Here is a 123,759-nt window from a genome sequence, read left to right as displayed (position 1 = left end):
TTGAAATGACAGATATTTTTCAATATTTTTCATCAAATTAAGGTTACTTGGACAATTTTAAGAATAAAAGTACTCGTGTGGAAAGTCGATCGGAGCAACGAGTCTTGATAAAAATGTAGTTTCACTCGACGACATCAATGAATAATTATCAAAGCAGAAATAATAATGATAACGTTAATTCAACAACATTTATCCTGAGATGTCTACCATTATTCAAAAATGTTAGTTTTTAAGGAAAATGGAAATAATAGGTGAAATGTTCATAACGAATTTTTATAATGCAAACACGTTTAACTAACGAAACTCAAGAGCCTCAAGAGCAAACAGAAATGAAAAATCCGCTACAGAAACTGCTCGATATGACCATCTTCTCTCTCTATACATTTTCTTAGTCTGCGAAGACACCCTCTCTGTACTTGAAATAGCATTCCAGGGTCGTTTCGTATGGCTTCACAATGTAATGTTATTCTATTCAACAATGCATCTCTTGTGTGAATAGGTGTAGCGTAAACAAGGCTTTTTAGATGCCCCCACAGAAAGAAATCTAATGGATTTAAATCCGGAGACCGCGATGGCCCACCTCTACCAATCCATCTATTGTGGAACATATGGTTCAGATGGTCACGCACAATCAAACTATAATGAGGAGGAGCGCCATCATGCATAAACCACATATCTCTTCGGGTTTGCAATGGAACATGTTCCAAAAGTCCATTCAAATCGTTCTGAATGAACTCCAAATAACGTTCTCCATTCAATCGGTCCTGTAGAACGAATGGTCCTATAAGATGGTTTCCTATGATACCAGCCCAAACATTCACGTTGAATTTCCGTTGGTGTTTGGTTTGCAATATCCCATGGGGATTTTCTTCGGCCCATATATGGAGATTATGAGAGTTGATAACTCCATCTCTACTGAAACCTGCTTCATCAGTGAATAAAACTCGATTAATAAAAGTCATATCCTCTCTTTGCCTATCCATGAACCAATTGGCATATTCCAGTCGTGCTGGAAAATCTTGAGGTGTCATGGCATGTACCTTCTGGATGTGAAATGGGTGGAGCAGTTGTTCCCTAATTATTCTATGAATAGTGGACTTGGATGTATGGAACTGTTCTGATAGATTTCTGATGCTCATTGAAGGATCATCAGCGACGGCTTCCAAAATATTTTCCTCCAATACAACGGTACGTACAGTCCTAGGAGCGCCCTCACCACCTCGTTTTGGCAAAACTGTACCTACAATAATATCGAAATAAAACAACGTGCTCAAATTAATTATCAATTATTACATACCTGTCTCCCTCAAGCTGCGATCGACACGCTCGAATGTTTCTCTTGACGGTACCGTTCGATTGGGAAAATGCTCGGAATACAGACGACAAGCTTCTGCAGCATTACAAAATGCTCGTCCATAAAATACAAGCATATCTGCATATTCATTGAATGTAAACTGTTCGGCCATATCAAAAAAATTCAAAATATCCTATAGAATATTGACAATACAATGATAGTCATATGACAACGCACCACTCAACAAAACAAAATCGCATTCCAGTTTCTCATTTTTTATCAAAACTTTCTAAAAGGTTTTTCTGTCAACATCTGTGAAAGAAATATTATTCCCTGGATATTTTTCACCTGATCATGTGCAGCCGTTTTTGTAGTTCATTCGTTTGCTTTTTATTAGTGTAGTAAATATTTTTTCCGATGTGCGTTTTTTCAGCTAAATTTAGATTCGTGTTAAAGAATTTCTCCCATAAAATTATAATTATCAGTGAAACTCCTCAACAGTTTAGCTGTGAAGAAGAATTTGAAACATTCGAATGTTGAGTTTCATGAGATTCAGATAACTGATCAACATGAAACGTGATTATTCCACACGTATTATGTACATACAAAATATGGAATGAATTCGATATTTCATAGTAGAGTAGCTTGTTAGTTTAAAAACACCACGAATCTACAGAACTTGATATTTCTTTTGAAAAAATATCTGCTATCACAATTGTGACTTAAACTTCCATATAGGTACTGTACTTTTTGTTTACGACTTCATTTTAGCATACTTTGTATTATTCCTGTTATAAATGTTGTTGAATTAACGTTATCATTATTATTTCTGCTTTGATAATTATTCATTTCAAATAATGGTGGACGAGCGGGTTTGATGTCGTCGAGTAGAACTACATTTTTATCAAAACTCGTTGCTCCGATCGACTTTCCACACGAGTACTTTTATTCATAAAATTGTCCAAGTAACCTCATTTTGTTGAAAAATATTGAAAAATATCTGTCATTTCAAAGTTTTGGGGTGTGGACCATCGGGGGTAGTCCGTTCCTGACTTTGTAGCAAAACAACTGACTCCTGCATGAAAGCTCATCGACGGAATTCATTTGTTTAGTCAATTACCAAAATTTGGATGATTTTGAATATTCACTTGAAAAGTTATCAAAGAAAAACATTTTTCATTTTGTAACTTCGAGGGCCCGTAACTTGGTTACGAAGACTTTTAGGAAAAAAAGTTATATGAAGTACTGGTGATATTTTGACCCCATCTATACATTCCCGAGAGGAAAAGAGGAAGTCCAGGGACACCCTGTGTAACTGTTACACCTCTCGAAGCGAAGCAGTAACTCGTCTTGATAATGCCATCTGAGATGATGGCAAAACGTCGACTATCGAATAGTACACAACGGATGAACACCCGGAAAAACAACACATCATATTCTACCATCCGTGAAAACCTACATTGTAATATATATATATATATATATATATATATATATATATATATATATATATATATATATATATATATATATATATATATATATATATATATATACAGAGTGACCCATTTGAAAGCGGGCCACCTCTCTAAAACTGTTATTTATTATCCGATTCAGAAGTTTTTTTTTCAATAGATAGAGCGTCAATAGTTCTATTAGAGTGCTGTGAAGTCGAAATATAAATAAAATTTTCAAGGCCTACTTCGAATTTTTTTCAAGGTCAAAAATCCAAAAAACATACTAGCGATTTTTTTATATGAAATTTGACGACGCCACTGGATTTGTGATGCTTTCAAATGGTTGTGACTGAAATTTCAAGATGAAATATGTTTTTTTAACAGAAATATAGCATAAGTAAAATTTTTATCACTTTATCTAAATATTTCGAATTGTCGTCATATTAAATCACAATATTATTAATAATATCGTTTAAAATGCTCTTTCACGTCGTTAGCAGTCGAGCTTGTAAACAGCAGTTATTCAAAATGGTGTCAAATTATGTTTCTTTCAAACAGAACTCCATAAAGTATAGAAGATAGTTATGTCCATCAAAACACTGCAGTTTTTTTGTCATCAGAGAAATGAAATATACATCTTTACATCAAATAGTAATCAATATTCAATAATCAATAATAACCAATACTGATGAAATAAATGAACTACAACAAAAAAATGGATTGAGATGAGAGTGCCCAGACATTAATTTCCGTACTTTGTAACTAATTTCCGATTTAATTCGATACGTTTATTCTACCATTTTCTAATGCTAACTAATCATAAGATTCGATCAAAATTCGATCATTGGTTTGGGGTAACATTTATGCAAGCCTGGTCTTATTCTTTCACGCAGTTCCTCTTTGGTGGTTGTCAGTTATTCCGAATATCTACATATCTTGGTTTCATTCAAACATGTTTGGGATGCCACATTTCGAAAATATTATTTTTATTAGAAGGCTTTGAAAGTTAAGTTGCCGTGGAGATGACAAGTCATTAAAATAAAAGACGAAAAGACACAAATTTGTCAGTATTAATAGTGAAGTTTATAACTCTTCAAGTACCTACACTAATAAAGAAGTATGGCAGATAATTTGACTTTGCAGGAGAAAATTGAAATAGTAAAACTTCGTGGTAACAACGACAGATCCGAAAGGGAAGTATGTAGAATTTTCAATAACATGCATCCGGAGCGTCGAAATATTAGCAGAGCTACAGTTGGAAGAGTAAACAAAATTTTCAATCAGTATGGAGCTGTTAGTAAACATATCCTGAAGAATATTAATACTGTACAAAGGCAGAGACGAAATAATTCTGAACGAATTCGAAATTATTTTAATAATAATCCGAAAACAAGTGTGAGAATTGCAAGTTTGGACATCAACTTACCGCGTGAAACAATAAGGAGAAATCTTAGGAAATATAATAATATGAAGCCCTTTAAACCAAAGTTTCTTCACACCTTAGAAGAAGGCGATAATGAAAAGAGGATGGAGTATAGTTTATGGGCTCAAGGAGAATATCTAAATAACAGGAATTTTCTGAAAAAAATTTTGTTCAGTGACGAGGCAACATTCACAACCAATGGAACAGTTAATTCTCAAAATTCAAGGTACTGGACGGAAGAAAATCCACATTGGATAATAAATTGCAGAAGACAGTACTCCCAAAAAATAAATGTTTGGTGCGGAATATTACATACCAGAATAATTGGCCCTTTTTTTTTGAAAACAATTTGAATGGTCAAATTTTTTTGAATTTTTTGAAAAACGAGTTTTCCAACGCTATGGATGAACTTCCACTAGCAGAAGAGGCCCATATTCTATTTCAATTAGATGGCTGTTCCATCCACAATAGCAGGATTGTTAGAGATTGGCTGGAAGAAAATTTTCCTAATCGGTGGATAGGGCGAAATAGTTCACTGATTGAGTTTCCCCCCAGATCCCGGACTTGACTCCACTTGATTTTTTTTTATGGGGCACCGTTAAGGAAAAAGTATACAAAACTCGCCCAACGAGCAAAGAGGAACTGCGTGAAAGAATAAGACAGGCTTGCAGAGATATCACCCCAAATCAATTATTGAATGTTTTGGTTAACATTAGAAAACGATATGATAAATGTATCGAATTGAATGGAGATTTGGTGGAACAGTCCAAAATTTAATGTGTGGGCATTGTCATGTTAATACATTCTTTTGTAGTGGTTCATTTATGGTTTTAATATTGATAATTATATTATGATATAAAGATGTGTATTTCTATTCTTTGACAACAAACTGCAGTGTGCTAATAAAGATAACTATATCGCACATAAAGTTGTTATGTTCTGAAGAAGTATTTCAAACCATATTATTTACAAAATTGTTATTTAATATACAACTATTTGAATTATTTTGACAGTGATTGGTATATTTTACTTATGCCATATTTCTGTTAAAAAACATTATTTTATCTTGAAATTTCAGTCACAACCATTTGAAAGCATCACAAATCCAGTGGCGTCGTCAAATTTCATATAAAAAAATCGCTAGTATGTTTTTTGGATTTTTGACCTTGAAAAAAATTCGAAGTAGGCCTTGAAAATTTTATTTATATTTCGACTTCACAGCACTCTAATAGAACTATTGACGCTCTATCTATTGAAAAAAAAAACTTCTGAATCGGATAATAAATAACAGTTTTAGAGAGGTGGCCCGCTTTCAAATGGGTCACTCTGTATATATATATATATATATATATATATATATATACATATATTTCCGAAATCGTTTTTCAGTCAATATGTATACATTCTTTTATGTACTGGCATTTTTGAGGACACTTGAAATGTTTTATTTTCCGCACATATATTTGGATTGATCATTTGAATTCGAAAGAAATACCGTCTCTTCGATTCAGGTGTTTTTGCCTATTATAAAAATGAGCTTTCTTCACTTCATTCACTTTTTTTAATTTTGACGTACTAATCACTTTCACGAATGCACTCGTGAGATCTCCTATTTCATACGTACATATTCACGAGAAAATTATTTTTGGGGATGTATTATCTCTTATTTTAGCTGTGGAGACTACCCTTCGTTATTAACGAATGTCGAAGATTATATATAGTTTTAATTTTATATTTTCAACTTGTTTAAAATTTCTTGAGTCCAAACCAGTTTTGTTATTATTGAGAAGGAGCTCAGACCAGATAGTAGTTTCAACTGAATTTGTCATTAAGTGTTTTTTATGATGAAAATCCATGACTATGTTGAGAAAACATTGGACTATTTTCTAGTATTTTGCAACAAATTCTTGAACTATTTATTGAATGAGAAAATGCATTAACCTACAGAAAAGGTCCTTATATTCGAACATATTTGAAAAAAACTCAATGTTTTCGAAATTTATCCTTCAGTACCAGTTTTAGTTTCATTTGTAGTACTTGTCATGAATTCTTGTTAAGTTATTTTTGATATCTAAGCTGGCAGTTGATGGAAAAATGGATTGGATATACGCCAGAGAATAATAAATATTAGTAGAAATTATAAAGTTAAACGTCGATGTATCAGGTATATATTTGATGTTTCGTCATTTTGGAGTAGGTGAAGATATTGACTTAATATTCTAGGGTTGTGAGATATTCGTCAGGAGCTTCAAAAGAATGTGTGACCCCCTTTCCATTTAATTTTTTCCATATGACGTCCTGTCACCATCTTGAAATTTTCATCTGTCAATTTTGCTCCAAAATATAATATTCATGCATCAATTTGATTATCCCAAGTTTCGATTTTTTGAGTTGACCCGTTCAAAAAATGAAAGGTGGAGGAACATTAAAGAAAAGTACTGTATATTGCTTTTCCGAAAATTGTTTCTCAAATTGGTATTGTATCATTGTGAAATTTGTAAATAGTTGAACTCGTTCAATGAAAACAAATAAATGTATATTGCTTTTGATATTTTCAATATTTTATGAATATATCTAATATAGAAAAATGGTTGTTTGTTGGTTGGTTGTTGGTTGGTTGGTAAGTAATAAACTGCTACATCGCTCAACCGATCATGATGAAACTTGACACGTATGATTAATTTTTCATAGAGAAGGTTTCAAGGCTATCAATTTTTCCGTAACTCGCCACTAGATGGCGCTGTAGAACAATTTTTTGAAAGCACTGTTCTATAACGCTGCGCACGCTTGAGTTTGTTGATTCTGATTCTGTCAAAACATTGGAACAGCAGCGATACAGCAACATAGTACTAGTATCACATATAATGAACATTAATTCCCATAATATTATATTGACTAAGAAAATAGTAGATGTTTACAGCTGATTCTCGGCCTCCCCCCACCACTATGACGTATTAATTGCTTATTTTTGTTGGTTTAGTGAAATCAAGGTGATGTGATCTTGAAGTGTCTGGTGCATGGACCATTCAGAATTTTTTCAAGAGTTTGTGTGTGTGTGACGTAATGACGTAATTGCATTTGGTTGTTGGGGCATATTTCAAAGATCATCCAAGTAATGAATGTTCCATCGGTGTGAGTCCACTAAGCGGTGTGACGTCACAGCAGGCAAGGTACAGGGTTTATCATGTGCATGTCTGTATACTATGTTTGTATAATTCTGCATACTTGAAAGATCCTTCAAGTAATGAATGTTCCATCGGTGTGAGCCCACCAAGTTAGTGGTGTGACAGCTGCAACCGTTCAGCAGTAGGAGAGTGAGATGTGCACTCCACGGCGTATGGCTGAGTAATGCGTATTCATCGGTATGTCCTCACCTCTGTCTCGACATCTGTCCTGTACGCAACGCGCAACGCTGTCTGTTCGTATCGGCATCCGGTAATGTGTCCAATTTAGAGATTGAGTTGGTGCATGTAACTGAAATGTGGGGATGGCTATGTCGTCTTAACGGATACGATCAGAGTGTATTTAAGAAGCGGACCAGTGTAGGTTATGTTAGTTTACATCAAGTGAGTTAGTGAGAACGTATCATAGAAAATGTATTCCTGTGATTGTGGTAAATCTTTCACTCGTAGTGATAATCTTCGTCGGCATCAGCTCCAGAGTTGCCAAGGAGGGCCTGCAGGGAAAGGGGTGAGAGTGGATAATGCAACACCTATGTATACGTGCAATTGTTGTAATGTGACGAATCCTATGACCCAAGTGAATTCTTACCGAAGAACCATGAGTCATAAAAATAATGGATGTGTTCAATTGTCTGACGGTGTTTAAATTATAACTAATGCATTCAATTGCCGCATTGCTACATACAGGGTGGAGAGTTCGATTGTAACCAGTGACTACATGTCATTTTTCAATGAGATTAGGCAGAAGGTCATTGAATTACTGGAATCGGCCATCAGGATCCATAAAAGCATTAAAGTGAATATGGAAGTTTTTGGGAATTATATTCTTCAGACTCAAGATTCGAGGGACACGAAGTCATTTAATTCCCAAAATAAAATAGTGGACCAATCTTTAGATTTGAATGCTGTTTTTGATAGATTCCGTGATGTAATTGTGGCTCAAACGACTGAAATCCAGGAACGTGACTCAGGTATTTATTTTTTAAAAATTTCAATAAGATTGAATAGTAATATTTTTTTTTTATTCAGGTTGGACTTGTGAAAAAATATTGTTTCTCGAGGTCAACATTAATAAATACAGTCCACTGGAAGGACGTTCATATGTGAAGCTGCCTCAATGTATTCAATGGAAGAAAGCTGTTGTGAATGTTCGTAATGAAGATCAATATTGTTTTGCTTGGGCTATAATATCAGCATTATATCCTGCAGATAGTCGAGTGTCCGAACTTACGTCATATCCACATTTTTCCACTGTTTCAGATGTCACAGGTATGGATTTTCCGGTTAAAGTTAATAATAAGAGTATTGAAAGATTAGAAGATAGGAATGATATTTCAATTAATGTTTACGGTTTAGAGAGTACATTTGAGAAGGATAAAATGAAGTATGAAGTGATTGGTCCATTGCGATACTCACAGAGAAGATTCCGGAGACATGTCAATTTGTTGCTTATAACTGATGACTCCGGTAATGGTCACTATTGTTGGATCAAAGATCTTTCAAGATTAGTTTCTAATCAACTATCAGCTCATAGACAGAAAAAAAATTTTTGTGACGGATGTTTGATATATTTTTCTGATGAGAGATTGCTTTTACGTCATAATATGTATGATTGTAATCACATTAGTACCACAATACCAACTACTAATTTAAAGATCAATAAATATAGTAGAATGGTTGCGGAAAATAAACTAATGTTTGAAAACTTTGAGAGACACATGAGGGTGCCATTTGTAGTGTATGCTGATTTTGAATCAGTGCTTAAACCGATTCATGTGAATGAGCCAAATCCTGAAAGTTCATACACGATTAAAACATTCAAACATGCCCCATATTCGTTTGCTTATTTGATAAAGTGTTCATATAATGATGAATTGTCAAAATTTGTTACATATAGGGGTGTAGATGCTGCTCAGAAATTTGTGAGTAGCATTGAAGATGATTTGAAAGAGATACATGAAAATCATCTCAGATACCCTGAACCAATGGATACACAAACTGTCGAAGAAGAAGAACAGTTTGCTGCAGCCAGAACTTGTGATATATGTAATAAAGCATTTATTGATGGTGAAGTCAAAGTTAGAGATCATTGTCATGTCACAGGAAAGAAAAGATCACATGCCGCTCACTCGAAATATAATTTAAATTTCAAAATACCAAACTTCATACCTATCATTTTTCATAATTTAAGTGGTTATGATTGTCATTTATTCATAAAAGAATTGTATAGGAATAAAGAGAAAGTTGATGTTATCCCGCAAACTGAAGAGAAATATATATCTTTCACGAGGCATCTCTTTACACACAGCTATACCGATAAAGATGGTGTGGTTAGGAAGAATTATCTCAAAAAGAGATTTATCGATAGTTATAAATTTATGACTAATTCGTTGGAGAAGTTGGGTGCAAACTTGACCTCCGATCAATGTTTGGAGATGCACAAACATTTCTCACAAATTGAGAAATTCAATTTGATGAGACAGAAAGGTGTATTTCCATATAGTTTTGTTGATGACATCGTCAAATTGAATTATCCATTACTTCCGACAAAAAATCAGTTTTATGACACACTCAATTGTGAACATATATCGGAAACTGATTATGATAGGGCTAGAAATGTTTGGAATTTATTCGAGTGTCAGAATTTGGGGGAATACTCTGATTTGTATTTGAAGTCGGATGTATTGCTACTATGTGATATTTTTGAAAACTTCCGCACCACAAGTTTAGAGATATATAACTTAGATCCGGCACAATATTACACTGCACCTGGATTATCATGGGATGCCATGTTGAAGTTCACTAATGTTGAATTGGAATTACTAACTGACATTGATATGATTCACTTTTTTCAAAAAGGTATACAAGGTGGAATTAGTCAATGTAGCGAGAGGAAACATATAGTAAATAATAGATTTTTACCGAATTATAATCCCAATGAACCTTCCACATTCATTACATATTTAGATGCAACAAATCTATACGGTCACAGTATGTCACAACCTCTACCAACAAGTGAATTTACATAGTTGACACCAAATGAAATTCTTAATTTTGATGTGATGGATGTGAGTACTGATAGTCCGTATGGGTATGTGTTTGAAGTGGACATTCATTATCCACAAGAGTTGCATGATAAACATTCTTATCTTCCATTTTTAGTCGAAAAAATAATACCACCTCGTACAAAATCGAAAAGTCCCAAATTAATTCCAAATTTGAATGATAAAAAAAATATATTGTTCACTATAGGAATCTACAGCAAGCTGTCAAAAATGGATTGATTGTCATGAATACACATAGAGTATTGAAATTCAAACAATCATGCTGGATGAAACCCTATATAGATCTTAATACTGAAATGCGTAATAGGTCTAACAACAAATCTGTTAAAGATTTCTATAAACTAATGAATAATGCGGTATATTGAAAGACAATGGAGAATGTAGATAATCGAATTGATGTTAGACTCGTTACACATTGGGAAAATATAAAGAAAAATATGGGTGCCAGCACTCTCATAGCCAAACCAAATTTCGAAAATTGTTCAATTTTCACTGATAATTTCGTTGCCATTCAATTGGGTAGAGTTAAGGTTCATTACGATAAGCCATTATATTTGGGATTTTCCATATTAGAATTATCTAAAACAGTCATGTATGACTTTTTCTATGGATGCATCAAACAACACTTTGATGAAAATGTCTCTTTACTTTACACAGATACCGACTCGCTCATTCTTAAAGTAAACACAGAAAATTTTTATGAATTCATAAAAACTAACATAAGTAGATTTGATATATCCAATTACAGTATAGTTAACCAATTCAATATTCCAGTAACAAGTTCAGTCTTGGGTAACTTCAAAGATGAATTTTCAAATGATCCAATCATGAGTTTTTATGGTACGGGTGCTAAAGCATATTATGTGAAATCTGTTGATGGTGAATTTAAGAAAGCCAAAGGGGTTAAACGATCGGTAATAAAGAATGAATTGACATGCGAAGATTATCAAAAAATCGTCGAACAAGGTGGTATGATATTCAGAAAGATGAATTCATTTAGAATCGTGTTGCATGATATGTATACTAAATTGAAAAATAAAGTTGCATTATCATACCACGACGATAAACGATTTATCATTCCGAATACTACCCACACTCTTCCTTGGGATCATAATGATATTGAATTTTATGAAAACGATCCAAATGAGAACATTCGTTGGATAAGTAATATTATTCAACAATCACAATCTCAGGAGACTCCATTGGATCAATTGATTAATTTATTATCTGCCGAGATCATTGCTTGAGATATCATTCAATATCTTCAAAACCGGAAAATTCAATATTGATATTTATGTAGCCATTTATAATTAATAATATATGACAGAAGTAATGTGATATTAATGTATTATGTATGTATGTATATGTATTACTGTAATGAATAAAAAATGATTAAAATTTTATTTGTATTATTTCTATTTCCCTAATCAATTACTGCAATATATAGTATAATGTAAATGAAAGGAATATCAGTTTGAAAAGAATCATCGTGGGTGCACAATGTCTAAAACAATCGATAAATTTGGCAGAAAAAGAAAATGGGGTGGTAATGTCATCCGAGGTCCACCCGGCAATGGATTTAAATTAACAAAAGATGGTCATTATGACACGCAAAAAAAAAATATTGAAAAATACAAGCGAACCAATTGACAAGAGTGATTGTGTAACTGTATCATATCTTGAGGGGGAAATTAACGGAACAAAGGATGTTATACTTCTAGCCCTACAAGCTGCAATACAATCCACAATAGGCAATATTGCTCGCGATGCCCGTCAAGCATTTGACGATAAAATTGCAGAGGCTCGGATAACTTTCACTCGTAAATTTGACAAACTTACAAATGATGTAGACATAAAAATGTCTGACATAACAGCGTCTACAAATAAAAAATTTGATGCTATGTCAAACATAACATTGACTACAATGAAAAAGTATGATGTACTGGAAGAGAGAGTTGAAGTTTTGGAGAGAAGCCATAAAGTCTGGCCATCAGGTGGACTGGGATATCCAGGACTGGACATTGATCCAAATGTTAGAATAAAAGAACCAACAGATGACGTATTAATTGAACCAACATGGTGAATAGTGAAGTAGAATAGCCTGCCTGGGCAGGGCCTGATTAAGTTAGGTTAGGTAAAAAAATGTGTATTTGAAAAATTAATAATGAAACTTATCAACAACTATTATTATATATATATATATATATATATATATATATATATATATAATATATATATATATATATATATATACCGGGTGTCAACGAATCTATTAGACAAGTCATAATTTCTAGACTATTAGGAGAATTGAAATGAGATTTGGTATAGTTGAATGGTATGTGGAGAGGAATGTTTTCACATATTTTTCACTTTCCGGTCACTTCCGGTTTCAGCGGAAATGGCTCCGGTTCTGAATTTTTAAATGGAACACCCTGTATATTGTAACATTTTTGGATTTCTGAGACAATTCTGGATCAGAAACTGACATTTCCGGAAGTTTTTCAGCCTACTTGATTTTTTCAGAGTCACTTTTAAAATTGCATCTAGGTGGCCATGATCGGACGTAAACTAATCTATGGACCTCAGGTGATATCAGAAAATTGCAATAGCGGAGTTTTAGTAACTAGTGTGTTGAATATGAATGAGACAAGTTTACAAAATAACATTTTCGTGTCTAACTATTATTTTTCAAATGGCGACCATTTTTTGACAAGCAATTTCCGAAAAAAGGATTTTTTGACGAATCTAACGTTACTAATTTATTTGCGATTGGATCAACAAATTTAACAAATTTAACTAATAAGTTCAGCGATGCACTTAGATTTTTTGCAATATCCTAAGTTCTTGAAAATTCCACTATAGTAAATTTTCAAAGTGCATCCCTCCTTGTCATTTTGAGGCGATATACTTCTAAATGCCTGTTGAATCCTTTCTTCTAAGATTTCGAGAGTGGCTGGGGCTGTTGCATAGTAGACCCTTTCTTTTACATATCCCCAAATGAAGAAATCTAACACAGTCAGATCCGGTGAGCGGGCAGGCCACCGTACTGGACCGTTGGTTGCAATAACTCTATTATTAAAATGCTCTATTAAAAAATCAAGTACGTCTCTGCTATTATGGGGTGGTGCTCCATCTTGCTGGAAGTAAATTTGCCGTAAAACTTCTAAAGGCATATCATTAAGATGATCCTCGATTTCATTTTGAAGAAAACCCAAGTATCTAACCCCTGTTAACTGACCTTGAAACAATATTGGACCAATTATTCTGTTTCCAACGATACCAGCCCAGACATTGACGCCAAACCTTTCTTGAAAATTGCCCTCTCTCATTGCATGTTGATTTTGTTGGGCCCAGTACCGACAATTCTGCTTATTAAATATGCCATTATTTGTAAACCGTGATTCGTCGGAAAATAGAATGAAGTTGATAAAATTTGGGTTAACTCTATGATTTTGAAGCAACCAATCACAAAATACTACTCTTCTATTGCCGTCGTCAGCATACAAATGTTGATGTAACTGATATTTAACTGCTCGATATCCGTGCTTTTTCAGTATTTTTCTTGCTGATTCGTGACTTATCTGCATTTCTCTACTAATTTCTCTTAAAGAAACCGTTTTGTCAACTTCTACCATAGCAAGAACGTTAATCTCAGTCTCCTCATTTATGACAAACCTCTGTTCTGCGTCTCGATTTCCCTCTGCCTAAAACGACTCTCAACATAGGGAAAATACTGATGAGATGGGTGTTGCCGATTGGGATATCTCTGAACATACAACTCAGCAGCTTTCCTTGAATTTCTGTGGCATTCTCCAAACAATAACAACATATCCACTTTTTCACTTTGAGTATACATTATTTCGACGAAAAATTAAACTAAAATTAACGAAAATCAAGAGAAACTTCTACTTTCTGCTCATAAAGCTTATGTCACTGTCATAACCTAGGTGAGCGTTTTGTTCTCCAAAGTGGACTTGATGGAAATAACCGCAAAATATTATGCATCATTCCTATCCATGGCACCCTTGACAAAAGTAAATGAATTTGTATCGAGTATTTTCCTCAGTAATATTTAATTTATGTTCTTATTTGTAATCCAATCGCAAATAAATTAGTATCGTTAGATTTGTCAAAAAATCCTTTTTTCGGAAAGTGCTTGTCAAAAAATGGTCGCCATTTGAAAAATAATAGTTAGACACGAAAATGTTATTTTGTAAAATTGTCTCATTCATATTCAACACACTAGTCACTAAAACTCCGCTATTGCAATTTTCTGATATCACCTGAGGTCCATAGATTAGTTTACGTCCGATCATGGCCACCTAGATGCAATTTTAAAAGTGACTCTGAAAAAATCAAGTAGGCTGAAAAACTTCCGGAAATGTCAGTTTCTGATCCAGAATTGTCTCACAAATCCAAAAATGTTACAATATACAGGGTGTTCCATTTAAAAATTCAGAACCGGAGCCATTTCCGCTGAAACCGGAAGTGACCGGAAAGTGAAAAATATGTGAAAACTCTCCTCTCCACATACCATTTATCTGTACCAAATCTCGTTTTGATACACCTAATAGTCTAGAAGTTATGACTTGTCTAATAGATTCGTTGACACCCGGTATGTATATATATATATATATATATATATATATATATATATATATATATATATATATATATATATATTTCAATGTCCCAGAAGTGGCATTAGTGATCTACTCGAATTCTGACTTGAAATTTTCCCAAATGCTAAAATTTGAAAAAAAAAATTTAATTTGACACAAAAAATTGCAAATTTGAAAAAAAAAATTTGAAATTTGAAAATAAATTTTAAAATTGAAGAAATATTTTATTTTCAAAAAACTATACCCCCTGCCCCCCCCCACCGCCTCATTCTTATTATTTTTTCTAGTTTTTTTCTAGTTTTACCATTGCCAAGTTTCGAACTTGGATAGTCTGTGTGGTAGGATGATACCTTAACATCCACGCTGCCACAGGCCCACTTATACTAACCTTATACTAACAGTTTAAATTCTATTTAAATCACAAGGAATAATGGTGAAAAATAAAGAAAAAAATTTTTGGTCACACGGGGATTTGAACTCATGTCATACGTCTGCATAGGCTAGGGTCTTAACCATTACGCCACAGGCTTACATATTGGTGTTAATAACATTTATTATTCTATATAAGATATGAAATCTTCATTTATATAAAAATTATTGATTTTTTTTATGGATAATCCGGGATTTGAACCACTAATATCAATATTTTACTTTTTTTATGAATTATTAAAGGTTTATAATTAAAAAAAAAATTTGATCGTCAAGATTCGGAATCTTTCTCAAGATTACAACCCGTTCTTTTCTCGAAAAATATCGATCCTGCGAAAAAATTAATAAGGATCAAATTTGTTGGAAATTAAATTCTCTACAACTTTTGTCAATACTATTTTTCGTGTAAAAATGAAAATAAGTGTAATAAATTCAATATTACATAATGAGATTACAACCCGTTCTTTTCTCGAAAAATATTAATCCTGCGAAAAAATTAATGGAAACCAAATTTGTTGGAAATTGAATTCTCTACATCTTTTGTCATTACTATTTTTCGTGTAAAATTGAAAATAAGTGTAATAAATTTAATATTACATAATGAGATTACAAACCGTTCTTTTCTCGAAAAATATCAATTCTGCGAAAAAATTAATGGAGACCAAATTTGTTGGAAATTAGATTCCCTACAACTTTTATCATTACTATTTTTCGTGTAAAATTGAAAATAAGTGTAATAAATTCAATATTACATAATGAGATTATAACCCGTTCTTTTCTCGAAAAATATCAGTCCTGCGAAAAAATTTATTGAAATCAAATCTGTTGGAAATTGAATTCTCTACAACTTTTGTCATTACTATTTTTTGTGTAAAATTGAAAGTGTAATAAATTCAATATTATAATAATGAGATTCCACCACTCTTTTCTCAAAAAATATCGATTCTACATACACACTGATTATATTATTAAATACCCCCATTATTGATTTTAATAATATAGATTCACAAAAAATAAAGATTTTTTTCTCCAGTCACAATTCAAGTAGACGACCAATGCCGGTTCTATGACTGGGGATGACCAATGCCGGTTCTATGACTGAAAATTTTTAATTTTATGTTTCATTAAAAAAAATTTTCAACAACACACTGTAGTCCCCGCCCACTCTCTTCCACTTTTAGCCCCGCCCCCTTCCCACCATTGCTCGCCTCACCCCACAATTGCGCATGCGCGCCCCCACCTCACTCCCACCACTCCCACTTCTGCCTACACCCTGAGGAGCACACTTCTCGGCATTCAGTACGACAAGTCTTCTCATCGAGTGCAGTCCAGCTACAGCAGTCTACTACAACAGCAGTCTACTACAGCAGTCTTCTACAGTCTACAACAAGCGAATTTTGAGTAAGTTATCAATGTTACTTTTTCATAACAACTAACTTTGTATTATTTTACATTTTCAGAATGGAAAACTACACGCAGGAAATCGACAACGCTGTGGTATCGATCATACCTGTGGATGTTGAGGTGGAGCGACCAGGCAGCCCTGACATGTTCGAGGGAGACGAGGTGGTGATGGTCCAAGAGGTGAAGGCTTCAACTTCGGGTGGTGTGCAGCGGCCACGCAGCTCTGTCTCATTCCAGGAAGACAAGGTTGTTAACAAAGCCAAGCGGCAATCTGCAGCTAAGGTTGGTCCTATTCAAAGGTATAGGAGTAAATGCAATAGGACTAACCCTTATGCAGGTAGTTGGTCGACCGCCAAAAGGAATCCTCCGAGACGTCCCACACCGCTCGCATTGACAGTGGAAAGACGGAGAACATATATAAGCCGGTGCCGACGGTGCCATCTCCAGGTGAAATCCTCACCCAATTCGCACCATTAGCGATGTTGACACCCATGGAACTTACACCGATGCCAGAGCCTGCCATGGAGGTCGTGCCACCAGTGTCGAAGCCTGCCGGGGAGATCGCGCCACAAGTGCCACCAGTGCCGGAGCCTATCGGAGAGGTTAACCCCCAGGAGATGGAAACTTTCCTACAGAGGTGTAGGGATGTTGCACTCGCTTCACGAAATAGTGAGGCCGCGTTGGCTAGCACTTCCCGGGAGGAGAATGAAATTGCTAGCCGACGGCGCGAGTTGTTAATGGAGATGGCCGAGCTAGATCGAAGGACTGCATCTCTGAAGGAAAGGGGGAAGGCAGAGACCTCTTCGATAGAGCTCAATAATGAACTAAACATATTCATTAAGAAATTTTTAAATAAAGGGAAATAGTTTTTAGGTCAACTAGGATAGTTTTAGGATAATTAGGTAGCATGGTAGTTTTAGGTTTGTAATTATAATTTTAGGAATAAAAAACAAAAAAAAACGAATGAAAAAAGAAGTGAAAACAAAGGGTGTACATTGTTTTAGTTTGGTATACATTGAACAATGCGATGGTTGGAGCATTTTTCTTCACTTCGTCTTTTCATTATTTTTTTTTTCAATTTCAATTCCAAGTTCTTTCATCCCCACTCCTCCCCACTCCCTTTCAAAAGTATAAAAGTAGGAATTATCTGTTGGAATATTCAGTTGATCAACCACCTCCAACATGGAACCTGATTCAACTACTGAGCCCTATAGTGTCCCGGAGCCTCAGATGCCTTTCTATGCATATATACAGGAAGGATTCGTGCACTCCACAACGGCACCTTATGAAATTCCATACGAATTCAGGAATCATGACTACAGGGTGCAGGTTCAGCATGTCACTGGGAGTGATGAAGCTGACCTATCGGACGGGGATTATCCGGATCCCAACCAATGGGATGACAAATGGGGTGACCCACCGCCTGGAGACACCACAGACGATGACGATGACGACGACGACGATGACGCTGGCGACATCAGACTTCTACCATCTCCAATCCTTATCGAGGACAGTCCTCCACCATCTCCCATCCTAATTGATGACGATGATGTCCTAAATTCCGACGACGATATGTAATCGTTTCCCTGTTTCTCCCACCCTTTCCTTTCCTTTCCTTTCCTTTCCTTACCTTTCCTTCCACGGAGTACACACTTTTTTGGATGGTGTCACTGCGAGGCTGGGGCAGTGTCTTCCTCCCTCTCTCTTATTAGTTTTTCATAATAATCACTTAGAATTTCTCATAATAATCGCTCAGAGTTTCATGAAGATCGTCATTTTTAATGTTATCGAATCTCAAACACTGTTCTACATTTACACTTCACCCCCTCCGTTTTATTTCTTCCAATATAAATTTAGTATCAATCCCAGTTCTACATCATTCTTCCACAATGTCGATTGCTGATTCCACCACCGAACCGATGAGTGTACCAGAGTCTTCTATGATGAGTACAGGACCCATCCAGGTACATGAAATAGATTCTACGTTTGATCATTTCAGTACAACCTTCGCAGAAATGCTGCAACGCATCTACGATCTTCCTGATGATTTCCCGGAACGTATGCAAGAGGAAGTAGATGAGTTAGACGATCTACAGGATAACGAGCTAGATGATCATGCGGACGACATAATTAGTATATCATCTCATTCAGATGAATCTGATGAATATGAGGACGACATCATCAGTATATCATCAGATACAGATGATTCAGATGATGACACCATCATGATTGTTTCTGATGATGAGGAGCGTTAGTCCATACCATTGTAAGGATTAATAGGAAAAACAGCCCTTTTAAGGGCTACAATTAAAGACAATAAACAACTATTTTCAGAGCTATCGTTATACTTTCAATCAGAAATAGGTTAACACTATAGTCAAAACTTATGTGAAAGTATCATCATCCAACTCTGTAGTACTCATCATTATATTCAATGATTGAGAAATTACTTACTTCGACTTTTCAGTCAAAGTAGTACTCATCATATGCACAGATATTCGATGATAAACAAAATCCTAACTTCGACTTATTAGTCAAAGTAGTGATTTATCACATAATCTGTGAATTCTACTACTACCGTTTGTGTGAATAATGTAGCCCTGAAAAGGGCTGTTGTTTTTTTTTGACCAGTAGGTCCACGGTTATTGTGCCACAGGTTGGACATTATTACATATAATACATGTAGATACTCGGGTGAAGTTTGTTAGTGGCCTCTCGCAAGCTTCACACCAATTCGGTCCCATTTCCATAATTGAGACAGTGTTGTGGGTGTTGCCATGGGCATACCACCCTCCACCATTGTTTCTATGCGAATAAAACCGAAAGCAGCACCAACATAGTTTTTTGTTCTCTCCATCTATTGTGCTGATCAATACGTATGCATCCATTGCACAATACAAATCCAAGGGATCTTCCAGTGTCTCACTGACATTGAGCGTTCGCATACCGATCCTCAAAGCACCATCGCCTTCAGTTGTGTCAGCTTCTATCCCTTCATCATCTTCTTCTTCATCCATGACCCTCTCAAACTCCATCACGTCATCATCTTCGTCGCTTTGGTTGGCCTCGTTTTCAACTTCGTCTATCTCATCTTCATCGACTCCAACATCTTCTGCTTCAACTATCACTTCCTCTAGCGGAACATTGACATCCTCATCATCTGATTCGTCTATCCAATTGTTTTCATCAACACCAGATATTCTATTTAATGCAGCATTTATTTTTGCAGAATTCATCTTGTTGTTGTTTGCTCACAGTTGTAGAGAGTGAATGAATGAACTTCAGGATCGCAAGTCGACTTATAAGTTTGAATAGGAAACGGAAGTGGTACGACTCCCACCTATCACTTGACTCGTTTTAAGTGGGAGAGAAGGATATGGCATCTCTAGTCGATGAAAGAGTGGGCTAGTTGACGAAAGAGCGCATGCGCTAGTTTATTTTCTTCTATAAAAGGTGAAGTATCAGTAACATCATCACCTTTCCAATTCACATTCTATTGCTATCACATATCATTCCTCCAAACCTAAATAATCATTATCATGAGCTCCATGCCACTATTGATTGCTGAAGATGGTTCACTACTTGTTGATATCGATCACACTAATTTTGAAAATATTCCAGTATTACATTTACAGTCTCAAGACTCGATAAGTGATTTTGATATTAGCGACTTCGTTAACTTCGCAGATGTGGCGGAACCAATTCAACAAATTATCGTTGAAACTCCAATCATTTCACAATCATCATCATCCAAACACCCTTCATCTACCCCCCCTCTTGGTGTTGATAAGAAATCCAGAACTATCAAAAGGAAGGTTAATAATGCATCTTCATCGATTGTCACTGAGTTGAAAGAAAAAAAACAATCGAAAAGTGGTTTGCGGGAAAAAAAGCCCACAACGAAAAGTGACAGATCGAAGAGGAAGACAAAATGTGAACCCAAAGAAATGAAGGGTGATTTGATGATTGAATCGCTATCTTCTTTCACTCCATTACTTCGGTTTGGAGATATGAAAAAGAAAGCGAAATGCCGTCTTGTAAAGGCGCAAATGGCTATTGCTGAACATGAAAAGAGTGAGCAAGCTTTTAGTGTCAATAAGGACACTCTTCAAGCATTAGATGCTAAGATTGCATTAGCGAAAATTGAATTGGCTAACATGAGCGAAGAAGAAGATGAACTACGTTCAAAAATCATGAAAGATGACAAATTCAATCAACGTTCGAGAATGCAAGCACAGGCAGAGCTTGAGGAGTCGACTCGACTTTATGAGACGGCATTATCAGTGAGAGATAATTGGCGAAAAGAGTTGGAGAAAGCATTTCAAAGTGACAGCGATTAGTTTTGGGAATGGTATTGTGTTCTCAATATTGTGAGTCGAAAAAAATTTCAAGCGGGAATGGAGTATACAATTAATTTGGTTTGGTATACACAGAACATTGCGAATGGTTGGGGCAATGTTTACCGCTGCAATATTTTTTCAATTCACTTACATATAATTGAAGTCCTAACCACTTTACATATACTTTATTTTTCTTTTTCTTCAGCACTTTCTGATCAGATATACGTCAGGATTTTCGGTTCGCAATAACTCTTCTTCGTAAAAACATCCTCTAATAGGTTGTTCATTCATATCTTCAAGATTATAGGTTGTGGGGAAGGTTTTATTGATTTTAACAATCTTGAAGAGTTCCGTGGTAAAGTTCGCAGTGTAAGACTTTTCAAAAATATTTTTGTATTTGCTTATTCGTACAATATCATTCAATCGGAATTTGGGTTTACTTTGTTTTTCTCCAACTCCATTGATACCTTTGAATATCAAACTTGTTGATGGATCAACATTAATGGGTGCCACACCTATTGTACGATGAACTTTATTGTTATATCTACTACTAGTTATAGTTGAAAGAATATCAAGCCATTTGTGGTGACCTCTCATCGAAAATTCCTTGTAGAGCCACCCCTTTATTGTACGAATCACTCTTTCTGCTATAGCTGCCTTCTTTGTGCTAAATGTTGAATAATGATTGATATTATATTCTCGCATGAGAGATGAGAAGCTTTTATTGAAAAATTCTTTCCCTTGATCGCTTTGTATGTGTTTGAGGGAGTATTTGGCTTCTTTCAGTACATGTTTCATTGCATTAGTTACTGTACTACCTGTTTTATCTTTAACTGCTACAGTCCACAGATATTTGGAGTAACAATCTATCACTACAAGTATATATCGGTATCCTTCATTACTTTTTGCATAAGGTTGCAGTTCAGCTAAATCTATTTGCCATAGATCTGCAAAACCTTTGATGGTGGTTATTCTTCTACGAAAATTACATCTTGCAGGTTTATGTAATTCATTAACAACTTGTCGTTTGACATCACTTATTTCATTAGTCATTCTATTTCAATATGATTAAAGAGAAAAGGTGATAATGTTACTGCATTGAATGATGATGTGACAGAGATCATTACATATGAATATGATGATATATTATACCTTCTTCACGTAATTCTTCAATTATTGAAATTATTTCATTATCATGTCCGGTATGTCCAGCTGACTTTGAAGCTACCAATAGTCGTAGACGAGCAACTAACTCTTTCGGTGAATTCCAGTACACATAATTCACAGGTTTAGAATTATATATTTTCTCCATTTTCACTCGTTTGAGTGCTCCACCAATTTTACTTCTACTTCTTATTGGATATTGTCGTGAGTCTTATAGAGGTTTGATAACTTCACGAAATTTTTTAAAATTTGTATTTTTAAAACCATTCTTCGGATGATATTGTTTATATGGAGCATTCGTTATTTTCAATATTTTGGAATATACTTGACGAGTTTCTTTATTATCAACATCTTGTGGATTCTTCAAAAAGATCATATCATACAATTCTGGACTACCTGCGCATTCATATTTTTTCACTTTATTAGCATCCCAAAATGAAATGTTTCCATCTTTGAAATGCACCACTTGACTTCCCATTTTCAGCTTTTGTGTAATAGGATCCATACGTTTGCCAAATGTTCCATCAAAACATCTTCACCACTTTCATTCATATCAGGTGAGGTGTCAGGATCCGAGGAATCGATGTGGGACGATGATAGTGTTTCGAATAGAGTTGTTCTCATATCGTCTTGAAGTGTGCTCGTGTCACTATTCACAGATGATACACTAGCAAAAGATTGTTTTCTTCCTATTGGAGTACTCATGGGAAAATTTGAAGTAGATTGAACAGTTCCATGATTTGGTGATAACACTGGTGATTTAGAATTAGCGTTTGGTGATAAAACATTCAATGGTTTCATTATGGGCTCATACAATCTTTCAAGTGTCGTACGATTTTCAATATTATCATTTTTAATAGAGTTGAATTTCTGCCTGACAGCTTCTGTTGTCTCTACTAGTTGACGTTTCAAAGTCATTTCATTGTTTTCATTTTCAGAATCGTTTTTTGTATTCATAATGCCCTTTTTTAAATTATAGCTTAATTCGGTGATGAAGTGACCTCTACAATATTCAGTGATCGAATAAGTTTTAAAAACAAGATCATGGGTATATGAAACTATCGAATCCTTTGCGATATCTACCTTTATCTATTCTTCTATCCTTATCAATGTCATCATCGCATTCCAAAGTACTACCACATCTGAAGATAGAACACAGGATATTACAAAATTCACAACTGCTGATATCAATAGTATTCGAGTATACTTGAATTCTGAAGTTTATCCATATGAGCGTTGGAATTTGAATTTCGATAAAAAACTTGATGCTCCTGCTTATTATGCTTTTGAGAGTTTCCAGCGAAGTTATTATGATAAAGATATGAGTGAACCTCTGATGGACATTGAACAATTTAGAGAGAATCCACTATTCGTCATCGATTGTTCCCATCAACCGAATGCAACAAAATCATCAACTATTGATATAAAGATTGAGTTTGAGACGAGGAAGACCAAGTTTCCAGACAACACTAAAGTATATGCATTGATTTTGCATGATACAGTTTTAACATACAATGCATTGGATGGTTCAGTTCATAGCAGATATTGACACTTTTTTTCTCTCTATCATGTACTGTTTCATGATCTTTTCTTTTATTTGTAACTGACTTATATCATGTATTGTATTTTATATCATATTTATTGTTTTGTAATCATTTTCTATTGTATTTCATGAGATTTAAATAAATAAAACATGAAAATAATACAAAGTTTTTTATTTGACATTATTTATGGTTTACAGGAACATACAGACTATTTAAAATAACGTCTCCCTCATAATCATCATTTTCGCGACCATCTTCAATTTCCTCTCGATTTTCATCATTCAATTCAAAGTGATGAATAATCCATTCTGGCAAGTATGGTTGGAGGCTATACAGGAATCTTCTTAGGTTCAGTTCAATCATAACCTCACAAAGTTGCCACAATTCCAATTCATTATCCAAAAATTTAATACAAACTTCTGCACCACTCCAATAGTTCTCAGCATCACGAAGGCATACTTCGATTTGTTTTTCATCATAGCAAATACTCATATAATAGCTTGCATGTTCGGCTCCATCACCCAACACCTTCAATTTAGACGACAAATGTTGAACCGATGATTTGAGATCTACAACATCGACCCAATCTCGACTTGCGTACTGCATCCATATCTTTAAATGGTGGAACTGAAATCGAATAAAAACAAAAACAATAAGCAACCTCCAATTTTTCAGTGATACAATACTCACATTCCCATTTTATTTGTAGTTACAAAGTGAGTGTATTCAACTGAGTTAGTAATGTTTATATTTCCATATAATTATCATCTAATATATGAATATTAATAAAACAATAAGAAATTCATTATAATTACTATTATTATTCAATCATATTGAATTTGACTAGAGTTAGCGTTTTCACACCAAAAAACTTTGTAAGCTATGACCTAAAGAAATTCACTATAAATTATTACTATTATTATTCGATCATATTGAATTTGACTAGAGATCGCGTTTTCATGCCAGCAAAACTTTGTTGGCTCTGTCCTAAATACATCATCGTATATTTACCACCTGATGAATTGATACACGATATATCGTCATCACTGAATTGCAACGGAATACATTTTGATAGCCATGTTTTAAATAATTTATCATTGCTCACATCTTGCAAAGTTAATAAAATTGATTTACCAAATCGTGTAGAATAAGTTGACATATTTTTAATTATGTACACTTCATCAATTGGCAATGATGATAAGGCCTTTTGCTCTAGTATTTCAACCTCCTGTACAATCAAATTATTAATTTTATTCAAGTCTACTTTTGAAACGGACATGATGAAAATATATATGAAAATATAAACAATTTCCAACAGACAAATACACTCACCGTCTTCCTTCTATTACGAACTGAATAACACTCTACCAATTGCTAACTGCTGCAGATATATTCGTCTACTGATTTCATAGTGTGCCAGGTATTTCTTTTATATTGAACAGTGCGAGTCACCCTCACCATGAAACCGTGAAAGGTTCACATTGCTAGTTGCTATCCACTAGAGATGCCTGACGACACAGCAAAGCCCATCTCCCAACTTGATGCGATAATAGTTGCCGGTAAGAGCAAGCAGTGGTCGTTGCGCTCTCGGAGAGGGCAGACGTTTGCACAGTCCTCGCCCGCCTGCGTGTCACCATCAATAGCGAGGGTAGGACGATGCGTTGCGTCACATCATTCACTGCTTCGAGAGCGATACGAATAAGCAATTGTCGTTGCACTCTCGGGGAGGACAGACGTTAGCTGTGACGTCACACCACTACTAACTTGGTGGGCTCACACCGATGGAACATTCATTACTTGAAGGACCTTCGAAGTATGCAGACGTATGTTTGTACATAGTCAAGCACATGATGAAACCCTGTACCGTGCATTCTCTCTCACACACACACACACACACACACACACCAATCAAATATAATTACGTCACTATGTAACACATACACACACCCAAAAATCTCATATGAAAAAAAAAATTCTGAACGATCCCTGCATCAGACCCTTCAAGGTCACATCGCCTTGATGTTACTAAACAACAACAAAAAAAAAGCAATTGATACGTCATAGTGGTGGGGGGAGGCCGTGAATCAGCTGTAAACATCTACTGAAAATTATAACAGTTTTGTAAGAACCATGAGGTTTTTAATTTATAATACAATTTTTTAGTATCGCCAATAGTTTCGGAGTTATTTCATGTTGAAATTTTCTCAAAAATGTATTCTTGGCTCATTTCTGTGAGATCAGTATTAGGTATAAAGGGTATAGCTTGTATATTGTTGAAAAATGCCCCCAACGATACCTCTGTTCTTTCATTCATGATGTGGTACCTTTAGCGAGTCAAAGACTTGGCGAAGGGGAGCTGTCATAAAAGTGATCTTGGCACCTCTCTCGCTCTTTGGGCTTGACCGTGAGTGCAACTGGGCGGATTGTAAGACTATTGAAATAAATACCAATATTTATTGTTGATACTTGTTTATTAATACCTAAACCACATCAATAACAAAACAACCGCAACCAAAAGTAATTGATAATAATTGTTAACACAAAAGAGACCATCGTACCTCAGTTAGTATTATTCACCTCATTTGAAAAAAAAAACATCTCATAAGTTTGTTTATTAGTTGATTAAATTGATCCTAACAGGATATTGATAGTGAAATATACTTCAAGAAAAGAATATACTTGAACTTCTAACGCAATGATTACGTTGCTGATGATCTTTGACCTTCTTACGCCATTTCTTTGATATTCAATTCTTAAAACTGATAAAATTAAAAGCTTGAAGTGAATTATTGTATGCAGGTCATCTACTTGTTTTTGAAAGATTTCGCTGTTCAGCACAATATTTGAAACAGAAGGAGTGTTAGGAATCACACGTTGAAAGGTAAGACCTCGTTAATCCTTAGCTCGCACAAGTTTCTCAATTTCTGAGAATTGTCGTTCGTATGGGGGCGACAGCTGATTAACGGAAAAACAGATTTCAAAAAGACAGACAGACAAAGTTCAAATATCGCATGCCTTCTACAAATGGTAACAGAAAACAGATATAAATACATAAGAGTCAAATCCTGTGTTTCTAAGTGACATTGATTATCCAGGTATTAATAGCTCAACACCACATGATAGGTCGAATATACAAGGACGTTGAAGCGGAAAGGAGCCAAAGAAAAAGCAATTAGAAAAATTGTTCTGGGAAATTCTAAGATTTTCCAAAAAACAAAATACAACTTAAGAATGATATCAAATTATATCAATGCTACATTCACTACAGACCTATGGCAAAAAAAAGTGTTGTGGCAAATAAGCAAATATGAAATTTATTTTGAAATTATCCTAGAAGTAAGAATGTTATTTGAATATTTCATTGTGAATCAGGATAGGGTTCTCAAAATAAATCGTGAAAAAAGTTTTGAGTATCAAGAAAACTAGAAATTCTAAGTAAAACATTTCAGAACAGAATTGGGTATATGCAATATTTTTTCACAATTACATAAAGAGGCAAGGAAAGCTGAAAGCATATTTTTTCAAGTCAATCCCAACTACATGAATTTTTTTTGTATTTTTCTCAATTCTCAATGTTTTTACGACACTAAAATCGGTTAAACAACGTTAGGTTGAAAATAACATAAATAATAATCAAGGGTTGCTTCAGAAAATGATTGCAGCATTTAATAAACAACTTGACAGTTGTTGTCAACTTTATGAGCTTTCAATTTATAATTGTTATAAAAAGTGTGTTTAGTGGTTATTTTTCGAACCATTTTTGTAAAACATGGTTCAATTTACTAACAGTGAAATGGCAGATATGCATTTCTGTTAAGGAATGGCTCACGGAAACTCGAATGCTGCAAGACGCATTTACCATGAAAGATTTCTTCAGCGTGTACTGCCTAATAGAAGAACTTTTGTACGTCTCCATGCAAGACTTCCTGAAACAGGCAGCTTTAAAAGATCGACGGTTGTCATTGGGAGGCCTGCAACGGTACGAACAGTTCTGTTTGAAGAAGCTGTTTTAAATGAGATTGAAGTAAATCCTCATACCAGTTCTCGGAAAATAGCTGAAGAATTGCCATGTTACAGTGTGGCAGATTTTAAGAGACCAGCAGTTATATCCCTATCATATGTGATGTGTGCAAGCTCTATTGCCCAAAAGATTTGCCTGTAAGACTAGCTTTTTCTAATTGGTTACGCGGTAAAATAAGAAGAAATCCAGGTTTCCCAAGTCGAATGTTGTTTACAGATGAAACTTGTTTTTCTCGCAATTCAATTATTAACTTCCACAACAATCACATTTGGACCGAAAACAGTCCACACGCCTTGATAGAAAATAATTTTGAAGAACAGTTTTCTTTTAATATTTGGGTTGGAATTATCGGCCTCACTTCCTTCCACCTAGACTCAATGGAGAAGAATACCGAAGGTTTTTAGAATTTGTTTTACCTGGACTTTTAGAAGAAATTCCAGTCATGGAAAGATTCCGTATGTGGTACATGCACGATGGTGCTCCACCAAACTTTAGTGTAGTGTCACGGCAATTTTTAGATGAAAACTACCATAATTGCTGGATTGAGAGAACAGGCTCACACCCATAAAATCATTAATTCATGTGACATAATGAAAAATACGCTAGGTATTTTCAGAAGAGTGCGAAATTCAATGATGCGGCGGCTAGACGGTTGTATTGAAGCCAAAGGAGGCCATTTCCAACACTTAATTTAGTGTAATTTGTTAGTCTAGATGTTAATGTTATTTAATATTTGTTCTCATTGTTATATGATGAGTGATGAAAATTTGAAAAAATAATAGTAAATAGTAAATCAGTAATTAGTAAATCAAAGTTTAACTGTTTGAAAAGTGCAATTAAGAATAAATTATTGACTTTTCATTGATATTGTTTTTTGATTATGCTTATGTATCAAGCTATTTCGCAAAAAGTAGAAATAAAGTGAAATATTCATCTGTTTTTGAACACTGTATCAACTTTGCATCATTTTTGGCATATTTTTTTCTGGTGTTTTAAATTTTTGCGAAATAAGTTGTATTTAGAATTGTAATTGATGAAAATGAATTGGAAAGATAAGTTAAGCATAAAGCACCAACTTTGTTGAGGTTTGGCTAAACTTGAGAAATCGGCAAATGTCAAATTTTCTAAAAACTGTAAAAAACTAAATTTGTACTAGAGAGCTAAAAATTGGTGAATAGGTAAAAAATTAAAAAACAATCATCTTTTCTCTTTACCGATTTTCGAAATTTCGAGCAATAACTGCTTTTCTGAACATTTTTTGGAAAAAATGTCAAATAGGACAGGGAATAAAAATCACTTGATCGGTCATATACATGTCATTTGGCATCATTTTCAAAGCACAACCTAATGGAGATATCAAAAGTTGCTTGAAGAGATGAACAAAAAAAAATCCCATTTGATGCTGACTTTATGTGTGACACTATATATATATATATATATATATATATATATATATATATATATATATATATATATATATATTTAGCTGCCCAAGCTTTCGCTAATGTTTATTAGCTTTATCGAGGGCTGTAATATAAAAAGGACATAATATATATATATATATATATAAATACATATATATATATATATATATATATATATATATATATATATATATATATATATATATATATATATATACAGGGTGTCCCTGGACTTCCTCTTTTCCTCTCGGAAATGTATAGATGGGGTCAAAATATTACCAGTACTTCATATAACTTTTTTTCCTAAAAGTCTTCGTAACCAAGTTACGGGCCCTCGAAGTTACAAAATGAAAAATGTTTTTCTTTGATAACTTTTCAAGTGAATATTCAAAATTATCCAAATTTTGGTAATTGACTAAACAAATGAATTCCGTCGATGAGCTTTCATGCAGGAGTCAGTTGTTTTGCTACAAAGTCAGGAACGGACTACCCCCGATGGTCCACACCCCAAAACTTTGAAATGACAGATATTTTTCAATATTTTTCAACAAAATAAGGTTACTTGGACAATTTTATGAATAAAAGTACTCGTGTGGAAAGTCGATCGGAGCAACGAGTCTTGATAAAAATGTAGTTCTACTTGACGACATCAAACCCGCTCGTCCACCATTATTTGAAATGAATAATTATCAAAGCAGAAATAATAATGATAACGTTAATTCAACAACATTTATAACAGGAATAATACAAAGTATGCTAAAATGAAGTCGTAAACAAAAAGTACAGTACCTATATGGAAGTTTAAGTCACAATTGTGATAGCAGATATTTTTTCAAAAGAAATATCAAGTTCTGTAGATTCGTGGTGTTTTTAAACTAACAAGCTACTCTACTATGAAATATCGAATTCATTCCATATTTTGTATGTACATAATACGTGTGGAATAATCACGTTTCGTGTTGATCAGTTATCTGAATCTCATGAAACTCAACATTCGAATGTTTCAAATTCTTCCTCACAGCTAAACTGTTGAGGAGTTTCACTGATAATTATAATTTTATGGGAGAAATTCTTCAACACGAATCTAAATTTAGCTGAAAAAAACGCACATCGGAAAAAATAATTACTATACTAATAAAAAGCAAACGAATGAACTACAAAAACGGCTGCACATGATCAGGTGAAAAATATCCAGGGAATAATTATGTTCCATTTCCTTCACAGATGTTGACAAAAAAACCTTTTAGAAAGTTTTGATAAAAAATGAGAAACTGGAATGCGATTTTGTTTTGTTGAGTGGTGCGTTGTCATATGACTATCATTGTATTGTCAATATTCTATAGGATATTTTGAATTTTTTTGATATGTCCGAACAGTTTACATTCAATGAATATGCAGATATGCATGTATTTTATGGACGAGCATTTTGTAATGCTGCAGAAGCTCGTCGTCTGTATTCCGAACATTTTCCCAATCGAACGGTACCGTCAAGAGAAACATTCGAGCGTGTCGATCGCAGCTTGAGGGAGACAGGTATGTAATAATTGATAATTAATTTGAGCACGTTGTTTTATTTCGATATTATTGTAGGTACAGTTTTGCCAAAACGAGGTGGTGAGGGCGCTCCTAGGACTGTACGTACCGTTGTATTGGAGGAAAATATTTTGGAAGCCGTCGCTGATGATCCTTCAATGAGCATCAGAAATCTATCAGAACAGTTCCATATATCCAAGTCCACTATTCATAGAATAATTAGGGAACAACTGCTCCACCCATTTCACATCCAGAAGGTACATGCCATGACACCTCAAGATTTCCCAGCACGACTGGAATATGCCAATTGGTTCATGGATAGGCAAAGAGAGGATATGACTTTTATTAATCGAGTTTCAGTAGAGATAGAGTTATCAACTCTCATAATCTCCATATATGGGCCGAAGAAAATCCCCATGGGATATTGCAACCAAACACCAACGGAAATTCAACGTGAATGTTCGGGCTGGTATCATAGGAAACCATCTTATAGGACCATTCGTTCTACAGGACCGATTGAATGAAGAACGTTATTTGGAGTTCATTCAGAACGATTTGAATGGACTTTTGGAACATGTTCCATTGCAAACCTGAGGAGATATGTGGTTTATGCATGATGGCGCTCCTCCTTATTTTAGTTTGATTGTGCGTGACCATCTGAACCATATTTTCCACAATAGATGGATTGGTAGAGGTGGGCCATATTCATGGCCATCGCGGTCTCCGGATTTAAATCCATTGGATTTCTTTCTGTGGGGGCATCTAAAAAGCCTTGTTTACGCTACACCTATTCACACAACAGATGCATTGTTGAATAGAATAACATTACATTGTAAAGCCATACGAAACGACCCTGGAATGCTATTTCAAGTACAGAGAGGGTGTCTTCGCAGACTAAGAAAATGTATAGAGAGAGAAGGTGGTCATATCGAGCAGTTTCTGTAGCGGATTTTTCATTTCTGTTTGCTCTTGAGGCTCTTGAGTTTCGTTAGTTAAACGTGTTTGCATTATAAAAATTCGTTATGAACATTTTACCTATCATTTCCATTTTCCTCAGAAACTAATATTTTCGAATAATGGTAGACATCTCAGGATAAATGTTGTTGAATTAACGTTATCATAATTATTTCTGCTTTGATAATTATTCATTTCAAATAATGGTGGACGAGCGGGTTTGATGTCGTCGAGTGAAACTACATTTTTATCAAGACTCGTTGCTCCGATCGACTTTCCACACGAGTACTCTTATTCATAAAATTGTCCAAGTAACCTTAATTTGTTGAAAAATATTGAAAAATATCTGTCATTTCAAAGTTTTGGGGTGTGGACCATCGGGGGTAGTCCGTTCCTGACTTTGTAGCAAAACAACTGACTCCTGCATGAAAGCTCATCGAAGGAATTCATTTGTTTAGTCAATTACCAAAATTTGGATAATTTTGAATATTCACTTGAAAAGTTATCAAAGAAAAACATTTTTCATTTTGTAACTTCGAGGGCCCGTTACTTGGTAACGAAGGATTTTAGGAAAAAAAGTTTTATGAAGTACTGGTGATATTTTGACCCCATCTATACATTCCCGAGAGGAAAAGAGGAGGTCCAGGGACACCCTGTATATATATATATATATATATATATATATATATATATACATATAAAACATAATAACGAATAAAATAATATTAATAAAATACAATAATATTAACACAGGATAAATCCCCATCTGTATCTGTATCTGTAGAGTAGGGAGGGTGAGTGTAAGCCCACGCACTTAGGCCACATGTGACCCATTGTACATCCTCCCAAGGAGTTGTCCTCCTAGATCGTCGTCCATCCTGTCCTTTCCAGGAAGGTGGACAGGTCGCTGGGAGACATCTCCTTTATATCGGCAGGTGTAGGCCAAGACTCGCCGAACACACACTCTCTTATTGACGATAACTCCGGGCACTCGCACAGGACATGCCTGACAGTCTCATCTTCCTGTTCACACATCCTGCATAGAGGTGTGTCCACTAGCCCCATATTATGTAGGTGTTTCCTTAGCTGACAGTGGCCAGTCAGAAATCCTACTGTAAGGCGTAGATTTTTCCTGGTCATCGCCAGATATTTCTTCGGCGCCAGCTTCCCAGGGTCGCCCAAGGTGATCCTGGCAAGATTACATCCTTTGATTTCATCCCATCTCTTTAAAGATTGAGCATGGGTGTAACATTTGACTAGTTCCGCAATTGTCGAAGTCATCAGGCCGTGGGTGCCACTTGGTCCTAAAATTCTTAGTCCAGCCACTTCCTTGGCTGAAAAGTCGGCAATGCGATTACCCTTACTCCTGTCGTGCGCTTTAACCCACCTCAGGAAAATGTTATTATCTACCGAGGCTTTGGCTAAATCTTGGTGACACTAGTACTAGTCCTGAGGTTATACCTTGTCTGTTCAAGGCTAAGAGGGCTTGTCTGCTGTCACTGCAGATTTGCAAGAAATTCCTTTCCTGGTTAATCTTTTGTGGCGATTGAGAGGCCAGCCAGTTCTGTTTGGACCACGCTGTTATTTCTTCCCATTCCCCACTCAATTCTTAGGCTTAGTGATCTGGAATACACTCCACATCCTGAGCCTTCTTTGGTTTTTGAGTCGTCTGTGTAAATCTGTATTGCATTTATATCATCTGACTCTATGTTCTGCTTTATTTGTATTTTGTAGGGTTCAATTGCATCGCTTGTTGCCTGCAGCAGAGGTTGCGCAGTAAGCGCTTCACGCCACAGGCCCAGCCTCAATTGACCCATTTCTACTTCGAGGTTCACACTAGCCGTGCGCAATCGTACCATGGCCATCAAGGCAAACTCCTTAGCATACAGATCAAGAGGGGTCAGGCCCGTGAATAATTCCATTGCTGTGGTTGGTGTTGTTCTCCTGGCTCCTGTGATGTTTAAATAAGCCATTCGCTGTATTTGGTATGATTTTTGGACGGCCGTTGCTTGTGAAACTTTCTGTCCTCATGCAATGGCTCCATACGATACCATAGGTAGAGTTCCATGTTAGCTTTCTGTCGAGGATATTACCAAGGTGTCACCTCACAAACCACAAGAGGAGACTAAATCATCTGTCGGTAACAAATAAGACAGATGGGTATCCGCGGCTAAGCTAAACAGTGGAGACGTGAGCGAAATAAGTTGTATTTAGAATTGTAATTGATGAAAATGAGTTGGAAAGATAAATTAAGCATAAAGCACCAACTTTGTTGGGGTTTGGCTAAATTTGAGAAATCGGCAAATGTCAAATTTTCGAAAAACTGTAAAAAACTAAATTTGTACTAGAGAGCTAAAAATTGGTGAATGGGTAAAAAATTAAAAAACAATCATCTTTTCTCTTTACCGATTTTCGAAATTTCGAGCAATAACTGCTTTTCTGAACATTTTTTGGAAAAAATGTCAAATAGGACAGGGAAGAAAAATCACTTGATCGGTCATATACATGTCATTTGGCATCATTTTCAAAGCACAACCTAATGGAGATATCAAAAGTTGCTTGAAGAGATGAACAAAAAAAATCCCATTTGATGCTGACTTTATGTGTATATATATATATATATATATATATATATATATATATATATATATATATATATATATATATGTATATATATATTATGTCCTTTTTATATAACAGCCCTCGATAAAGCTAATAAACATTAGCGAAAGCTCGGGCAGCTAAAAAGAGTAAATATTTATTCTAATCAGACCGAATCCCCGAAAAACTACTATTCTATACATACATACGGTCGTTACACTATCAATTATATATATATATATATATATATATATATATATATATATATATATATATATATATATATATATATATATATATATATATATATATATATATATATTATGGGAAGTGATGCGACTACTTAGAGGTCTAAGAGCGACTGTAGACGAAATGTTAATTCTTGTGCACTAACAGAACATGTTAATTCGGAGGATCATCACGAAATTAATTTTGAAAACCCAAATATTTTAGATAGAGAAACCAATACAACTACAAGAATATTTTTGGAAATGATACATATTAATAACGAAGAACATTCAATGAATAAACGAACTGATATTGATAGTCTTAGTAAGATTTACACGTACCTACTGAAATATGATAAAGAAAATAAAAGATCTAGTAATTCGAGTATCATTCCCACTTGACATTGTCAGCCAAAATTGTTATCAACTGTCATTATTTAATGTTTTTCTATCTGTTTTTCAGTATATATATATATATATATATATATATATATATATATATATAATTTGTATATATATATATATATATATATATATATACAAATTATACAACAAATTATACACTTGGCTGCACCATACTGATGATGGGCCAAAAGCCCGAAACACGTGTCTATGGTTTGCCACTTTCATGAGTGCTATGTCCGATATTAACTTTTGTTTCTATATATATATATATATATATATATATATATATATATATATATATATATATATATATATATATATATATATATATATATATATATATATATATTACAATGTAGGTTTTCACGGATGGTAGAATATGATGTGTTGTTTTTCCGGGTGTTCATCCGTTGTGTACTATTCGATAGTCGACGTTTCGCCATCATCTCAGATGGCATTATCAAGACGAGTTACTGCTGCGCTTCGAGAGGTGTAACTGATGTCAGGTTCTTCTTGTGGTGTTTTTATATGGTTTCGCTTGCGTAAGTTGTATGGATTTGTTACCTGTTTTTCTACCTGAGGGTTGTTGATGGCTTTTGGTAGTTCTCCTACCTGTTTTTCTACCTGAGGGTTGTTAATGGCTTCTGGCGGTTCTCCTACCTGCGATGGTTCATTATCAATTTGTGGTTGTCTTTGGTGGTTGTTTTTAATTATTGTTTTCCAAATCCTTGGGATGTTTAGTGAGTCATCCCTTTTGTTTATGAGGCCTTGGTTTTCGATTTCGATAGCTTCCCTGATTTGTCGTATTCTTGGGTTTTGCACCTGTGCTATCTGTTTTGTGGACTCAAAATTAATCTTGTGACCTGTTTGTAGATGGTGTTGAAAGAGGGCAGAGGAGGTTTGTTTTGTTCTTATCGAGTTTTTGTGCTCCTGGGTTCTGGCAGATATACGTCTGTTGGTCTGACCGATATATTGTTGTCCACAGTCCTCGCATGTGATGCTATATACTCCTTGGTTTTCTAGGGAAATTCTCTCTTTCGGTCTGGGCAGCCAACTGGATATCGTTTTGTGTGGTTTGTAGGTTGTCCGAATGTTTTTACGTCTTAGTATTCTCCCGATTTTGTCGGTCACACCTTTGATATAAGGTAGTGTCACAGATTGTCTGTCGTGTGGAGAGTCTTCTGTCGATCTAGTGGATGTTTTGTTGGTTCTTCTGTGTCTGTCTTTTGACAGACCTTTTGAATGATCTTTGGTCCGTAGCCATTTTGTCGCAGAGCCTTTGTTGTCTCCCCCAATTCTGTTGTCCTGTTTGTTGGTTCTGTTAGGCGGAAACTGCGGGATATTAACGTGTTGGCTACGGATTGTAGCTGGGTAGGGTGGTGGTGTGATGTTGCTTGTAGGTAGCGGTTGGTGTGTGTGGGTTTTCGGTAAACTGTATAACCCAAGTTGCCAGTTGGTTTCCGTGTTATAAGTAGGTCTAGGAAAGGTAGCTGCCTGTTCTCCTCTCTTTCGGTGGTGAACTGGATGTGGGAATGGATGTTGTTCCGGTAGGTCACAAACCGGTCTAGTTCTTGTTTTCCGTGGGGCCAGATGATGAATATGTCGTCTACATATCTTTTCCACAGGGTTGGTTTGAGGCGGGCGTTGTTAAGTGCTTCTTTCTCGAAGTGCTTCATGAACAGGTTTGCGATCACGGGCGATAGGGAGGAACCCATCCTACCTGTTTATAGATCTGGTTGTCAAATATGAAATAGGTGTTTTTAAGGCAGTGCTCTGCTAGATCCGTGATATGTTGCGGAAAACTATGATCAGTTCTAATGGTGGCTAGGGCTTCGTTTATGGGTATACTCGGATAGAGGGATTTTATGTCTAGGCTGGCAAGGATGTCGGTGTCGTTGAGTTTGATGTTTTTAATGATATCCACCAAGTGCTCCGAGTTTCTCACATAAGATTCTGCCAGCTCCGTCTTTGGTTGCATGATTTTGGATAAGTATTTCTCTAGCTTTTGTGTCGGTGAGTTGATGGCACTCACTATTGGTCTTAGTGGAACGTCCGTCTTGTGAATTTTTGGAAGACCATACAACTTCGGGCATTTGCTGGACTTTTCCCGAGGTATGGTTTCCTGCTCGATTTCCCGACCTAGCTTGAAAGACTGGATTTTGGCCTTTGTGGTTTTCTCTAAATATGTCGTCGGGTCTCTGGCTGATGGTTCATAAGAACCGTCTTGGAGGATGTTCATCATCTTTTTCTGATAGTCCGTGGTATTCATGACTACTGTCGCATTGCCTTTGTCTGCCGAAACACACGTACTCAGTAGAGGTTTCAATTTTGCCATCACAATATAGAATGTGAAAGAGGTGAAATTTCATTTACATAGAATAGTGTCATCCTCAATTACGCACATTGATTTTTCGAAACGAGACACTTGTCTCATTACTTCTTCAGCACCAAACTGAATAATATGATATGATTCACTCAATTCATTCATAACATTTTCACTTCATTTCACTTCTGTGTTAAATCTACTCATTCATTCGCTCATTTGATTTAATCCCAGCTATAGGAATCCTGTTTGAATTGAAAGGGGTTTATTTTCAGAAGGGAATAGATTTGTATTCAGATGGAGAAGTAGAAAGCCAAAACCTTTCTTTCCCTAATAGTTATCCCTCCTGAAACTTTCAATTCAACCATGTAAACATATTATGACAAATTACTACACTGTCTGTTAATCAGTTTCTTCGTGTAATTAATTAAAATCACTCTGAACGAAACAACTCACTTCCTCATATTTGGTTGATTATAATTAGACAAATTTACTTGATTGAATTACCGAGATTCAGACTCCAGTAGTGACATGATTTAGATCGAATGTGGTAGTAGTTGTTCCCATTTTCCAATGGATTTTGACGAAATTTTGCGAAACGTAGGAGAGTTTGGAAAGTACCAGAAACTGGTAGTATGGTTTATTTTACTACCCGCAGTTTTTCCATGCGGATTTCATGCATACAATCAGCTTTTCATGGCCTCAATACCAGATCATCGGTGTAGAACAGCCCAGATTGTAGACATGAAAAACTTAAGGTGGGTTTTCATTAAAATGTTAAAACAGTGAAAATACACAGAAAATTGTATATATGTATGTATTTGCATAAGTGCGGATGGGACCCATATCATAAAAAAAATATTGGATTAACAAGTGAAGAAAACAGAATACAGCATACGAGTATGAAGTACTGTTCATTAAATGAATTCGAGAAATTACATAACTAGTAGCCATTATATTTTTTTATTGTCGAGGATTCTGAAATGGAGATAACAAATTTCTTTCATTTGTCAATGAATACGATTTTTCTGAATTCTGTAGTATTGAAATATTATTCTAGAAAAAATCAAAAACTTTAATGAAAAATTTAATACCAGGTTTGGAACGTCAAACTTGTTCCTTCCGCTAGTTACTACATGAAATGAAATAATTCTCATCAAGAAAAAAGGAACTGAATATTTCATTAGGTTCATCCTTTGGGAGAAAAATGAGTTTGAAAATGGATATTTCAATGTTGTTAATTGACATCTATGAAAGTTTTTTGTAGAGGCCAGTGCCCACTGAACACTTTTTGGTTCACAACAAAATTTTTGTTTTTACATCTAAGAATTTAGGTTGATGCGCCACCTCAGCACTGAAGACCTAACATCTCAGGAACCGAATAATTCGGAAGGTATGAGTTTATTAATCCACAATATCTGCCCTTTGGAAAATTCTCAAAATGATGTTCAAAATTTGAAAAACAATTATCCAAGTTACTAACAGACTGTACAAAAAACAATAATTTTATTTGAACATAAGTACATACAGTATGTCATTCATTACAAAGAAGATACCGTGATAGCGAAACATGTCGTAATATAAATTCGCATATAAAGATTTAACTTTGTGGAGATCAAATCACTGTTGAAGAAGCTACTGTGTTAGCGAAACATGTCGTGATATATTTCTCAAATAAAGTTTGTGGAGATCAAATCATAAGGTGCCGTTTATGAAATTACTATGAATCTTCATCAACTAACAGCCGAATCAATCAGTAAAAAAATACGTACATACGTAATTACTAATTACTACTACGAACATATATTTATTAGGTTGTTTCGAAAGTTTTGTCTGTTTTTTTGAATTTTTGTGTATTTTTGCCAACGTAACACACGTCTATCAAGTTCGTCAGCATAAAAATGGTGTCCTCGGGGTTCGATGAAGTCAAAGAAGGCCGTTTTTGCCTGATCCTAATTGGTGAAGGTTCTACAGGTGAGAAAGTTATCGAAGTGTTTGGAAAAATGATAGTCGGTTGGGGAGAAGTTTGAGAAGTATGATGGGTGGGGCAGAACTTTGACGCTGAATTGGTTTGATTCTATTGGACGGTGATTTATGGAACTTCGGACGGGCGTTATCGTGGAGCAGAACCGGGTCACTTCTGATTACCAGTGCCGGCTGCTGATGACCAGTGCCGGCTACTGCTGACACAATTTTCGGTACATTTCGTCTGTTTTCTCACAATAGAACTCTGCTGTAATAGTTTAGCCTGTTGCAGAAAGTTATAGTGAAGTACACCAGCCGCTGACCACCATACAGCTACCATGGTCTTTTTTGGTGGGTTTTCGCCTTTGGGAAGTCCCTGTGTGGCTCGTCGGTTCCCGATCACTGTCTCGAACGATTCCTTTCCGTCGATCAAATCGTAGGGCACCCACTTTTCTAGCTGTTTGACCCTTTCAAGACGTTTTAAAACCATCAAATACCACATGGGAGCTAACGCTCAGTTTTCCACCATCCCATGCACCGTTCATGATGGGTCAGTATCCACCAGGGTCCTCGAATCCTCATCCTGGATTACTGTACGTCGACCACTTCAAGGCACATCTTCGAGGCTTAGTTCTCCGAAACGAAATTTCGCCACCGTCGATCGTCGAACCAACGTCGAATGGTGCGTATATTGACACTATCATTCCAAATTCCTGGTTTGGTTTTTCGGTCTGTTTCGGCAGCGCATTGGTTCAATTTAAATTCGTAGATAAAAATTGTCCGAAAATTGCTCAACGACATCATATAGTAATGAGCTGAAAAAGACAACAAAATCTGACTGTGGAAAAACTAATATATTTATCTAATATATAAAAATGGATGTTTGTTGGTTGCTTGGTTGGTTGGTGGGTTGGTTGGTTGGTAAGTGATAAATTTCTACATCGCTCAACCGATCGTGATGAAACTCGACATGTATGAGTAATTTTTCATAGAGAAGGTTTTTAGGCTATCAATTCATCTGTAACTTGCCACTAGATGGCGCTGTAAAACAATTTTTGAAAGCACTGTTCTATAACGCTGCGCACGCCTAAGTTCGTTGATTCTGAATCTGTCAAAACATTGGAACAGCAGCGATACAGCAACATAGTTCTAGCAGAGTACAAAATTCTCTATCGATCAGTATATACTACGACACAGTAGAATGAATATTTATTGAGATATGGTGCTACAAAAACACATGAAATTGTAACAGACAAAACTTCTGAAACAACCTAATATCATAGGTAGGTATCACTATACTGAATGTCGTTTGTTGATGATTTTCATTTGAAAGATGTACTGCCTACTTCTTTGTTGATGATTTCACTTGCACATTCGCAAATATCCTCCAGTTATTTTTCTTAAATCAGTTAACTGATTTCCTGGCGATTCAACTGATTTAACTGTCAAAACCGCTGGATGGGAATCCATAATATCTACCACTGGAAAATTGTAAGTGTAAGTTAACGACGCTTTCAAAAAAATCTATTGAAATATGTTTTCCGTTCGCCAGCTGTCGCTCCTCTACGAAGGAAAACCCTCAAAAGTCGAAACTATAGCGAGCTACAGCTTAACGCGGTCTTACCTTTCAACATGCGATGCCTGCATACTTGAAAAATGTCTGTCAAATCATATGATACAAAATCTTTATCTCTCCATATTGTTTTATTTTATATTGATCAATGAAATTGTTTTTTTTTCCCAATAGATAATTATGAATGTTACTTATGTTCAATATATGCTTTTTGATTCATATAATTCAAGTTACTATTGATTTCTACTATTTCAAGCCTTTCGAATATGTCTCTTTCTGAATGTAAAACTTTTTTGTTTTCAATTGAAGAGGGTATATTTTCAAGATAGAATAATTTTTGGAAACGCAAGGTTTTGTTTTTTTACTTCTCCATCCTTATACAAAAAATGTGGGAATTTTCCAAAGAAAAGAAAAACGCAATCAGTTTCAAAAAATTATCTCTTTACAAATTAAGTGTAGATCATGCAAAGAAGTAACTTTCAGACACAAATTGAAAGAAAGGGCCCTTTCGAAACAGCTACTTTTATATGAACATTGAATCATACGAAAGAAAAATACTTTCGAAACAACTATAGATACTTTTATATGAACACTAAATTATACAGAAAACAACAATATTCAGTTTGTACCAAACATTCGTTATGGAATCGAAACAGATATCATTCAAAGGATTGCTACACAATATAATTAATGAAAAAGGTAAAATTTTATTTTTATGGAACACTTTCATTAAAATTGAAATTTTGTTCTCTTTCGAAAGAATGTTACCTTAGAGCACAAAAATTTTCATGTTATTACTTTTGTGGAAGGCAATTTTACTTTATGAAATTCTGGAAGTTGTTGCAGTATAATGCAAATTGCACGGTTTATCGTTGACAACGTTTGATTTTGTTGAATTAGGAGCCGTATATTTATTTTGTGTATATATGTTGTGTTGATAAATTTCCAATTACTTTTCTTCTTGATATGCTTTTCTTTTTCAAAATTTTAAATTATGTTGGACGATAATTATTATAATTTGACAATGAATGATACTGAATATTTTCAAGTATCTGAATATAAGCATTATTGGATATATTTTTTTTTCTACAGGAAGAGAAGATTGAAATTTCGCGAAGAATGTCAAAGTATTTAGAAATTTGTAAGTACAAATGAAAGAGTGTACAAACACCCTTTCGATTGGTTATATGATTTTATCTCACTCAATATTCAATATCGAAATTGATATTTCTCCAAGAGGAAACTATAAATGTTCCTTGAATGTTCAATATTATTTTTTATGTCCATATAATTCAGGTTACAGTTGATTTCCTTATTTCGAAGAAAATTCTTTTGGACTTTTTTTTTCGTAATGTAAAACTTTCGTTTCATTTAATTTGATTTTGTGTCCTGTTTCAAGATTATGTTGCGTTAGTGAAAAGGCATTTTTATCTATTCTTATATCACTTTTGTGGTAGATGAGTGAAATCGTTTCAATATAATCCAAACTGCAATTATTGTACGGTATATGCTAGACACATCATCAGTCGATGAGACACCACGCACGCTACGTTGTTTAACTTGCCAGTGAAGATTCGCTTCTGTTTGAAAAAAATCTGGTTTTTTTTCGTTAATCAGCTGTCGCCCCCATACGAACGACAACTCTCAGAAATTGAGAAACTTGTGCGAGCTTAGGACTAACGAAGTCTCACCTTTAAACGTGTGATTCCTAAGACGTGTGATTCCTACTTCAACCAGATAAATTCTCTCGAGAAAAATATCTGGTCGAGGCGGGAATCGAACCCACGGCCTTCCGATCGTGAGTCGGGCGCACTACCACGGCGGCCAATTCCAATTGCGGCCAGTTGCTCGTTCAGTTCGTTAGATTTACCGTGAACAAAACGTGATTGATAAAATTTCACCCTGCTGGAAGTTCAGTAACTTATCTGGGTGAAGTGTAAGTTTTCCTTTTTATATATTTGTATGATGGTTTTCATTACAATATATCATTTTTTCAAGTGAAAGGTGACATTAAAAATTTTCATTCTTTATTTTTTATGAAATTGTGAATTATTGAATTTCAGTATACCTTTGGAATTATATGCGGATGGACAAACAGGATTGAGCCAGTGCTCCATATATAACAACGATTCCAAAATAGTTCCTTGTCAGAATGGATGGGTTTATGACGGCGATATTTCAAATTCAGTTGTTTCCCAAGTATGTATTTGAATTTTCTGTAGAAAATTTGCTATTTATTACATTCAGTGTAGTTTCAAAGTAGATACAAATATTGAGGAATATTTCCCAAACACCCAAATCAAACATAAATTGTAATCAACAATTATAGCATATGAAGTATCATATTCAATATCATTTGTCTATTATATTGAACTAACAGTTTCACTGGAACAAGAGTAATAGGGATCGGTATAAATACATTCATTCAAAAAATATAATTTGAATATCTCAAATAACTTTCGAAATGAAAATAATTTTTCAAACATCTTTCTAAGAAAAGAATGCCGAAATCTCGGTTCTCTCATGTCGAAACAGCTTTTGTGGGGAGCCAGAGTGGCAATTTGGTAATTACTGCTAATTCAAAATGTTGATCGCAACACCAGTGTTTTCCCTTTAGAAAAATAAAGTTGGAAGTCGATTATAGTTTATGTCGCCCTATCATTCATGTAGAAAACTCATAGAAGGTGGCTGTAAGATAGTGAGTTGTATGAATGATAAAGAGGTGTCAACCAAAACCTTTCCCAATAATTATTATCTCCGCCATTGAGAATGATAGTGTTCAGCATATAAGTGAAATTGTACCTCTTTCATATACTATATAGTGTAACAATTCTGTGAATGATATATAATTCAATTCCGTGACATATATTCGGAGTACAAACTGAATAAGGAAAAGTGTTTTTCTATAATTCAATGTTCATATGTTGTTTTGAGAGTGTTTTATCTTTCAAATTGTGTCTGAGAGTCACTTTTTACACGATCTACATATCTTTTTGAAGAGTTTAATTTGAAATTTTTCCTTCCTTTAGACGATTCCCAGTTTTTTTAAAGAGATATATTTTATAGAAGTAGAAAGCCAAAACCACTTTTTCCCAAAAATTGTTCTCTTTCGAATTGAGCATTCTTATTTTGACTCCAAAAAAAATACTAGGTGATGAGTTCATCAAATCATTCAAGATTCTGAACTTCCCGAAAAATATTACCCTTTCATTAATAGGTGTTAAGGAGTGCAGATATGATCATTTTCATGTTTCTCATTCATCATCATCAACAATAATACTTTCCGTAAGTAATGAAAAAAATATATTTTAATTTCTATGCATTCATTAAGCAGTTTCCAACTAGTTAATTACTGATAAAATAATTCCGAGTTTTCCATTAACATAGATTTAATAATTTGATGGAATGAGCAGAGATTTTTTTCAGTGGGATCTGGTCTGCGATAAAGATTTTTTAGTGACTTTAGCTCTGGTACTTTTTGGAGCCAGTGGATTGATTGGAAATTACATTTTCGGATATATTCAAGATGGAATGGGTCGAAAACCAGCCTACTTCATTTTCCTATTTATTCAATGTGTTTTCGGTATTGCTACGTCATTCGCAGGAAATTATATCACATGGACAGTTTTCAGAATTGGCGTTGGTTTCACCATACCAGCTATACTTGGAACACCATATGTGTTAGGTAAGAAACATATAGTTCACTAAATCACGTTCACTATAATTTCAAATGATAGTGCTAGTCTATATAGTTAATGTTTGTTAGTCTATAGTAATGTCTCACTGGATGGGCAGAGCACCCGAAAACGTTTTTCCATATCTGATCTGACTGACTGTCCAACAGTTATTAGTATTATATTGAAGGAATGTATTGCTGTGGTTCAATTAATGTTATAAGAGTAGCCAACGTAACACTGCTATAAACATAAATAATCTCTTATGGGTGTTTTAACATGTAAAATCGATTTGTTTGGAAAAGTTCGCTAATCTCCGCCTACTTGTGACGTCAGGACTTAGGAAGTCTATTGATTTAACTTCCTGTGAGTCGACAATCTCAATATAGGATGTGGAAATTTTCTTAAATTTGCCAATGATGACATTGAATGACATCACACGACCTTGAGCTATATATAATAAGTCATATTAGCTTCAAGAGATTTTAACGACATTGTGTTATGAACACGTCATATCACCTTTGAAAAATAGCCATTGATTTGACTTCATCTGAGTCGACAATCTCAATATAGAATATGGGAATTTTTTAAACTTTGCCATTGATGCCAATTAATAACACACATTGATCAATACTTCATATATTTTTTCAGAGATTGATAAAAAACGACTAATTGTTCATTTTTTAAATATACAGAGACATCTTTAGATATGACTAGGAAATCACATGCATTACATAACTTTATTTTGCTTTTTTGATAACTGACTGATTGTTATTTTTATTATATATTTTTCAAATATAAATGAATATTTATATTTGAATATGAGTGAATACTTCTAGATATGACTGGAAAGTGACAGTCTATATAACTAATTTTTGTTTTTTTGAAAATAAATGACTAATTGATACTTTCATTATTTATTTTTCAAATATAAATATACACTTTTAGATATGAATAGAAAATGTCATACATTACATAACTTCATTTTGTTTTTTGATAATGAATGACTAATTGTTACTTTCATTATTCATTTTTCAAATATAAATATACAAACATACACTTCTAGATATGACTAGAAAATGACAAGCTTACGTAACTTCATTAGTAGCATATAAAAATTCTGATCCATTCTTGGACAAAATATAGCTTTTTTAAATATGTCCAATCTCGGAAGCATGATTACTTTTTGCAAGTCTCCAGAGAAATATGCTGCAATTTTTATCCGGAACTTCTGCATCATGTATGTAAGCTTTACGACCTTCATCTGCTTTATTTATAAGAGTCCTTCATGAAACACGTAGGATACTCAACACATGGATTATCTTTGGTATTTGGTATTGGTTCTGGATTGTGGATTAAAAAACATTCACAGATTTCGCATTGCTCGTGTCCGAGTTTGGTAAATGAAATATACATTTCTTTCGTATACACACTACGGTAAACTTCATATAACTCTGGTTTCTCTTCAGTGCGAATAAATCTTTCGCCTTTTACTAAAGATATGAAAGTTATTGTGTGTTTCTGTTCAAAATCAGAATACATCATGTTTATAGTTATGCCACTTGGGATATATCTTTTGTTTGGGTCATGTTCTCTGCGGTAATGAGAGACTGCAGGTTGAAATGACTCCGCATATGACCTAATTACATTTCTATCAATCTCTGGTGTTTTGGGAAGTTTGCTATTTTTATGGCAAATAGTATTGTTAACTTCGGCGGAAAAACAGTCATGAATTATACGGTCGTTGGTGGCGCTACCGTGTCAATGGTAAAACTGACTACATTTTCTTATTATGCCTAATACAGTACTCCAAAAAACTAAAAGTTCAGGAAATAATTATTATGTTCCTTTTATATACAAAGAGAACTAAAAAGCAAAGAAATAATTACCTATGTTATGCTCACGAAGTTTCAGAATCCATTGACTCGTCCGAAGAGGAATCCCCAGTCACACTTAAATCTATTATTATTTGGTTGAAAACAGTGTCTACCATCCCGTCCAATCTTCACATTTTCTCTTTTTCCTTGATCACATGGGCTACAGCATTAGCCCAATCTTCTTTCCGTATCCGTTATATTGCGAGTTCTAATGAACGTTGGACATCAGAAATTTTATGTCACGTTTTCACGAGCTACGTAACCCTTAATTTGAGCCCAAATTAATTATATTATTATTATTATTATATTTTTGATACAATTCATTGAAAACTTTTTCAATTGATTTTTGAATTTGAGAGCAGTTTTGATGTTTTTTAATTCTTCAGGAATTGTATTATACAGTGCATTCCATTTGAAACGAGCTACCCTGAATAACTTTTGGTACAGTGATTTGCATGAAAAATAAAAAAATACATCAACCATAGTATACAGGGTGAAACATTTTTAAATGTTCACATTTGATGTTACTACCTTTATCGCACCCACAGAGCATGTCACCATTTTTTCGTTTTCGTTGTTTCGCATTATCAGATGCTTCAAGATGATTTAACAAAGTATAAAAAGTATGGTCTGAAGCTTATGGTTCGGGAGCTACAAATTATTTGAGTTGAAAACGAGCCACCCTGAATAAATTTTGGAACAATGTTTGAAGGTGGTTGACAATTTTTCATGGTGCATTTCATTAGTTCGGACTTTCATTGTCTAATATGATATAAATTGATTCGAAATCACTGAAAGAATCGGTCTTTGGGTTATCACCCGAAGACGATTGTGGATACTAACAATCGAAACGTCATGAAGTAACTTGATTTGGAATCTTTTAATTTTTAATTTTCATTTTTGTTAATAATTTTTAATTATCATCCCATGTTAATAGTTCATTTTTTTTGGTTGTTGTTTGTATTTTATTTCATTGTTATTTTAGTTCTTTTCCATTAATATAATTGTTGATTTTCAGCTAAGCTTTTTAATTTTTTACAGATTCGTTTAGGGATTTCAAATCAATTTTCCTTTATCATATCAGACAATGCAAGTCCGAACTAATTAAAGGCACTTTGGAAACAATGATTTTCAGGAAAAATAAAAAAACACCCCAACAATAGTATACAGGGGGACATATTTTGATATATTCACATTTGATCTAACTTTCCCTATCGTACCCCCGGAACATATCACCATTTTTTTAAATGTATCAATTGTTTTGCATTATAAGATGATCCATGATGAACAGATTTCATCAAAGTAGAATATATTATGGTCTGAAGCTCATAGTTTGAAAGCTTAAAATTATTTGAGTTGAAAACGGCCACCCTGAATGAACTTCTGTACAATCTATTACCTTGGTTTCATAGGCTTCGAAAAAGTCTTATTTTGCCTGGTTAAGTTTGAATTCGATATTCTCTACATTTTGTATTTGTTTCATTTCACAATAACACCTACTGGGTGAAGTTACAATTGGTGTTTGTTTTTGTGAATTCTTGAGAAGCAATGGTTTATACGCTTCGAGAACCGATTGAAATAGTGAGTTTGTACTACCAGAATGGAAATAGTGCTAGAGCTGCTGCCTGTATATTCAATGATAATCATCCAGGAAAAAATGGAAACTGGATCTGTTAACAATAAAAAGCATAACCCTTCAGGAGTTGTCAACGATGAAGCTATTTGTATTGCAGTTTTAGGTCACGTTGGACTAATGGAAAATTCGCAATATGTCACTCAGTTATCTCGAGAAGCAGGAATCAGTCGTACAAATATTTTCAGGATCCTTCATAAGTACAAATTTCATCTAAGTAAAATTAGACTAGTTCATGAATTGAACGAAGATGATTTCGATAGATGAATCAAGTTTTGTAAGAACGGATCACTGAACGGATCAACTTTCATCAGAATTTCCTGTATAAATTTATTTTTCGGATGAATGTACGTTTAGTTTGAATGGAGAGGTGAATCGGCAAAATTGTCGATATTGGAGTGAAACAAATCCTCATTTATACCGTCAAGTTCATATCCAACGACCTCAAAAACTGAATGTTTGGGCAGAATTTCAGGTGACCACATCATAGGACCTCTTTTGGTCACATCATTTGGATATGTTGGAGAATCTAATAATACCGTGAATCCATACAGCAATTGAGGAGGATATAAATTTATTCGAAAACGAAATAGTATTTCAGCACCTCCTCGTTATGCACCTCCAGTGCGACAATTTTTATATGATAACTTTCCTGGTCGCTGGACTGGCAGAAGAGGTTCTACAGAATGGCCATCCAGGTATCCGGACCTCACTCCTGTAGATTTCTTTCCATGGGTTCATTCGCAGTCCAAAGTGTATGAGATAGAATCAACAATATCAAAAGATTTGAGAGATTATCATAAGGCATTGCAAATAAATAACTCTCGAGATTCTCAACTATGTGAGGAAGGCTCATTTGTACCATTGTATGGAAGTTGGTGAAAATGTTTTTGAACATTTACTATGGAAATTTTTTTCTTCTCATTGTCTAGTCATCAATTTTGATTCAATAATTAATAAAGAATCTCTTTTTTTGATTTATTGCTTCCATATTCGTCTCTACAACGAATATTTCAAAAAATGGCCTCCTGTTAATTGTTGACATGTTTTTTTTTATTTTTCCTGCAAATCATTGTTTCGAAAGTTATTCAAAGTGGCTCGATTTCAACTCAAGGAATTTGTAGCTCCTGAACCATAAGCTTCAGACCATATGTTTTATACTTTGTTGAAATCTGCTCAACATGGAGCATCTGATGATGCGAAACAATATAGGGTGATAGATTGAAAAAAATGGTGACATGCTATGGTGGTGCGATAGGGGAAGTAACATCAAATGTGAATATATCAGAATGTGTCCCCCTGTATACTATTGTTGACGTTTTTTTTTCATTTTTTCTGAAAATCAATTTACCAAAAGTTATTCAGGGTAGCTCGTTTCAAACGGAATGCACTGCATGTATAGTAATATATTATATATATTTAATATAATTAAATCATGATAAATTGATTTCTCTCCAGAATTAGATTTGAAATCACTAACTAATAATAATTATGTTTGTCAAGTGTCATAATTTCTTGTTCCTTTGTGATGTAATTGGCACATACTTCATGAAAATCCATAACTCGTTCAAGTATCAATTCATGATGATATTTTCATTAACAAGTCAACAAAAGCGCACAGTGACTAAGTTGTACTGAATCTGTGATTTACAGAATAACAATTTGAATCATATGACCTTCTACACAGGTGATGACTAATAATTTTAGGTAAAAACTAAATGCAAACTTTTGCACATAAAAAACTGTTTTCAGCAAATGTCTTTTATGTAATGATAATTCGAATCTCATGATTACTGCTCAATAACTAATTACCTGAGTTTAGGTAAAAAGTATTCTTTTATTATTTGGGAAAGGTTATTCCCGTTTGACCAACAAGGTTTGGGAAGAACCAAAATTGAATGTATTTACTTCTAATATATGCGACACTGAAGTTCTGTCATTATTATTCTCAATGTATTTTCTTGAATTATTATTCGTCCGGTAAGCCATGACAAAAACCGAGCGATGTTATTAGTGTGGTCACCAAAGTAGGTCCTAGGACACTTATCATTGTTTATTGAAGCCGTGTAAACGACTTACTTTCGCAGTTTTTCGGAAAGTATGAAGTCGATATTAGCTACCTTATTACCTTTGTTGAGAGCGATTTTTTTTTATGAAGTTCAGTGCTTTCTGAAAATTACTTTCTGATAGCGGAATACTGTGAAGCATACTATTGAATGCTACTACTTTATGCTGATAAGGATGTATCGAGGAATTATGTATGACAATATCCATATAGGACGATTCGTGTGAAGTTAGGAAATCATGTTCGTCATCAATTTCAGTGCTAGTTTTGTCTAGAGAATTAATTGAATCATCATCCATTCTATCATTCCTTCGTTTCAGTGGTAAATGAAATCAACAAATTCGAAAAAGTTGTCCAAAGGCTTACCTGTACCAGTAAAACAGACCAAGGTTTTATTATCGAAATTGTCCATTGAAATTTCAGCTAGCAAAGCACTCAACGGGTTCTTCATCATTAGTCCTTCGCTAAAGCACTCAACGGGTTCTCCATCATTAGTCCTTCGCTCAATGAATTTCAAATAATTTTGGGACAGAAAAATAGTGAGTGTGTTTAGAATTTCCTGTTTCACTACAGGCGTAACATATTTTTCGTTCAAGAGACTTTCAACCAATTGTTTCAATTGGCGGAATAATTGGGAATAAGTTTTGTACGTCAAACAATATGAATTTCGCGTTATAAGGAAGAATCATGTTTTTAATGTCCTGCACTAGTTGATACGTTTTAATAAATTGTATGCTTTATGTATGGAATATTTCATTATCATTTAGTTTTATTATATACAATTCTGAATTCTGGACACAGATGTTCATAAAAAGTTAGTAGCATTATTTGTAGAAGAATTCTGATGCAGAGAAGGACAAGTTTGTTACTCTAATCGACACTGAGTTGACAGGAGGTGAAACCAGATTATTGGAAAACCAAATTATAACATTGAACCGAATAATAATTCTACAAGTATAAAATGTTAAGTAGAAAAACAGAGTCGGATCTGAGATTTATTCATTCATATTCAGTACGTCTCAACTGAAATGCTTCAGGACAGGCTGTTTTTTTAATTCCTCATTACTGTTAATTTTTGGAAAATGTATGTTTGGGTTTGTTAACTCAAAGGTAAATGGTTACGATATTGAAAATGGTGACTTATCATCTAAACAGAAAGAAGATGATCAAAGAATGTAAACTTTCACGACCAGAGATATTTTCCGGGTTTTTTAACATGCTCAGAAGGTTTCAATGTATAACGTTTCGTCTACCACTGCGGTAGATAATATCAAAGTGAAGTGGTGATGTTCGCGGTGCCCAAGTTTTTGTTCCCGTTGTTCCGAACGCAGTAACCACGATGCTGGTATTTGAAATTGGATTACCTGACCTTGTTTATGTACCTTTAAGGACACGTACCTAGATTTTATTGATGATCATTGCGCATCTTCTTTTCAATTGAAATTATCCCTGTGTTTTTGAATTTCCATTGCCTTTCTATATACTCTTGAATAGTGATTATGATTATATTAAAAGGGTTACATTTTTAGGAATGACTGATTTTTGAAAAACAAAGTTTTTGACTTTCTACTAGTCCATCTTGATACAAAAAATGTGGGAATCTTCCAAAGGAAGGAAGGAAGTAATCAATTTTAAAATGGGTAACTCTATATATGGATATATAGATCATGCAAAAAGAAGTAACTTAGACACAAACTGGAAAAAAATTTTTTCTGAAACAGCTACTTTCATATAAACATTAAAATACACGAAAGAAAAATTCTTTCGGAACAAATACTTTTATATGAACACCCAATTATACAGAAGATACTATCCTCTACTCAGTTTGTATTGCAAACATTCGTTATGAAATAAAATCATATATCATTCACAGGAGTTCTTCACCAAATGAATAGTGAAAAAATTGCACTTACATGGAACACTGTACCAGTCAGGATGGCAGTGTTCTATGTAAAGTGCAATTTTTTTACCATTCATATAGTGTAGAACTCATGTGAATGATATCTCATTTTATTTCATAACAATATCTCATTTCATTATTTCATAACGAATGTTTGGAGTACAAACTGAGTGTAGGATGATAGTGTCTTCTGTATAATTGAGTGTTCATATAAAAGTATTTGTTTCGAAAGAATTTTTCTTTCGTGTAATTCAATATTTATATGAAAGTAGCTGTTTCAGGAGGGCTTTTTCTTCTAGTTTGTGTCTGAAAGTTACTTCTTTGCATGATCTACACATCCATGTATAGAGTACTCATTGATTACTTCCTTCCTTTCTTTGAAAGATTATTACATTTTTTTGTATCAAGATGGAGTAGTAGAAAGCCAAAAAGTTTCACAAAATAAAGTAACACAAAAGAATTTGTTGACTCGGGACAAACCTACAAATCAGTTGTAGCCGAACATGCTCTCAACAAAAAAGGCACTTACATCATTCCATGCAAAGATACAGTTATACTCGATAAATCCAAGAGTATATAGAAAGGGAAAAGGAATTCAAAAAAAAGGATACTTTGAATAGAGAAGAAGAGGCAACGATCATCAATAAAATCTAGATACTTGTATACAAACGAGGTCAGGTAATCCAATTAAGAGAAACCAAGCCACGCCTCCTAATAATAATATGAAACCAGAGTTTTGAACCAGTATTGTAGTTATCGCGTTCCAAAAGAAAATACAACTCACTACGACCTTTGTTAATGTCTACCACAATAGTAGACGAAACGTTAGGCATAAAAACCTGCAGACCACTGTCAAAAAACCCGGAAAATAGCTTTCACATAGAAAGAAGATGATTGAAAGTTTTCACTATCACAATCATTCCTACGTGTGGGGGGGGTCTCACTATATGAAATTTGGAAGTGCTTACTCTCATGATGTAAGAGGTCGTAAATGCCCAGACCTTCATTCCATGAAAGCTGAACGTTTCTCTATGCATAATTTCAATAAAGGTGAGATAGACTTACGTGGTACACACTGCTTACGTTATAGGATAGAAGGTGAATTTTAAAAGGTTTTATTTGATATTTGGATAACTACAAGGTGCTTTTTCAGTAAGCGGATAATTTTGAACTCAACTTTGAATTTTCGAGCTTACCAAAGAAACTAATGGAAATAAACAACGTTCGGGAGTTTACTCACTAACTTTTCACTTAAACAAGTGTTTAGCATGCTGTCCTTCTGCTTCCACTGCCTCGGTTCCACACAGAGGTTTAGGATGTTCTGAGGTAGTTCCAGTTAGATTTTTGGATATACAGGAATGATGCGCGAAAATCAGTAATCCAGAGGTTTTACTTGAGTTTTTAAAACTGTATTCTCAGAATTATCCCACAAAAAAAAATCAACCGGGTAACCTTACGGGTCACTTCATCAGTTCTCTTCATGTACCTTGTTTCGTTCATATAATAATATGAGAGACCTCTTACCGTTTTTCTATATTCGGTTTAATTATAGCTCTTGTGGGTATAACAGCGACCAAGTCTAAGGTCAGATCTACTTTTATTGTGGTGTTTCATTGATAGTTCTTCTGAGTTGTAGAATAATGTTGAAACGGACTCAGTCCTAATGTACCCATACTGATGAGATTGATAATGTACCTGATATTTCAGCAATTGAATTGGTAGGACCTAAGGAAAGAACCACCGTGACAATCCTGATAAACATCGCATATTCCTTATCTTTGGTGTCGTTATCTATTATTGTATGGGCCATTCGTAACTGGAGGTGGATGGCATTAGTAACAACTTTACCTTTCTTGACACTATTTCTTCATTTTCCCTTATTGCCAGAAAGTCCTAGATGGTTATTAGCTAAAGGAAGATTTGATGAAGCCCAACACATTCTTGCAAAGATGGCACGGTGAGTAACTTATTTTTTCAAATACAATTTTCATGATTCTTTGTGCCTTTGATTTTAAAAAAATGCCTCTAGATGGAAGAAAATATTTTCCTTGTACATAATGTGTAAATAGACCACTTCGATAATCATCAAACAGAAAATAATTAGAACTTACGAATACGATACGAAATAATAACCGTTGTAAATATCACTACTCAATAATTTTCATACAGGCTGTTTCTCTTATTATGTGGTGGACATTACTACATTCTAAACTGTAACAAAACTAACGAATACGCTACGAAATAACATCCGTTAAATGTCACTGCTCAATAATTTTCATACAGGCTGTTTATTTCATCATGTGGTAACATTGCTATATTCTAAACTAGTCTGGTTCATATGTACTCGATTTAACTCTTTTTGGTGACATTTTTCAGCCCTGTCCAAAAATTACGACCAACGTGTTACCACATGATGATGAAAGACACAGCCTACATGAAAATTATAGAGCAGTGACATTTACAACGGTTATTATGTACTGTTACGGTTTAGTCTAGTTCACATGTACTTTTTTTTGTAACATTTTTCAGCCCTGTCCAAAAATTACGACCAAGGTGTTATTCGATTTGTATTTTTGCCTGGAAAGTTTAAGGAAAGGTCCGAAAACGCGCCGATGAAAATTACAAAAGTTATAAAAATGGGGCTTTAGTTTTTTTTTAATATCTCGGAAAATTTTGAAAATTTTAGAAATTTGAAGAAAGATTTGAAAAGATCAATGAATTTGCGCAAAAAAAGTCCTAACTCCCGAAATTGTACCTTGATTATTTATAATTTTTACAGAGCCCTGAAAATAGAGCCAAAAGCGGGTAGTCTGGCTTCCGCGCGCCATTCGTCACTCTGACATAAAAACAAAAAAAATATATTTAAACATATTAAATGTAGATATTAGGAAATGGAAAAATTCATGTAATGTTGGGATACATCAATAAAGAATAATCCGCATTCAAAACATTATTATCCCAATTTTAACGTTAATTATAAATTTGTTAATTAATAACTTTTTCTGAATTGAAAGTTAATATAAAAATCCCTATAATTATTAAACTAAAACCCTGGCATTTTTTTTCTTTGGTGAAGTTATCCTTAATAGTTGCCAAAATAAAAAAAATTGTTATTTCCTATTTTTTATTAACAATTGAAAATTATAATTTCATTAAAAATACATTACAACATTTTTATCAAATTTTTCATTGTTCCAATGCCTCATGGCTAAAAACTAATTGATAATATTTTTTTTAATTTTTCACAGCTATTGTTAATAAATTCATTATAAACAAATACATTGTTTATAAGCAATTCGAATTTTTTTTGCATTATGTTAATTGAAAAAAATCATGATTTTTACAAAAAAATGGTTTCTTATAAAAATTTCTTTATTTCTAAAAAATGGGTTTGTTAATTAACAATCGTTTTTTGCAACTAAATATTAAAATTGAGAAACCGTTTTTTTTAAATCATAAATTCTATTGTTCTTTACGGTTTTGAAAAAACTTTATTTTTCATTCTTTTTTTAATTATTTATTCAAAAGTAAATAATAAAATCCTTATGATTTATTGTTACATGACACGAAGTTTATGTTGAAAAGACTCAAAAATTTTTCTTTTTGTAATGAATAACGATCAATAATTAAATAAATAATAGGACTACAACTTTAGTAAAAGGCTAAAATTGTTATTTAATTCATAATGAACAAAAAAGACTTGAAGCATATTCATCATAACGCAATAGTTTGAAAGTTATTATAATTAGAGCGAATGAAAAAGACAAGTATCAAGGTATCACAATATTGAAATTTTATAAACAATAAGATAAAAGTAACAACACATAGTTACTTTCTTTATAGAACGAAGTATTGAAAAAAATAAAATCAAAAAAATAATTTACTTATAACAATTTTTTTTTAAATGAACAAATAAAAAAAATAAAAAAGATTTTCCAAAACCTTAAAGAACAATAGAATTTATGATTTAAAAAAAACGGTTCCTTAATTTTAATATTTAGTTGGTCAGTCGGTAGCCAAGCGGTTCGGCGTGGGTGCTTTGTTCACTCACTCGAATTGACTGCCGTGTTGGTCGGTGGTTCAAGCCCTAGTCTGAACGATCGATCTTCACTTGCTACCGTCCAACCCGTGTTAGGAATCACACGTTAAAAGGTAAGACCTCGTTAATCTTTAGCTCGCACAAGTTTCGACTTCTGAGGGTTGTCGTTCGTAGGGGTGCGACAGCTGGTTAACGGAAAAACAGATTTTAAACAGATTTTAAACAGATTTTAAACAGAAAAAACGATTGTTGATTAATAAACGCATTTTTTAGCAACAAAGAAATTTTTTTAAGAAACCATTATTTTTGGAAAAATCATGATTTTTTTCCATTAACATAATGCAAAAAAAATTTTCGAATTGCTTATAAACAATGTATTTATTTATAATAAATTCATTAACAATAGCTGTAAAGAATAAAAAAATATTAATGATTAGTTTTTAGCCATGAGACATTGAAACAATGAAAAATTGAAAGAAAAAAATGTAATGTATTTTTTATGAAATTATAATTTGAATTGTTAATAAAAAATTGGAAAATAACAGTATTTTTATTTTCGCAACGGTAATCTATTTTTTTGCCTATTAAAGATAACTTCACCAAAGGGAAAATATGCCAGGGTTTCAGTTTAATAACTATAGGGATTTTTATATTAACTTTCAATTCAGAAAAAGTTATTAATTACCAAATTTATAATTAACGTTAAAATTGGGATAAAAATGTTTTGACTGCGGATTATTGTTTATTGATGTATCCCAACATTACATGAATTTTTTCATTTCTTAATATCTACATTTAATATGTTTAAATAATTTTTTTTGATTTTATGTCAGAGTGACGGAAGACGCGCGGAAGCCAGACTACCCGCTTTTGGCTCTATTTTTAGGGCTCTGTAAAAATCATAAATAATCGAGAAACAGTTTCGGGAGTCCAGATTTTTTTTACGCAAATTCATTATTCTTTTCAAATCTTTTTTCAAATTTCCAAACTTTTGAAAATTTTCCGAGATATTAAGAAAAAACTAAAGCCCCATTTTTTTTTTCACTTAATTGTTTATAACTTTTGTAATTTTCATCGGCGCGTTTTCGGATCTTTCCTTAAACTTTCTAGGCAAAAATACGAATCGAATAACACCTTGGTCGTAATTTTTGGACAGGGCTGAAAAATGTTACAAAAAAAAGTACATGTGAACTAGACTAAACCGTAACAGTACATAATAACCGTTGTAATTTTCATGCAGGCTGTTTCTGTTATCATATGGTAATATTGCTATATTCTAAACCGTAACAGATATGAAGACGATTGAATGGGTAAAAAGGTAACTATCATGTTGAACATTGTACAGTAGTCAAGAAAATTCACAGGGACTTTCGCTCTTTCTAGGTGAAGAAGGTAAATTCAAAATGCTCTTTTTTACACAAATTAGAGTTGTTATTTCAGAAAATATTGAAAAATTTAAGAAAATATTAATTCCATGCGAAAAATCATATAACGATGTAACAATGAATCTTTGATCGAACGTTTCGTGTCAACACGGTTATCATCAATTTCTTTTCAGATACGAACCTATCTGCTTCGTTACAAATATTGATGAAGCTATAAAATCACAATTTCTGGGTCTATCACACTCAATATTTTTTTAGCGTTCCATTTGAAATATCTAGCATCATCAGTAATAACAATTCTGTCGTTATTTCTTTTATGAATTGTTCTGATTTCTACAAAACGTATGCAACAATTGGCATACCTCAGATATCACCCAAACATGTCTATGAGAAGATACCCAAACAAAAGTGATATTCGTATCTTTCTATTTTGGATAATTTTTTTACGGACAATTTTTATAATTCCCAATCCTGGAAGTAGCAAAAATATCAGTTTTTGGCGAAAATACGATTTTTGTGTGATTTGGTACAACTTAATAGCATCACAATACCGTGATGCAAAATCCATGAATTGGTTTTCCACATGCGACGCACAACTTCAAGATAATACTCTTTATTGGCCGTGGCAAGAACTCCTGATGCAATACGCTACGAAAACCAAAGAAAACAGTGAGCATAACCTTGACATTCGATCGAACTTGGCGTGCTTTTTTTGGTCTTGGCTCGCCTGGGCTGTTCCATTGGGATGATTGAACTTGGCTTTCGATGTCATAACCATACACCCATGATACATCATCAGTTATGACATTTTTGAGTAAATCTGGATCGCAATTGACGTCATTTAACAATTCCTGAGCGGTGATCATGCGATGGGTTTTTGGTAAAATTTCAGCAATTTTGGAACGAACTTCTCTAATAATGATTCGATTATTCTCTATAATGTTTTTTTTTACTTTTTCAAAAATTCCATCGGTTGTTGATGTGCTGTGGCGTTCAGGGCGAGCGTTGTGATTAATACCTTCTTGACCTTATGCCGTATGCCGCTCCCAACATTTCAAGTGTTTTTGAGCACTCAAATCCATTCAATTCAGGAAATTTGTTGTGAATTCTTCAATATTTTTTTTCGATATCAGAAAATCTTCGAACACGCAAAACATTTCTAAGTTTTATGCCTCTCACCAACAAATCAAACATGCTGAACAGCTGGAACTATAAACATATGTTCGAGACAAGTGTAACATGAAAAAATGAAAAAATCGCTTATCGAATGTATGAAGCCCGCGAAATTTGAACATTAACTTATTTTTTGAACTGTCCACTAAATACATACAAACATTGCAAGTTGATAAATAAAATAAAATGTCTTGACGTGAAATGTGGCAATATTCAACACATTGAAAGTTAACAAAAAAAATGATAATTAAGTCCGGAGATATTTGAAAAGAACTGAAATCCATCAATTCATTTTAATTTTTTCTCTGTCGTTATTTGAGGAAATATTGGAAACCGAAACACAACTTGTCATTGCTACTTTTCAAGCTTCACTAGATAGCCTGTACAGATTTTCAGTTCAATGTTTCATCTCCAAAAAAAACAACAATTTAAATTTTTATTTGGATTAGTTGTAAATAAAAATATTTTGAATCCTGATCGAGATATCTCAAATTATAATTTTATAAAGACTTCAACATGGTTGATGAAACGGGCGTCGAGGAGTACAGGGCCACATACTGGCCCTTGTCATCTTGAACACAGTGTAATTTGAATGTTTCATTCTCCTTCAACGTGTTATAGATCTCCACACCAAGTATATAAATATTAGATCAGAAAATATGTTAGGTACCATTTTGAGGGTTCTCTGAAACTGTTCGAATCTATTTGTAATTTTTAAATGAAAGCTTATCTTATTCTTCTAGATAATTGTGATGCACTGTTTGGAACCTTTGATGTAGTAATGAATTTAACTAGAGTTTTTTCCAACACCAAACCGTTATTTTAACACCTCAATACGTGTTTCAATGATCTAGTGACCATCTTCAAGAGGAAGATCAAACCGAGATAATTATTTATAATGAATAGTAAAATAGATATTTCCCATATTTTTGGTGTATTCCATTGAATAGTAGTCTGATACATTGTGTAATACCTTTTCACTCTTAAACATCTTTGGAATTTCATTCTCTAAAATAAAAAATAATGTTATGAAAGAATCAGCTTATGCAACAATGAATAAAAAAACAAATTCATTCTTAAGCTTAATGTTCAAAGAGATATGCCTTAATACAAGAAGTGTTATCATTCCATTATTTAAATAAATATTATGCTACAGTTCACGAAACTTTCTACTTATATATCATCACTTCTTTCATGTGGCCTCAGGATAAACGGGAAGGTTATACCAAGCGACTTCATTACTACTTACAAGAAAAACAATTTGGAAGAGAAGAGAAAACTCAAAGAACAACACTCAAAGTATGGAATCAGGGATTTATTCAGATCTAAAAATTTGCGATGGAAAACGATCATCATAACGTTTATCTGGTTCACGAACACAAGCGTATATGTGGGATTATCTTATTATGCCCCATCCCTAGGTGGAGACGAATTTTTGAATTTTTTTCTTGGTGGAGCGGTGGAGCTACCGACGTATTTGTTTCTGTGGCCTGCTATGGAAAGACTTGGTAGACGTTGGACTTTGTGCATCAGCATGATAATCGGAGGAACTTCCTGTTTAGCAACATTCTTGGTGCAAAATGGTAAGTGAATTGTATCGTGAAAAATTTGTTATTATGATAATATAAATGAATTGAAAGGGGTTATATTTTTAGGAGTGATTAATTTTTTGGGAAAGAAAGTTTTTGGCTTTCTACTACTCCATCTTGATACAAAAAACAAGGACGAGGAAATCTTCCAAGGAAAGGAAGGAAGTAATCAATTTCAAAATGAGTAACTCTGTACATCCATGTACAGAGTTACTTATTTTGAAATTGATTACTTCCTTCCTTTCCTCTGTACATGGATGTACAGAGTTACTCATTTTGAAATTGATTACTTCCTTCCTTTCCTTGGAACATTTCCTCGTCCTTGTTTTTTGTATCAAGATGGAGTAGTAGAAAGCCAAAAACTTTCTTTCCCAAAAAACAATATAAATCTTTATATAAATTGAGAAGGGTAAATTTTCAGGAGAGATTGATTTTTAAGAAAGGAAAGTTGTGGCTTCTACGAAAAAAATATGGAAATTTTTCAAAGGAAGAAAGAAAGCAACGAATTTAAAACATCAACTCTATACAAAGATGTAGAGATCATACAAACAAGTAACTTTCAGACACAAACTGGAAGAAAAATTCATTTCGAAACAGCTACTTTCACATATACATTACCTCTGTGAGTGACATCTGATTCACTTCCATAACGAATGTTTGGAGTACAAACTGAATAGATAAAAGTGTTTTTCGTATAGTTCAGTGTTCATATAAAAGATATTGTTTTGAAAGTTCTTTTCTTTCGTGTAATTCAATGTTTATATGAAAGTAATTGTTTCGATAGGGCTTTTTCTTTCAGTTTGTCTCAAAAAGTTACTTCTTTGCATGATCTGTAAATCTTTGTAATGAGTAAATTTTTTGAAGATTGTAAGATTTTTATCATAGAGATGAAGAAGTCGAAAACCAAAACCTTTCTTTCCCAAAAGTAACCTTTATTTCTATCAGGTGATAAGTTACTGCGTGAAAGTCAAAGTATTTTTCACATAGAATAATCTTATATTTATCAGTAACTTGTCGTATTTAACAATTTTGCCTATCGTTTCGGAGGCCAGTCATCAAAAATGTCAAACTCTTCTCGACGCACCAAACAAGTTGGCATCTTCAGGAGACTCATTCCTAATTCTAGGAATAAGATGAATGAACCTGATTACTCACTTTAGGAGTCAGATGAAAAAACTCATTCCTAACTCTTGAAAATAGAAAATAATTTTCTTCATCTCCTGAAGACGTCATCTCAGTATTCAGTTTTTGGTGATTGGGTGCTTGTTTTGGAACTAACCTCTCGATGATGATACAGTCTATTTTTTTTAAATTCCGCCCTTACGTTTTTCAAAATTTCTGGTGTTATAGTAGCCCACACATCTGTGATTCGTTGTGGTGGTTCTTGCAAATTTGATAGTTTCGTTAAAAATATCCATTCCTCTAGTCAAGGAAAGTGAACTCAGGGAACCTTGGTGGCCATTCGATATGCGCTCTGAGCCAAATCCAACGATCAGGAAATTTTTCTTCTAAGTATTCTCTGACAGGGATATAGAAGTGCCAAAGTCTCACATACTGCTGAAAAATTGGATCCTTATTGAGAGCATCATCTCAATAACAGCAATAACAATTCCAGGTGTTTGAATTTCTTCTCAAAGATGCGAGTATGAACATTTAGTAAGGTTTACGTAGTTGAGAAAGGACCAATTTCCGTATTACCCACAATTTCAGTCCAAGCGTTCAATTTCTCAGAATTTTTTGCAGAGGCTTTTACAATCCATTGAGGATTGCGATCACTCCGGTATCGGCAGTTCTGTCTATTGATGAAATGATTTATCGCTGAAACGTAACCGATTGAGGTAGTTGGGGTGTAACAATTGAATGTTTCATGGTTTAACAAAACTACTGTTTTCGATCGGGGACATCTTCACTTAGTTCTTGTACAAGATTGATTTTCAAAAGGACTTTTTGAAACTTCATTTCTTTCAAGGATAAAAAACAAGCACTACAAGAAAATCCATGAGGAGCTCTAAGAGCGGTGAATGTACGAAAAAAGCGATTCACGTTGGATTTGAATCGCTGGAGAATAAATTCATTAGAAATATGTTTTCAGAAAATTCATTCCACATAAACGCAGTAATCCAAATGGAAGAGTTTCCAAATAGTGAGATACGAGGTGAACCTCAAAACGATGAGCAGCCACAGTCCGTCGTGTATTTCTGATATGTACCGCTCTTGGTGGAATCAAATGTACCAAGTCACTTGAACACTTCCCGTGAAAGTATCTATAGAAGAGACACAAATCTCCAAAATTTCTTCGATGTTGCAATTATTCTTCGTGTCTTCAATCAGACGGATGGCTCTCTCCTGGATGGAATCCAGCAACTTCAGGGTATGGAAAGCGGAATTGTCTATTCTGACATTATTATATCCGGTTCGAACACATATATCAATTTGGAGAAAACCGATGCCTGGGTTTTTGTGGCATTGAATTGAACCTGGTTACTTCCACCTTAATGCGAAATCACCTCTAGATCCTCATTCAGATATACCACCTCCTGCTGCCGGTGATGATGTGCATCCAGAGCCAATGTCCTTGAATTCAATAAAGCAATATATTGAATTCTTGATTTTTTTCCCAGTAAGTCGTTATTATACAATCATACAACCACTCTATCAAATTGTCGAAAATATATCGCAGTCGGAGACGGGGCTCCTTCAGTTAGCAGATATTCAGGGTTGAAGTTTTTTTTAACCAGTAAGAAATAGACCATCGCTGGAAAAAGAAGTCGAACTATAAACCATCTTAACTGTCAGAATACTAAGACAATGTGTGTTCTCGGATAAAAATAGTGAAACGAAATATATAGTTTGTTATAGAACTGATCAAGCAACTTCTATTGTTGCTGATCATTCGATATCAGGAATAAACTTTTATATTAACGAATTATAAAATTATTCCAAAGTTCATCTCTCAGAGTTACAGTCAAAGTTCGATACAACTACATTTTAAGTTAGAGTAAAAAACATTTCCAAGTAAAAATAATCAGATAAGATAAACTATAATGTGAACACCAAAAATATCAATTTCAGTTAGCATAGTAAATAATTTCGTACATTTTTGAAGTCTTGAAAGGAACTGTAGTCAAAACTAAAAGATATATAACTTGCAAGTTTCAATTCATTGTTCGTTTAAAAGTAACCAACCCAATAGGTAGAATAGGTAACTGAAATTGCGCATATTATACATTGTTAGTATTCTACTGTTCCATGCCATGAAAATTATGAGATTCTGGTACCAGAATTTTATCAAAAGCTTGAAGTTGATATTTATTTGACAGCTCACCACGGCTCAGGGTTAATATTCATTTGACGGCTATTAACTACAGCAGCTTCCAAATAATGTCAACACAAAAAATGTCATTATAACTTTGATACATTACTATTAGTCTTTAAATTAGTCTTTAAATTTAAATGTTAAAAATAAATGTTTTTCAAAGTAATTGACGAGATCTGCCATTGATACAGTTCACTTATTATAGTTTCAAAAACTTATATTAATTAGGGCAGACGTATTCAGTGCGTACAAGCATCAGCAAATAACAAAATCTGAGATACTACCCGACCAGATGTCTATGTATTACGATAACTGTTTTATGATATTTTTTCTGATATTTACTACCTGCCATTTGAATAATATAAGATTTATACTCGAGAGGGCTCTATTATAATTCCAAATCTAATGGTTTCCGTATTCAGTATTCTTGTCAACCTTCATATAGATGCCTCGTGTTGCGTGAATTTAAAAAAATTGATAGTGTTGCTTTATATTATTTTGTTCATTGGATTATTAATCGTTGAATATTTTTGACATTATGTCGAGTGAAATAGATAAAGTGCAGTGTGTTTTTGTGACTCATCAAAAACTGAAAAATTATTAATATTTTCGGAAGAGACTATGGTAAAATGTCGAAATATTTTGAGGTTACGAAAACTTCATGAATTAAAGTACAACGATGTAATTTTACCGGAAGTTATTTTTGATGCCGGCTATCATGGTAGTTGTTATAAGACGTTTACAGCTTTAAAAAAAAAAATTTTTTGGCAGATGCCAATGAAAAAGTTTCATTACAAAGTACGTCGTCGTCTGCGACTGAACAACCATCAACATCAGTTAATAGTTCTATAATTGATGATGCAATGGTACAGGATTCCGTTTTGAATGACGTGAACGTTTCTGAGATAGATAAAGTTGTAGAAAAAAATATTGACGTCGCAGTAGATCAGCCGTTCGAGGAAAGGCAATTGGAAGATTCAGCAGCACCATTAACTGTTCAGAATCCTGAAACTGTGGCTTCAGCAAACCTGAATTTGTGCTCTTTTTGTGATAAAAGAAAAAAACAATATAAGTCTAAGAATGAGCCATTACGTACTTAAAAAAAAATCAATTTCAAATAATATATCATCAAAGTTGGAACCAGATTCTGAAATTCACAATGAAACTTTGATAAAAATACAAAGTGTTGCCTCTGATGAAGTGTACTATCATGATGTTTGTCGACAATTTTAGAAATCACAAACGGTCACTGGTGAAAAGTCCTTTCCGTATTTCATGGCATATCTCTCAGAGACACATGAAACCGTTTATAGAGAAATTTGTAATTTAATTGAGGAGAATGTCATAAAACGGGGACGTTGTTATTTTTTGTCATATTTGCATAAAGAGTATCTCGATATGTTTAAAGAATTGAGTGAAGGCTCCGATGCAGCATCAATATTTGCCGCGCATTACTCACAAGAAAAAATTCACAAGAAATTTAATGATAACATTCAAATTTTGATGTCAAACAAAAAAAAAGTTGTTGCTCCTAAGGGCGTTTCAACTATTGATGACTCATTATTTGCGCACCTAAAAGACCAAGATACCTTGCAAGCAGCTGCTGCTATTTTGAGACAGGAAATTTTAGGAATAACTTAAACAAAATAACCTGATTATTTAACTAGTCAACGACTAATTAAAGGTGAATGTTCAACACCACCAATGATTTCAGATTTTTTTTCGCCAATATTCCTGGTAAGTTGATAAAAATCAATTCTTTATCGAATATGTACAAATCTATTTATAAGTTATTAATATTTTACAATTTACGTTTATTTTTTACAGACTCTGACTCAATTGATGATGAAGATGATTTACACAACGATGAACATTACCCGGATGATGATGAATGAAGACTAATGAATACTTATAAATATGTATGTTACCTTAATATACCTTGATATTTAAATTTTTATCGTATTTTATCGTCTTTTTTTATTGTCAAAATTTTTAAATATTGTATGAACTACATAAAAAAATTTAATTTCAATAAATGCAGTAATTGAGTAAATCATAAATACATTATTTTGATGTAAAACAGTTATCGTAATACATAGATATCTGACCGGGTAGTATCTCAGATAATGTCATTTTCTGATGCTTGTACGCACTGAATACTTCTGCCGTAATTAATATAAGTTTTTGAAACTATAATAAGTGGAATGTATCAATGGCAGATCTCGTCAATTACTTTAAAAAACATGTATTTTTAACATTTTCAAATATGTTTGCCACAATGTTGAACGCGAGGTAAAGTTCAGCCGTTATTATTTTCCGTTCACAATAATAATATATTTCAAAATATCAAAACGGCAAACGTCGTAGAATGCGTTTAAAATTACTAAAAAATTGATACCTGTCTTACCTGCGCACTCACCGCGTCGACCACTTTGGGCTTAGTGAGGTCCCATATCATGTACGGTAGGTATAGGGGCCTCAATGTACAAAAACCTAAGTCTGGTCAAATACATGCAGGTAGCCGCTCACTGGCTCTTAGACTATATCTCAGTTTAACCAAAATGAACGATTGTTAATACGTATGAACGGATGAACCAAATGAGGTGTCCTACATATGAAATGAATGGAATATATGAATTGAAGGGGTTATATTTTTAGGAGTGGTTAATTTTTTTTTTTTGGGGGAAAGAAAGTTTTTGAATGTGAATATCATGTGAATGATATCTGATTTTTATTCCACAACAAATGTTTGAAATACAAACTGAGTAGAGAAAAGTATCTTCTGTATAATTCAGTGTTCATATAGAAGTATTTGTTTCGAAAGAATGTTTCTTTCGTGTAATTCAATGTTAATATGAAAGTAGCTGTTTCAGGAGGACTTTCTTTCAGTTTGTGTCTGAAAGTTACTTCTTTGCATGATCTACACATCCATGTATAGAGTTACTTATTTTAAAATTGATTACTTCCTTCCTTTCCTTGGAAGATTCACTCATCCTTGTTTTTTGTATCAAGATGGAGTAGTAGAAAGCCAAAAACTTTCTTTCCCAAAAAAAAATATATGAAATAATGCTAATCTACTGAAAGTTACAAAACGTTATTGGGCATCAGGAATCGTTTCAATTCATTACAAAGACCGACATGATTAGTTTAAAATCATCAGAATATTGAACTGATTACTTTAAAACACCGTTCTGAGTTTTTGTTGAACAAAACTGTTATCCGAATCACAGATGTAATACCAGTAATGATTTTTTAACAATACAAGAATACATTTTCTTTATTGAATAAAACAATAATAATTCAATTTTATAAAAATGGAATGAAAAAAATTATGTAATATATCATCACTTTCATAATTTCTGATGGATACAAACGTTTTGAAAACCTGATTTGTAGATTGTTATTATTTATGAAAACGTTTCGTCGAGATCTAACGAGAATTCAGAATCTACAGCTGCTAGATTAACAATATATTCTCTTTAATTTTAATTTTTTTTTTTAGATTACGTGACTACGTTAATTTTGTATTGTGTTGGCAAAATGGGAATTTCTTCGTCTTTCGTCGTACTACCGTTGATGGCATCTGAACTATATCCAACTGTTGTTAGAGGGCTGGGAATGAGTCTGAGCTCAGTTATAGGAATGCTTGGTCCAATTTTCATACCACTAGTCAACTATTTGGTAAATATGCTTATTCTGTTTAACTTTCTCTGGAACAGTGATGAAGTATTAGCAAAAATGGTGTGTAGGCTTTCACAGCCAGTGTCTAATAGATTATTTGCTTGATAGATATAATTGTAACGTCTGATTGGAAATGAATCTATTGATAAATAATTTGCTGTTCCGCTTTCACGGCCAGTGTCTAATAGATTATTTGCTTGATAGATATAATTGTAACATCTGATTGGAAATTAATCTATTACTAAATCATTTGCTGTTCCGGGTTTATGAATCGTAATCTGCAGGTTCTTGAGTCTGATGTTTTGTTTGCATCTGCAGCAGGCATTATCAAATGTTATGATTCGAAATAATCTACCTAGCTGCGATACACAGTTCACATGCCAGTTTTCAGTATCATCATTATTATTGGCATCTAGTGTTTACTGACAGTAAAATCAATAATTTCCATTTTTGCAAAAACAAAGTTTGGAACTGTAATTCCAGTAAAAAAAAGAATTACTTATAAATGAACTTGAACAGTGACGATAATACGTCCAGCTCTTTCAACAGCTTGATTGGTCTCAGCTCAAAATGTTTTCATAATTGATGAACTCTTGTATTTCTCATAATCGAATAAAGAACACACCTCAACTAGGTGCTTGTAGGAAATTCCAGCATAGATTTCCTTCAAGGTATCACTCCTATTCAAATTATGAAAATCACTTTCATGTACGATACGAAACTTCAGAGGGTGATTCGTTAGGTCGTTTTAAGAAAAAAGTTCCAATGAACGATATGTTCGATGTTGCTTCGTTTCTGAGAAACAGAGTTTTGAAGTTTGAAAGAAAACTGCATTTATAAAATATCATAAATGACCTCATACCGATTTGGTTGCACTTTGCTGCAGTTATTTGAAGTGATAAGGCACTGATTTAGGTCCAGTGGCGTCTCAGAACGCCACTTACTTTTTTTGTAGTTTTTTATATTTTTTGATAAAACAACTGGAAAGACAACTTATTCTCCGCTTATGATTTTTGCATATCAAGCTACCTTTCCGAGAAAAAAATGTCTTCTAAAAACTATCAATGGACAACATAAAATTAAAACCAAAAGTAAGTTATAAACAATTTCAACCTTGAAGTAAATGAGCAAAATATCCACAGTATATGAGGAGACGTCACTACGTTAGTGAGTAGGAAAGAGACGTGTGAGACGTTATCGATGCATAGAAGGATGAAATGAGTATGGGAGAGATTCGGTTGAGAGACAACGCGGTTGAATTATAAGAATAATGGCGGGGCATTCAGTTCAGCGTTGAAGAAAAAGTCATAACTGCCAACTTAACAGAAAAAACATGGCTGCACTAGGAGGAGGTCTTTAGTTGCAGAAAGAAAATATCTTTGAAAAAAATTTGCAGACACTTTTTCAAGAGGTTACTATGGTAGAGTTTGAAATAAAAGCCTGCTTAAAACCTTCAGAAGATTATATATTCAATAATAAAGAAAATGAAGAAAAAAAATTATATAACAAAATAGACACACAACAAAAACACCCAAAAAATTAATAAAAAAATAACCACAACAAAATAAAAAAAAACTCAATATTTGTGCCTTCGCCGGAAATTACTATTATATACGAGAGTGACGAAATACTCTAACCTGGCCGATGATTTCTGACCGCTAAATATCTATAAGGCAATTATTAGGTCCACTCTGAAAACAAATTTATTATAGCTAACTCCTTCCCAAAATCATAAAATTGTTAGTACATATGTATGTTTAACTCACCGCTGTCTTTTTCCTGCTCATTCCCTATTTGAACTTTTGCACTATACTGCTCAATTTTCGCTCCAAAATAAAAAACTACCCAAAATCACGCTAACCGCCTGTTTTTCAAGAATAAAAAAAAAGGTTCCACTCAGGAAGACTATCTCCCAAAACAAAATACCGCCCTTGATTGACCGTCAAGAGAACCATTTGAACTTTCGCACCACTCGTAGACCACTGCCTTAGGCGAAGAGCTCCCAGAATTTTCTGTATTTTCTCCTTTCAAAAGCCAAGAATAAATTACGTATTCATTGTCCCCCCGGCTCGTTCTTTCTAACCGTCCGCGTCGCGTCGCCCACGTACAACGGATATCATAAAAAAAACCTATTAAGCTGAATTGACAAAACATTCAATGCTAGAATATTGATATGCCAGTATTTACATTTTGAGCTACGCGACAAATATATCTGACTTTTCAAAACACTCCGATGAATCTCTAAATATATATAACCCAAAGATGACTGACTGACATAGTGGTCTATCAACGCATAGCCCAAACAACTGGACGGATTGGGCTGAAATTTGGGATGCAGGTAAATGTTATGACGTAGGCATCCGCAAAAAAAAGAATTTTGATTAATTCTACCCCCAAGGGGATGAAATGGGGAATGAAACTTTGTATGAAACTCTGTCAATTTTGAACCGATCGGGCTGAGACTTTGCATACATAAAGCTATTGTGACGTAGACATCCTCTAAGAAAGGATTTTGATGAATTTCACCTCTAAGGGAATAAAATAAGGGATGATGGAGGATGTGAATATATTAGTTTGTGACCTATCAGTACCTAATGGAATGAATAAATTAAGGAGAAAAAAATGATTTTTAGTTCTAAATGTCGACAACAGATGGCGTTAGTAGTATTTTAAAACACGTTATCGTTGTGTTTTCACTGAGTTACATATACCCGATGATGAGTGGTCACCGTATCTAATAGTACATACTATACCTAAATATTTCTGGCGGATTATATTTGACGATTTGGGCTGTTCTTTTCTTGGCATATTTTGGATTGCATTTCTTTTGTTTCGGTTCAGTATTTTTGGTTATAGACTTTGCTTTATATTTGGCATCTGTTTTGTTTTCGTTTGGTTTAAATATAGGTTTTGTCGGTTAGACTTTTTTAAAATAGCTAAAGAAAATCTGAACGTTAATGGAGAAGTTGAAGAATGTGTGCTTTCTCTTATTTAATGTACGGAACACAAGATAGAGCGAAGGAGGTGCGTTCAGAAATTGTCAGATATGTGGTTTATGACTGGAGCAAGTTTTTAATTATGACCCACGACAGTTATGACCCACGACAGGAATGATGATAACTACGTAACACCTGACGAATATTTTGCTGATATGATGAAAAATGCTACTCATAGCGAATTTTGTGAGTTAATAGCTGCAGGATTAATATTCCCATTCAAGTTTGAAGTTTATAGAAACGGTCTCATATATACGGAATTTGGATATAGATCCACTAAGGCGATTACGATTCAGCAAAGATTTGTCCAGTGGGCATTTTGATGCCTATCTTCCCATAGCAGCACAGAAGATTACTCGGCGTCGTATGGAGGTAGCTGTAGTAGAACATGATTTTGGAATTGATACCCCTTCGCAACTTGAAGTTGATGAGGGTTGTCAGGAGGTACCTGTTTTAGAGCTTGAACATTCACCTATTGTATCTTCAATAAATTATGAAGAAAATTCAATAAGAAGTATATTGTCCCATTCAGAGTCTGTGACATTATTAGAAAAAAAAAAACAAACGTAGGACAAGGTTTACTAATTACACACGAAAAAATCAAATAAAAAAGGCACAAAGAAAATATGGACAGACTTTAACTGAATCCCACCGTAAAGCTGTGTTTGAATATAAGAAAAAAACCCTGATGTACAGAGGGAAGCTGTCGGTACCTACAAGGCTGCACACCCTGAAAAACACAGGCAAGCTGTCGCCATCTACCAGGATGCACACCCTGAAAAACACAAGCAATCTGTCGCCATCTACCAGCCTGCAAACCCTGAAAAATAGGTAATCTGCTACACTATATCAGGGCAGGAATACCGATGTGCATAGAGTGATTCAGTCACGGTATAGAGAAAATACGGAGAAGCAAGTTGTTTTTGGGTTTGGCGTATGGACCAGATTTGCTTATGGAACTGACAGCAGTATAGTCTTAGGTTGTATGACATATAAGTGTCAGTGGTGTAACGCCTTGAAGTGGAAAGATGAGACACCTGGCATGTGTTGTATCGCCGGTCTTTACAACTTGACCCGTTTAAACAAATGTCTGAACCACTTCACAGTCTGGTTAATGATTTACACCCAAATGATGTACACTACATGGATCATATCCGAAAATATAATGCCTGTTCTCAAATGACTTCCTTTGGTGGAAAACAAATAAAAGAAGGCGGTTTTTCACCAACTTTCAAAGTTCAAGGACAAGTCTATGATTTAATTGGAAGTATATAACCGGAACATGGGCAGGATGCACAGTTTCTGCAAATTTATTTCGTCGGTAAAGATCTTAGAGAAGCTAATATTCAATGTTTTAAATTTCCTGATTTGAGACCAAATTTAATCAAACAATTGCAGCTTATGTTACATGAGGTGAACCCATACATAAAAGATCTAAAAACAACCATTGATGAAATATCGCCTTCGGAGTCATTCAAGGTCGTAAAACATGCAGATAAAATACCACAAAGAGAACACGGAAGCAGATTTAATGCACAAACGGCAAATGAAGTGGCTGTTGTATTGGTAGATCAGCACTTTGACCGAAGAGACATTATCCTCAAAAGCCAAAGTAACTCACTTCAGTGTATCAGTAAGATACATCGAGCTCATGACGCGCTGCAGTACCCGTTGATGTTTTGCTGGGGTGATGATGGCTATTCAATCAACATACCACAATGCGATCCCACAACTAAGTTGCCCTTGAGAAAAACAGTCTTTGCTGTAAGTTTTTATTCATACAGAATAATGATCAGAGAAGGAGAAGATAACTTTTTGGTTGAATATCTCGGTCTTTTTAGTCAATATTTGGTAGATGAATATGCAAAAATAGAAACTGAAAGACTGAACTACATAAAAAACAATCAAGCCAAATTGCGCGCAGTCAATTATATGCATTTAAAAGATGCAATTGGACGGCAAGCTACTGAAGCAAATCAGCTGGGACAAATGGTAGTACTTTCATCATCTTTTACTGGTGGACCAAGACACCTGCACGAAAAAACGCAAGACGCCATGACCTATGTTAGACATTACGGTCGTGCCGACCTTCTTATTACTTTTACATGTAACCCACGCTGGCGTGACATAAATGAGCACTTGCTTTCTGGACAAAAATCTCATGATCGATACGATATTATTTCGCGTGTCTTTCGATTGAAGGTAAAAAAGATCATGGAATTATTGATAAAAGGGAAAATACTCGGTAAAGTGAGATGCTATATGTATTCGACGGAATGGCAAAAGCGAGGTCTTCCGCATATCCACATACTTTTATGGCTTCAACATCGAATCACTCCGGATCTAATTGACAATATTATGTGTGCTGAAATACCTAAGCACGATCGTGATCCTGAGCTTCACGAAATTGTTAAAAGTAATATGATACATGGCCCCTGTGGAAGTTTAAAGCGAAAATATCCATGCATGAAAGATAATTCGTGCAGCAAACGTTATCCTAAAGCTCTTATTAAGGAAACTCAAATCGGTGATGATGGTTATCCGCAGTACAGGAGACGTACTCTGGATGACGGTGGATTATCTATCAATATCAAGGGTGTTACAATAGATAATCGTTGGGTGGTTCTTATAATCCAGTACTATTAAGAACATGTAACGCTCACGTGAACGTAGAGTATTGCCTTTCAGTGAAGTCAATCAAATACGTTCGCAAATATGTTAATAAAGGGTCACATCAGGCTACGTTTACTTTATGAAGTAAGATGAAGTTACAACCTACGCAAGTGGTCGATATATAAGTTCAGCTGAAGCAGTTTGGCGAATCCTTGAATTGTCAATACATGAGCGTTTTCCTCCTGTAGTGCACCTTGCTGTTCATTTAGAAAATGGACAGAGAATTTATTTTGATGAGCAGAACTTAAGCGACAAATTGAGTGGAGCCTCCTACAACTACACTCCTCCCCATTTTTCGATCTATGTAACGTGGATAACTTTGCAAAAACACTAGAAAGTCCCTGCGTATTACGTTTGGAACAAGCGATGGTTTCAGAGAAGGAAGAGAGGAGTGAATGTTGAAGGATGGTCAGGGGTCAAAAAAGAACACGTTCTAGGTAGGGTTTATACTGTTCATCCAAAAAATACAGAATGCTTCTACATGAGATTAGAGGCCCAGCTTCATTAGAAGCGTTGAAAACTGTAGATGGTCACTTACATCCCACTTTCCAATCCGCGTGCAATGCTCTAGGTCTACTCGAAGATGATCGGCATTTGGATTCAGCTCTTGAAGAGTGTAACAGCAAATTATTGATAAGTCAATAATCCGCTGTACATTTATTTTCGAACGGCAGCTTTTGGCCGGAGAGCACTATGGGTTCGTTAAAAGATTATTTTCATGAAATTCAAATTAACATTGAAGTGGGCGCCACCCAACTTTGTTAAATCATTTATAAAGCTGGGAAATTAAATGGAGATAATTGATGGGAACGTATTTTTGTGGATTTGGTTGTTAAGTAATAGCATAAATAGTAAACAACTGAAATAAATACAAGTATATCAAAGTTATATGAAACAAAAGGCTTCTGTGATATGGAAATCGAAGATATTTTTGAGGAAGACTGAGAACTCAATTTTGCAAGATTATATCACATCATAATTGAAAAATGCTTACCCATAGTACTATGCATCATCTCACAACATTATAGCATGATATTTTATAGAGATTTATGTGTAGCACTTCCCCTATATTTTTTATAAATATTTGAAATAGGTTAAAATAACATTATAAGTTGAAATAAATGATAAGTTCTGGCCTCATTGGTCCTCTTCACATAACAGTAAAATGGAGGTAGAACACTATCTAGCTGGACACCACCAAGGACGTTTTCCCCACAATTGAAGAAAAGGGTAAGATCAGAAATTTCTGTACTTCTAGCCTCTAGCCGAGTTGGACGTAATAGCATATGCAACAGCAAAGTGATTAGATTCACTCTTTTCAACATAAACTACTTATTCGCCTAATGTCATCCTACAACTCTAAGATTGAATTTTAGTTAAAGCAAACCCAACACAAAAAGGTATCCAGAGTATTCTCCAATTTCTGGGGCTTCTTAAAGACTTACCTCTAAAGAGAGTAGGCAATGGTGTATCTATCAAAAACCGGGAGCCTCGTGGTTTGATTAAGCAAAAAACTGGAATTTCCAGGGCTAGTCTACAAAATAGCCAGAATATTATTTTACTCAATTCAGGAAGGGCAATTATCAATTTCGACAGGAAGAAGAATTCAAATCCAAAAACTGTGTCCCTTCACAACCACCTTGGCACATCTGCCTTCACAGGAAAAAAATATCGAACTGAAGCCTTATCCTTGAAAAGAATCGTGCTTGGTTTTACCAATCGAATTCAATACACCTCAGTTATCGGACAAATGGGAGGTGAGATATTTTAAAATTCCGCATTAATTGGGAGCTGGCAACTAACCATACACAAAAGTGTTCGAATGGTGTCCTGTATGAGCTGACTTCTCTTGGATTTATTTCAAAAATTGTAGAAAATTAAAGTAAGACAAACTGAACGCTACACAACCCCTCTCCAAAAAAAAAAATAAATGAAACAAAAGGTGCTTCATTTCATTTTAAGATTTGACAACAGTTGTTGAAACGGTATCTTTTGCGTACCAAACATCCATATGGAAATCAAAATCGAGAATACTGAATCGGGAGTTACTAAATCATGGAACACGACACAATCGGTTAGGACTAAAAACAATTGTTTCAATCTATTTCTTAATCTAAAATATATACATGAAAGCAAAAATTCCTTATATTTTCCACTAAATCTATTTGAGATTCTATTTGAAGTGACATTCTGAAGATATTTACATATTTACAAATAATTGGTACCAATATTTTTCCTTTCGTGTATTTCACTACACGAGATTACTTTCGAAAAATTATGACTACAAAATCAACCAACTGAAATTTCGGAATTTGATCCGAAATACGGTTTCAAATCCTTCACATGCCAGTCTCCTGCGGGAGATCCATTGGCATTTTCTAAAGAATACACAAGACGAGAAACTTTTCGCTTAACAAAACTCAAAACATATTTCGGTGCCAATTTAGCACTGAACTGAGCCGCGGCTTCTGATAAAATTTTATTTCGGCGCCAAACCTTTTCACCAACTTGAAATGGGAAATCTCTTTTTCTAAGATTATATGCCTTTGCATTTCGTTTGTAGGAAATATGCAATTTTTCACGAACTCCTTTAAATATATTCGATAAACCTGTAATATTTTTGTAATATTCATTTCGATCTTCAGGTAGTAAATGAATATCACTTGTACTGGATACTTCACCGTAATGTTTTCCGGATAAGGGTACGTATCTACCAAAGTTCAAAAGTGACGGAGGGTAATTATGTACTTCATGATTTGCAGTATTTATAGCTTGTTGGATTTTTGGTAGCTCCCTATCCCAAAACTTGTGTTCACCGATATAACTTCTGATTGCTTGGCCTATAGTTTTATTATTTCGCTCCACGAAATTACACTGGGCTGCATATCTTGGACTGAATCATATTTTTTGAACCTGATATTCATCAGCCAATTTTTTGAATATTTTTCCTGCGAATTGTGGACCATTGTCACATATTATGAACTCGGGAACTCCGTATACCAAAAAAACACTGTTTTCTAAAAAAATTGCCACTTTTCGAGCGGTAGCTTTACGCATTGGACACAGTAGCGTGTACTTTGTAAACCAATCTGCGACAACAAGCAAATGGGTGAATCCATTTGGTGAACGAGGAAACGGTCCCATTATATCGACTGCTATAATTTGAAAAGGGAACCTGGCCGTTTTTTCATTTCCCATAGTGTCAATTCGAGGGGTGTTGGATATTTTTGAGATTGACAAATCAAGCAAGTTTTCACATATTTCAAGATGTCTCTTCTCATTCTAGGCCAATAGTAATATTGCTTAATTTGAGATAGAGTTTTGTAGAAACCAAAATGTGAACAGGTTGAAGGATCATGAGAATTTTCAATGACTTTCTTTCTTTGACTTTTTGGAACGACAATTTTCCATTCCCTTTCATTTACATGAAAATTGATTCTATAATGTGTCATTTTCAACTTTCCACTGCAGATAAGAGTTTGGATCTTTCTGTACCCTTTCAAAAAGATTTGTATACCAAACATCTTTATTATCAGGAAAAACATCTACTAAATTCAATTCAGTTGTATCCATGTCTGAATCACTGGGAGGTATACGCGATAGAAAATCCGGAACGACATTTGATGAACCGTTTTTATGTATGATATCAAAAGAGTACTGGCTTAACTTCACTGCCCATCTGGCGAATCTACCTGTTGGCTCTTTCTAATTTGAAAGCCACAAAAGACTATAATGATCAGTAGTTACTTTATATTTCACTCCTTCGAAATAGGGACGAAACCTCTCAATGAGGAATATTGAACTAAGCAATTCTCGTTCAGTCACACTATAGTTCCGTTCAGCTCTAGATAATGACCGAGAAGCATAAGCGATAACGGTTTCATGACCATCAACTTCTTGTGTCAATATTCCACCAATTTCTACATCACTACCATCGCACTGGATCGTAAAAGCCTTAGAGAAATCTAGAGGGCTGAGAATAGGACCTGTAATGAGAGCTTTTTTGATATTAAGAAAAGCTTCTTCTGCTTCTGTCGTTCACGTAATTGGCTGCTGCTTCTTCTTTCCTTCTAGTAGACTACTAATAGATGCCATCAAGGTTGAAAAACTCGAGATGAATCGCCTATACTACGAACATAATCCAATAAAACGTTTGATCTCGGTACTTGTTGTAGGACGTGCATAATTCACCATGCTTGCCACTTTTTCTGGCTCTGTGCGGATGCCTTGCCTATCTATGACAAATCCCAAATTCTAATTAAGGAAGTTTTAAAAAAGTCATACTTTTTTAGATTAATAGTTAGATTGGCTTCCTTCAAAATATTTTTAACTCCGGCCAGTAGGGCAACATGTTCCTCGAAAGTAGCAGACGTGATAATTATGTCATCGAGATATGTGAATATATGTGGTTCATACTTAGGACCGAACAAAGCATCACAAAGCCTGGCCTGAGTCTGAGCAGAATTTCGAACTCCAAACGGCATAACTGAAAAATGAAATAGACCTCGCCCTGGGACGCTGAAAGCTGTCTTCTCCTTGGATGCTTCGTCTAAGGTTACCTGCCAGAAAGCTTTCCTAAGGTCTATACTAGAAATGAATTGGGAATTTCGAAGTTGATTCAGAATCCTATCTATACGAGGAAGAGGAAAGCTATCATGCTTGGTAATTTCGTTCAATTTCCGCCCATCAAAACAAAAACGATATTCACCGGAGGACTTTTTTATTAGCAGAACTGGGCTGTTCCACGGGCTATGCGACGGTTCCACTACACCTAATTTAAGCATATCGTCCAATTCTGAGTTCAATATTTTCTACATATAAGGGCTCATCAAATATTGTTTTTCACGAAATGATTTTGCATCCCCAGTATCAATAGAGAATATTATTTTGTCAGTTCGACCTAAGCGAATGTCACTGTTAATATCTTTAAATGATTCGATAACATTTTCCGCCTCTAGTTTTTGATCAACTGTTAAATCTTTCAAACTACTCAATTCAAAAGATGTCAATACATGCTTATCGGAAAATTCATAGACAGAAGTATCGTGATCTACCAAAGGGATTAGATAACTGTCAGTAACATGACTATAAACATCCCAAGTTGAATTATTGAAATCTATTTTGATTTTGAATTTATCGCAAAAATCACTACCAAAAATGAATGAGTGCGGCAATGAAGGAACAATTGAAATTGGGACTATATGAACAACATTTTTTATGGTAATTAGCAAATTTACTGCGCCTTTAACAATTTGTTGTGATCCATCGGCAGTAAAAATATTTTTCTTATCTGATGGATTTATTTTCGAATTGAGATTTTTCAATATGTCTAAAACTTCCTTTCCTCCAACTGTTACATTTGCACCACTATCTGAAAGACAAAGGATTTCCTTATCAAAAAGTTTAACTAATATGTAAGGCCTATTATCACAAGGCTTCTTAATAAAAAATGGTGAAACTTGATGTTCAGAAAAAACTTTATGTTCTTAAAAATGTTTGACTTTCTTTTTCCACGAGTCCCAATCTACCTGAGAAAAATATTCATTTGTAAATTTGAACGAATTACTAATAGCTCCAGTGGTATAAGGAGGAGAGTGTGAGCTATTTCCACTCACCCCCACTACAAGTTTCCCTTACATTGATTACAATCCTTAGAAGTGACATCTGGAAATCCACACTTAAAACAAAATCGTTTCCGAATATTACTTTTACAATTCCTAAAAGTATGGTTTTCCAAGTTGCAGCGCCAGCACCGTATCACGTTTGACTCCATATTTGAACGAATTATATTTACTTGATTGCTATCTGAAATATTTCTCTTGATTGTTTCCTTTTTTTTGCGAAACCGCGCTTGAATCATAATGTTTATTTCTAGAACTGTTTCTAGGTTTACCTCTCAAACGAGTTGAACCATTACTTGAAGTAACATCAGAGACATAAGCAAGTTCGGGGTCTAACAAATTTGAAATATATCTATTATTATTTGTATGACTATTTTTGGCTGTATTGAAGATATTAGCTTCTTCTAATCGTTTACATAGGTTGCCAAGGGTTTCTACATTATCAATTGTGCTGAGTGCTAGCCTTTTCCTATATTCTTCTTGTAGACCTAATTTGGAATATTTTATTTTAGTTGGTTCAGCAGGAGCTCGGCTGAGTCTACTGAACGAAGTTTCCATGCAAGCTATATAAATAACCACAGGTTCATGTCTACCTTGTCTCCTAGTTCTGACTTGATTCCAAATCTCATCATCGAAATCTGTTGTAAGAAAATCTTTTTTAAGTTTTGCAATTAGAGCCTCCCAATCACTAACTTGTGAGCGTACCTGTTGCAACCAAAACGTAGCTTTTCCATAAAAAAGATCACCAGCAGAATCAAAGAGTTGACTTTTTGAAATATGACGGGCTTTAGCAAGTTCTTCAACTTTCTCAATAAAAGCCAGAAGATTTTTAGGATTTCCATCAAATGAAATTCCTAGTTTATACACAGGAAATGTCTTAGAAGTAGAAGAAGAAGAATTCAATTGATTACCCACATTGGAGGTGATATTCATTGACAGTGCATCTATATTACTAGAATTATGCATTGAAGTAGCAATATCTTGATCTTGAACACGTTCATGAAGGTCTGCATCTAATTGCAAAGCTGTAGCATAAGATTCATTCTTGAATTTCAAAATCAAATCAAAATCTGGATCATTTCTATCTAAAATTATTCTCTGAATACGAAAAATGATATGAGTAAGCCGAGTAACAGCTCTTTTATACATGGAATCGGAATTGGGAACCTCAAAATCATTAATTAGTGTCTGCAATGAATTTAAAATTTCATTTTAATTTCAATTTTTTCTTTATTGAAATCATAATCAGGATTCGAAAAAGTTCTAACATCAGTTCCTGATTGTAACTCTTTTATTAATAAACGACTCAATATTTTTCGTTTTTCATCTTATTTCCGATCTGAAATAACTCCACGTATTTTTAATTCATAATTCAATTCATTCAAGAATCAATGACTTGCCTTAAACTTAGACTCCATTTTGAATTACCTACGTTCGAATTTTCTAATTGAAATAAAAAAACTTATTTACTACAAACTATTCGATTTGGCGAAAATAAATCTAGATTTGTCAGAAACCCGGCAAGGTTATCGCAAATATACCTATCGGCGATAGCCCCAAAAAACACCAAACAATAAAAACGTTCTCGCTAGAAATGACTACCTGAAATTTCACCTCACGATATCATAATTTAATTTATTTCGTAGTAAAATTCCAAAGATTGATATTTTGTTTAATCTGTGACCAATTTAATAATTATCAAAGACCTTATTGATTTCCTACCATTTCTTATTAGAAACGAAACACCAAAAAAATGTAATGGAAAATATGTAATGACATTTTTTTTTTCTAAAAATGCTACAAGAGGCAGCACTTTGTCAAACACCGCATATGATTCGAGAGCTTTTTGTTATCATTTTATTGTTCTGACAGGTGTCCGAGCCCTATGTCTTTGGGAAAAATACAAATAATATCTTTCTGAAGACTTTAAAAAACAACTGGAAAGACAAGGTGACGTGGATGTAGAGCACTCATCGGACCTGATATTTAACAAATGCCTGTCGGTATTAGAGGATGCCATATTATCATTAGGCGGCCGTCCTCTTGAAGAGTATGGATTACCTTAGCCAATAACATCAATACATTTCGAAAATAGAGAGTACGTGAAGGAGACCAGTTACGATACCGTGGCCTTAGAAGACTCAGTAAGAAAAAATGAATGACGAGCAACAGGAATTTTACAATAAAATTATCACAAGTGTAGATGCAAATGACGGTCGAATATTCTTCTTAGATGCTCCAGGAGGAATTGGTAAAACTTTCCTCATTAATTTACTTTTGGCGAAAGTAAGAAGTACTCACGGCATTGCCCTGGCTGTGGCGTCGTCCGGCATAGCTGCTACATTACTCGAAGGTGGTCGAACTGCTCATACTACTTTTGAGTTACCACTCAATTTAATCACTACCGAGACTCCCCATCTACAACATCTCCAAACAAAGTAATTTTGCAGAAGGGGTAATACAGAATTAATGGGTGGCGTAACAGTTTTGCTGGCCGGAGACTTTCGGCAGACTCTACCAGTGGTGCCAAAAGGAACCAGAGCTGACGAAGTAAAGTCGTGCATTAAGAAATCTAATTTGTGGCCCCAGGTTGATATTCTTAAGCTCTCTGAAAATATGAGAGTACATTTGGGCGGGATGAGTCTGCTGGTAGATTTTCAGATTTCCTTCTTAAAATCGGTAATGGTGATTTTCCATCGTTTGATGAAATGATAACCATCCCGGAAGAACTGTGCACAGTTGTTACTACGGTTCAGGAATTGCTGTCTAAAGTTTATCCAGACATTATTCATATACATACAAGCTCCATACATACTCCAAAAAACGATCAAGCAGCAACTATCAACGATATCTTGCTCATGTCGTTTGAGGGAGAAGAAAAGGTCTATACTTCGATTGATACTGTGGTTAATATAGATGACGCTACTAATTACCCTGTATAATTTTTGAATTCATTGAAACCGCCAGGTTTGCCTTGTCATAAGCTTATTCTGCGTGTGGGCACTCCAATTATGTTGTTGTGAAATTTAAAACCACCAAAACTTTGTAACGGTACGAGACTGCAAGTGAAAGCGTTACATCGCAATATAGTGAAAGCCACTAATAATGTGTAGAAAAAAGTTTTGTAGGCCGTGATTTTTACACACGCTAAACAAAAGTAAAGTCGCAAAAACTATAACTAATTGATAATAATATTTCTTAAAGCGAACTAAGCCGCGGCCGAAAGCTAGTAGTGTTTATATAAACACTCTCGGTTTTGTCGTAATTTACATTGTATGAGAGACAGATGCGGCGTTTGAAAATATCATGAATTGAAGAAATCTGTCTCTTCCCGAAGTTAGAATGTATATTACCATACATTGCTTTTGCTAGGTATTACATCACTCTCCCCTACGAAAAAGTTCTGGGCATACACAATGTCATAACTTTTCCAACAAACTCTATCTAGATACTACTGAAAAAAACAAGTTAACATCAGCATATACGTCAAAATAGTAGTGAACTGCCAGCGTTAATCTGACAGTACCACAACTGAAGAGATATCAGTAGCAGATTACAGCCATTTCTGGGCCTCCCCCCACCACTATGACGTATTAATTGCTTTTTTTTTGTTTAGTGAAGTCAAGGCGATGTGACCTTGAAGAGTCTGGTGCATGTATCATTCAGAATTTTTTCATATGATATTTTGTATGTGTCTGTGTGAGAATGCACGGTACAGGGTTTATCATGTGCGTATCTCTGTACAAACATACGTCTGCAATCTTCAAATATCCTCCAAGTAATGACGGTTTGAGACCACCAGATAGGAGAGCGAGATGTTCATTCCACGACATGTGGCTGTGTAATGCGTATTCATCGGTGTGCCAACACCTCTCTCTCTCGATGCGGCGATGGCTGTGACGTAACGCATCGCTCTACCCTCGTTGTCGATGTGACGCGCAGGTGACGAGGACTGTGTTAACGTCTGCCCTCTACGAGAGCGCAACGAGCACTGTTGGTTCGTATCGATATCTGTTAACGCATCTAGCTGAGAGGTTGGATTAATGCATGTAGCTGAGAGGAGGGGATGGCTATGACGTCTTGATGGACTCGATCAGACTGTATTTAAGAAGCGGACGAGTGTTGGTTATGTCAGTTTTCATCAAGTGAGTTAGTGAGAACGTATCATAGAAAATGTATTCCTGTGACTGTGGTAAATATTTCACTCATAGTGATAATCTTCGTCGGCATCAGCTCCAGAGTTGCCAAGGAGGGCCTCCAGTGAAACGGATAAGAGTGGACAATACAACACCCATGTATACATGCAGTTGTTGTGATGTGACAATTCCTATGACCCAAGTGAATTCTCACCGAAGAACCATAAGTCATAAAAATAATGCATGTGTTCAATTATCTGACAACATGTCTTAGTTTAATGAGATTGGGCAGAAGGTCACTGAATTACTGGAATCTGCCATCAGGATCCATAAAAGCATCAATATGAATATGGAAGTGTTTGGGAATTATATTCTCCAGACTCAAGATTATTACTCAAGGTATTTATTTTTTGTAAATTCCAACGAGATTGAATAGAAATATTAATTTTTTTTTGTAATTTAGGTTGGACTTGTGAAAAAATGATGTTTCTCGGGGTCAATATTAATAAATACAGTCCACTGGGAGGACGTTCATATGTGAAGCTGCCCGAATGCATTGAAAGGAGAAAAAGCTGTCGTGAATGTTCGTAACGAAGATGAACACTGTTTTGCTCGGGCTATAACATCAGCATTATATCCTGCAAATGGTAGTGTCCGAAGTTACGTCATATCGACATTTTTCCGATGTTTTAGATGTCACAGGTATGGATTTTTCGGTTAAAGTTAATAATAAGAGTATTGAAAGATTCGAAGATGGGAATGATATTTCAATTAATGTTTACGGTTCAGAGAGTGAATTTGACAAGGGCAAAATCAAGTATGATGTGATTGGTCCATTGCGATACTCACAGAGAAGACTACGGAGATATGTCAATTTGTTACTTATAACTGATGACTCCGGTAATAATCACTATTGTTGGATCAAAGATTTTTCAAGATCAGTTCCTAGTCAACTATCAGCTCATGAACAAAAAAATATTTTTGTGATGGATGTTTGATGGTTTTTTCCAGCGAGAGATTGCTTTTACGTCATAAGATGAATGATTGTTATCTCGTTAGTACTACAACACCAACCACCAATTTCAAGATCAATAAATATGGAATGATGGTTGCCGAAAGTTCATACACGATTAAAACATTCCCCATATTCCCCAAACATGCCCCATTTTCATTTGCTTATTTGATGAAATGTTCATATAATGCTGATTTGTCAAAATTTGTTACATATAGGGGTGTAGATACTGCTCAGAAATTTGTGAGTAGCATTGAAGATGATTTGAAAAAGATATATCAAAATTATCTCAGATACCTTATACCAATGGATGCATAAACCCTCGAAGGAGAGGAACAATTTGCTACAGCCAGAACTTGTGGTATATATAATAAACCATTTATTGATGGTGAAGTCAAAGTTAGATATCACTGTCATGTCACAGGGAAGAAAATATCACATGCCGCTCATTCAAAATGTAATTTGAATTTCAAAATACCTAATTCTGTACCTATTATTTTCCATAATTTAAGTGGTTATGATTGCCATAAAAGAATTGTATAAGAATAAAGAGAAAGTTGATGTCATCCCATAAACAAAAGAGAAATATATATCTTTCACGAAACATCTCTTTACACACACCTTTACCGATAAAAATGGTATGGTTGAGAAGAAATATCTCAAAATGAGATTTATCGATAGTTATAAATTTATGACTAATTCGTTGGACAAGTTGGGTGCTAACTTGATCTCTGAAAAATGTTTAGAGATGCACAAACATTTCCCACAAATTGAGAAACCCAATTTGATGAGACTTCTGTCTCATACACCTTTCTAGGTGTATTTCCTTATCGTTCCGTTGACAACATTGACAAATTGAATTATCCATCACTTCCGACAAAAAATCAGTCTTATGACAAACTCAGTTGTAAACATATATCAGAAAATGATTATGATTGGGCTAGAAATGTGTAAAATCCATTCGAGTGTCAGAATTTGGGTGGATACTCTGATTTGTATTTGAAGTCGGATGTATTGCTATTATGTGATATTTTTGAAAACTTTCGCACCACAAGTTTAGAGATATAGAACTTAGACTCAGCACATTATCACACTGAACCTAGATTATCTTGGGTTGCTATGTTGGAGTATACGAATATTGAATTGGAATTACTAACTGACATTGATACGATTCACTTTTTTCAAAAAGGTATACGAGGTGGAATTATTCAGTGTAGTGAGAGGAAATATGTAGCAAATAATAATTTTTTATCAAATTATAATCCCAATAAACCTTCCACATTCATTACATATTTAGATGCAACAAATCTATTCGGTCAAAGTATGTCAAAACCTCTACCAACAAGTGAATTTACATAGTTGTGTTTGAAGTGGACATTCATTATCCACAAGAGTTGCATGATGAACATTCTGATCTTCCATTTTTAGTTGAAAAATTAAAACCATCTCGTATACAATCTAAAATTCCCAAATTAATTCCAAATTTGAATGATAAAATAAAATATATTGTTCATTATAGAAATCTACAGCAAGCCATCAAAAATGGTTTGTTTGTAATGAATAAACATAGAGTATTGAAATTCAAACAATCACGTTGGATGAAACCCTATATAGATCTCAATACTGAAATGCGTGATAAGTCTAACAACAAATCTGTTAAAGATTTCTATGAACTAATGAATAATGCGGTATATGGAAAGACAATGGAGAATGTAGATAACGGAATTTATGTTAGATTCGTTACACATATAAATATAAAGAAAAATATAGGTGCTAGCATTCTCATATCCAGAACAAATTTCAAAATTTGTTCAATTTTCACGGAAAATTTCGTTGCCATTCAATTGGGTAAAGTTAAAGTCCATTACGATAAACCATTATATTTGGGATTTTCTATATTACAATTATCTAAAACAGTCATGTATGACTTTTTCAATTGATGCATCAAACAACACTTTGGTGAAAATGTCTCTTTACTTTACACAGATACCGACTCGCTCATTCTGAAAGTGAATACAGAAAATTTTTATGAATTCATGAAAACTAGCATAAGAAGGTTTGATACATCAAATTACAGTATAGTTAACCAATTCAATATTCCAGTAACAAGTTCAGTCTTGGAGTAACTTCAAAGCTCATGATCCAATCATGAGCTTTTATGGTACAGGTGCAAAAGCGTATTATGTGAAATCTGTTGATGGTGAATCTAAGAAAGCTGGAGGGGTGAAACGATCGGTTATAAAGAATGAATTGGCATGCGAAGATTACCAAAAAATTGTCGAACATGGTGGTATGATATTCAGGAAGATGAATTCATTTAGAAGCGTGTTGCATGATATGTATACTGAATTGAAGAATGAAGTTTCATTATCATACCACGACGATAAACGATTCATCATTCCGAATACTACCCACACTCTTCCTTGGGGTCATAATGATATTGAATTTCATCAAAACGATCCGAATGGTAACATTCGTTGGATAACTAATATTATTCAACAATCAAAAATCAAAAACTCAGGAGAGTCCACTGGATCAAGAAATCAATCTATTGTCTGCCGAGATCAATAACTGAAATACCATTCAATGTCTTTAACACCGGAAAATCCAATATTGATGTTCATGTAGGTATTCATAAATGAATAATAATGTATAGCAAACTGTAATGTGATATAAATGTATGTATGTATATGTATTACTTTGATGAATATTAAAATGATAAGAAATTTTATTTGTTTTATTTCTCTTTTCCTAACCAATTACTGCAAAGTATAAAGCATAATGTAAATGAAAGAAATATCAGTTTAGAAAGAATCATCGTAGGGTGCACAATGTCTAAAACAATAGAAAAGTTTGGTAGAAAGAGAAAATGAGGAACAAAAGATGGTCATTATGACATGCAAAGGAAAATATTGAAAAATACAAGCGAATCAACTGACAAGAGTGATTGTGTAACTGTATAACTTGAGGGGGAAATTATTAAAACAAAGGATGTCATACTTCTGGCCCTACAAGCTGCAATACAATCCACAATAGGTGCACGTCAAGCATTCGACGATAAAATTGCAGAGGCTCGAATAACTTTAGCTCGTAAATATGACAATCTTTGAAGTGATGTAGGAATAAATATTTCTGACATAACAGCATCTACAATGAAAAAATATGACGCTTTGGAACAGAGATTTGGAACAGAGTTTTGGAGAAAAAACATAAACTCAGTTCATCAGGTGGACCATTACTTGGGTATCCAGGAATGGACATTAATCCAAATGTTAGAATAATAGAACCAAAACCAACAGATGATGTATTAATTGAACGAACATAGTGAATGTATTTCGCGCGCGGAAAAATTTCACGTGCTTCGCGTGTCCCCCCTTTCCCCCGCTCCCTTCCCCCGCTCCCATCTTCCACTTCCTTCCCCCACGTCCTTCCCCGCCTCCTTTCCCCTCACCGCACCGCCCCCGCCACGCTCCCTCGCCCTCACCTCCACTCCCAACACTCGCGCATGCACGCCCCCAATCCCATTCCAACCATTGCGCATGCGCGGCCTTTCCCCATTTCCACTACTCGCGCATGCACACCTGTACCCCAAGGAGATCAATCCTCAATATTCAGTACGACGAGTCAACTCATCGAGAGCAGTCCAGTTATCAATAGTACAGTGCATCAACTCAATTTGAGTAAGTTAACAATGTAATTTTTTATATCAACTAACTTTGTATAATTTTTCAGAATGGAAGGCTACACTCAGGAGTTAAACAACGCTGTGACGTCGATCATGCCGGTGGTCATTCAGGGGAAGGCAACAGGTTCGAGTTGTGTGCGACGAGCTCACAGCCCTGACTCATTCGGAGAAGACAGGGTCGTAAAGAAAGTCAATCGACAACCTGAAGAAAGGCTTTGTCCTATTGAAAAGTACAGAAGTACTTGCAGCTTAAGAGCTTAAGACCCTCCACACCTCCCTTAGCAGCAGCAGCAGCAGTGGAAACACCGAGGGCGCCTTCTCCAGAGGACATCGTATTGACCCCATTTACCTCGTTGCAGGTGATGCCGCTTTCACCGCTGCCACCAACACTGGCGACTCCACAAGTGGTAGCGCCACAGCCTATCGGAGAGGTGAGTGAAGAGATGGAAAATTTCCTACAGAGGTCCAGGGAAGCAGAACATGCTTTCCGATCTAGTGTGGCCGAGTTGGCTAGCATTTCCCGCCAAAAGGCTGAAATTGCTACCCAAAGAAGCTAACTAGCAAAAAAATGGCCGAACTAGCAAAAGAAATGGCCGAACTAGATCGGCAGCAAACATCTTCCGAGAAAAGGAGAAAAGTAGTGACCTCCCCGATAGAGCGATTTGAAAAGTTAAAGTCAATTATGGACACATTTTTTGTAGATTAATTATAAATAAAAGATTAGTTTTAGGTTAATTAGGAATATTGAATTATGGTAGCATTAAGTTCATATTTGTAATTTTAGTAAAAAAAATAAAAAAGAAGTGAAATAAAGGGTGTACATTGTTTTGGTTTGGTACACATTGAACAATGCGATGGTTGGGGCATTGTTCTTTATTTCGTCTTATTATTATTTTTTATTTCAATTCCAAACTCTTCTAGACAATTATCTCGCAACAATTTTTGTGTTCTCTAGTATCTTGTAAATGATCTCACTTCAACCACATTCCTCCCCACTTCTCCCCTACTTCCTTTCAAAAGTATAAAAGTAGGAATTATCTGATGGAATATTCAGTTGATCAGCTAGCTTCAACATGGAACCAGATTCAACCACCGAGCCATAAGGATTCCTGGAGCCTCAGATAGATGACAACATGTCCGACCAAGAAAATTGGGTTCACTCCACCACGGCACCTCACCGGATTGAGTACGAATACATGACGCATTATTATAGAGTGCAGGTGCTGCACGTTACCGGCACCGATGAAGCGGACCTCTCCGACAGCGAGTACCCGGATCCTGACGGATGGTGGGATCCCGATTATTTGGATGATGACCCACTGCCCTGGGGAGACAAAGGATGATGATGAGTCCGAAGAAGATCTTTTTGATCAGCCAGTTCCTGTTCACCGACCACTTCCTCTTAACTCCCCAATCTCATCAAGGATAGTCCTCCACCATATCCTATCCTGTTTGAATTAATAGATGATGGTCTCAATTCTGATGAGAACAAGTAATCGTTTCCTCGTTCCTCCCACCCTCAATCCTTTCCTTCCTCGGAGTACACACTTTTTGGTTGGTGTACACGAGGCACTGCGTGGTTGGAGCAGTGTCTTCCTTCCTCTCCCTTATTAGTTTATCATAATAATCACTCAGAGTTTCTCATAATGATCACTCAGAGTTTCTCATAATAATCACTCAGAGTTTCATGAAGATCGTCATTCTTGTTACTTCCGAATTTCAAACACTGAATTGTTCTACATTTTCATTTCATCCCCTCCATTTTTTTTCCAATATAAATATAGCGTCAATCCCAGTTCTACATCATCCTTCCACAATGTCGAATGCTGAGTCCACCACCTATGTCGAGTACAGGACCCATCCAGGTATATGGAATGGATTCAACGTTCGATCATTTCAGTTCAGCCTTCGCACAATTCCTGCAACGCATCTATGATCTTCCTGATGATTTCCCGGAACGCATAGAAGATCGTGTGCAAGATAAAGTAGATGCAGAGTTAGAGATGTCGACGAGTCAGACGAGCTAGAGGATAATGATAACGATCTAGAGCATGACGACATCATCAGTATATCATCAGATACAGATGATTCAGATGACGACACCATCATTATTTTTTCTGATGATTAGGAGCGTTAGTCCATACCATTGAATGGATTGATGAAAAAACAGCCCTTTCCAGGGATACAATTGAAGATTGAAACAGAAACAGAAACAGCTATACCATTGTTAACATAAGGTTAACATTAGAGTCTCGAACAAAATGTATGTAAAAGTACCATCATCCCACTCTGTAGTACTCATCATTATATGCATATATACTTAATGATTGACAAATTGCTGACTTCAACTTTCAGTTAAAGTAGTACTCATCATATGCACATATATTCAATGACTAGCAAATTCCCAACTTCGACTTTTCAGTGAAAGTAGTAATTTGTCATATAATGCACAGATATTCAATGACTAACACATTCCCAACTTCGACATTTTTAGTCAAAGTAGTCATTTGTCACATAATCTGTGAATACTACTACTACTGTTTGTATGAATAATGTAGCCTTGAAAAGGATTGTTGTTTTTTGACCAGTAGGTCCGCGGTTATTGTGTCATAGGTTTGACATCGCATATTATACATGTCGACACTCGGGTGAAGTTTGTTAGGGGTATCTCGCAAGCATCGCACCAATTCTGTCGCATTTCCATCATAGAAACGGTGTTGTGGATGTTGATATGATGATTCCACCCTCCATTGTTGTTTCTAATGGAGTAAAAACGAAAACAACACCAACATAGCTTTTTGATGTTGTCATCAATTGTTCTGATCCGCACATGTGCGTTCATCACGCAATATAAATCCATGGGATCTTCTAATGTGTCGCTGACGTTGAGAAATCGGAGACCGATTCTCAAACCACCATCACCTTCAGATGGATCAGCTACAACCCCTTCACCATCGCCTTCACCATCCAAAACCCTGTCAAGCTCCATCATGTCATCATTTTCGTCGCTTTCGTTAACCCCGTTTTCATCTTCGTCGCTTTCGTTAGCCTCGTTTTCATCTTCGTCGACTCCAAGGTCAATCTCCTCTTCTTTGACTCCAACATCTTCTTCAACTATCACTTCCTCTAGCGGAATGTTGGCATCCTCATCATCTGACTCGCCTGTCCAATTATTTGCATCAACAGCAGATATTCTATTTAATGCAGCAATTATTTTTTCGGTATTCATCTTGATGTTTTTCCACAGTTGCAGAGTGAATGAATGAACTTCGGGATCGCAAGTCGACTTATATGATTATATAGGTAGTGGTAGTGGTACGACTCCCACTTATCACTTGACTCGTTTTGAGTGGGAGAGAAGGATATAGCATCTCAAAACATAAGTTGGTATGATGAAGTCATGTTTGTGAGAAGGAGAAATTCTCCCACTATACTTTCACATGGTGTTAATTTGTATGAAAAGAGAATGTTGGTATAGGAAAGGGCAGTCAGAGTTTCCATAAGTCATCTCTTAATATTTCTAATCGAATTAGTAAAATGCCGCTTCCAAAAGAGTGGAATGAAAAACCAAAAGTGTGCGTCTACCCAATGATGATTGGGGAGCTATTGTGTGCTACTTTTGCCAAATAAGGAAACCATTAATCCATGCACTGGTATGTGCAATGATCGTGTGTCGCGGATTCAGTTATCGCCTCCATCTCATCCACCGTAGCGAACAAAATCAGAATATTGTCAGCAACAGTCACAATGCCTGAAGTGTTCCGAACCTATAATATTCAATAATATGGATATTTGTAGAAAGATTTGTAGTACCTGTAAATTATCAGTAACATTATCACCCTTCCTATTCACATTCTATTGCTATCACATATCATTCCTCAGACCTAACTAATCATTATCATGAGCTCTATGCCGCTATTGATTGCTGAAGATGGTTTACCACTTGTTTATATCGATCACACTGATTTTGAAATTATTCCAGTATTCCATTTATCGAGTCAAGGGTCGATAAATGACTTTGATTTTAACGACTTCGTTAACTTTGCAGATGTGCCAGAACCAATTGAGCAAATTGTTGTTGAAAATCCAATCGTTTCACAATTATCACCACTCAAACACCCTTCATTTACCCTTCTTCTTGGTGTTGATAAGAAATCTCGAACAATCAAGAGGAAGGTTACTAATACATCTTCATCGATTGTCACTGACTTCAAAGAAAAGAGACAATCAAAAAGTGTTGTGCCGCCTTGTAAAGTCACAGATGGCTATTGCTGAACACGAAAGGAGTGAGTTAGTGTAAGTGAGTCAGTGAGTGAGTGAGTGAGTTAATGTTAATAAGGAAACTCTTCAAGCATTAGATGCCAATATTGCATTAGCGAAGGTTGAATTGGTTAAAATGTGTAAAGATGCAGATGAACTCCGTTCAAAAATTTGTGAAAGATACCAATTCAATCAACGTTCGAGAATGCGAGATCAAGCAGAGCTTGAGGAGTCGACTCACTTCATGAGACGGCATTATCAGTGAGAGATAATTTTCGAAAAGAGTTGGAGAGTGCATTTCAAAGTGACAGCGATTAGTTTTGGGAATGATGATGTGTTTTCAATATCGTAAGTTGAAAAAATACAAGCAGGAATGGAGTATACAATTAATTTGGTTTGGTATACACAGAACGTTGCGAATGGTTGGGGCAACGTTTACCACTGTAATATTTTTCAATTCACATACATATAATTAAAATGAAAACAATAATGAACTTCAACATTACTTCATTCATAAATACATTAGTAGATACATTTAAACCATATTTGTTTCATCAATCTAAGAATTTTGTTCGTTAGGAAGGCCTAACCACTTTACATATACTTTATTTTTTCTTCTCTTCAACACCTTCTCAATCCGATATACGTCAAGATTTTTGGTTCGTAATAACTCTTCTTCGTAAAAACATCCTCTGATAGGTTATTCATTCATATCTTCAAGATTATAGGTCGTGGGGTGGTTTTATTAGTTTTAACAATCTTGAAGAGCTCCGTGATAAAGTTCGCAGTATGAGACTTTTCAAAAATATTTTTGTACTTGCTTATACGTACAATATCATTCAATTGGAATTTGGGTTTACTTTGTTTTCCTCCAATTCTTTTGATACCTTTGAATTTCAATTTTGTTGTTGAATCAACATTTATGTGTGACCATACCTATTGTGCGATGAACTTCATATCTACTAGTTATAGGAAGAATATCAAGCCATTTGTGGTGACCCCTCATCGAAAATTCCTTGTAGAGCCATGCATTCATTGAATCACTCTTTCTGCTATAGCCGCCTTCTTTGTGCTGAATGTTGAATAATGATTGATATTATATTCTCGCATGAGAGATGAAAAGCGTCTATTAAAAACTTTTCTTATGATCGCTTTGCATATGTTTGGGGGAAAATTTGGCTTCCTTTAGAACATGTTTCATTGCATTAGTTATTGTACTACCTGTTTTATTTTTAACTGCTACAGTCCACATATATTTTTAGTAACAATCAATCACTACAAGTATATATCGGTATCCTTTATTACTTTTTGCGTAAGGTTGTAGTTCAGCTAGATCTATGTGCCATAGATCTGCAAAACCTTTGATGTTGGTTATTCTTCTGCGAAAATTACGTCTTGCAGGTCTATGTAATTCATTAACAACTTGTCGTTTGACATCACTTATTTCATTAGTCATTCTATTTCAATATGATTGAAGAGAAAAAGTGATAATGTTACTGCATTGAATGATGATGTGACAGTGATCATTACTTGTGGATATATTAATATACTATACCTTCTTCATGTAATTCTCTAATTATTGAAATTATTTCATTTTCTCCAGTATGCCCAGCTGACTTTGAATCTACCAATAGTCGTAAGCGAGCAACTAACTCTTCCGGTGAACTCCAGTACACATTATTCACAGGTTTAGAATTATATGTTTCCTCCATTTTCACTCGTCTGAGTGTTCCACCAATTTTACTTCTACTTCTTATTGGATATGGTGGTGATTCTGATAGAGGTTTGATGACTTCACGAAATTTTTTAGAATTTGTCTTTTTCAAACCATTCTTCAAATGATATTGTTTATATGGAGCATTCATTATTTTCAATATATTGGAATATACTTGGAATATACATCTTGCGGATTCTTCAAGAAGATCATATAATACAATTCTGGACTACCTGCGCATTCATTAGCATTAGCATCCCAAAATGAAATGTTTCCATCTTTGAAATGTACCAGTAGACTTGCCATTTTCAGCTTTTGTGTAATAGGATCCATACTTACACCAAATGTTCCATCATATGCTGAATTTCAAGATTTTACATTATTCAAATGTTTGGCCACAATACCTTCACGACTTTCATTCATATTAGGTGAGGAGTCAGGATCCAAGGAATCGATGTGGGACGATGATGGTGTTTCGAATAGAGTTGTTCTCATATCGTCTCGAAGTATGCTCGTGTCACTATTCACAGATGATACACTACCGAAAGATTGTTTTTTTCTATTGGAGTACTCATGGGATAATTTGAAGTAGATTGAAAATTTCCATGGTTTGACGATAACACTGATGATTTCGAAGTAGCGTTTGATGATAAAACATTCAATGTTTTCGTTATGGGCTCATACTATTTTTCGAGTGACATACGATTTTCAATATTATCATTCTTGATAGAGTTGAATTTCTGCCTGACAGCTTCTGTTGTCTCTAGTAGTTGACGTTTCAAATTCATTTCATTGTTTTTATTTTCAGAAAAATTTTTTGTATTCATATTGCCTATTTTAAATTATAGCTCAATTCGCTGATGAAGTGACCTCTACAATATTCAGTGATATCTACCTTCATCTATTTCTCTGTCCTTATCAACGACTAGAAATCCATATTGTTCCTCCCAGCATTTAACACACATTAATTGGAATTGCTTGAATGTTACATCGAGTGATACATGATCTGAATAAATGTGGTGTAAATTCATCTCATCTTGTTTGAACATTATGATGAAATTGTCACGCACTGATTGTTTGGGTACCCGTGAATATGTGTGTGCGAGATAAAAACAATCAACATCGTTATGACGTCCCATACAGAAATATGATCTAATATTATCCTGCTTTTCACATATCACATCATCGAAAATGAAAACAGAATTAGGCTTAGTGTCGGAGGATTCCACTATTTCTGCATTATTGCTGAATGTATAAAAACCTAATCCTCTTATAGGTTCCAAAACATTTCGCAATATATATATATATATATATATATATATATATATATATATATATATATATATATATATATATATATATATATGTTATTAGCTTATTCATTTCAATGTGTACCATCAAACGATACGGATGTATTGAAAGTGATCGTAAAATTGAAAGAGGTTGTGATTTTGGTAATGATTTGATAAACAAACTTTCTTTTGAATCACATATACCCGTAGGTTATCTATACTGAAACAACGTCCAACTCGCAACGATCCTAGAATCGATAAATCAGATATTGAATACAAAAATCACGATACTCAATATTCTAAGCATCCATCCGATCTTGCAGCAAGACATTTAGCCGACAAAGAACTTGATTACAGCGCTTCAGATAGGGTTGAATCGAAGGACACGAGTATTGGGGAAAGAGCAGCTGCATTACTTGTCACCAACATTATGAAAGCAAAAAGACATATGAGCATGGTGTTTGGGATGTTTCCCTGGATTTTAAACACAATTACTTGTAACGTGTTTATTCTACTAAAAATGACCAAAATGAATCGCACAAAATATAATGCTTAAAAATTGCCATAAAAACAAAATTATTTTCTGGTATGCATCGATGTTATTTTGCCTTGAAATTGTCTCGTACTGGCGCTCGCTCTTCACTAGCGCTCGCTCTTCACTAGCACACCCCACTCCGCGCTGTCGCGAAGGGCTCATAGGCGGGTTTGCTATACCGTGGCCTGCCCAAACTACTAAAAATAAATAAATGGATACCGTTAGGACAGAGTCTTAACATACCGCCCCCTGTTGGAAGGTCCGCCTTTCAACCCATTTGACACACATGAAACAAATAATGAAAGTTCAGCTCATGAAACTAATAGCACAACTGAGGTTATTTCATGTCAATGGGTAGAATACAAAGTTTATTAACACTGCGTTTAAATTGTCCGTTATTTGTACGCACTGTTGCCACTCTCACTACATTGTCTCTGCCTGGATGAATACCAATCACACGACTTATTTGCCACTTGAGAGGTGGAAGATTATCTTCCTTGATAATAACCATATCGCCGAGTTGCAATTGTCTGCTGCTTGAAGTACGCCATTTACTTCGTGTTTGAAGCTGACTGAATGATTTGGGTGACGTGATGGAATCTAGAAATGCCACGTCCGCTACGTTGTCGTAAGTCTTCTTGACGTAAGCATTTCAATGAGCAACCAATTAAAAAATGCCCAGGCGTAAGTACCTCTAGGTTCTCAGGATTTTCGGTTAGAGGTGTAAGAGGACGGGAATTGAGGCAAGACTCTATCTGTGTTATTACCGTATTAAACTCATCATAGCTTAACCGTTCATTTCCCATTACTCTACGTAAATGAAATTTAACACTTCGAACTCCTGCTTCCCAAATTCCACCAAAGTGTGGGGACCGTGGAGGGTTAAACGACCAACTTATATTAATATTCGAGAAAAAATCTGTAAATTTTGTCTGATTTCCAGGATTAGCAAGAAACGAATGAAGATCATCAAAATGATTCCTTGCCCCAACAAAATTAGTCCCATTATCTGAGAAAAGATTCTGACACAATCCCCTTCGTGCTATAAATCTTTTGAAACAATTAATGAAGGCTTCCGTAGTTAAATCGAAAGCTAACTCTAAATGAACGGCTTTAACCGATAAGCAAACAAATATACATATGTAAGCCTTTACAAATGACTCTCCCCTAAGTCTACTAACCTTGATATCAAATGGTCCACAATAGTCTACTCCGGTATTGGTAAAGGGTTTTGAAGGTGTTATGCGTTCAACTGGTAAATTTCCCATTATATGCTTTTGTGTCACCGGCTTTACCTTGAAACAAATTACACACTTTCTTGTAACCTTCGATACTGTCCGAAGACCTTGAATGGGCCAATATTTCAATCTTATTATTCCTAACAATAGTTGAGGACCTGCATGCATATTTTTTAAGTGTTCTCCTCGAACAATTAGGTTAGTTAAATGATTATTATTGGGTAGGATTATCGGATGTCTTTGTTCATATGAAATATTCGCCTTTTCCAGACGACCGCCTACCCTGATTAATCCCTGTTCGTCAATAAACGGGTTCAATGAAATTAATTTACTATTTCCCTTAACAATGCCTAATGATTTCAGTGTTTTTAATTAATTCTCAAAAGCTTCTGCTTGAACAAATTTAATTAAATGTATCGTTGCCTTATGAATTTCATCTACTTGCAATGTCCCACTTAATTTTGTATTTGAAAACTGACAGTTGTTAATGAATCTAAGACAGTAAGCCCAAACCCTTTGAATCCTAGTAAAGCTAGAAAACTTATCAATTCTTATCACGGAAACCGTTGAAGCGCATAATAATACCGATTTCTTATTCCTTTCAGGTATTTCTTGAACATTATTGACTAATGATTCTGGCCATAGATTCGATTCGAGCTTAAGCCACTCAGGCCCTTCTCACCATAATTTACATTTCAATAATTGATTTGGATCAATTCCCCGGGATAGTACGTCAGCTGGGTTGTCCTCAGAAGAAATGTGTCTCCATGATGTCACTGAAGATAATTGTTGAATCTCTGCTACTCTGTGCGAGACGAATGTTTGCCACTGACTGGGCTCCCCACGTATCCAAGACAACGAAATAGTTGAATCACAAAAAAATTGAAATTTGTTTATTGAAATTCCCATTGCTCCTTGAGCTTGTTTGACCAACCTTGCACCCAGTAGGCATCCACACAATTCTAATCTAGGTAAAGATACCACCTTTAGTGGAGCTACCTTGCTCTTGGCGCAAAGCAAATTTACGTAATTATTTCCATTTGTATCTGTTGATTTTATAAATGAAACAGCCCCATAAGCCACTTCGGACGCATCCGTAAAACAATAAAGCTCTATTTCGACATTGTTTTTACAAATTGCTTGACGACTAATACTGATCTTGCTTAGCTCATCTATTTGGTTCCTGAAACATACCCAAATTGTTTGTATGTCCATCGGAACAGATTCGTCCCAGGTCAGATTTAACTTCCAAAGTTGCTGCATAATTAACTTTGCTCGAATAACAATTGGCCCAAGCAATCCCATTGGATCAAAAATACGTGCAATTGTTGACAGAATGATCCTTTTTGTTACTCTTGTTTGTGATTTATCAATATTGATGCTATACCGTAATGTGTCCTCATTTGAGTTCCATATAACTCCTAATGTGTTTGTGACATCCGTATCCGAAAAATAGTGTTCAATATCTACACTGGAATACCTCTCGTCGTTTAAAATTTCCTTTCGATTAGATACCCATTTTCTCAATGAGAATCCGCCCCCCTTTACGATATCTGTAATTTCACTCTTCAAATTTTGAACGTTTTCAATTGTATCACCACCTGTCAATAAATCATCGACGTAAAAATCTTTTAATATTATTTTGCTTGCTTCTGGATACTTGTCTAAATTGTTAAGAGCTGTTTGATGAAGACATCTAATAGATAGGAATGATGCGCAAGCTGTTCCATATGTGACCGTATTAAGAACGTATGTCTGAATTGGTTCCTCCCTATTGAATCGCCATAAAATCCTCTGTAGATTTCTATGTTCTTGTTTCACTTGCACTTGCCTATACATCTTGGCAATATCGGCACTAATTACGACGGAATGCTTTCGAAACCTTAGCAGAATATCAAACAAATTGTCTTGTAATTTAGGCCCAACCATTAATGTGTCGTTCAACGAGACACCAGTATCTGTGGATGCTGAACCATCGAAAACTACCCTTAATTTTGTAGTACTAGAATTTTGTTTGAATACCCCGTGATGTGGTAAGTAGTAAATGTACTCTCTCTGTGTGGTAGGTGCTTCTTCTGAAATTATTTTTGACATATGCCCCAAATCTATATATTCCCGAATAAATGCATGATATAACCCTCGCAAATCTTCGTCCTTTTCTAACCGTCTTTCGAGCTGTTTGAATCGTTTTTCTGCCATCAATGACGAGTTTCCTAGCTGCTTTATGTTATCACGAAGCAACAAATTTACCGTAAAATGTCCTTCTTCATTTTTTACGGTTGTTTCCTTGAAAATCCTCTCACATTCCTGTTCCTCTTTGGTTGATTTACGTTCATCCCCGAATTCCTCCAACAACCAGAATTTTTCTATTTGTTTGTGTATAGAACTATTAACAGAAAAGTTGCAAGTGTGTGCTTCGATTTTTGAAAAATATGACATGTTTTGGTATGAAGATATAGCTCCTGCTACCACCCATCCTCATTTCGTTTTTTGAACCGTCAAGTTAGTGTTTTCTATACGCACTTGTCCCACGCATAGAAGTTGCCAAAAGACTGATGAACCTAAGATCATGTCTACCCTGGTAGATATACCGAAATATTCGTCTGCGAGAGTTAATCTTTCCGGAATTTGAATTAGTTTTAAATTGATATCAACTACTGGGAGATTGCTAACAATATCATTTATTACCAAAAATGAAGCCTTGAATGAGTAGTTATTAACTCTTGAGTTGACCCTAGCATCTACTGAGTGCGTGATTTTAGTAGAACCCTGACCTATACCCTTAACCAAAATATCACTATGTTTTGGTATTAACCCTAGTTTCTCCAAGAACTCCCGTGACATAAAGTTGGATTGCGATCCTGAATCTAAAAGTACCCTTCCTTCATGTAGAATCCCATCTTTACCCGTGATATAAACAATCGCTGTGGAAAGCAAAACAACCGTTTCCGAATCTTGTCTTAAATTATTGCCCATGAAGAGACGATCATTAGTATCATTAACCAGATGTCCTTGATTTGCATTTGCCCCTATGCTAATGGACTGAAATGCCCAAATATTTCCTTGCTCTTCTTGAGTTGTGTTACCTTGATTTATTTCCATCCTAAAATTATCATTTGATGATGAATGCGTTGGATACACTTGATATCGCGATTGATTTGAAACGCTAGTGTAAGTTAACTGATTGCCTAATCGTGCCCTTGAACCATCTTGTGTCTGATGAGAATGGTTCCCGTTATTTCCTGAAGCTTGTGTCCTTGCATTTGTGCGAAACGCTGAATCATGGAGGAGAGAATGATGTTTTCTCCCACATGATTTGCAACCCCCTAATTTACAGTCTGGAGCCCCGTGTCCCAGCTGTAGACAATTCCAACATGATTTTGTTCTTTTCACTTCTTCCCGTTTTGCGCCTAACTGCAAATTAATAAATTTTCTACAAGTATATGCCTTATGTCTTCCTTCGCAAAATTGACATTTTTCCTCCACGGTTACAAATGATCTGCAATTACCTACCTTTACCTTGTGATCAGTGAATGTACCCTTAGAACCTTGCTTGTTTGCCTCCAACACCTCGAGCATTTGACATTTTTTTTCCAAAAAACTTTGGAAATCCGCAATTGTGGAGAATTTGTCGTGCTTTCCTTCCTTGTGCCACTCTTTCCTTGTAATTGGGTCCAGGTTTTGCTCTAAAATATATATAATTAACAGAATATCCCATTTTTCAACATCCTCTTCCAATGATTTTAATGCTCGAAGATCCTTTCGTATTGTATCCAAAAAGTTCCTTAATTGACCTCCACCTTCTTTACATAAATTTGGAAAATTGTATAGTGAATCGATGTGACTCATTGCAATTAATCTTTTGTTTTCATACCTGGATTTTAATAGGCCCCATGCTTCCTCGTAGTTTCTGTCTAAAACTTCCAGTGAACGTATAACACCTGCGGCTTCGCCTTTTAATGAATTCTTTAAATAATGGAAACGCTGAACATTTGTTAGGTTTTCGTTATTATGTATCAAAACATTGAATGTATCGTGAAATTCGAGCCACCCTGTATAAAACCCTTGAAAACTCGGAATATCTATTGTAGGCAACTTGACGTTTCTATCTATGCGCGGGGATTGAGGAAAGGTTACATTTTGTGACGTCTCACCGGCTAAGACATTTTCATCAATATTTAATTCCCGTAATTTAACCTCCGCCCATGCTATTAACCTGAAATATTTTTCCTCGAAATCTGAACGTTCATTTTCAGCGTTCTCGGAGTCATCTAAAATGATTTCTATTTCACATTGAATGTCATTAAATTCCCTCCACAATTCCCGACACTTATCTATTCTGTCCGGTAATTGCGCACTCTGTTCTTTAGTGTACTTGTTTGTAAATGTTTCAAACCTAGATAATTGCCCTTTGACCGTAGCCCTTCTTTTCTGCAATCTATTCAATTCATTTTGCAATTGTTCCCCATCACCCTTTACCTCTGATAACGACATTGGTAAATTAGATATGAATAATTATTTATAATCAAATATTTATGTATTCGTATTGAAACCTGAAATGTGTTACCCTGTATGGTTTTACCTCAAAAAACTATAAATAGCTGTTGTATCTAATTATTTTTATTTAAAATGCCCTAATAATATTGTTAAATAATCGTAGTTTCTCTCGATTGCGCTTATAACACAGCAAAAACACAGAAAGTCAGGTAAGGAAATGTATGTAATTGTTAGAAAATCGAGGTACTTACGATTTTGCGATGTATTTGCTCATGTATGTATGAAATTCCTTTTCTTCCAATTAATATGACCAATCGAACCACGCTCTGCTACCATGTTTGGGATGTTTCCCTGGATTTTAAACACAATTACTCGTGTTTATTCTACTAAAAATGACCAAAATGAATCGCACAAAATACAATGCTTAAAAATTGCCATAAAAACAAAATTATTTTCTGGTATGCATCGATATGGAACGCCGTTTCACTTTTTATTGTCACAAATATTCATTCCTCAATTTATTCAACTAACAATTTATTTGTTTGAATTTAATTGACTCATGCATTTGTTCGACACATTAAAAACGATTGTTCGCAAAATTTGTTCTATTTTAAATGACACTTGATTTAAAATGTTACATGAATAAAATTGTTATTTGAATAAAAAAGAGTAATGAAATAACTTGAAGCTTTTATTGATTCCGAAGAAAAATATTGTTTCAGAGTATTGGAAAATGGAACGCCAATTTATTATATATTATGCTGAAAAATAATCTATATACATATAGTTCAACTCAGCAATAAACCAACATTTTAATTCAACAATCAATGGAATGTATTATTCGAGTAAATTCAACAAACGTTTCAATTCCGCATATAATTTTGACCTTTCAATAAAAATGTTAGTTATTTATATGACTGTTGAATTACAATGAAACTTTAAATTCACTGTCTAAAAGTAAGTTTGGGAATAAAATTTCAATGAATATATTTGAATGACTGTCAAAGTTTTTCCATGAAACATTGTTGGTAATAAAAATAGACTTTCGTTTGTCTGAAAATATAGCAAATTAACTTTCCATACTAAATATTTTTCTATGAATAATAAAGATTGTTATATTTCAATTTTATTGAAAGTGTTCAATATTTGCAACATTCACTTTATTGCATTCAATTTAAAATTTGGTTACAACTTTTGTGCAAAACATTCTCAAGCAAGTATCATTTTATTTCATCAGTCTTTTTAAAAAGCTAATTTCTGAAAAAAAAATAAATTTTTTGATGATTTAAAAAGTCTGTTGTATTTGAAAGATACATTTAAAACGCTTGTTGATAATTTTAATTCGGCGCTGGTATCGAGCGGATTTATCAAGAACTTCAATTATTACATATGGCAACATGCTAGTTCATTTATAGTACGACAACACGCCGTTCAACCGTGGCGCCGAATAAAAATTATCAACAATCAATTCAATTCATGTATCACTGAAATTCAACAAACAAAATAATTCAGATCATTTCAAAGGAATATTAATAAAAAGTAAAATGGCGTGGCACGCCCGTTTACTTTCTATTGGTATTTTGTGAAAAATGAATTGTTTTGACTGTTGCATTTAGGTGATACATGAATTAAATTGATTATTGATAATTTTTATTCGTCGCTGCGGTCTAACGGATTATTACCGTACTATGACCAACGCCATACATATATACAGTTGAGTATTTCCATAAAAATACGCCCGACGACAGCGCCGAATAAAAATTATCAACAATCAATTTAATTCATGTATCACTGAAATTCAACAAACAAAATAATTCAGATCATTTCAAAGGAATATTAATAAAAAGTAAAACGGCGTGGCACGCCCGTTTACTTTCTATTGGTATTTTGTGAAAAATGAATTGTTTTGACTGTTGCATTTAGGTGATACATGAATTAAATTGATTATTGATAATTTTTATTCGTCGCTGCGGTCTAACGGATTATTACCGTACTATGACCAACGCCATACATATATACAGTTGAGTATTTCCATAAAAATACGCCCGACGACAGCGCCGAATAAAAATTATCAACAATCAATTCAATTCATGTATCACTGAAATTCGACAAACAAAATAATTCAGCTCATTTCAAATGAATATTAATAAAAAGCAAAACGGCGTGCCACACCGTTTTACTTTATATTATTATTCCTTTGGAAAGAATTGAATTAATTTGTTTGTTGCATTTCAGTGATACATGAATTAAATTGTTTGTTGATAATTTTTATTCGGCGCTGCGGTCGAACGGATTTTGGTCACACTAGTTCCTCTTACAGTTTTCTTGGTTGGTGTCTGTAAAATGTCATCAAGTTTTCATTAATGTTACTATTCTGTGGTTAGTATATCTTGTTTGATTGTATAGATGGCAAATGTTATGCGACTTTTGAGAAACACATTGTAGACTGTGTCTAACGTAAGATGTCCAGACGTCATAGTTAACGTAAGCACAGCTTATAGTTATAGTCTAATACGCCTAATACTGACACTGACACCAAGAAATAGGTTACCCAACTGAACAGAAATTGATGGTTCGGGTTGTTCATAGTGAAAACATTACAATATTATATTTATCATGAGTGGTTTTAATGTGAAGCGTAGGATTCGTCAAACTATACTAGAGGCAAATAGGTTTTTGGAAGAAGGAAACATATACAATGCAATACAATGCGCTGACGTCGGGCGTATTTTTGCGGAACTACATAACTGCATATAATATGTATGTCATTGGTCATAGTACGGTAATGATCCGTTCGACTGCAGCGCCGAATAAAAATTATCAACAAACAATTTAATTCATGCATCACTGAAATTCAACAAACAAAATAATTCAGATCATTTCAAAGGAATATTAAAAAAAGTAAAACGGCGTGACACGCCGTTTTACTTTCTATCGGTATTTTGTAAAAATGAATTGTTTTGATTGTTGCTTTTAGGTGATACATGAATTAAATTGATTGTTGATAATTTTTATTCGGCGCTGCGGTCGGACGGAATATTGTGTTACTATCACTAAACTATTATGTTGCCAGATTTAAAAATTCAGCTTCTGCAAGAATCCGTTCGACGCTAGCGCCGAATTAAAATTATCAACAATCGTTTTAATTCATGTAACTACAATTATCAACAAACCATTTTATTCATGTTTCACAAAAATTGTAGTAAATTATTCGATAGTTACAAAAAAAAGTATATATGACAAACATTTACTTCCAAAAATTTCAAATAATGAATCTATATTATAACTGTTCGCAACTTTTCATCAAACAAATTATTTCATGTAAAATTTTAAATCAAGTGTCATTTAAAATAGAACAAATTTTAGGAACAATCGTTTTTAATGTGTCGAACAAATGCATGAATCAATTAAATTCAAACAAATACATTGTTAGTTGAATAAAATGAGGAATGAATATTTGTGGCAATAAAAAGTAAAACGGCGTTCCATACATCGATGTTATTTTGCCTTGGAATTGTCTCGTACTGGCGCTCGCTCTTCACTAGCACACCCCACTCCGCGCTGTCGCGAAGGGCTCATAGGCGGGTTTGCTATTCCGTGGCCTGCCCAAACTACCAAAAATAAATAAATGGATACCGTTAGGACAGAGTCTTAACACATGGGTTGTAGCACTAATAAGAAAAGAAATAAGAGGAAACAATCGAAGAAAAATGAAATTAGAATAGTTGCATTCGGTGCTGGGATAGTCCATAAAGTGCGAAATGTATTGAAGAAAGCTGGCGGGATCAATTTGTGACGAATAATAGCAAAAAAGCTTTAACTGTGGCATTGCAGGCGGCGCGTATATACCTCAAAGCTGCCGGTGGAAAGAAGATAATCCGCACACCACGCATAATTCCTGTTTCCAAGATCGGTGGATTTGTGCCATTGATACCAATTTTCGCTGGACTATCCACACTAGGGAGTTTGGCGGGAGCCGCTGCTGGTATTACCAAGGCCGTGAATTCAGCAGAAGCCAGCAAAGCGGCTTTAATGGAAGTCAATCGCCACAATAAAATCTTGAAGGTTGTAGCATCGGGCAAACGCGGAAGTGGAATATACCTTGAACCATACCGTAAAGGTTTAGGACTATATTAAAAACCATACAAACCCACAAACAGAACAAAAAACTAATAGATCCCCTACCTCAGAGGCCTCTCACCGATATCGATCTCAGTTATTATGTACAACACCAAAACTGGATCGTGAGGCTATCAAAGGAATAGGGTTTTCACTTAGGATGTTTTCAAAATATGCTTGCAAATATTCCCAAGGAAGTGATACTTGCATGTGTTGCACATGAGATTGCATATGTTTGGGAAAAGTTACCCAAACATCTACAAGATGACATCGACATAATGAAATATAGATATTGTTACGAACACCATCCATATGAAAATTCAGATTCGGATGTGAATGATGGTCCTATACCTCGGAAATCTGTATGTTTTATTTGTAATATAGAGGATATGAATATCGGTATCAATAAAAATGATACTTATTACAATACAACACCTTCGAAAAAGTGTAAATTGTCTCAGATGTGCTGTTGCTGTGCACAACAATAAATTGAAATGTGTTTCAAAAGATCCATCAGTCATGTCACGAAAGTTCGAGCTACAAGCTGTCGGGACAAGTGTCTTGAGTACGGATTTTTTACACCTATTGAATTGGATAGGAACAGCCGTTATGGATTAGGACTTTTGGGATTCCATAGATGCAATACAATCAATAATATAACTGAAGCTAATAATTTAATGAGTTTCATAATCAGTAATGATAACTCATCGATACTTCAAAAGTACACAATTGAAATTCCATGTGGTTCTTACGAAATAGAAGAGATCAATGCCGTCATACAGAAACATATTATGTACAGGTTGTTTCCTGATAAAAAACCAATTGATATCGTTGCAGTTGACATTTTCTATCTACACGCCAATAATAATAATACATTCGGATGTGAAATGCGATCCAAATATGAAATTGATCTGACACATCCAAATTCTATAGCAGAGATGATGGGGTTCGCTCAAGGCATTTTTCCACCAAATCAGATACATGAATCCTCATTATCAATAAACATTACAACTGTGAGACTTATCCGCTCAGATTGCAATATAATATCTGATTCATATATAAATGGTGAAGAATCCCACATTCTTTCCTCATTCGATATTAATGTTGAACCTGGATACAACTTTACTAAAGAACCACACAGTATTATATATATACATATATGCCTGTCAGTCCAGAAGGTGGTCAATTAAAAAAATCTGTTTAAAATCTGTTTTTTCGTTAACCAGCTGTCGCACCCCTACGAACGACAACCCTCAAAAGTCGAAACTTGTGCGAGCTAAGGATTAACGAAGTCTTACCTTTTGACGTGTGATTCCTAACACGGGTTGGACGGTTGCAAGTGAAGATCGATCGTTCAGACTAGGGCTTGAACCACCGACCAACACGGCAGTCAATTCGAGTGAGTGAACAAAGCACCCACGCCGAATCGCTTGGCTACCGACCAACCTTCACAACATCACAGTGCGTATTTTGGATGAAAAAAATAACCTTATCGATTTTGGAAGTGAAGAAGAGATTTTCATTGTTTTGGAATTGAGGAAAATCGAATAACTATTGTTATGGGTTTTATTTATAATAGACAAAATCATATTGAACAATCCCAAACCAAAACGAGCTGCACCATTAAAAAGAGAAGTGTGCGTAAAACGAAGCTCATTCGACAAGTGTATGCTAAACAGTTAGCACATAACGCTCTGTCTGTGAGTGATCTTGAATTTTTGAAATCGATTGGATTGAAAGTGAGAAAATAACAATGGTGCTTGAAACAAACAGTGAAAAGTTGATTATATTCAATTCTCGATCATTCTCTCATAAGTTCTCATGAGCACGCATATAAGTCCTATGGATCACCGCTATTCAGGAATTCAGATGAAATTTCAATTGCAATCAATAATCAAGAAGTTATACTAGATATTGCCGAGAGCTTCATTTACATAGAAGGTAAATTCACCCCCAAAGACGTAGCGAAAACATGCTATCTCTCGAATGATGCAATTGCATTTCTCTTTGATGAAATTTGTTACGAAATGGGTGGTAAACAAGTGGTTGTTGTTAAAAAACCCGGATAACATCTACAATGAAAATTATGATATCATTTGGACAATCAGATGCTAACACATTATTGACATCTGGCTGGGGACTTTCACAATTGAAACAAGATATATTGGATACAAACAGCCATGTATTTAGTGGAAAACTACCACTGAAATATTTGATGGGTTTAGCTGAAGATTACAACGAAAGTATCTTGAATGCTAATTGAATAGAAATGGCCGATACTTGATGAAAATCCATATTTAAAAAACTAATAAATAAAGTTTATTCTATGATTTTCACTATATTTTGGAAATGAATAAAATCGAATGGAAAATAAGACATATTGTACCAAATGATGAACACAAGTTCAAACTTTTGAGTAGAATGAACAAAAGCGATCTGAATGCCAAAATCAAGTTGGCTTATCGTATGTGGGACCTCTATGAACTATCATCATTACGTGGGACTTCTTCAGACATATGGGCCATCAAAACAACTAATGCTCTGGAAACTCCTCGTTTTGTCTTTTGTCATCATCGCATTTCAAAGTACTACATCTGAAGATAGAACACAGGATATTACAAAATTCACAACTGCCGATATCAATAGTATTCGAGTATACTTGAATTCTGAAATTTATTCATATCAGCGTTGGAATTTGAATTTTGATAAAAAACTTGATGCTCCTGCTTATTATGCTTTTGAGAGTTTCCAACGAAGTTATTATGATGAAGATATGAGTGAACTTCTGATGGACATTGGACAATTTAGAGAGAATCCACTATTCATCATTGATTGTTCCCATCAACCGAATGCAACAAAATCATCAACTATTGATATAAAGATAGAGTTTGAGACGAGGAAGACCTAGTTTCCAGACAACACTAAAGTATATGCATTAATTTTGCATGATACAGTTTTAACATACAATGGATGGTTCAGTTCATAGCAGATATTGACATTCTTCAAATTATTGATACTATTTCATTTTTCCACTCTATCATGTACTGTTTTTTTTCATTTATAACTGACCTATATCGTGTATTGTGATTTTTTCCTAATTCTACTTCATATATATCATATTTATTGTTTTGTAATCATTTTCGATTGTATATATTGGGATTTAAATAAATAATACAAAGTTTTGTATTTGACATTATTTATGATTTACAGGAACATACATGCTATCTAAAATAACTTCTTCCTCATAGTCATCATTTTCGCGACCATCTTCAATTTCCTCTCGATTTTCATTATTCACTTCGAAGTGATGAATAATCCATTCTGGCAAGTATGGTTGGAGACTATCTAGGAATCTTCTCAGGTTCAGTTCAATCATAACCCCACAAAGTTGCCACAGTTCCAATTCATTATTCAAATATTTGTTATAAACTTCTGCACCACTCCAATAGTTCTCAGCATCACGAAGACATAATTCGATCTGTTTTTTATCATAGCATACACTCATATCATAAATGCTTGCATGTTTGGCTCCATCACCCAACACCTTCAATTCAGTCGACAAATGTTGAACCGATGATTTGAGATCTACAACATCGATCCAATCTTGACTTGCATACTGCATCCACATCTTTGAATGGTGGAACTGACATCGAATAAAAAACAATAAGCAACCTCCAACTTGTTTCCATGATATAATACTCACATTCCCATTTTACTTGTAGTTATAAAGTTATTGTATTCATCTGAGTTAGTATTGTTTATATTTCCATATAATTATCATCTAAATCATCTAATATATGAATATTATTAAAACAAAAAAAGAAATTCACTATAAATAATTACTATTATTATTCAATCATATTGAATTCGACCAGAGATCGCGTTTTCATGCCAACAAAACTTTGTGGGCTTTGACCCAAATACACCATCGTATATTTACCACCCGATGAGTTGATATAAGTTATATCGTCATCACTGAATTGTAACGAAATACGTTTTGGTAGCCATGTTTTAAATAATTTATCATTGCTCACATCTTCCAAAGTTAATGAAATTGATTTACCAAACTTTGTAGAATAAGTTGACATATTCTTAATCATGTACACTTCATCAATTGGCAATGATGATTAGACCTTTTGCTCTAGTATTTCCACTTTCTGTACAATCAAATTATTGTTTTTATGTAAGTCTACTTTCGAAACGGACATGATGAAAGTATGTATGAAAATATAAACAATTTCCAACAGAAAAATACACTCACCGTCTTCCTTCTATTACGAACTGAATAACACTCTACCAATTGCTAACTGCTACAGATATATTCGTCTACTGATTTCATAGTGTGCCAGGCATTTATTTTATGTTAAACAGCGCGAGTCATCCCCACCATGAAACCATACTACATTCGAAAGGCTCACATCGCTAGCTGTTACCCACTAGAGATGCCTGACGTCACAGCCAAGCCCACCTCTCACTTGGACGCGTTAACAGAAGTCGATACGAATAGACAGTGGTCGTTGCGCCATCGTAGAAGACAGACGCTAACACAGTCCTCGCCGCCTGCACGTCACTATCGACAGCAAGGGTAGAGAAATATTCAACGTCACAGCCATCGCCGCATCGAGAGAGGTGAGGACACACCGATGAATATGCATTACTCAGCCACACGTCGTGGAGTGAACACCTCGCTCTCCTACCGTTGAACAGTTGCTGCTGTGACGTCACACCACTACTAACTTGGTGGGCTCAAACCGATGGAACATTCATCACTAGGAGGATCTTTTCAGTATGCAGACGTATGTTTGTACACAGACACGCACATGATAAACCCTGTATCGTGCATTCTCTCTCACACACACACACACACACACAAAACAACCAAATTTAAATACGTCATTATGTCTTATGATTACCCCTATACATGACTTTCAACCCGTCGCGTACATATGATTCGCTCCCTTCCTCGCACTGCACCCGCGTTGAGACACATTTTTTTTTTTATTTCACGCACTCCGCGTGGTACTTCCCATGTGTTTCGTGGCTGCTAACTGCTGTGAGAGTTACCTTTTCCATAGTCCGGAAAACTCCAGGACTTCCTGCATCTCACTGCTGCTGCTACTCCTGTTCCCGCGGCTGTAAATATTGTCGGTGCGACTGCACTGCTGGGTTCGAAGTCGTTCGCGCTGGTATATACATTCTGACATTCGCGCCCAACTCCTTGGGGTTAAGTATTCGTTTAGACTGTCTATGTGGGATAGGCTTACAGTTTTATAGGACTATAGGATGTTAAAATGCAACAACACTCTTTTGAGGTTGAGTCATGACTTATAGGCTCGATTCGTTCTACAACTGGTTTGGTGGACCCATATCGTTGAGGTATTCATAGACTGTCTAGTATCACTAAGCTGCATCCTAGCGGCCTTTGGTATTTGATCTCGATCAAACAAGTCCTCGCGTGTTGCAAAGCGATTTCGTCCTTCCGACCTATTTTAACTGTGCTGAGTTAACTTTCATAACTTTTAAAGTTGTCTGTGGTTCCGGACACTTCGCGACAACGCGAAAAGATACTGCGGCTATCATTGTTGCGTCGTAGTAACAATCGCCGGCTTCACCTGGGTGAGAAGCCGGGCAGAAGTAAGGTTACTTCCAAAATGATTGTGTTGACCTTAGATGTGGCTATTTCGCTGCTTCTTCCTTTCTACTGGGGGTGGTGCCTCTATAAGCTAGGGCTCCGTCCGTGACTGTTTCTACACTTCACAAAAGAAACTGGTACAAGTTTAATAACTTGTATCAGAGTTATCTCGGCTAAATGTTCCCCAAGAAAAAATGTAACATACCAAAAAAAATAATAGGACAGAACAAATGTTCTACAATATCAAAATCATACCAAAAAAAATACACAAAAAAAAGGCAACACAAAGTCAAATATCAAATTCAATTTCAGTGTTGATTTACATCTCATGTCAATTAATACCCCTTATCATCAACTTGGCAAAGGCACCCTACATGTAAAACACTTATACTTCAGTCCTGAAGTTCCCTTTACATAAATTATTCTACTTATTCTACCTTCTAAGTAAAACATCCTCGCTGGTAACTCTTTATTGTTTCCATCTCAAAGAGATTCTTGCTAAAATATCCCTTGGAAACTTTTAAGAGTAGCGGCAAGCTACATCAATCTCTACTTGGAAAAATATCGTGGAGTCTATAAGCTCAGTCGACATCCATTCCAGATTGGATCAAAAACCGACGGTTGAGGAGACACTGTCTCGTGAGTCTGACATCAACTACTTACTTTCGGGGAGTTATCGAGCATTACATTAGGGTCACACTCATAATTGTGGATAAAAACATTTTCTGATGGTGCATCCTTATCAATTGGAGCACTAACAACTTGGGACAGTTCCTATATGTATCCCTGTAAACGTGAATGGATTTAACAATAAGAAACCCGAGGACTATAGTTGATAAGGGGGATCCTTTTACAAATAGGTATCCTCAGATTCCTTGTAATATATCGTCTATGAACTATCGAAGGTTGGTCACTCCTTCGGGGGGAGTGGTGAGACGCGGGATGAACCCCACTCGGACGTCTTGACCGAGACCATTTCCTTCCCGCTTTTATGCAAAGAAATGGAACTTGTGACGGACAGGGCGTGAAGAGAGGTGTTTCTTATTAGGACGATTTGTACCCCCTTCGGTCGAACACCCAACCGGGCGGAGTATTCTACGCCCCCCCCCCGCAGGGCGCATTGCCATTTCATTCATTTTCTCAAGGTATGTATCGATCTGGTCGACGCCTGGCTCTCATAGATCGGCGTAATACCGGTGCTTCCTGTATATCTTCTTCCTCTTTCTCCTCCATTTCATCCTCGGTACTTTCCTCCATATTTACCTCAAACGGGATCGGAACGAACTGCGGCCACATGGCCGGTGTGGTATTGTTTGGTTCAATCTTGTTACGTTTTGACATTCGGCCCTCATCCTTTCTCTCCTTGGGACTCCGTACGAATTTCTTCATCCTGTTCACTTGAACTACTTGTTCCTCCCTTCCTTCGCATTTTCTTACTCGGCACGTGACTGGCGTAACCATTTTCAAGATTCTATATGGTCCTAACCAATATTTCGCCAATTCTGTCATCGTCTGTCATCTCCTACTCTGAACGTGTGCTCCTTCGTGTTACTATAGAATTTATCGTTCCTGATCTTCCTGCCTTCTTCGTATTGGCGTATACTTTCTTTTCTAGCATGCTGTCTCTCATCCATCTTGGCTTTATAGTACCGTTCAAGTACTATAAAGTATTGGCTCAGGTAATCTACTGATTTTTCTGGTTTCACCTTTTTCTTCGGTTTTTCCTTCTTCAACTTCTCTTTTCTTCAACTTCTTCCCTTCTTTAGTATCAATTGGTTTCTTCTCTTTCGGTCCGTCCATTTGTTCTTCCATGGTCTGTTGTTTTCCTTGTCGAGCATTTTTTCCCGACTCTTCGGCTATATCTTCTTCGCCATTCGAGGTAGCATTCAGATCCTCTTTCGCATCCATAGTTTCTCTACTACTGCATTTGTCAGTTATTCGATTCCTTAAGTCATTCACATCTAGTGCAAGAGTTTTATGAACAAGAGCCTTCAGGTGACCCCGTATATAAAAATCTAGAGGATTAATATCGGGACTGCGAGCTGACCAATTTTGAGGTCCTGCACGTCCAATTAAGTGATTAGAGTAAGTGATGTCGAGATGCTGACGAGCCAGAGTACTTAATGAGCTGAAGCTCAGTCGTGCATAAATCACATGTTGCCTCTTACAAGTACCGACACTTTTTCTATCGAAATGGGTGAATGATGGTAGAAAAAATGAGCTCCTATACCCATATCCGAGGCAGTAGAGCTCGGATATGGGTGTGGAAGGTTTTTTTTTAGAGTGCAGTGCAATCTTCCCGGTACTATTGGAAGGATCTTCTTTTGTCGTATCAAGTATAGCTTCTACTAGTACAGAAGTTGTTACAGTTTCTGGTGTTTCACCACCTGTATTTTTTTAAAACTACCAGTTTCATATAATCTTGCATGTAGCGTTCTGAATGTTTCAGTACATGGAATCACTCTGTTGAGATATCTGTCCTGGTAAATTCTCCGTGCTTCTTTTGCATTTCCAATTGCTAATCCATACATAAAATGCATGTTAGCCATTTCAACGTCAGTTAAATTATTTATGATGGAATCACTGCTAATTGACGAATCTGACTTTCACTGATATGTCACTGTCAGCTGGTCTCCAAAGCAAGTGTTCGTGATATGCAAAGTGGCCTCAATTTTGTTTTTCGAAAACAAAGCTACACATGAAGAAAACTACAAAAAGTTGTATTTTCAGTTGACCAATCTGAAAAAAATAAAACCTACAACAACAAGTCAGTGGAGTACTTTTTTCCCAATACAATCTAGTTGGGGCTGAATGAGCGCCTTATTACTTCAAATAGCTGTAGCAAATTCTAAACAAATCGATGTGAGGATATTTATGATATTTCATAAAAACCGTTTTAATTTAAACTGCAACGCCCTCTGTCTCAGAAATAAAGCAACTCCAGATATATGTTCATAGACCCTGTTCTCCGACTTATCGACCTAATGAATCACCCTCTGAAGTTTCATACACTGTATTAATAATATCAGTATGAATAAAAGTTAGCATTCAGTTGTAACATTTACATACTTTTACGAATGATAATATAGTCTTCAATTCTGAAAACCAAGTGTCAGCCTTGATGTCACACAATAGCTCTAATGGGAGTTATTATAACGATGATAAAAATCGAATGATTTCAGTTACATAGGTACTTGCACTAGTATTTTTGACAATGAATAATATAAATTTCATTACAAAAATTTACAAAATGTTAGGAGTATAGCCTGATTACTCTTAGGATGCTTGTATTAACCTCTGGTCGTGTTCCTGAAAAATTGAACATATTTCAAATAGATATCTCGAGTGTAGCTGAAGTTTTTCTGAACGTCGTGAAATAAATAACAGATTTCGGAACGTGTATAGTTTGGGAAACAAAGTTTTTGGCTTTCTACTACTCCATCTTGATACAAAAATGTGGGAATCTTTCAAATGAAGGAGGAAATAAATTTCAAAAGAAATGACTCTATACATAGATCTGTAGATCATGCAAAGAAGTAACTTTCAGACACAAACTGAAAGAAACAGCTACTCTCATATGAACATTGAATTACACGAAAGAAAAATTCTTTCGAAGCAAATACTTTTGAATGAACACGGAATTATACAAAAACATTTTTCTCCAGTCAGTTTGTATTCCAAACATTCGTTTCGAATTCACAGGTCTTCTACACATTATACTAAATGAATGATAAAAATTTTCACTTATATGGAACACTGTCATCCTCACTAATAGACATCGATTCTTTGCCGCAATACTCTTGCCTCAGGGCTCTTTAGTACCAATCTGGATAATATTATAAGAAAAAACAAACAAATTATTCATATTTTACGATTTTTATGACACGGAATAAGTTTGATCTATAGTTTGTATAGTTTCATTTACTTGAAACGTAGAAAATTTACGAACATTGTAATTTGTTTCACATTGTAATTTGTTTGTTTAATACTTACATACTGAAGAACTGAACAAAGCAACATCAAAAATAACTTTGACCTTTGTCAAAATGCAGTTTAACCCTAGCGAGCTGACGTTCGAAATATTTGTTTTGTTGTAAAACAAATGTATTCATCTGAAGACCACCAGTGGTGTAAGACATCTCAAAAATTTATATGTATAGAGACAAAAAGCAAAATTACAGAGTTGAAAGTTAAATGATTATATGATAAAATGATAAGTACAATACAGACAAAGTTCAACTACAATTCAAATAGCAAGGTAAAGTATACAATCACACACGATTTATATACCAACAAATTCTTCCAAAGTATAGAATGTACCCTCGATTAGTACTTTTTTCAGTGACTTCTTGAATCTGAAATAGGTAGTTTCATCTGTGATGTGTTGGGGAATTTCATTGAAAATTCGAATTCCGATACTTAGAGGACCGTTTTGCGCTAGGTTTAATTTATTTAGAAGAATATTCAGCGAATGCTGATTCCTGGTGGAACAATCGTGTATGTCATTACGACAGAGCAAAGTATTTCTACATTTATAAATATAACAAGCAGTTTCAATATGTAAAGAGAAACAAGGGATAGTAATTGTAGCTTTCTAAAAATTTGTTCTGTTTGAGGTTTGCAAAACATGGCACGAATGCATTTTTTCTGTGGTAGCAGGTGATTGTCCCCAGACTATGATTCTGTATACCAGTCTCGACTGAATTTCTGTAAAATAGATATTTTTGTATGTAGAAGGTCAAGACTTTATACATATAGCGTATTCGGAATATATTGGTGTTAATATTTTTTATTAGAGTAGATATGTGGGTTTCTCAATTTAGTTTATCATTTATATTGAGACCTAAGAACTTAACAGTGGTATTACGGTTCACGTTAGTGTTGTTTACGGTAATGTTGATATTTTCAATTTGTTTTGTATTGTATGAAAGATAAGAAATTCAGTTTTCGCTGAATTTGTATTCAACCTAATTTTTTAAAACCATTTTGCAATTTTATGCATCAAATCAATACCAACTTGTTCATTCCAATCATAAGATTCTTTAGATAACAAGATTGGTAGATCATCGAGATACGAGATAGCTTTAAAGTCTGATTGATAATTCACACTGTCTGCCAGATGCATACATATATATATATATATATATATATATATATATATATATATATATATATATATATATATATATATATATATATATATATATATATAGCTTCCCAAATTTATGCTAACGTAGTTATCGAATGATTGGCCAAACCACCAACACTGACATAAAAACTTGGCAAGTTGACTTGGGTGTCACACCAATAGGTGGTGCCAGTTATGTCTCGCTTGCGTTCAGGCAGTTATTTTTATCAAAAACTTTTCTTGGTTATTCACATTTTGTCTTCAATCGAGGACCGCTTGCCCGGTACTGGCTGAAACAGCCGTCTACCGGTGCTCTTCCTCTAATGCCGAGTGCCCAGAGTTAATCTAGTAGTCACAGAATACTTCAATTGAACATTTTTTTGTCAAACTCTTCCAGAATATTCTTTATAGACTCAGTGGTAGTAGTTAAACGTGCTCTTCTGAATCCATGATGTTCGGTTGGTATTAGATTAAATTTCTCTATGAGAGAAGTGAGCTTTTCTAGCATACAATATTCAAAAATTTTGGAAAATGATGGTGTTGAAGAAATTGGCCTATAATTATTCAATATATTTCTACTTTTTTTTGTGCACATGTATAACTTTTGATGTTTTGAGTTGAGTAGGGACTGTGGCTGTTTCGAAAGGGAAGTAGAACTATTTCGAAAATATATAGAATTTGACATCAATAACTTTGACGAATCTTCAATTTGACAGGTGTCGTTTTCATTAGGCTTTCACATATCCGTCATCTTAAAGTAAATCTGTTGTTGTCATACATTTTCATTTCAATCATTCCATTCAATTCATATCATCAATTATCTCAATCATGAGTTACATCAATAATAGACCACTGCAAAATCCAAAAGTGAAATCATTAGATTGTTGTAAAAAAAAATCTTCAATAGCAAGTCAACATTCCAAACAGAGAACTTCAAAAATCAGTTTTCAGGATAACTTTTTTCTACCCAATAGCAAAATAAACAGTCCAATTGTATGTGGGGTATCTACAAATACTTCAAAATGTGGAGCATCCTTATCATGTGTACAAAAAATCAATGCAATGAAATTACCTCAAAGCAAGTGTAATCCTAGTGTGGTGAATACAAAATGTAATACCTGTTCATGTGTGGGGAAAAACTCCTTGGTAATGAATAAATCCACATCTCATCGAGAAACCAAAAAATGTTCTCTCAAAGAAAATCCGGAGATTCATATTATCGAAGAAATAGTAATGCCAGTTAAACCATCTGCTGAAAAAAAAATCTCAGACATAACATCTCAAACAGTGAATCCATTTCATAAACCTTCTACTCCAATCTCAGTCAAAAAACTATCTGCACAATTATCAAACCCTGTTCCTTCATTAGAAAAAGTTCCAGTCACACATAACACTCTAATGAAAACCAGAAAGTATTCCAAAAATGAAGACTTGGAGAAAGAAATGGTCAAAAAAATATTACCGATTGCATTTGTCATTGACAAAAAACCTTTCCAAAGTCTTGTGAAAGATACTGTCACTAAAAATAAAACTGAAACAATGGAAACCGGGTTTGAAGATAATGGAGGAACAGATTCACCCAAAACTGACATTGGGAAAGTTCCCTCAACAGAACTCATTTCGGACTATCATCAAATCAAGTTGGCAGAATCTGAAACCAATTCTACGAATCCTGATAGAGGTATATCGGTAAAAATCGATGCAGATGAAGTAAAATCAAACTATCCAGAAACTCCTGAAAAACGTTTTCCTGCTGAAACCACTCCATCGAGACAAATTCTCCAATCGAACTCAAAAAATAATGAAATCATGGAAACCCTGAGAACCGATACTGGGAAAGCTCCTGTTGCGAAGGGGAAAGAATCAGTTGATATCGTTGTGGAAAATGTAGATTCAAAAAGGACGGAATGCCCTGAAGAATGTCCGCTTACTGAAAACACTTCCCTAAGAAAAAATGTTTATCTCAAAATGGGAAGTACCGAAAACATGAAAACTCTCAAAAATGACATTATGGAAGTTCCATCAGCTGAATTCAAATCTAATCACCAACCAATGAAGTTGAGAGATTCTGAAGATGAAAGTGTTGTAGCTGAAACCAATTATATCACTGAGGGAACTGATATAGAGAAATTAGATTCTAAAACATTGAAAAATCCAGAAGACTGCCCCCCTACTGAAAACACTTTATTGAAAAAACATTCCCAATTGGAAAGTTCTGATATCATAAGAACTATTGAAATCAATCGAAAAATAATAATTCCATGTATAGAAGTGAAAGAAATGAATATCAAATGTACAAGACATTGCGGATGTATTTTTGATCAAAATGAAACAGAAACGAATAAAATCGAAATGCATGATACCCCCGGAAAAGTAACCAACTTGAACACGATTTCAGTTAAATGCTGTAAAGAAACAATATTTCCAGAAAATAAAGTCGTAGCCCCTGCTAATTTCAATACTGAAGAATCATTTTCAACTGAAATAGAAATAATGAATATAGAAATTCAAGAAATTGAGCCTGAGCAAATAACTGTGGTTGATGAAAAGGTTAATAGAGATGAAGCTCCTGAGGAACGAAACCGTATTCTCTCACTCCCAACAACTCAGATTGATAAAAATATTATGAGTCAAAAATCTTCTCTGAAGGGGTGTTTGTGTCGACAAAAAAACTTGGATCATGAAATACCTGAAATCGTAGCTAATATAGAGGATAACCCTGACGAACCATTTTTAAAACAAGGCATAATTTATAACGATACACCAGAAACTGATCCTGACGAGATCACTGTGGTAGATGAAGAGATCATTGGGAAAACTAATGAGACACCTAGAGAATGTTCCTCTGCTGAAACCACTCCACTAAGACAAATTCTTCAAACCAACTTGGAAAGTCCTGAAAACATGGACACTCCTAGAACTGAAACGGGAAAATCCTCATCATTTCAAATTAACTATAAGAAAATCAATCCGAAAAAATCTTCAGGTAGTGTGAAGAGTAAAAAATCAATTGAAATCGTTATGGAGAAGTTAGATTCAAAAAGGGTAGAATGTCCTGAAGAATACACCACTACAGAAAACACATGCCTGATAAAAAATATTCATCCCAAAATGGAGAATTTTGAAATCATCAAAACTCCCAAGACTGATATTGGAAAAGTTTCATCAGCAGAAGAATCAAAATATACTCACCAACGAGTGAATTTGAAAGAATCGGGTGGTAGTGTTGTAGGTGAAACCAATTTTATCACTAAGGGAGTCGATATGCACAAAATATATTCTAAAACATTAGAAAATCCTGAAGAACTTCTTCGTACTGAAAATACTATATTGAGAAAAAATATCCGTCCCAGATTGGAAAGTTCTGACGTTAAAGGAACTGTTGAGGTCAATCACGAAACAGTTGATTCATGTAGTGAATTTCAAATGGAAAATGTTGAAAAAATTGAGAAATGTGAATGTCTTCAAAGAAGAGATGATACGAAACTAGATAAAAATGGAAAAAAAATGATCATTCAAAGCTCAGAAAAGGCAATGGCCATCAATGAGTATGTTTCCGAACAGGTTGTTCCAATGGCAGCCAGTTCTAAACGAAGTGATAACGAAGAGAAAATACGTCTTTCTAATAGCAAACTTTCAGTTGTTTCAGAAAAAATATATGGGTGCCCTTCTGACCAGTGCAAAAATGAGTTTCTTGAGGAAGAAAGTATATGTTGTAGAACTGTGAATGAGAGGAGTATTGTCAAACTGGAACTGGAGAAAGAAGATGAACCGGGCGATTATGTAGTATTACAAGGTCCAATGTTCATCAGAAAATCTCTTCTTGGCTGTATTTCGACTTCTGAACAAGAATCACAAGAACAACAGACAGTGGAACCAATCATCTCTGATACTGTGAAGAGCTTTCTGAACTGCAAGCAATGTTGTCGGGAAGGAAAATGTATAGCGAAGGAACTCTTACATATATGTGAAAGTGATCCTGAAGCAATTATTGAAATGTATAGAAGTCAAATTATCGAACAATCGAATTTGAGAGTGGAAGATTTAAGTAGTAGTTCCTCTTTCCAGATGCAAAAGACCCATGGAGAAATTTACGGTGATCAAAAATATCATTTCCTAATGGTTGATAAAACAATGAGTGTGGATGAAGTGAAGCTTGAGGAAAGCAAAGTTATCAATATAGAGGAGTTACCTGAAAAACCACCGGAATCAGAAAAAATCAAGTTGGAAGAGACGATTCCCATCAAATTGGAAAATGAACTAGGTACATTAGAAGATAAATCTGCAATCAAGAATGAAGTTTCTGGAACACCAAATGATGAAGAGGCAGCAAAAATGAATGAAACCGAAAAGCAAGCTCTGAAACTAGATGAATCAGATGAACCAAAAAAAATTGAAGTAGAAAAAACTGATCCAGTAGAAATCAAAATACCAGAGATTGAAACAGTTGAAAGTGAAGTGGAAGAAAATAATGAAATGGGGATCGAACCGAAGGAAAATGGGTTAGAAAATTTGTATCATCCAAAAATAGCTCGCACGAGCACTATAAGCTGGGGGACACTCGAGCAGCAAAAACCCATTCTTTCAGAGACTGATGACAGCCTGGACCATCTTGCTGATGAAGCAAGAAAAAGAAGAGAAAGATTCATTGAGAAAACTCACCATAGGAGGAAGAAGAATTCAGCTTTCGAAGATATTCTCAATGAAGAAAAACGGAAAACAAGCGTACTAGGAAATTTCAAAATAGAACCTAGTTCCAAAAACTTGACCAAACAAGAATCATGTGATAATGCTGTTCAAACTAGATGTTGTGGTCTGAGAAAACCAAAAAAAAATACGAGCAGAGATCAAATTTGGTCGAGAGCACATCGAAAAAGTACACTTTCACATGTTTCTAAAGTGGACAAGATAGACACTGATACTAGTATTACATCAGTTCAAAATCTGACGAAACCCGATGATACTTCTAGTGAGGGTAGTAGTTTGTCCTCGTATCACCTCCGATCTTCAACTGATGAGAATTCGATAACTGAGGAGCATAGGACATTTAGCAAGCATTTGAACAAATCATAGTTATAGCATTTTCTCCAGAATATTTCGACTTGCTGATAGTTTTGATGGACACGAATCTTTTCATAACATACAAGAAGTATTTGAATAAAAACATCCTTATTGATAAAAAGAATTGAATTCTTGGAAATTTCAATAAGAATCAATCTTAATGCAAGTATTAGTTGACCAACCAAGTTAACGTTTTTAGGTAACAGTACTTATTTTGAGTCTATTCTACATCAGAGGTTCCAATTCTAGATTCCTTTCTCAACAAAATGTATTGTATAGTTTGTACAGTTGTACATTTTTTATGATTTTCATATAGATTATTTGAATTGGAAGATTTTGGTTTTCTATTCCTCCATTTTTATAGGAAAGAATGTGGGAATCTTCTAAAGGAAGGAATGAACAATTGATTTCTAAATAAACTGTTCACGAAGATGTTTAGATCATGCAAGGAAGTAATTTTCAGACACAAACTGAAAGTAAAAGCTCTTTCGAAACAACTTCTTTCATTCAAACATAGAATCACACGAAAGAAAACATACTTTCGAAACAACTAATTTTATATGAACATTGAACTGAACAAAAAACACTCATTGATACCTGTGATCAATACCGAAAATTTCGTTCGGATGTAAATTGAAAAGGACTGGCACCAGTACGGCTAATCCCGCTGTCACATAAAATGTGTAATTTTACAATTAATAATAACTTTCTGATTGCAAAGTATGTTTTGATGCAGAAATTTTCTTCAACAGATATCTTAACTTGTTTTTTGTGGGTTTTCAACTTCAGAAGAACTTGATACAAATTGAAAAATATAATTCACCATAACAACTACCGCCGTTCATAATTTTTTTTCACTATTATACTTGTAAATCTGTGGCCCTACTGATAGCACCATCAGACCAATTTTCTACTGAATCGTCTATTTCATTCAAATATTTTCTATCAGTCCATTTAATTTCTTCTTTTTGAAATCATCCTAATCACTTCTGCTTCTAGTTTCAGAAATTTTAAATACTGAACTCGATCTAATTTACTTTGAAAATTATCGAATGAAGCTTGTTCAGGAGAAAGCTGATATTGACATCGACTTAAAAAGTATGTCGTCTTCACAGTAACACTGTTCTTTCAACTTCAGTTACAATAATCTTTCTGAATTGCCTGTTCGACTCTCCAGCAATTAATTTCGAAAAGATAATATTTCAAACACCATAGTTTTGAGGTATATATACGGTTGAGCTTATTTCTTTATTCGATGGAGTTAGTTTATGGTGCAATCTATTCAATTCAAGGTGCATCATAAATTCCTTCAACTTGAAAAAATATTATGACAAATTTTTATGCAAAGTCATATAAAATCTACTAATATAATATATCATTTGTTTCAGGGCGCTGACATGCTGATTTTGCCATTAATAATAATGGGAACGATGTTATTAATTGGTGGAACTTCCTCTTTATTATTACCGGAAACTTTGAACGAACATCTTCCCCAAACATTGGAGGACGCTGAAAATTCTCCCCTTGACTGTTTTGCATGTTGCACCCCTCCACCACGAGGAGGTACAGTTGATTTTGTTGAAACCAACATGTGACGAACAATTAAGTAAATGTGTTTCACTTCTATCGATTTTTATTTTCACCATCTCTTTACCAATAACCAAACCATATTTAATACCTAATTGAAATTTTTACATACTTTCCAAGACAAAATTACGTACCAACAAATACGCGCTCTAGACCAACTAATCCCCACTGTTTTGTGTCGCTCTGGACTATTCATATTCGTACTTTCTTGCTCTTTCTCTTTCTTTTTCATAAATACCAATAGCAAAATACCCTTCTCAACGCGCGTTCCACCAGGAGATGAAAAAACTTTTCTCTCAATTTCCAAAAATGAAATAGTCTTCTCGGTGCGCGTTTCACCAAACAAGTTGGTGTCTTCAGGAGTTTTCTTTAGTATCAATCAACAGAATTGCAATACTTCTCTTGATGCACGTTTCAGACCCCCTTGCCATGTGATCTTAATTAAAAAAAGTTTATAGTTATGAGAATCGATCCCCAGGACGTTGGCGTGGTAGACGTTGTCCTTAGCCTCGACACCAATGTAAGATTTTGGATATGACTGCGAATGGTTGGTATTTATAGCGTTAGTTTTGTCGGGACTCAAATTGACTCATTCATTATTCTTGACTTAATTTTTTTATTCTCGTAGAATGTTAGGGAAATTGTAATCGCCATTTCCTTGTAGAATATATGAAAATACACTCAGATTTGGGAAATGATTGATATTTCATATCTTTATATCTTATACTATCTTACTATCTTACTCTTCAAACACACAAAGGTGTGTGCGTGTGTAAGAGTGAGAGACACGTGTGACGTAATCGACACAAAGAGAGATGGAGATGGTATCGAGGTTAAACGTTGCTAGCGTGGTTTCGGTGTTGCCGATTGTAAAATAAATCGTTGTTTAAGGGGCAGTGTAGCGTTGCCGTTTCAAAATCAGGCGTGAACGACTGGATGAAAATTGTATGGTAATGACTAGGAGGGCTCTTACGTTTTAAGTGCGTTCCAACATGTCAGAAGGACACTAAGTCGTATCTTTGTTAACTAAGTTAGCATCATCAGGAGAAAGAGGAGATGACATGACACCCAAAAGTGTTGAGGGGTTACACGTTGTGCGGACAACGGGGGAGTGAAGTATTCGACAATGACATTTCAAAATACGTTGTTTTGCATAAGTTTCAACCGTTTTACGTACTTTTCGACCGTTTTGCGTGCGTTTCGACCATTTTTCGTGCGTTTTCGAAAGTTTTGCGTACGTTTTAACCGTTTTCCGTACGGTTTCAATCGTTTCGCGTGCATTTATTCGATA

General features: G+C 34.9%; 3 protein-coding genes across 5 annotated transcripts; 2 read left to right on the top strand and 1 right to left on the bottom strand.

Annotated features, from left to right (window-relative positions):
* The first annotated feature begins 16,244 nt into the window (after window positions 1–16,244).
* Window positions 16,245–18,512, top strand: LOC141482470 (uncharacterized). Its single transcript, XM_074175803.1, has 2 exons — window positions 16,245–16,873; window positions 16,933–18,512. The coding sequence occupies exon 2, from the start codon at window positions 18,059–18,061 to the stop codon at window positions 18,452–18,454; it is 396 nt and encodes a 131-aa protein (XP_074031904.1). The 5' UTR covers window positions 16,245–16,873; window positions 16,933–18,058; the 3' UTR covers window positions 18,455–18,512.
* Window positions 18,513–36,779: 18,267 nt separating this feature from the next.
* LOC141482473 (uncharacterized) lies at window positions 36,780–37,358 on the bottom strand. The gene has a single exon (XM_074175808.1). It carries the CDS (start codon window positions 37,356–37,358, stop codon window positions 36,780–36,782), a length of 579 nt encoding a protein of 192 aa, XP_074031909.1.
* Window positions 37,359–37,835: 477 nt separating this feature from the next.
* On the top strand, window positions 37,836–122,505 carry Balat (Beta-alanine transporter). 3 transcript variants are annotated; one of them, XM_074175802.1, is made up of 7 exons: window positions 37,836–38,170; window positions 43,014–43,149; window positions 44,377–44,635; window positions 53,807–54,056; window positions 59,903–60,279; window positions 67,104–67,282; window positions 122,270–122,505. In XM_074175802.1, the coding sequence occupies exons 1-7, from the start codon at window positions 37,986–37,988 to the stop codon at window positions 122,474–122,476; spliced, it is 1,593 nt and encodes a 530-aa protein (XP_074031903.1). In that variant the 5' UTR covers window positions 37,836–37,985; the 3' UTR covers window positions 122,477–122,505. The 3 variants fall into 3 exon arrangements, 1 of the variants encoding a protein (XP_074031903.1); XR_012465551.1 differs by lacking the exons at window positions 37,836–38,170; window positions 43,014–43,149; window positions 44,377–44,635; ... (1 more) ...; window positions 59,903–60,279; window positions 67,104–67,282 and adding an exon at window positions 116,558–121,043; XR_012465550.1 differs by lacking the exons at window positions 37,836–38,170; window positions 43,014–43,149; window positions 44,377–44,635; ... (1 more) ...; window positions 59,903–60,279; window positions 67,104–67,282 and adding an exon at window positions 116,558–121,080.
* The last annotated feature ends 1,254 nt before the right edge of the window (window positions 122,506–123,759 follow it).

This window comes from Leptinotarsa decemlineata, unplaced genomic scaffold (assembly GCF_025532065.1).
Source record: "Leptinotarsa decemlineata unplaced genomic scaffold, Ldec_3_MD MMD2_tig00001344_RagTag_RagTag, whole genome shotgun sequence".
Taxonomy (NCBI): Eukaryota; Metazoa; Arthropoda; class Insecta; order Coleoptera; family Chrysomelidae; genus Leptinotarsa; species Leptinotarsa decemlineata.
Note: the sequence above shows the minus strand (reverse complement) of the source record. Positions and strands in the feature narration are given on the sequence as shown.

Excerpts from the sequence above, each read along its gene's own strand:
- LOC141482473 (XM_074175808.1), bottom strand. The coding sequence starts at position 37,358 with ATGAATACCACGGACTATCAGAAAAAGATGATGAACATCCTCCAAGAC.
- Balat (XM_074175802.1), top strand. The coding sequence starts at position 37,986 with ATGGATTTTGACGAAATTTTGCGAAACGTAGGAGAGTTTGGAAAGTAC. Across the intron at positions 38,171-43,013 it reads GTAGACATGAAAAACTTAAG|TATACCTTTGGAATTATATG; the intron begins GTGGGTTTTCAT and ends ATTGAATTTCAG. Across the intron at positions 60,280-67,103 it reads AACATTCTTGGTGCAAAATG|ATTACGTGACTACGTTAATT; the intron begins GTAAGTGAATTG and ends TTTTTTTTTTAG.
- LOC141482470 (XM_074175803.1), top strand. The coding sequence starts at position 18,059 with ATGGAACCTGATTCAACTACTGAGCCCTATAGTGTCCCGGAGCCTCAG.